The sequence below is a fragment of the Brachyhypopomus gauderio genome, chromosome 3 (assembly GCF_052324685.1).
Source record: "Brachyhypopomus gauderio isolate BG-103 chromosome 3, BGAUD_0.2, whole genome shotgun sequence".
In the NCBI taxonomy this organism is placed as follows: Eukaryota; Metazoa; Chordata; class Actinopteri; order Gymnotiformes; family Hypopomidae; genus Brachyhypopomus; species Brachyhypopomus gauderio.
This window is the reverse complement of record NC_135213.1, coordinates 6,143,797-6,287,059: the sequence shown is the minus strand read 5'-3', so window position 1 is coordinate 6,287,059 and position 143,263 is coordinate 6,143,797. Positions and strand designations below refer to the sequence as shown.

Genomic DNA, 143,263 nt, shown 5'->3' with positions numbered 1-143,263 from the left:
CATCACATCATGGAAGATCATCTTTATTTATTAATTCCCCAACATTAGACTGAATTTGTTTCATCTGAAGGGCAATTTAATGGTGACGGAAAGTTCATGCCCTTTGACCTCTGTGACCATTGCCATACCCTTGGGTCTATTGTGTGTGTGGAGAACTAATGGCATACCCAGTGAAGAGGTAAATTAGCAGGGGGCTAATCTGCTGCCTCAGGGTGGGTGGTGGTAGTGGTGGGGGGGGGGGGGGTGTTGCCATGGATGCTGTGATTCACTGCAATGTTATTGGCTGAAATGCACATGGCTGAATCACCATGGATCTCTGCATTACTAAACATCTAACAAGGTGCAGTTCACTCCCTCACACAGCCATCTAAGTCTTCTAGAGAGGAAAGATGGGTGGATGGATGGATGGTTGGATGGATGGATGGATGGATGGATGGTTGGATGGATGGATGGATGGATAGATGGATGGATGGATAGATGGATGGATGGATTGGGCATTATGACTCCATGGCCCTTTTAGGGTGTGGAAGTTTCAGAATGACTACAACCAGGGGTAATATCCCAATTTGGAGGTATTAGAATGACAACAGAGATTTTGTGTTTTTGTGTGTGTGTCATCAGCCTTCGATGTCGCTGTTCTGGAAACGGGTCAACCGGTCCACCGGGACTTAGCTGCAGTCCAAGTTCCTTCACACACGTATTTTGCACATTTGTTGTTTTAGCCATTCACAGCCTGTAATGTGTTTCGTGACGTGACTTGCAGCCATAATGCTCAAGTAGGTCTTGGTGTAAGCCACACACTCTTAGAAGAGAAGTCTTAGAAGATAATCTTAGAAGACAGAAGATAGATAGTCTTAGAAGATAGAGTGTGGGAGGATATTCCAGCTAAATGACACCCAGGACATAACATGCAAAGACTCACACACTGAGGTTTTCCCACCAACTTATAACTCCTGAGGCCTAATACTGTTGGCACTTATGTGATGGTTGTTATTATCATCTGCTCCTAGTTTATCATTCAGTGGTAACAGCAGTAACTGTTATTATTTATTAATATTTAATATAAAATGGTAGAATTCTCCAAAAAGTCTTTCAGATGTTCATTGAGTCTGCTCAAAATATACACTGCTAAAAACAGATTTCACCCAATGAAACTACAGCAGTGTGTGGCTGAACACTGACGAACAGGGTCAAAATCTCACCTGCACGCTTTAGAAATGTGCCTGAACATATTTTAGTCTAATAACCTATTTATGAATGGGTAAAACACATTTTTATAACATCTCATTTTTCCATAACATAAAAGCCATGCATGATTCTAAAACCAGATTCAAACTGAGTGTATCATGTACAATAAAGTTAAAATTGAAAGTTATTGCCTGCTTTGGATGTGTAGTACATGTGCTGAAGGGTGCGAGGGCTGGAGGGCCAAGCCTGCACACGCCGTGGCAGGAACGTGGTGGATCTCCAGCAGCAGATGAAACATACAAAAGAACTTTAAGGTCTTGTAGCTTTGGGAGTGTCTTTTAACGGCAGAGCAGGAGGCGCTTGGGAGGTGAAACGTGCGCTGACGCGACACCAACCCAAAGATTCACTGAGAAGAAAATGATTATTGGGAGACGCGTCCCGTGTAACGCCAATACCCACAAACACCTGGGGTGTGTGCAAGTCTTGGAGTGCACATGAACACTAGTCTCAGGTCCACTTCTGTGCCTGCGTCTCCCTTTCAAATCGGTTCAGATGTGTTGAAATTCAATTCCTGGTTAAAGTCCGCAGGCGCGTTCTTAAGCAGACTTGTTAACTAGGTTCATTGAATTCAGCCGGTGAATTGAGTTTACATTCCTATCAGTTAAAAGCACTGCAGTGGGTGCAGGTCTGGAGCTCGGGTGTACTCCCGTAAGGAGCTGTCGGATCTGCGTTCAGCCGGTAGGTTGGTGGGAGGTTGGGGGAGGCGTGCACGCTGCTGTGTGATTGGAGTGGACAGGCAGCAATGCCACTGGGGTGTGCTGGAGGGGTTCCTGCTTCATGGAAGTGCTCCAAGCCCCAAGGGGGCTGGAGACTGCTGGGTGGAGGTTCTGGAGGGTCCACACCACGTGACCGGGTCAGGCCCTGCACCTTCCAGCCCACTGTATGGTCCACGGGTGAGAAGAATGAGAATCCTTCAAAGAAGCCACTGCCGACCTGCCATGTGGGCAAATGCATCAGACTGCTTGAATGAACAAGAGCCAGGCTGCCAAGGGGTTTACGCAGCATGTCGAACCCGTCAAGAGGAAACAGCCCATCTTCCTCCAATAACAAACTGATATATAGGACAAGACAGTTGGGCAGGACGACGCTTGGGCCTCAGCCTCACAGCTTTATGACGGCTGAAGTTTTTAAAGCTTTAAAACCCAAGAACGCAGTGCGGACAGCCATCTTCATACATGTTAGATTTGTTTTTTTCTAGTTAAATTCATTCAAATTTATTCGAATTAAATCACAATTGTCCCTGAGCCTTATGATAATTAACCAAATAATAATAATAATAATAATCCTGCAGTTTAAGATGTTGACGTTTAAAAGCATTTAAATTGAAAAGCATAAAAATAGATTTTAGATCACAGCAGCAATAATGTACATAATCCGTATTTATTTTTTTGAGCAACTTCAAACAAAATGTCTGGCCAAGCCACAGAGGAGTTTGCAAATCTATCTTAGAAATAAATCACCCACTAAAAGCAGGAATAGTGACCCAAACTTAACACTTTTTTTTGCCTGTCGAACAACTTGCCTCGCGACCCTTGTGGACCCCGTGCAGGGAAATGCTGGTTCCTGCAAACCAAGCCCACTGGCTGGAATGTGAGTGATAGCATCTAGCGTTCCCCCAGCACTAGAGCCAGACACTTAACCCTGCCGTGGCCCGGGGAGACCGCCCTGCCTGCAGCCGATGTCCACGTTGTCTCAGGGCAGAGAGTCCAGCGGCATAATCTGAACGGCGTCGGCAAAGATACAGTCGCAGAACGGGCAGACCATGACGACACGCTTCCCGCGCGGACGGCTCCAGCTCCCTTATTGCAAATCCATACGCGGGCAGGGGCGGGGCTACATCCTGTGGGCCTGTAACCTCATTTGCTGCACTCTGGAGCCGTGGACCCAGGCGATCGCTGCAGTCTCCGTGTCCACTTAGGATTTCTTCGGCCCGCCCGTGCTGAAAGCGGCCAATTGGATTTTGGACCTGTTTTTATTAAGTTTGGCTAATGAGGCCAGTTAGGGTGCGCGGCGTCTGTTCTCGGCTGCGGTGAACACTGCTGTGAAGGGCCCTTGAAGGCAGAGGTAGTGGTTGAGAGGTTTCTCAAAGGATGATCTTGGAGAAGGTGATGCTTGTGTCTTTGTGATTAGAACAACTCTGAAGCTGATTCTGCTACATAGACTTTAATGAAAATATTCCCAAAAGCATGTTCACACCCACATACATACATTTACGTGAGTCTGTGTGCAAATGTGTAATATATGTATGTGTATATGTAGGCTTACGACATACACACACACACACACACACACACACACACACACACACACACACACACAAACAAATACACACACACACACACAAACAAATACAAATATTCTAAACTGACAAAATTACATCAAATGATCACTCATAGCTATACGTTTTTATAATAAGATTCAGAATTCAGCACCTTTTTGAATGTTTAAATAATATTAGAAGAAAATTGAATAAACAATACTTCTCTTCACCCAAATAATTTAATCCGAACTTGAAAAGGTCCATTAGCGCGTGCTAGAGGGGCTCGAGATGTCAGAGATGAGCAATGGTATCACTGGCGCTCGCGCACATCTCCTGCATCTAATTTCATTCTGTTGTTGCTCGCGCACTCAGGTGGGGGTCTGTTAGCTAATCCTGAGGGTTTCACCTCACCTCGCGCAATACCAAACCGCAGCATGTGGTCCTCATTCCGTCTCTTTGACCACAAGTCCAACATAGTCCATAGCCTTTAATTTTTTTTACTTTCAAAGCGAAACCCTCACTTTTTACTTTACTTTATATTCAGTGGACAGAGAGATTCATTTTCCGACAATGCCCCATCAAGAGCAGGTGGTTGTCCACGCGAACCTGTGCGCGCCAGGTCCTCAGAACAGCGCCGCGTACAACACCAACCCGGTACCGGTGATCATCCAGACCGAGTCCCGCGACAAATGGAGTAAAAAGATCGATTTTCTGTTGTCGGTAATTGGCTTCGCTGTTGACCTCGGAAATGTTTGGAGGTTTCCTTATATCTGTTATCAGAACGGTGGAGGTAAGATTACTTTATCACTTATACATTTGTTTAGGTTGTTAGGTGTAATATCTTAACTTTATAACGTGCTGGGGGATTTTAAAAAAGAGACACAATGACAGCACAAACCTCAAAGTTTTTGCGCCTGTCTCGCGAGGGAGCTGTCCGTGGTGCTGGTTTGGTGCACGAAACTGATCAGTTTAAAGATCTCGAATTTAATCTGAAATATGCAAGGTGCAACAATATTAATGAATCATAAATATTGCTTTGTAGTTATAATATATATTTGCTATATTTTTTTGTTAAATATGGTAAATTTTTTATAAATTTATCTACACAAAAATAGACCACCGTACAGTTAAAACGTAGAAGTGTAAAAAATGTTAGAAGTGCAAAACATGTTTTGATCAATCGAGTAAAAATTCAAGTAACCCTAAAGGTTAATACCATACTATATAGATGTTTAATTTTGCAGAGCGATTTTTGCTGTTTTTATGTGATGCTGCGATATTACGAAAAGCGTAAGTAGTTCATTTTTTAGGGAAAACATCTTTATTAATGGTTTCTTTATTAATTAACTATTACATTTACAACTAATTACATACAATTAACTGCATGAAATATGGAGATTGTCTAACAATATGTCATATAACATTTAATCATATAACATTGAAACACATTAATAAATATTTCATCAGAGAATTTGCTTTATATGTCACTTTGTGCTGATCAGCAAGTATAAATTTTTCATATCAAACTTTACGTTATTGAGTTTTATTCAATACACAACACAGCTGGATTATTTGTAGATGGATTATTGAAAAGAACAATTTTCACACAATGTCATTCTACATCTAACGAGCGCTGAGTTGAGCAGGTCCAGGCAGTCGCGCTCAGAAATGCGTGCAAAGACTTGGCGGTTTAGATTCGGAAAGAAAATTTAAAAGGTTGACCAATGTCTATGTATCTCGTGTTTCTAATTAGTATATATAGTATCCAGTGGATTTTGTCAACATGTTAGCAATACTAGCCTATGATAAAATTGTAGTAATGATCAAATCTAAACTATATGCTATTAACGACTTTTTTCGTCTTTTTGTTTTTGATATCAACGTCACACGGCAGAAAAAAACGAGCAAAAACAACAGCATGCCCAGGTGTTTCTGAATTAGCGCAGTACCTGACGCCAGCTACCGTTGTGTCACACTAAACCTTTCGATGTGTTTGTGTAGGCGCGTTCCTCATCCCCTACGCTCTCATGACCATATTTGGAGGGGTCCCGCTTTTCTACATGGAGCTCGCGCTCGGCCAATATCACAGAACTGGCGCCATCTCTATATGGAAACATATCTGCCCCATATTCAAAGGTAACCGCCGCACGTTATTCTTCTTTAGTGCCCTGGCAAGCGGGGTCGCTTCTAGGGTTCACAGTGGTGGTCAAAGTTCATAGTTTAGCCAAATTACAGTTTTTGACGACTGCTAACGGGCGTTTGTTCAATCTGTAGTCACATTTTCAAAACTCTAAACACATTGAACACAACATCAGTCTTTAGTGGCTATACTATTAGTTCAATTCATGTTGTTATGGCACAAAATCCTTGCCACTGTCGCCCTTGGCTTGCTCACTGGGGGCTAGGACTCGGCACTTGTAAAGCTGCTTTGTGACAACAACTGTTGTAAAAAGCGCTATATAAATAAAATTTGATTGATTGATTGTGATTGAAAATGCAGTAATTTTACATGTTTTTATAATGTTAAAATTTTCTATACACACAAGGTTATCCAATAACAAAATTCTGGATCATTTTTTGCCTTATTTACAATTGCTTGCACACAGCATGTCAAAAATGATAACCTAAGGTTCAAAACCTTAAATACTGTATAAAATGCAAAGTTCTGCAAAAACAAAGGCAGCTGAAAAGCTATTACTGTAAAACATATTTTTTGCACATCTAGATCAATGAAATAAAATTAAGTACAGTAATGTACCGGGTCAGAGAGGAGCAAATATAACAATTTGTCCTGCAATCTCAAGTGCTGGTTTGGTCCTTCACAAAAGCCAGATGGGTCCCTATATCAGAGACCTCCTTCTTTCGTTTTTGAATGAACTCTACCAACAACTGGTTCCAGAAGCAGAAATGGAACAGGTGGGAGGAAACACAAGGACATTTGTAATGGGAAAATGTAGAATTTTGTCATTCTAATGTCATCACAAACTGGGGTGAGTTTCCCAAAACGTTCTTAGCTGTCACGTAGGGCAACGCCCCCTCTCGTAGCTGTCACTCTGGGTTCCCTCATGTCCGTGCTCCCTGCCTGTTTGTCCCGCCCTGCTCGTTTGTCTTTGTGTTTCCTTGTTTGTTCCCACGCCCCAGTGTCATTGCCATCACCTGTCCCTAGTTAGTTTCTATGTATAAAGTCCCAGTATTTCCCCAGTCCAGTATCCGTGATTTTGTCTACTCTGTCGGTTTGCTTTGTTCATGCTGTTTGGTCGTCTACTCTGTGCCTTGTCGGTTCGTACGTCGTTTTGTCTGCCTGTTTGATCCCTAGTTCGTGAGTCCTCCTGGTTTCTGTTGTCATGCCTGTTTTTCGTTCCTGTTCGGATTGCTTGCCCGTGATGACCCCTGCCTGTATATACGACTCTGCTTTTGGTATTCCCCGTATTAAATCTCGCTCCTCTCAGCGATTGTGTCCGTCTCCTCGCTCCGTGGCGCGAGCCACGTTACATAATCACGGATCTAACGAGGACACAGCGAGAGAGCGAGACTCCGGTGAGTTTAGTCGCTGTAACGAGTTGTTGGCTGCTTCCGTGCAGTTTAACTCTCATGTGTTACAGCGCGAACGAGCCGGAGACAGGAATACCCCTGGCGCTGTGGGAACAAGGAAGTCTCGTCGCAGACCGAAGAAAGCGCAGTCTCTTATGGCTGGCTTTCGCGACGAGACTCCTATTGAGCGCTGGGAGTCTGCCCCGCTTGGCGAACACCACAGGGGTGAGCAACCTGTGGTACAAGCAGCGGGCAGACGGAGGGAATGCACAGACGAGCTTTGGCTTAACCCTCGGTTGGCTCTCAATGGCTGCTGCGAGCTCCCGACGCCTCAGAGGAGGCGGAGCCATCGCAGAGAGAGCCACCGAGGGGCGTGTGTGTCTGTGTGTTCTTCCAGGCTCAACCCGGACACTGAGGAGGAGGACCTAACACCGCTGATCCCGCCGGCTACTCCACAGGACACCCCCATGTATTTTTTGGGGGGGAGTACAAGCCACGTCGGCTTGGCGGACACGCCCCCCGATGACGTCAGTATAGTGGCTCCGCCCCCCGAGGACGTCGGCTTGGCGGACACGCCCCCCGATGACGTCAGTATGGTGGCTCCGCCCCCCGAGGACGTCGGCTTGGCGGACACGCCCCCCGATGACGTCAGTATAGTGGCTCCGCCCCCCGAGGACGTCGGCTTGGCGGTTCCGCCCCCCGAGGACGTCGGCTTGGCGGTTCCGCCCCCCGAGGACGTCGGCTTGGCGGTTCCGCCCCCCGAGAACGTCGGCTTGGTGGCTCCGCCCCCCGAGTGCATCTCCTCACCTCGGATTCCTGTCCCCGCTGCCCGTAGGCAGTTCATACCTGTTCCTGTCCCCGCTGCCCGTAGGCAGTTCATACCTGTTCCTGTCCCCGCTGCCCGTAGGCAGTTCATACCTGTGCCTGTCCCCGCTACCCGTCGGCAGTTCGTGCCTGTTCCTGTCCCCGCGACCCTGGAGGGGTCGTCCACGCCGGTTCCTGTCCCCGCGACCCTGGAGAGGTCGTCCACGCCGGTTCCTGTCCCCGCGACCCTGGAGAGGTCGTCCACGCCGGCTCCTGTTCCCGCTGCCCGCCAGCGGACCCTGCCTGTTCCCGCTGCCCGCCAGCGGACCCTGCCTGTTCCCGCTGCCCGCCAGCGGACCCTGCCTGTTCCCGCTGCCCGCCAGCGGACCCTGCCTGTTCCCGCTGCACGCCAGCGGACCCTGCCTGTTCCCGCTGCACGCCAGCGGACCCTGCCTGTTCCCGCTGCCTGTCTGCCGGCTCCTGTTCCCGCTGCCTGCCGCCCGGCCGCACCTGTCGCCCCAGAGACTGTGCTGCCCACGTGTGGGCTTGGACTCAGTGTGTTGTCTGCTCCGCCCCGTGTTCCTGCCTCTATGCCTGTGTCCCCCTTGCTCCCGTGTTCCATCCCTGGTTTTGTTTTGGTCCCTGTCCCCGTGGTTATGTCTGTCAAGGTCTGTGTTCCTGTTCCCGTGTCTGTTTCCTGTGGTGTCGTCTCTGTCCCCGTCCCCATGTCTGTTCCCCAAGTCGTCACCCACCTTGTGCCTGTGCCCGTCTCTGTTGTTCATGCTGTCTTTGCCTCCGTGTTCTCCTCTGCCCTGTCCCCTGGCCCAACTCCCGTGTCTGTCCCCAGTCCTGTCCTGACCAGTCCTCCTCCCGTGCCTCGCCCGGTCCCTGCCTGTGTGGCCGTGCCCCGGCCCGGCTCCTGGCCCATCTCTGGTCCCCCTGTCCCTGCTGTGCCCCGGTCTCCATGCCCTGCTTTCCCCCTGTCTGTTCCTCCGGTCTGTCCTGTGTCCGCTGTCCCTGTCCTGTCTGCCCTTGCGTGCCCCGGAGTGGCACGCTTTGAGGGGGGGTTCTGTCACGTAGGGCAACGCCCCCTCTCGTAGCTGTCACTCTGGGTTCCCTCATGTCCGTGCTCCCTGCCTGTTTGTCCCGCCCTGCTCGTTTGTCTTTGTGTTTCCTTGTTTGTTCCCACGCCCCAGTGTCATTGCCATCACCTGTCCCTAGTTAGTTTCTATGTATAAAGTCCCAGTATTTCCCCAGTCCAGTATCCGTGATTTTGTCTACTCTGTCGGTTTGCTTTGTTCATGCTGTTTGGTCGTCTACTCTGTGCCTTGTCGGTTCGTACGTCGTTTTGTCTGCCTGTTTGATCCCTAGTTCGTGAGTCCTCCTGGTTTCTGTTGTCATGCCTGTTTTTCGTTCCTGTTCGGATTGCTTGCCCGTGATGACCCCTGCCTGTATATACGACTCTGCTTTTGGTATTCCCCGTATTAAATCTCGCTCCTCTCAGCGATTGTGTCCGTCTCCTCGCTCCGTGGCGCGAGCCACGTTACATTAGCACTAAGTACTTCGTAACCTCGTTCTTACGTACGAGGTTAAGAAGTACTTAGCGCTAAGAACGTTTTGGGAAACTCACCCCTGGTTTATAGACCATCCAAGAGTGATGTCCCTTTTCCTCCCGCCCATCTTGCCTTTCCTCAACACCACTAAGGAACTTTTTTCAGTCTGGAGGTTGAAGGTGTATGGTCATCGGCCCCATGACCAAATGTCCCTGCTGCATGCAATGGATCCCGGCTGCAGAGACCGGGATCCAGCTGAAGACTGCCAGGGGTGAATAAGGCATACCAAGCTTTTCTATCTCAGGTGCATGGCAAGGGCCAACATCAGATGTAATGAAGATGAAAATATGTAGCCAACTGCTGAAGACCACTTACATTACACATAACAAGACTGTTCAGTTTTGTATTGTGTTTTTTCCCCCTTGTGTGGCTGTTTTTGTATATGTGTATTTTTACACATATGGGACCATGGCTAATTATGTTTACAATTATGGTAATTATTTTCTGGGTTAGGTCACAATTTACAGTAATGTCCCTAATACAGTAAAATATAATTTTACTGCAAAACTGTTACTGACTCCTTTTTTGTCTAATCTACATTCCATATAGTACCTAACAGTAAATATAACTCATTGTGTAGACAGTATGTTGCCAAAAATGCACACATTCGAAAAAAAAATCTGGTCAACCTTCTCTTCAGCAGATCAACATTGTGTTTTATGTTTATAAGCAATATTAAATATTAATAATAATAAGCATTGCAAAGCATGTGTCATTAATACAATGTAATTCAGTGAGAATGAAATCAACACTAATGTGTTTTAAAGATAGAGCAGCATGTTACCACTTTTGACACACTATATATATAATATGAAAGCAACAGGTGTAGAAAAGGGCGGGGACAGAAAGGGACGGGGTAGAAAACAGTCCAATCAGCGAGGCAGCCCCAGTCCAGCACCCAGTCATGTGACGTGCCCTGTCCAGTCTGCGTACCCCTTGAAGATCTCCCCCTCCGTGTTCCCCCTCGGTTCTCGTAGGGATCGGCTTTGCCATCTGCATCATCGCGCTGTACGTGTCCTTCTACTACAACACCATCATCGCCTGGGCGCTCTTCTACCTCTACTCCTCCTTCAGCAGCACGCTGCCCTGGACCAGCTGCGACAACACCTGGAACACCGACAACTGCACCAACTACTTCGGCAAGGACAACGTCACGTGGACCAACTACTCGCGCTCGCCCGCCGAGGAGTTTTACACGTAAGTGCATGTAAGTGGGGGGGCGGGACTTACACAGAGGGGGAGGAGCCAAACAGGGTGTGGGGACGACTCTGGTGACTCTGGTCTACTGTCCGCAGGAGGAACGTCCTGGAGCTGCACGAGTCGTCGGGTCTGGAGGACGTGGGCGTGGTCCGCTGGCAGCTGATGCTCTGCCTCTTCCTCATCTTCACCATCGTTTACTTCAGCCTGTGGAAGGGCGTCAAGACGTCGGGGAAGGCACGTGTGATGCTCACGTGAGACGCAGTCCACAGAGCAGGGCCACGCACAGGGCGTTAATCTCAGGACCTTCTTTACCCATGCGCAGACCAAGAGTCTTAATGCCTGACCACGCAGAGGGCAGTATCAAAACTAAAGCCTTGGGTAGAACATTACTCTCAGAAACCCACATGCTCATACTCTCATGTACATTCTTCCCAGACACAAATATGGGCTGCTAAACAGACATCAAGGTACATGCAGAAACCTGGTTAAGACTATGATAGAGTCCTGAAGTGAGCATTTTATTAGAAGGCTTAACAGTCTTAAGATAGTCAGATAAGAAATACACACAATAAACAAAAGGATGTAGGATTTGTTTCTGTTCTGTGCTGTCCTCTCTCTCTCTCTCTCTCTCTCTCTCTCTCATGTTCTCTCTCTATTTTCTGTTCTCTCTCACTCTCTCTTTTGTGCTCTCTCTGCCTCTCTTGTGTTCTCTCTCTCTTTCTCTATCTCTCTCTGTATTGTGTTCTCCCTCTCCCCCACCCCCCTCTCTCTCTTGTGTTCTCCCTGTCTTTCTCTATCTCTCTCTTTTGTGTCCCCCCCCCTCACCCCCTCTCTCTCTCTCTCTCAGGTGGTGTGGGTGACAGCCACTCTGCCCTACGTGGTGTTGCTGATTCTGTTGGTTCGTGGGGCGACGTTGCCAGGCGCCTGGAGGGGTGTGGTCTTCTACCTGCAGCCCAAATGGGAGAAACTGCAGGAGACGAGTGTGAGCCTCCCTGTCCCCAACTCTCATACACACACAACACACTCACTCAGTGAACATTCATATCAATGTATAAATGAGACACAAGGAGAGAGAGAGAGATAGAGAGAGAGAGAGAGAGAGAGAGAGAGGGAGAGCAATATTATACCAAAATAGAAAGAAAAAGAAAAATCATTCAGAAAATCAATGGAGATTTGTAAATGTCAATGGAGATATATTGGATTATTTTTCATTGATGTGTAATAATCTGCTCTTAATCTTTCCTTTTCCCCTTTTGTACTCATTATACTTACCTGTTGAAAGTTGAAAACCATTTATTCTGATGAGTTTTCTCAGAATTTTACTATGCATTGCCTTGTGTTCTGTGTTGTGCTCTATGTGCTGTGTATTGTGGGCTTGTGTGTTGCCTGCTGTGTTTTGTGTGTTTCTGTGCAGTATTCTGTGTTGTGTGTACAATATACTCTGTTGCTCTGTGTTCTGTGTGCTGTCTTGCTGTGTGTGCTGTGGTCTTTGTGTTGTGTGTTCTGTGTGCTGTGCTTTCTGTGTTGTGTGTGCTGTATTCTGTTTTCTTTGTTCTGTGTGTTGTGTGTGCTGTGTTCTGTATGCTCTGTGTTGTGTGTGCTGTATTCTGTTTTCTTTGTTCTGTGTGTTGTGTGTGCTGTTTTCTTTGCATTCTGTGTTCTGTGTGCTGTGTTCCATGTGTGATGTTTCTGTGTGTTCTGTGTGCTGTGTTCAGTGTGCTGTGTTCTGTGTGCTGTGTTCTGTGTGTTTTGTGTACTGTGTTCCATGTGTGATGTGCGCTGTTCTGTGTGTTCTGTGTTCTACATGTGGTGTTCCATGTGTGCTGTGTGCTGTGTGTTCTGTGTTCTGCGTGCTGTGTTCCATGTGTGCTGTGTACTGTGTGCTGTTCCATGTGTTCTGTGTTCTATGTGCAGTGTTTCATGTGTTCTGTGTTCTATGTGCAGTGTTTCATGTGTTCTGTGTTCCGTGTGTGCTGTGTTCTGTGTTCCATGTGTTCTTTGTGTGCTATGTTCGGTGTGCTGTTCTGTGTGTTGGGTTCAGCGTGTTCTGTGTTCCATGTGTGCTGTTTTCCGTGCGTTCTGTGTTCCGTGTGTGCTGTATTCTGTGTTCCGTGTGTTCTGTGTGTTCTGTGTGCTCCATGCTGGCTGGCGAGGCTGGTATTTTCTGTCCAGCTGCTACAGCTCAGATGAGGTGCATAAATAAAGGCTGCTCAGGCTAATCAGATGCTTAATTGGTTTTTAAGCTTGTTTTCCATTATGAAAGGCCCTCTTTCTTGCTCTCACACTGATGCAACACACACACACACACACACACACACACACACACACACACACACACACGTGCACGGGACGTCCATCCAGCTATGCAGGTCTTCAGATCTAACACCGCCCTGTCTCTCCCAATGCAAGGCTATGAAATCATCACCTACAAGGTGGTATCATCCCCCAAAGTCTACCACCTCCTCAAACTCTCATTTATTCAACGATATAAAGACCTCCAAACATTAGAGCACCATCACAAACCCCGGCCTGTTCACACTGACCTGGTCTGTTCACACTGACCTGGTCTGTTCACACTAACCTGGCCTGTTCACACTGCCGATGGCTGATGGCCGCATGTCTTTTATTCGTTTCTCGGTTCTTGTTTGTTGTCCTTACCGTGTGTTTGGTCGGGCAGGTGTGGGTGGACGCCGCCGCTCAGATCTTCTTCTCGCTGGGGCCGGGATTCGGGGTGCTGCTGGCCCTGTCCAGCTACAACCCCTTCACCAACAACTGCTACAGGTGCGTGCAGAGAGCTCCGCCCACCAACCATCACGCCCGCCGCAGTTCCAGGCTTCGCCACTGGGGGGAGTTCTGGTCAGGAGTTCAGCTCAAAAAGTGCTCCAGGTTTCTTGCTGCTCTCGCTCCTGGGGAGTTGACGTGGTTTTGTCATTACGAGACCCAGACGCAACTGAAGCTGAAATGGCATGAACCTTTTTCAATAGTATTGTGTTTTTCTAGTCCCACAGAGCTGACACAGTGTTGCTACTGCAAGGCCCTGCAGAACTGGATTATTGATACCACTAGCATACAGACACCTTTAGACAAATAGAGGAATGAGGTATCCTGCTAGTTAATGAATTTACACAGTGACTTTTCTACAGGGCTTTGCAGCATATTTCTGTCAACCATTATCACGATGCTGGCCTTTTCTATATGGTTACTGCCAATACGTGCCATCACCAAGTTTTAAAAAAGCCTAGTTTTGGTGATCCAGAATGATAAACACTTGAGTCAGGGCTTTCACATGGTCTAACTGTGCATATTTATGTTGTACCAGCATCATGTAGCCCTGTGCTTAACGACATCAAGCATTTTCTGTATGACAGGAATGTTTTACTTTTTTTTATTATTGTGCATACTTTCCAGTTCCAAACTCATGTTAAGGTGGATATCTCTCTCTCTATCTCCCACTCTCTCTGTCTCTCTCTCTCCCTCTCTCTCTTCCTTCCTCTCTCTGCCTCTCTCTCTCTCTTCCTCTCTCTGCCTCTATTACTCTCTCTCTCTCTCTCTCTGCCTCTCTCTATATCTTCCTCTCTCTCTGCCTCTCTCTCTCTCTATCTCCCTCTCTCACTTCTCTCTCTCTTCCTCTCTCTCTGCCTCTCTCTCTCTCTCTCTCTCTCTATCTCTCTCTCTATCTCCCTCTCTCTCTCTTCTCTCAGAGATGCCATCGTGACCAGCCTGGTGAACTGTCTCACCAGCTTCATGTCAGGGTTCGTTATCTTCACCGTGCTGGGCTACATGGCTGAGCAGAGACATGTCAGTGTGGAGGACGTGGCCAAAAACAAAGGCAAGTACACGCATGCACACGCAAACACACATACACACACTCATTGGCTCACGCAAACACACATACACACACTCATTGGCTCACGCATGCACACGCAAACACACATACACACACTCATTGGCTCACGCATGCACACGCAAACACACATACACACACTCATTGGCTCACGCATGCACACGCAAACACACATACACACACTCATTGGCTCACGCATGCACACGCAAACACACATACACACACTCATTGGCTCACGCATGCACACACAAACACACATACACACACTCATTGGCTCACGCATGCACACGCAAACACACATACACACACTCATTGGCTCACGCATGCACACGCAAACACACATACACACACTCATTGGCTCACGCATGCACACGCAAACACACATACACACACTCATTGGCTCACGCATGCACACGCAAACACACATACACACACTCACTGGCTCACGCATGCAAACGCAAACACACATACACACACTCACTGGCTCACGCATGCAAACGCAAACACACATACACACACTCATTTTCTCATGCATGCAAACACACATACACACACTCATTTTCTCATGCATGCAAACACAAACACACACGCATTCACACAACTAAACAAGCTTTCCCTTTGTGTAGGGCTAGGGGAGCCGTGAGCTATTGGTTAGAGAACATGATGAGCCCCAAAGGGCAAAGTGCTGATATGGGCCCTAAAGGCAGCACTACCTGTCATGCCAAAGGGCAGAGTGCTGCTATGGGCCCTAAAGGCAGCACTGCAATTTTTTAGCCTCTTCTGGCAACAGGTCTCCTATGGCAACAGCCTGGCTCTGCTCAGACATTCTGCAACATAAATGACAAAAAAACTATCTGCATTACAGGGCCGAGCCTTCTGTTCATCACCTACCCAGAAGCCATTGCAAACATGATGGGTTCCACATTCTTTGCCATCATCTTCTTTGTGATGATGATTACGTTGGGATTGGACAGCACGGTGGGCTCATGAATTCACACGCGCACGCACACACATACACATTATACCTGTCAAGTGTCCCGTTTTGGCCGGGAAAGTCCCGTATTTTACCGCTCTGTCACGGCGTCATCCCGTATTTTTTTTTCCCGTATTTTTCCCGTATTTTCAGTTTTCAATTTTTATTTTTTTTAAAGCATTCATGTGCCGCTCCAAACAGAATTCTGTCACTAGCCTCGCGAGAACTGCTACCCACCCAGACTACTGCAGGTGGAACTGCCACCCAGACTACTGCAGGTGGAACTGCCACCCAGACTACTGCAGGTGGAACTGCCACCCAGACTACTGCAGGTGGAACTGCCACCCAGACTACTGCAGGTGGAACTGTCACCCAGACTACTGCAGGTGGAACTGCCACCCAGACTACTGCAGGTGGAACTGCCACCCAGACTACTGCAGGTGGCACTGCCACTCAGACTACTGCAGGTGGAACTGCCACTCAGACTACTGCAGGTGGAACTGCCACCCAGACTACTGCAGGTGGCACTGCCACCCAGACTACTGCAGGTGGAACTGCCACTCAGACTACTGCAGGTGGAACTGCCACCCAGACTACTGCAGGTGGAACTGCCACTCAGACTACTGCAGGTGGAACTGCCACTCAGACTACTGCAGGTGGAACTGCCACCCAGACTACTGCAGGTGGAACTGCCACCCAGACTACTGCAGGTGGAACTGCCACCCAGACTACTGCAGGTGGAACTGCCACTCAGACTACTGCAGGTGGCAGTTCTCGCGAGGCTAGTGACAGAATTCTTTTTGGCGCGGCACATGAATGCTTTAAAAAAAAATAACAATTGAAAACTTGCGGGTTTAGTCACATTTGTAGTTCAAAACATATTTGGGGTGTTTTTTCTTCACTTTTTGCCACTCCAATGTTTTCGTCTCTCCTACAGCCTCGATTGCAGCTATATGCAAATAACAGATTATGCAAATTAGGTGATGATGTCATACGGGAAATGTCTCGTATTTTAAAATACAAAACTTGACAGGTATGACACACACACACACACTGTATTTAATATAACAGCATGAAAAGTTGGTAACATATGGCAACCCTCTGCGTTCAGCATGTATAGTGAACATCTCTGGTGATGCTCCATGTCATGTATGTGGTGCCAGTTTGGGGGCCTGGAGGCTATAATCACCGCAGTGATGGACGAGTACCCGGATTTCCTGTCTCACAGAAGGGAAGTGTTCGTTCTGGGATTGGTGGTCGTGTGCTTTTTGGGCTCTCTCAGCACCCTTACTAAAGTGAGTTCCTTTGTCACCCATTGCCAGGTATCTGGTCTCATTAATGGAAACGATGCTTTGATATCTCAGATTTCAGAATGGCACTTCCACATGAAGCATCTCAACAGCACAGGTTAGATGTTCACAGGTCAGATGTTCACAAGTCAGATGTTCACAGGTCAGATGTTCACTGGTCAGTTGTTCACAGTTTAGATGTTCACATTTTAGATGTACACAGGTCAGATGTTCACAGGTCAGTTGTTCACAGGTTAGATGTTCACAGCTCAGATGTTCACAGGTTAGTTGTTCACAGTTTAGATGTTCACAGATGCATTTTCTCTGGAGTCTGGACACTCAAACAAGTCTGAACACTCAAACAAGCACAGGTCTGGTATTATATTTTGTGAGACATGGGTGCATGAGTGTGTTTGTGGTTACAGGGTGGGGCGTATGTGGTGAAGCTGCTGGAGGAATTTGGAGTTGGGTCCTCCATAATCGCGGTGGTCTTTCTGGAAGCCACTGCTGTCTCCTGGTTCTATGGTAAGACCAGAAGCCCTGAATTGTGCAGGGAGAAGTCAACTGGCTGAAGTCAACTTATTGTGCAGACTTTTATTGTGCATGTTTTTATTGTGTATGTTTTTATTGTTCAGGCTTTTATTGTGCATGATTAGTGAGACAGTGACAACCCATAAGTGACCAGCATCAGTTTCCTGTGATTCAGATTTGAGCGTCAAGGTGACTAACCAGTTCAACGGTATTCGGCACCTTGCAGGTATCAACAGATTCAGCAGTGACATCAAGGCCATGCTGGGCTACACCCCCGGACTGTTCTGGAAGGTTTGCTGGGTGGCCATCAGCCCGGCCTTCCTCGCCGTGAGTGAAACCGCAGATATCTACTCATGTTTCACGTTATCAGAATGGGTCTGCATTTTTTAAAGCCTTGCTAATATAGAGTAATCTAGAGTTTTCCATCAGTGGGAGTCACTTCTAAATGTTATTTTTATTCCACTGACATTTAGATGTTATTGTATACTGAGATTTCCAAGCAGCAAGATGTTTGAAGGCTTAGAAGTTTCGAGGGTGTGAGGAAGATAAATTAGACTGTAACTCATCTCTCATTCAGAAATGCAGGTGTCCACAATTTCCTCTGCTCTCCCGCCCACCCACCGCAGTTTAATCACATTCTTAAGCCCAGTCTGTCTTTGAAAAGGCTGCACCACAAATGTCAAATCCATTCACCTCGCTAACGTAATATTCAGCTCCCGCCCCACACGATTGAGCAGCTAATCTCAGCAGGACCACCCTGGACCAGTGAGAGCTGACATTTCCCCACTGCTGCCTCTTCATGCTCTTCCTCCTGGAGTTCTTCTTGATGAATGAGCACCTCTCCCATTATCCCTGCCGCTGGGAGAAGATTTGAAACGTTGGCGAGCTAACGGCATTCGTCACTGTTCTGCCACTCTGGTCATTTGGAGTGACCATGGATAATCATACAGTTTACAGCATAGAAATATGAAGATTTTACAGTACTGAGTAGTCCATCTCTACAGACTCTGTAGTACTGAGTAGTCCACATCTACAGATTCCATAGTACGGAGTAGTTCATATTTACAGTTGACGATCACGATCTAAAACCTCCATTGCTTCACTTTAAGAGCTAAATCCCTCTTTTGACAAGTTCACTCAAGCCTATATATTCTAGCTTTTGTTGACAATATTTAGACAATATTTCCTGACATTCCTGAAAATTCAAAACTTGTTTGCTGCATGAGAGCTCACTGTAAATGGGCCTCATCCGTCTCACTTTTGTCTCACACTGGGTCTCCTGTTGTCATGTGCAGTATATCATCATTAGTTCCCTGCTGAATCCAGCACCCCTGACGCTCTTCGACTACAAGTTCCCCCACTGGAGCCTGACGGTGGGCTACATTGTCGGTGCCTCCTCGTTCATGTGGATCCCGGTGTACGTGGTGTACAAGCTGGTGTGGACACCTGGCTCCCTCAAACAGGTGAGGACCACCGCCTTAGAGATTACATCACACCGCAGGTCTAGAGTCAACGGGGTAGGATAGAAGAACACACACCGCAGGTCTGGGGTCAGTGGGGTAGGAACTAAAACACATAGCAGGTCTGGGGTCAGTGGGGTAGGATGGAAAACACAGCACAGGTCTGGGGTCAGTGGGGTAGGATGGAAAACATACAGCAGGTTTGGGGTCAGGCATGTTTCCACTTGTCCATTCTCCCCAATGGTTAGTTGAAACTTTTTTCATGAATAAATTAATAAATAATTTGACGAGACTGATCTCATTCCTGGTTGTCAGCTTTTTGGGATGGACTAAATGTTATAGCTGAAATAACCATTTTTGGTCCTGGAAGCCAATGACATACATTTATGAATCCTGATCAATATGCGTGTAAAAGCCATTTAACAGTAATAATGGACACTCAGCTTTGTGAGACACTACATTATTGTAATGTGCTGTCTTTGATTTCAGCGCCTGGCCGTTTGTCTGCGGCCTGAGAGGACCCTACCAGACATTCACACCGAGTCACTGGGTTTGACGCCTGTACCTTAGGTTGACCTGGTTGGACCAAACCAAGTTGACACGTGAGAGGGGACATACAGACCCCACAGATTAAAGAGGCAATAAGTAGCAGATTTTGATTTACTTACCAGTTGCAATACTTGTCATGTTTCTGTGGACAGGTGTAGCTGGTACTGATGTGAGATCAGCCTAAGTTACCCTACATTACATTATTAGTAAGCATATTTGCTTACATCAAACAACATACAACTGCACACAAGAAGATACAACAATCTTCCAAACACACCGAGAGTTCACACACATTCCGTGTGACCTTCTTCACTCTGTGATTACTGTCCATTCATTTTTCATTGTGTAAAGGTGAATGCTGCTTATTGCTCTTTTAATTTAAGTATCACTTGATTTGGAAAGACAAATCAGTTATCTGGCAGTGATTGTTTTCACTAAATCAGTGCTAATACTAATATTTTCACTCTTATGCAGTATGTGGAATAATAAACTAGTGAAGTAGTTGAAGATTATCATATAAAATATAATCCGTAACATTTGACCATCAATCAGTGGGACTGATATTCTTTGTTTGATATTTTTTCTCCAATTGGATTAAGCAAATTGGATTCTCCGTTTTTTCTCCAATTGGATTAAGCAAATGTTCAAAGTGACATTAAGAACGGACACTTGGTGAGAGTCATACAAATGAGAATACCTCATGGTGAGAAACTCACACTGACCACGCACTTTCTCAATCGCTTTTTAAAAACGCTAGTTATTGAAAAGTTCCGGTGTGTTCTGCCTTACCTCTGTGTACCATAGCCACCTGTGTCAAAACACTGATAGCTGTATTAGTAGTATGCCTGTTGAATAACTAACATTTCACGAAGACTGTTTTTCAGTTCCCTGACAATACTTGAGCCTGAATTCTACAGTGTCTCGAAGTTAGGTCTTCAGAAAAGGGGGTTAAGGTGTAAATAAACATGAATATGTCTATGAAACTTATATTCTGATGGTCTCTGATGAAATACGTTCTGCGTAAAACGGTACGGTCTTGTATTGGTGAATCTTGCTTGTATTCCAAATGTCTTAAGTAATAATAAAGATCAATAATAATTATGTATGCATCATATAAACATGGCATTAAATGTTTTAGATGGCGATAAAATAAGCAAACAGACTTTTAGTCCGTAGTGCGCAACGCTCCTTTTCTGCTATGTCCTTTAATTACCATGCGCATTTGCATTGCGTGATCAGAGAGCGGCATTGTGTCCAGGGTTTAAATGAGATGTTTTATTAAAGACTGCACCCATCGAATCAAGAAGGGACCAGCCTCAGGTATGGGGGTCACAGAATATGAAAGGGACGGTTGTTGTTCCACATTCAGCCACTTCTGTACGAGCACAACACATCAAAGGCTTGGGTGGGGGCGTGGGGGGGTTGGTGCCGGTGGTGTGTCTCAGATCCAGAGAGGAAGGGACACAAAAGAGATGCAAGCCCAGTCTGTTCATTAGCACGGCGAATAGGATTTAGTCGGGTCTGTTAACATCAGAAATAATTTTTAAAAATCAAGAAAGATAGAAACGACAACTCTGACAACCTCGGCATCTAGAGTGCTCTCACGTGCATAAATGTGGGGACCACATGGAGCAAAGAAAATTATGGTAATCACAGGAAACAGAACTTCACAATATCCAGCAGCCTATTAAGCACCATGGTTTAGACATCAGGCGATTATCCTGTACATTCTCAAATTCAGTGCCTGAAGTGTTATTTGTTATATTAATAATGATATACCGAGAGATAACTGAACAACTTGTTTATTACTGACATCAATGCGGACTGATACAGACATACCGCAGCCACCGTGCTGCTCAACCAGTGCACATCAATCCGCCTAGGCTGATAATCTAGTTCCAAATAGTATATTACAGCATCCCCCTGTTTAGCTTAGACCACAACAGATCATAAGGAAACAACTTTTTTTTCTGTGTCTTTACAATACAAGAATAACTAAAATTCTATAATTTTTTTTAGGAGGTTAAACAACGTATTTTGTTTGTATATGCAAATTTGTATACAAAATGAATAAGAAAACTATCAGAGTAAAATATGTTCTTATTAAACGTAGTCTCTGTAGTGTACAGGTTTGGTCACAACCCTTCCAACTCGTGTACGGACTGGTTGTGGACTTTCGGGTTTGATTTCTTTGGTTCGGGTCCACAGGACTGTGTATTCTGTGTTTGTTCATTAGGATCCTCTTTGCATTGTTATTTTGTTATGGGTTCTGCAAAGCGAATTCTTTTCACAGTCTGTTGTATCTGTGTGTTGTACGGTCCACGCAGGTGACTTCTTTTGCGTCTAATCACATTGCCATTTGGTGTTTCTACTAGATAGCTACTTGGCTCACTGCACTTTTGCCTGACAACTGCTGGGTACCATGCCCTTTTCTCTCTGTTCCATGTGGTCACATACTGTCCAGATTGAAGCAGAGGGAGTTATTTGCGGCAGTTGCGGTCGTGGTGTTCTTTCATTGCAGCTGCTCTGTTGGCCAAGTGCCTGGCTCTGCTCGGCATAGGTAGTAAGGTGGTGATGGGTCTACCAAAGAGCAGTTCGGCTGGTGAAGGTAAACTACTGTCTATAGGTGTCACTCTTACTTGTAGTAAAACTATGTGGAGGTCACCTTTGTTTTGTTGTGTTTTCTTAACAATGGCTTTGATGTGTCTGACATGTCTTTCAATGAATCCATTGCTTTTGGGATAGTGGGGTGAACTAGTGATGTGACTGATTCCCCATTCATTCATCAATCTCTTGAAAGCTTGTCCCGTATACTGTGGTCTATTATCAGTCAGGATTTCATCTGGTCGTCCGAGTAAGGACATGTATCCTTGTATCTTTTGCATGACTGCATGGCTTGATACGGGGGTAGGCATTTCGTCCAGGAGAGGGTATTTTGAGTACCTGTCTACAGTCAACATGTAGTGGCGCCCATTGACTTCGAAAAGGTCGGATGCTATTGATTGCCATGGTTTGGATGGTGTTACATGTGGTTTGAGGGGTTGTTTTGGGTTTGCATCTTGGTGTTCAGCACATACGCTGCACGATCTACAGATTCTTTCGATGTCATCATTCATTTTTATCCAATATACACTTTCCCTTGCCAGTCAACGCGTTTTCTCTATGACTTGGTGCCCTACGTGCAGTTGTGTGAGAATGTCATTCGTCATGGATTCTGGTATGAGGACCTGCCTGCCTTTGAAGATGACTCCTGTCTCCATAGCAAGTTCATCTCTGAAAGACCAGTATGGACGTAGGTCTTTGTGTATGTCCTTTATGCTTTCGGGCCATCCATGATGAATGAGTTCTTTCAGCATACTGAGCCTTGGATCGCCATCCGTTTGGCTGCGTAGAGCAACTTGTTTTTCTGGGGAGAAGTTTATTATGGAGATGGTAACTAGTGGTTTGTGATCTGTTATCACAGTGAAGGATTTCCCGTACAGGTAGGTATGGTATCGCTGCATTCCATAAACTATTGCAAGCATTTCACGTTCTATATTGCTGTATCTTGATTGACAGTCTGTTAGTGTCTTTGATCCAAATGCAATAGGTCTGTTATTCTGCACTAATGCTACACCCAAGCCTTTCTGTGATGCATCAACCTCGAGTGTTACAGGTATGCTGGCGTCATAGTATTTCAGACATGCATCCTCAGTTATGGCTGCTTTAAGGTCTTCAAAGCATTTCTCATGGTCTGCTTCCCATATCCATAATGCATCATTCTTAAGCAGTCCTCTCAGGGTGTGTGCTTTGTCTGCAAATCTTGGTATGAACATTGCGAGGTACGTCAACATTCCCATGAATCTGTGCAGTTCATCCTTATTTTGTGGGGTTGGCATTTTCTGTATGTCTCTGATTTTCTCAGGATCTGGTTTTATGCCACTGTCTGTGTACAGGTTCCCGAAGAATGAGACACTATTATGCTTTATCATACATTTGTCGCTGTTAAACACCATTCCTGCTTCTGCAGCTCGTTCCATTAGCTTGATCAGGTTTCTGTCATGTTCTTCTTCGTTTCTTCCACATATGACTATGTCATCAGCTATACTGACCACACCATCAAGCCCCTCTAGGATCTGGTCCATCTTGGCCTGAAAAAGATCTTGAGATACGCTCAGTCCAAATGGCAGACGTTTCCAGCAGTACCTACCAAATGGAGTGCGAAATGTTGTTAGTATTTGTGATTCTTCGTCAAGATGTATAGACCAGTATCCTGCCTTTGCATCGAGTTTGCTGAAAATCGTTGCGTTTGCAAATTTGGCGTTCAGTTCCTCAACTGTAGGTATCTTGTGGCTGGCATTCAATTTTTGTGGATCTAGATATATCCGTAAGGATCCATCCTTCTTTGTACTATATGCCAGGCTGGAGCACCAATCAGTATGGTATTCTACTTTCCTCAGAACATCTTGCTCCACAAGTTTGTTGAGTTCATCTTTGAGCTTGTCTTTTATGTGAATGCTACATTTCCGTGGTGGGTCTATGAATGTTTCAGCGTCAGCCTTCAGGAATAGTTTTGCAGTTCCCTCGAAGTTGCCTATATTGTCAAACTGATTTGGATACGCTCTTTTGAGATTGTTGCATGTTATTATTATCAGTTGTTGTGCTTGTTTGTTTTCCTTACTGTCATTCAGTTTTCCTTTAACTGTGTCCACATGCACTGTCATAAGATTTAGTAGTTCACTTGTGGGTAGTCCAACCACAGCTGGTCCTGGTACATCCACAACATAGAACTTGACACGTGTCCATTTGGACTCCTTATACTGGCACGGAATGCTGATGGTTCCAAAGCATGGAATCTCATGACCACTGTACGCAGATAATTTGGAGTTGCTTTTCTTTAGTCTTTTGTGTGCACTTGTATCACTTCCATGCATCTGTCTGAATGTGCGCAGGGGAAGTGTATTTCCGGATGCTCCTGTGTCAATTTTTAGAAGAAGTGTGTGTCCATGGCCTGGTACATCAGGTGGTCTTACATTTAGTGTTGTGTAAGCCTCTTCTCTAGGTGGTTTTCTGCTGACGCTGTACATGCACTTGTCACTGATTGTGATAGAATGAAACTGTTGCTGGTATACTTCCTCTAACTCTTGATTGTCAACCACATCCATCCTGTGTTCGTGCTTTGACCTTGGCTCTTTTATTTGTCTGTTGTTTGTAATGTTTATTTTGTGTTGGACGAGATTTACTTCTTTTCCATGGTTTTTGGTCTTGCTTTAGCTGTCTGTTTTTCCTGCAGCACCTTGCCCAGTGTCCTTTCTTACCACACACAGAGCACTCGTCATTGTATGATGGGCATTGTCGTGGCTCATGACTTGTGTTACATCTCTGGCATGCCCGTCCTCTGTGTATTGCATGAACTTTTTCTGAACTGAATAGCCCAAGCTGATTTAGCTGTTCATTACCTGCCGATAAAGCTTCATATTTCGTCCCTTCTGCTAACACCTCAGTTAAGGAGTAGCCTTGAGGTTTGCTATACAAGTCATTTCTCAACGCATCATGTGGTGTACTAGCAATGATGAGCTCTATCAGACGTTCATTCAGTTCTCCATCACTGAATTGTCACTTCAGTGCTAAGGTTCTAGCTCTGGTCACAAAATCATCAATACTTTCTTCGTGTTTCTGTCTGAGTTGCATGAGGTGGAGTCTGTGTATCCTGAAGTTCACATTCAGCTTTAACTGCGGACTGATAAAGACATACCGCAGCCACTGTGCTGTCAACCAGTGCACATCAATCCGCCTAGGTTGATAACCTAGTTCCAAATAGTATATTACAACAGTGCCCTCTGTTCTCCCAAAACCACGCATGTGCGAAGTCATCACGCATTAGTCTGCTGCTGGGTTTTTGCCTTTACTCGATGTATACACGTTATAGTTGGGGTTTGGTTTTGTTTCTCTTGCTAAATTTAACTTTGCGTGCTTGTGACTAACTGTGAAGTGTTTTCCATCCACCGAGTTTTTGCGCATTTTGAAAATGCGCATGAAAAAAACTGGATGGAAAAAGACCAAAATTCGAAAAAAGCCCCAAATATCGCAAAAAGATTTTTACGCTAGGAGGAGGTGGAAAAGTTAGACTATCGCATCGCCAAAATTCGGAAAAACTGGATGGAAAAGGGTTTTTCGCATAAACGATGACGTATCATGCCTCAAGTCATGTGGTTCTGTACATGATCGCGATGTAAAGATGGCAAATGCATACAAAAACTGTTCTGGAGAGAGCAAAAATTGAATTTAACATCTCCATGTATAGAAAAGAAAAAGAAAAAAATGTTTCAAAACGTGCAAAAATGCGTAACTGCCAGATGGACGTAAAACCACTATTGTTTGGCGTCCTCTCACGTGATCTAAAGTTTATTCGCATAACTGTAATGAATGGAAACAAGGCTTAATTCGCATTTTTTTCTGCCGAAACTTGGAAATTGCGCATTATTTTTTTGAAAGGTTTGGATGGAAACCCGGCTTGTGCTGTAAAGCTCAGGTGTTTTAGCAGAGAATTAAATGTACAAAAATTATTTAAATCACTTGAGCAGGTGGTATTTTTTATTTCACAGAGCAAGTTTCATCCAATGCATAGTGCTTTTACACTAAGAACACAGGGGGAACAAATTTAACCAAAGCCCTGTGAAAAATGGTTCCACCCTTGTAAATGACAGAAAGTGTATAATGTAAGGCACAAAAATTAAGGTGGGGTTGTCTTTGACTATTATCCTTGTAAATAACAAATTTTATCCAATGCACAGTGCTTTTGCACTAAGAACACAGGGGGAACAGATTTAACCAGAGCCATTAGAAAAATGGTTCCCTCTTGAGTACTGCCGTTTAGGAATATTTAAACTACTACAGTGTCTGTAATGCAAACGCTCAAGTTGAGGCTACGTGAAGAATTATACTACAGGCTCTTCATCCAAGAGAAGACGCATTCTCTTTTTTACTCAATTTATTTGCCCCATTTCCAGGATTTCGTGTTAATTTTATATTAATATATTTTTGCCTATAGCGCACGTATAATATAAACCGAGTGTCTTGCTAGCTTTTAACACAGAATTGCATAATGTAGCCTACAGTTGATGCTATTATATATTTGACAGAATGGACCCAACACAGTACAATATTTTATTAAATTACAAAACTTGTGGAAAGTATCCAGACAACATAACATAAGTGAGAAAAGTACATCATTCGACATGGGCTAACATATATTTTGACAAATTTTGTTTTATGTAAGATGTATATTATCGCTATTTAACTGTCAAAACTAAATCATGATGGGGCAAAATGTCAACCTTCATCAATGCTAACATTAGGGAGTTACCTCGTAACCATATCCATTTGTTATTTACAAGGATAAGAGTCCAAGAAACCCCCACCTTAATTTTTGTGCCTTACGCAGCCCCGTCGACAGGCGGGGGACAACCGGGTCTGTTGTCCCGGGCCCCAGGGCGCGGGGGGGGGGGGGGGGTTCATTTCTTGTCCCGGGCCCCAGCAAGACTGTCAATGGGCCTGGCCCTACGTATACATTTTCTGTCATTTACAAGGGGGAAACCATTTTTCACAGGGCTCTGGTTAAATCTGTTCACCCTGTGTTCTCAGTGTAAAAGCACTGTGCATTGGATGAAACTTGCTCTGTGAAAAAAAAATACCACCCGCTCAAGTGATTTAAATATTGCGTGAAGCCAAATGGGATAATATTTGTCGTGTAATACATTTTATTTGTGTCTTTAACAAAAGTCCTTTTAGGCTGTAGAACATCCAGGATACAGCAAACAACCAATAAGTCTGTTAAAAAAATACAATACAAACAATACACGTCTCTTTAAGTTTCAATACATAATTTAAAGGCAACTTAATAATAGTTAATAAAATAATGTCTCGCAGTGTGTCTGTCATCACTGTCTGTGATACTATAAATGGAATATACAGTGAAACAAATAAAAATGATCAAGTTCACAGGACATGTACTGCTATATGTATGCACACAAAGACAGGACTGAAATGAGTCTTGATCACATGGGTGGACAAGTTAAGCCACATCTTCTGGAAATGTGAAATATAGGAAATCTGCGCTATAATGTGTTTTCACAAATGTGAGAAATGTTTCACAAGTCCAGATGCACATGAAATGCATTGCTCATTTTATGTCTTGATATCTTTGTAGGTTCACATGTTCAGTTCCACAAGTTTAAAAGTTGTACCCTATGACTTTTATGTTGAAAAGACGTCTTGGCACTGAAGCTCTTACCGACTAGCATGAACTCGTAAATTCATAGACGTGATCTTTTCAACGAGGCTAAAGTTGGTTACTTATTCGCAGTTTGAGATTCGTTTGGTTACTTTCGCAGCTCCGTATTCGGTGGCTGAAGTTGGTTCCTTATTCAAAAAGGGTGTGTTCACGATGCGTGTTTGCTGCGCACTTTGTTTAAAAGCGATAGATTAAACGTTACATTAACCCAATCAAACTTGTGGGAGCGGCTTCTGGAAGCATGGGGTGAAATTTCTCCAGATTACCTCAGCAAATTAACAGCTAGAATGCCAAAGGTCTGCAAAGTTTTAAAAAGTTGTACCCCATGACTTTTATGTTGAAAAGACGTCTTGGCTCTGAAGCTCTTACCGACTAGCATGAACTCGTTAATTCATAGACGTGATCTTTTCACATCTTCTAATCTAAATCTATCTTTACTGAAGGAAATCTGAGCTATAGGAAATCTGTGCTATAATGTGTTTACACAAATGTGAGAAATGTTTCACAAGTCCAGATGCATATGAAATGCATTGCTCCTTGTATGTACTTGATACATTTGTGTTTATAGGTTCACGTGTTCAGTTGCACATGTTTAAAAGTGTTACTAACCCGTGACTTTTATTTTGAAAAGACGTCTTAGCACTGAAGCTCTTACCGACTAGCTTGAACTCGTGGTTAATTCATACATGTGATCTTTTCACATCTTCTAAATCTATCTTTATTGAAAGCCATTGTGTGGGGATAAATTCACAGTGTGTGGGAATTGCATAATAGGTATTTATAGCATGCACTAAGTGATTTTTTTTAAAATAACACATCCATTCTTTGGTGAATGTCTGGACAATAGAGCGTTGAGTCCACGTTAGCGCGGTCGTAATCGGTAAGTGTCCGTTCTCCGTCCCGGACGATGCGATGCACCTCAAGGAGCGAACCTGATCCGTAGTCATGTGTGGACACACCGTTTATTCTCTAGGTTGCTTCATTGCCATCTGGGCGTTTGGTGAGGCACAAGCAGAAGAAGGCAAAGCCAACGAAAGACCATATGAGGTGCTGCAAAATCAACATTTAGGTAAGACATGAAACACCGTGAGACTGTAGGCCCAGCAGTGGCGTTAATGACATGGCTGTTTGGCTTTGTGCTGAACATTAAACACATCTGCGAGTTTTGTTTAAATAAACGAATGAAACTCTGTTGTTTATGTGGGCTGTTTTGATTTGGCACACAATGTGATTCACGGCAGGCAAAAACATCGTTTTATGCACTGGTCAGTTTTGAGGTTTAGGCTATTCTGATTTCGTAACATGTCTTCATTCAAACTGTTGGAAAGAAAATGTCCAAAATAAACATTTAGGTGTTTATTTATCTACACTTGATTATGAACCACCGCTCCCGTTATCTGTGCCCTGTCATCATGGGTATTGTTGTAAATCTCTCTCTCTCTCTCTCTCTCTCTCGCACACGAGTATATCTGACCCAAATATGGTCATATTTGTCAGACAGTGCGCTAACACGGTAACGTATGTAACGGGGCAGAGTGTGGTCACACAAACATAAGTCTTGCGAAGACTAGACTGTTTAATTTAACAGACATGAGATGCAGCCTACCCGGCCTTCGAAGTGTGTGGCCACCGTGGGCTGCGGTCTACGTAGGCTGCAGCCCCTGAATTGAGATGCAGATATTGTTTGTTCGAAATAGCCTACTACATAGGCTACTGCATACGGCACTCAGTATATACTGCATACTGGTCCTCGTAGTAGTATGCAGTACAGTTTCCAGTATGCGACAAATCAAAACATACTACGGGGTCACGTGAACGTGTAACCACCAGCGATTAGTGCTTTCTTTGAAGTCTCAAAATGTCAGACTATTTATCATTTTTTAGAAGATGAGAGAAGGCAGAGAAGATTTTAAGAACAACTACTGTTATAACTTTAATTTAGGAGGAGTTTAACATTTAACTCAGGCAACTAAGAACCACACAATTATCACTACAAGTATCCATAGAGCTAAATACCAGTAGCCTACAGTATTTTGCTATCAACTTGTTCTTGTCCAATACTGAAATTAAACATTACTGCAATTTGCTACACATACTGTATGTGAATCTACTAACCTTTTAAAACGTATGAAGAAAATAAATCTCGGGGTAATATTGAATCTTGGATTTTTGTTGATTTTGCAAAAAAAACAAAACCCACCCCACACACATGAATTGTAACATTTCATATGAATAATATGTTGCATATATTTTTTATGTTTGCAAAAATAATGATGAATAATAATGAAGACAATTATTTCAAACACTAATTTATTGAAGATAATCTTGAATTATTGAAGATATCTTACCCGGGTCCGAAAGTGGAGCTCAGTCTGTGTGTAGCAGCTCTACCCACCACAAGGCTGGAGCATCACTGGAGATGGAGGTTATTCCTGTCTGGCTTCACCCATCTGCCTAATGACTCCATTTAGAGAACCAGACCAGAATGCAGTGCAGACCAGGTACAACAGACACCTGTGCAAGGCCAGGTCTGTGGTGGAGAGGACATTTGGAATGATGAAGACCTGATGGCGATCAATCATTTTAAAGGCTGTTGAGGTGAAAGAGGGGTTATAAAAGGTCCTTTACAGTAAATCATAATTTAAGCACTAAAGTTTAGAAAATATTGTCTGTCAGTAATGTAATATAAAATCATACTTTGTAATTAATCACAAGATTTTCTATTATTAGTCTTGCCTTAAGGCGCCACAATGTGATTCACGGCAGGCAAAAACATCGTTTTATGCACTGGTCAATTTTGAGGTTTTAGGCTATTTTGATTCTGTAACATGTATTCTTTCAAACTGTTGGAAAGAAAATGTCCAAATTAAACATTTAGGTGTTTATTTATCTACACTTTGTCTGGATGCGCCTGTAGATTTTTCCTAAATTCACAAAAAGTTAGCATTCTTACGGAGCATGAAACGCCGCTACTGTTATCAGTACCCTGTCATCATGGGTATCGTTGTAAAGGTCTCTTTTCTCCTGCACAATCCAAATATGGTAATTTCCTTTCTATCAGCAACCAATCGTGAAAGAAAAGAGGGTGATTTAAATGCAAGCTTGACATCTCATTGGCTGGTGTCGATTTCTGAGAACGTGATTCGTTCAGATGCGTCACGTGGTCACATGCGCTTACACTTCCTGGTTTAGCTTCTCAGTATCTTTATAATATAAAAATGCCGAAACAGCATCTCAGAAAAGACAACAACTGTCATTTGCGAGAAGATGCAAGGTAAAACTTGCTAAATCAATTAGATAATGAAATGCTTTCGCGCAGTGCATCGATGCATAAGCTGTCCTTCAGAAATAATACAGGTATGGGACAGGGTTGAGATGGAGACGAGAAGCTGATCCACAGACTAATAAAGTGCCCTGTCTTTCAATAATGTGTTATTTGTTGTCAGTTTTACTTTTACCCTACAAATTTTTTTCTTTAGTGGCAGAATGGACAAAGCTTTAAGTTTAATACAAATTATGAATAAAAGTGAATGAATACAATATTTTGTGAATAAACGTCTTAAACACATACCTATTTTATGTAAAAGTAAAAAAATAAGTACACCAATTAAACCTGAAATGAACAGGTTAGGGTTATCTGCTATGATGACTGATATGGAGAGGTTGTGGCTGCATAACACAGTCTTACTGTCAATGTAATGAACCTGATATGATCAGAGTGTCAAAAGCAGAGGTTGTCGCATCTGACACTTCTGCCAGAGTGAAACATAAGTGCAAACCTGAGCACAGCTAAAAAGCTGAAAAGACATCATGAGGAAATGTGTGAGGGACCTACATATGGAGCGGGCACGGATGACTAGGTTGTAAACAGGACTGGGTAACTATTGTGCAGGACAGACATACACCAATCTAGGGTAACAGTTCTACAGGTTGCAGTGTGTGTGCTGTGTTTCCATTTTATTGAAGTTAAAATTAGTCATTACATTGTTTTGTTTTGCTGTTGTTTGTCCTTTTATCATTGGGGTGGCTCTATATCACTGCTGCTAATGATATGATTAGATTTTGAGTAAGTAAACAGTGGTTTCCAATACAAATGCATGAAATTTCAAATTGTATATCTTTCAAAGCCGTTTTCTCAAAATTATTGTTTTCTTATACTCTGAGCCAGAAATCTCCAGTTCACTTACATATATGAAACTTTCACATTCAGAAGGTTTTTACAAAGGAAATTCTTCATATATCAATTATAGCCTGAATTATCTAACAATGTATGCCTAAAAACATGGCAATTATTATTTTTTAACTTATAACAGTATTTTCTGGTTTATAAAGTAATAAAAAGAGATATTCTTTATTCAATCTGTAAAAAAACATTGATTGTAATATGTAGGGGTGTATTCAACTAAGGATTTTCATAGTCGAATCTGATTCGTCAGCTTTTCCCTTTAGTCGACTAATAGTCGTATCGGGTTTATTTTTATTTTTTTTATTTAGAGCACCTTAAACGGGATCCCGTTCTCATTCAGGGCTTTTTTCCTCTTCAAAGTAAAGACCTAAAACACTCATATAAATGAATAAATACGGTAGGTTGGCTTTATTCAGCTTTTATTTATTTACTTATTTTTTTATGAAACGTTAGAGAACATTAACCGTCAGTGCGCATTGCGTATATCGAACTCTGACAGGCACTGTGCATAATGTCAAAAATATTTAATAAAAATATGCCTGCCTGAAAATATAAAAAAATTGCCACACAACAGCAAAAAAATATAAGGAAAGGTTCAAGAAACGGGGTTTAAAAGCACGACACGACCGAAACGACAAACGGCTGAACTGTTTTTTTTTTTTCGCCTTACGCGTTTTAAATGGTATGCTATGTTGTTTGTTGTCGTGCGAAATGAAAGACGTTGATGACATAACTTGCACTTTACTTTGTTTGATTCATCTTTATGTTTTTCAAAATACTTTTGACGTTTTTTAGTAGCCATTATAATCTCGGCAGATGCTTCGCGTATTCTGTAGCGTGTTCAGCTCTGCTCGTTTGGATTGTGCAACTGCAGGGTGTGATTTATTAATGTGTAGTAAGGAAGATGCCTATTGTTAATGTGTAAACATCATTTAAAAATATTTATTAACAGAAATTAGGATGATTTTATTTGACAAAAAGCTATATATAACGAAAACAAAGACATTTCATGTAACAACTAATGGTTAGCAGTATCCTTGGGCACCCCCATGCAGTTAGAATGGTACATTCGACTATGACGTTCATAGTCGACTAGGGGGTATAGTCGAATCAGCGACTATTGCAGGTCACCCCTAGTAATATGTTAACAAAATGAAACAAGAATTTTGAACCTGACTTTATGCATTGTTCAGATTTCTGTTCTTGAAATATATGCAAATTAGCACATATTTAATCAGATAATGCATAATTTGCATATTTAAACATAACATTTCAGAAAACGTAAATTGCCTTAAGACTGATGCCCTTGACAGCCAAGGCAGGTACGTTAATGTTTCTCTTTTTTGTCCCTCTCCACGACAGTGCTGTTCATCAGCGTCCTGTCCGTTCTCCTGCTCACGATACTAATCGTAGCAGTGTGCGTCTACAAGCCCGTGCGGCGACGGTGACGGGGATCGTTAAACCGAAAGAGAGAGAACGGATACCTGACAAGTACGGTGTGGAGCAGGAGACAGCACCACCTGGACCTCCTCACAAACTATCCTCCTACAACCTTTTCCCCCACACTTTGGAGGGTGTGGTATTCCCACAAGGACATTGGTAGTTAATGCTACATCAGGGAGGAGCAAATATAAAAGCTTGCATCTCAGTCCTCTATCCAAATCATTCATCATTGTGCTCTGAGTATACTGCAGTCTGCACGCTCTCTCTTTGAAAATGTCTTCTGGGGAAAGGTCTCCTGTCAAAGATGTTTTGGAACAGCTGTTGGACGGGGAACGTGACTTAGAGGAGATTGTCTCTGAGACAGAAGACTGTGTTCAGGAGGACACTGATATTGAGGAATTCTCATCTGATGAGAAAGAGAGTGTTGATCCTCCTGTTGTCCCTCAACCACCTGCAGACATGATCTTTTCCAAAAATGGAAAGATACTATGGTCCCTTTTTCAACTGAAACGGCTGGGTAGATGTAGCATTAATAATATTATCAGAATGGTTCCAGGACCCACCAAATATGCAGTCGGCCATGTTGATGACATCAAGTCATCATTCGAGCTCTTCATAACGCCATCGATAAAAAATATTGTGCTTGGGATGACAAATTTAGAGGGGAAGCGTGTATATGGGGACAGTTGGAAAGACTTTGATGTAGTTGACTTGGAAGCCTACATTGGCTTGCTAATTTTGGAAGGAGTTTACAAGTCAAAAGGTGAAAAAACAGCAAGCCTTTGGAATGCTGAGACTGGAAGAGCAATATTTCCAGCCACCATGTCTCTGAAGTCATTCAGTCATTGGTCTTGTTTCATACGCTTTGATGACAAACAAACGAGGCAGGGCCGACGAGAACGTGACAAACTTGCGCCAATAAGGGATGTGTGGGACAAGTGGGTGCAGCGTTTACCGCTGCTTTATAATCCAGGTCATGACGTGACTGTCGATAAGTACTTCGTTGCATTTAGCGGGCGCTGTCCATTCAGACAGAGTATCTCTAATAAATCTTTCAACTATGGCATCAAAATATGGGCAGCATGTGATGCCCAGTCCAGCTTTGCCCGGAATATGCAGATTTGCACAGGCAAATCTCCTGGCGAAGCACCAGAAGCAAATCAGAGCACAAGGGTTGTGCTCGATTTGGCTGAAGGACTGCAAGGACATACCATTATATGTGATGATTATTTCACGTCTTACTCCCTGGGTGAGGAACTTCTCAAAAAGAAACTTTCAATGTTGGGGATGGTGAGAAAGAATAAACCAGAGCTTCCCCCTGAGCTTCTTGCTGTCAAGAACAGGAAGGTAACATCTTCTGTGTTTGCCTTCACCGATAAAGCAACTCTGGTCTCATATTGCCACAAGAAAGGGGAAAATGTCCTGCTGCTCAGCACCATGCACAAAGATGCTGCGCTGAGCAGGAGAGAACACAAAACACCACAAATGTTGCTGGAGTACAATGAGGCAAAGGGAGGGGTGGACAATCTGGACAAGGTCACAGCCACGTACAGCTGTCAGCGCAAGACTGCTCGTTGGCCCCTTGCTCTCTTCTTCCACATCATTGATGTGAGTGCATACAATGCCTTTGTGATATGGTGTGAGATAAACAAGGACTGGACCAGAGGAAACCTGGGCTGTAGGAGGCTTTTCCTGGAGCAGCTTGGTAATCAACTGGTGAAGCCTCAGATTGAGAGAAGAGAGCTCCTTCCACAAGCATCTGCAGTAGCTGTGGCCATCGTGATGGGCATGAAGACACCAGAGAAAATGCCGCCCCCCCTAAATCCCACAACTCCTCCAATGACACAATCTGCAAGCAAGAAACGTCGCAGGTGTGAGGTCTGTCCGACCCGAAACGATCGTAAGACTAGATTGACCTGTTCAAAATGCAACAAATATGTCTGCAGGGAACATGCACATATACTCTGCTCATTCTGTGTAAAGTAGAGCAGACTTTACTGTGGGCATAAAGAACTGTTTCATGTTTTGACTACTATGATATGTATGGGATTGTATGGGTGTCTGTGTTTTCCCTTTTCTTGTCTGTGCCCATTCCAGGTTCACCCCTGGTTCTACCCCAGGTTCTACCCCTGGCCCTCCTACTCCTCCGATCCATTCCATGCCGGGATCAACATAAAAAGGAAGAGGAGGAGAGCACAGGGGAGAAGGGGGCTTTGTTTGGTTGTGTTACATCTGTAATTTCATTACATTTCTGCTAGACCCTCTTATGTGACTTTGGTTTTCCTCATGGTTTATAATGAGTGATTTCCCCTTTCAATTATGGTCTCTTGTAATGCATATAGTGGTGGTGTTACTTTTTGGTAGTAGGGAGTGGCTGCCAGTTTGTTTGGGTGTGGGTTTACCCGTTTTGTGAGTATCGTTATAGTTATATTGTCTGTTTCCTTTGTTAGTGTAGGTGTTAACTTTTGTTTCATTTCACAAATTTTGTTTGTTACCAAAATTGATTGCACCAATTTTGTTCTGTTTTGTATTTGGGACACCTAACCTTCTATCAGTAAACCAGTGATATATTAGTAAGTATTTTTTTTTATCTGGTCTTTCCATTCCATTCTTCATAACATACCTGTTCATATTCCAGTACAGTGGTACGGCCTCCTAGCCTAGACCAGGTGGTAACAACCATCATGTTCACACTTTCGCAAATGGGTGGATTTTCATGTTGTTTTCTTGTTGTTTGTCTCTAAAGACTAAAAGTTTACTGTGGGTATAAAAACCTATATCTCATTATCCATTTTCTGTCTCACAAATGGTTCCCCCCTAAAAACACACACACAAAAACCTATAACTCTGCCACTGCTGGTCCCAAGCCTGGATGACAAAAGAGGAGAGGTGAGAGAGATCTTAAACTAACTAACCACAAATATATTTAAAAATATATGTAAATAAAAAAATAAGTAAATATGTTTGAGAGGAAAGGGTGATCATAAACATTAATCAACATGGTAATTCTGTGAGTCTAATGGTGGTGCTACAGTAAAGGTCCTATCCATCACCAAAACAAGACTTGTCATAAATGTTGAGAAGTAAATTTGAGAAGATTTGTATGAAAAATTAAAGATTAATTCATTCAAATGAAAGATTTGGCCTGGTAGTAGTGTTAGAGGACAAGTCAACTCACTGATTTTCAAGAGGTTATTTATATATTCAACAAATAAAGTGCCTGTCACAAAAATGTGGTCAACAATATTCTGTAAATCATTTTCTGAAGGTAAATATCCCTGGGGTGAAGGACCAAATTTGTTATATTTGAGGACGATTGGAGTGTTAACCTTCGCACCGGACCCTGGGAGGTAAAGTCGTTTGACTGCTATAGTCGCCACCGGGATGCTCGTGCCTGCGGTACAATTTGTACACCGAGACATTAGAATCATCCAAGTTTTGGTGTCCTTGGTGTCCTAGTTTAAAACGTCACCAACATACTGCATTGATTAATCAGAAACTTTGTTTGCTTTTACAGCTTTAGACTAAACTAGTTTACATGTCTGAAGATCTAGCAGGGAAAACCATACAGAATACTGTATATATGCACAGAAAACAGTAAATAAAGACAGCATTCTGACATATGACATTTTCATTCTTGATATTTGAGTTGCGTCCAAACAAGGAAACCTCACCGTTATGTTCCTTGAACCAGTCCATGACCATATAACCCTTGTGTCATGGTGCCTTGTCCTGCTAAAGGTGGTGTTCTGCTGTAAGATATACAGATATATAAACAGATATATTCATATTCCAGAATATATCCAATATATACACTACCGTTCAAAAGTTTGGGGTCAACTAGACAATTTTGTGTTTTCCCTGAAATCTCATACTTTTATTTATCAAATGAGTTGCAAAATAAATAGAAATATAGTCCAGACATTGACAAGGTAGAAATAATGTTTTTTTTTTTTATTTGAAATAATTTTCTACTTTAAACTTTGCTTTCGTCAAAGAATGCTCCCTTAGCAGCAATTACAGCATTGCAGACCTTTGGCATTCTAGCTGTTAATTTGCTGAAGTAATCTGGAGAAATGTCACCCCATGCTTCCAGAAGCCGCTCCCACAAGTTTGATTGGGTTAATGTAACGTTAATCGCTTTTAAACAAAGTGCACAGCAAACGCATCGTGAACACACCCTTTTTGAATAAGGAACCAACTTCAGCCGCCGAATACGGAGCTGCGAATAAGTAACCAAACGAATCTCAAACTGCGAATAAGTAACCAACTTCAGCCTCATTGAAAAGATCACGTCTATGAATTTACGAGTTCATGCTAGTCGGTAAAAGCTTCAGTGCCAAGACGTCTTTTCAACATAAAAGTCATGGGATACAACTTTTAAACTTGTGGAACTGAACATGTGAACCTACAAAGATATCAAGACATAAAATGAGCAATGCATTTCATGTGCATCTGGACTTGTGAAACATTTCTCACATTTGTGAAAACACATTATAGCGCAGATTTCCTATATTTCACATTTCCAGAAGATGTGGCTTAACTTGTCCACCCATGTGATCAAGACTCATTTCAGTCCTGTCTTTGTGTGCATACATATATCAGTACATGTCATGTGAACTTGAACATTGTTATTTGTTTCACTGTATATTCCATTTACAGTATCACAGACAGTGATGACAGACAGACAGACAGATTTATACAATTTTGGTCTGCCATATTTATTCACACGCAGTGCAGTGTGGACAGTGCCATTCATGTCCAATCTGAGCAAATGTCTCCCATTCTTCATGTGTCACTGTGAGACATTTCTTTTTTTTTTCTTGACATTTCTTGTCACTGCGAGACATATTTTTTACCTATTATTAAGTTGCCTTTAGATTATTTATTGAAACATAAAGAGACGTGTATTGTTCACACTTTAAAGGTTGTTTTTTAACAGACTTATTTGTTGTTTGCTGTATCCTGGATGATCTACAGCCTAAAAGGACTTTTGTTAAAGACACAAATAACATTTATTACATGACAAATGTTATCCCATTTGGCTTCACGCAATATATATTGCCAGTGTATAGCCCCATTGCAGTGTGTGTGTGTGCGCGCGTGCTTGTGAGGAGCTCTCGTGCACTGAGTGTATGATGAGCTATCATGGACTGTGTGTGAGAGCCAGTGTGTGACAGGCTATCGCTGTGTGTGTGTGTGTGTGAGGGTGTGTGTGTGGTATTCCCTCTACTCCAACTGACCGGACACACTGCACGATGCTCATTTCATAACATAATTTTTAAATTTTGTCTGAAATCACAACAATTCACAATACTATACATTACAACATGGCTGTGATTACAGGCTGTGAAGGTACTCCTTTCTGCAGGACCTTTGTCTTGGTTTATGTTTTCTTGAGTTTCTCTGTATAACTTTTAAGAAACTAATTGCCAAACTACATATTGAGCTTTACCATATCAGGGTTAATAATGGCTGATTTTAAGATAACTGTCTTATTTAAACTGGGTATGTAGTGAAAATGTGCATTGAAATCCAGAAGGGGTTTGTAAACTGACGTCTGTGGGGGAGACAAAAAATGTTTTCACTTCAATAAAAGCACTTTATACGACTTTATTAATAGCTGTGACTTCTGAATGAGGAACAGGAACAGCCAGGGAAGCAGCACGAGGGCTTTCGTGAAACCGCCAATCATGACGTCCGTGACTGGAGGCTTCCTCCACGGTTTTATTTCATTTTATTTATTTATTTATTTTTATTGAAGAATAACAAGTAAATACACGCCGCTTGTAGAGGTAGGAAAAAAATACAGAAACATCAAGAATAAAAAAAGTAAGATATGGGACCTAGAAAAAAAAACCAACAAGAAAAAGAGCAGATACCTAAAACAAAAGAAGAGCTACTTTTTTGCACACTCAGATCTTACACATTTTAATGAGGAGAAGTATCGCTTAAAATAAACTAGGAAGCCGGCAAAGTATGGGACTGAGCGTCTCCATTTACAGCAGTGTATGTGGTATTTAGCAAGCAAGAAAACAACATTCACCAAATCAGATATTTTGTGATCAAGATCGTTGAAAAAGTACAACACATGGTTAAGATTAAAGTCTGGAAGGTTCTCAAGTTTTAATGACATCCAATTCTTCATGTCACTCCAAAAATATTTAGCGATGGGGCAAGTGAAGAACAGATGTTCTAAGGATTCACCTGGACCATCAAAAAAGGAACTATCTTCCACTTCGAATTTAACCCGTCTTTGTAGAAAATCATCCGCAACTGGATAAAAATTATAACAAATTTTAAAATGAGTTTCTTTCACTTAGGTCAGACAGGATATCTCAAACATTTAGAGTTGGACTTTAATACTGTAGCTGACTCTGCCAGGGCTAATGTCCTTCTGTTATAATCATAAAACAATTTAGATTTAAAGGCAGACGTAAGAACAGCATTATTACCCTTTTTGACCAAATTAAGGAAGGGTTGAAGAGACTTTAGAATACAGAAGGGTGTTTTGTATGAGACAGATTAGTGCAGTGGTTCCCAAACTTTAGGTTTCCCCCTTTAGTAGATGAGAATATTTTTGCGCCCCCCCCTACACCCCCCCCCCCCCCCCCCCATATTGACTAGGGATGCACCGATTCACGTTTTTCACTTCCGATACCGATTCAGAAATCTGAGGCTTAGTATCCGCCGATACAGATCTGATACCGATCTGATAGAGTAAAACAGTGCTGAATCGACTTTAAACATTTTTTTTCAACACAGACATACTGAATTACAAGTTTATTAAAAACTCTGCACCAGTATAGCACACTTAAACACATATAAATATGTAAAAACAACACAACTGGCATTTGTTCAGTCAGTGCAATTATGAATATAACATTGAATGTAAAATATATAATACCAAAGAACCTGAAACTTACAAAAACAATAGGTTCACAACTTTGGTCAAACATGAAAAAAAATAAACTGTAAGAAACCTTTGAAATTGTAAAAAAATTCTAAATATAATTTAAAATAAATGAGATGAAATAAGAGAAACAGCAATACATATGCGGCTAGTTTGTTAGCGCAGATGTAACCCTGTAAACAAAATGGTATTTTGTTTTCTTATATCAATATTGTTACGGAACAGCTCCGGACCCTTCCCTGTGGGCGTGTCATGATGTCGTCTGCGTTCAGTTATGTCCATGTTGGTACTTCCGTGGGTGTGGGTTGTTTGTGAGCGTGTTCGTTTGTTACACCTGTGCCTTGTTTCGAGGTCACGTGGGTCTGTGTAATTCACCTATTTAATGTGCGTTCGCGCAGTGTCGTGTGCTCGTCTTTGTCTAAAGCTACGTGTCTGTATGAGTGTGTGTGCGCTACTCTGACTACGCACGGAGCTTACACTGGTCGTTACCAATAAAGTTATATGTTTCACCGTAATCGTCTTGGTGCCTGCCTCCTACACCCGGACGTTACAGAAAGACGAGCCTAATAAAAGAAGGTATGCCTGGATATGCCACCAGGGCGCCTAAAGGTAGGAGAAAGAGCCGACGTCACCACGGCTCTTCTCCAGTCCGACGTCCCGAAGCCCCCGTCTCCGAGCAGGAGATGATGCAGAGCCCCATCTGCGCTTACATACTCTGCGCCGGTCGGAGTGCGGAAGACGCGGAGATGGCCGAACACCTCCGTCAGTCCGCGGTGCGTATATGGGAGGACCAACACCCCACCGCGTCCCTAGAGCCGCCACCCAGGGCTGTGGGCGGGTGTGTTTCGGAGGTGGAGAGAACCATGCCCCGGCGCGCGTCCTCTCCCGAGCGAGTTCCTGAGAGCGCCGAGGAGAGGAGAAAGGAGGTGTTTTTCCAGGCGGCGTGGAGAGAGGGACTCCGCGCGATGACGCGTGAGACCAACCCCCTGGCCGAAACCAGAGAGGGCACGGAGTACCCGCTGGTCGTCTACGCGGGGATGGTACGTGCCAATCCTCCCGAGGACGAGTCCGAGGAGGACGGCTCGGAGGAGGAGGAGTATCCCCCCTCAGTTTGCTCAAGGAGCACTGTGTATTACGGGGGGAAGGGGGGCAGTCTCCCACCGTCTGAAGGCGGGGCGGAGGGGACGGACTACGAGGAGGAGGAGTATTCCCCGTCAGTGTGCTCAAAGAGCACGGTCTACTACGGGGATGAAAACTTCAGTCCCCCTTCGTCGCTGCACCCAGCCCCGTCGGGAACCGACGAGCAGAGCGAGGGGGAGAGTCTTCGGTCGGTGAGTTCCCTCTCGACCGTATGCAAAGGGGGTGGGAGCGGACCGGACAGTCCGCCCACGTTGGAGAGTGGGGATTCCTGTGGGGAGGAGCCCATGGAGCACTCCCGATGTGAGACCCCCGCACAGTCCATGGACTGGAGCGTGGCCGAGGAGGAGATGCCGGCGATGGACACCACCCCCGATACCGGTTCCAGAGGAGGCTGGTCTGGCACCAGAGGGGCCTCCTACGGGGGCTTCCCAGAGAGGGGGAAGGGGCGCCGGCAGGCTTATGGGGCGGCAAGCCCCTACGGCAATCCCGGAGGAGGGAGCCGCGGACCTGGGAGGAAGGTTGCCGCGAGACCCGCCAGTCGTGCTGCCTCCAAGCGGGATACAGGTCGAGCTGCACCTCGCGCGTCCACCAATAGTGCTGCCACCAAGCGGGCAACCAGTCGCGCTGCACCTCGCGCGTCCACCAGAAGTGCGTCCCCCAAGCGGTCGGCCAGTCGCGCTACACCCAGCGCATCCGCTAGCCGTGCGGCACCTGGCGGTGAACGGGCGGAACAGGCGGGAGGTGTACCGCCTTCTGCAGCGTCTCCAGCCCCCGGAGCTTTTGCGCCGCTACAGGCGTTGCCTCAGGCGGGAAGCCTGGCTCCGGTTATGAATGTCTGTGTACCCGTGTTTGTGTCAGTCCCAATGTGTCTCCCGAACCCACTGTTCCCGTTTGTGCCTTGTGTGTTCAGCGTCCCGGTGTGCATGTTTGTGCTTGTGCCTTTGTTTAATGTTTTCTCCCCTGTCTTCCCAGGGAAGGTGTGCTAGAGCTGTTGGCGGCAGTTCCCGCCGTCATGGGGTGAGGGCTCTCGGAGGCTCGTGATCCCGGCGGTTCCGGACCTGCCCGTCGGGGTTGGTTCGGGGCTTTCCAGCTGCGCGGGATGCTCCGGGAGTAGCGAGCCCCTGGTGGGGGGGTTCTGTTACGGAACAGCTCCGGACCCTTCCCTGTGGGCGTGTCATGATGTCGTCTGCGTTCAGTTATGTCCATGTTGGTACTTCCGTGGGTGTGGGTTTTTTGTGAGCGTGTTCGTTTGTTACACCAGTGCCTTGTCTCGAGGTCACGTGGGTCTGTGTAATTCACCTATTTAATGTGCGTTCGCGCAGTGTCGTGTGCTCGTCTTTGTCTAAAGCTACGTGTCTGTATGAGTGTGTGTGCGCTACTCTGACTATGCACGGAGCTTACACTGGTCGTTACCAATAAAGTTATATGTTTCACCGTAATCGTCTTGGTGCCTGCCTCCTACACCCGGACGTTACAAATATATATACACTTATATATATATATATATATATATATATATATATATATATATATATATATATATATATATATATATATATATACACTTGTGCGCTTTTAATTTGAAAAACTTTTTGAAATGTGATACTTTTTTTTCTTCTGTTATTTTAACTTAATTTCTGCTCTCGATATATGCGACATTTTGAGATAACAGTGGCAGGCGGTAGAGGTGCTGTGCTGAACCATATTGATTATCTTGGTGAGTTATAATGCAGAAAAGTATTCTAACCACGTAAATATCCTTCCAGAAGTTAATTAGTAATATATGTTATGTTGATGGAGCACGAGCTAGAAATATAGTCTGGCTGTCTTTTGTCGTATCCATATTGATACCTCATTTGGGGTAGTCATGGCCTGGTGGTTAGGGAACTGGTCTTGTGATCCGAGGGTCGTGGGTTCGATTCCCAGACCTGAGGCCATGACTGAGGTGCCCCTGAGCAAGGCCCTTAACCCTCAATTGCTCACTTGTATAAAAAATGAGATAAAGTGTATGTCGCTTTGGATAAGGGCGTCTGCCAAATGCCATAAATGTAAATGTAAATTTGAGTCAAGGCCATGTGCTTGCTAAAAAAAAGCATGCTAGCGTCATTTTAAAATTTGCATTGTGCGAGCGCTAAATCGCGGGTGAATTTATTTCTTTTTAAAAGATATGGAAACGTTATTTCTGTTTAATTGAATTTTTTGAGACAAGGTGTTACTAAGATTTTTAAAATATAGTTTTACTAAGTGTGGTTTAAGTTTATAATACTACAAGAAAGCACTAAGGTTCCTTTATTTTATTGCTCTAGTTTCCTTAGTGGATGACTACAGGAGAATATTGGAGCTAGGGAGATTACATGATAATTGTGATAATTTGTATTTTATGTACTGATTTTCAAGGTTTAAAAATAATTTAAGAATCAATTATTTAATTGGTTAAAAAGGATGGTTAGAAAAGAATTTCATTTGTTTTATGTGGTTGGAAAATAACTAACTACAAAGGATATTTTGAGGAAAAAAAAACATGCATGTCAAATGTTACATTTATGTTAATGTTACATTACATTGAGAAATGAAGATTAAAACTAAGCTATAGCTGTAGGAATAGATAGGAATTTGGGTTGTCTTAGCTGTATGCAATAATAGAATTATTGTGCATAAGCTAGGTTTGTTTGCTGATTTAAAAGCTGGAACAGGATTGCTGGATTGCATCCTTGGATTCTCTCCCGACGGAGATGGCGAGCCAATACCCAGAGCAGCCCTGAACATCCATTGAGGAGCATCATTTTTCTCATCTGCATGAACATCGCGTGGTAACACAAGACACTGAAAGAAAAAGAACTGAACTTGAAAGACGAACCAATATTTTGACTTGACTAACGACAGACACTGAAACATTGAGCTCAATAGGACTGGGGTTTGATTTTTATATGCCGGCTTATTCATTGTTCTTGTTAAGCTGTCTTTCCTTATATTTTGATTGTCTTCAAAATAATAACTGTCTTTTGATCAGTGCCTCCAGCCAATTCATTCCGCACTCACTTTGGTTCCAATTGTACTCCTGCCGAGCCTAGCAACTGGTCTGAAACATTAAGTTACTTTGCACTAATTATCAAGTCAGGGGTTACACAGACATCACGCAGAGCACAAAGCATGTAACGGCCAGAAATATGTGTACTGTCTCTTTAAGGGAGCGAGTTGAGTGCGCGGATGGAATATTGTTGTTTTTTTAGCCTTCTGCCCAGGGGCGATTTTAGGATCTGGTCTTTAGGGGTGCCCAGCCACCAGTGCTCACAGAGGCACATTTTTTCTCACCAATTGAGGCGAACTAGTACATTTATAAATTTTGGAGCCATATTAGTTTTGCTTTGAGTTGTGTTTTCCCCCACAACATTCAATCTTGACTTCATTTCAAAAGACTGTGGCTTCACAGGGATAACAGAGAGCCTGAGACAAATATTGAAGATAACTCAACATTTATTTTGGGAGTAAAGAAAAACAAATGCTAGAAAAAAATAATAAAATGGTCACTAAAATAATGCATCCTTGAGCAAAAAACAACAACAACAAAAAAACCCACACTTTGTAATCACCCAAGGCTAATAATATCAATAATGCCTTAATAAATAAATAAATAAATAAAACACACAAATAAATAAAAAAAATAAATATGGTCTCTTCCTGTGTGGATTAGGAAGGGCCCTAAACAGAACAAGGACAGGGGGGTCTCTAGTGGTCAGAAGGACAAACTGAAGATTTTAACACCTAATGGGGGAATAAAGATCCATCCACTTACATCCCATTCACTTCACACAAAAACAAAAAAGGTAACAACTACTAATTAAGCAACTTATTTTGGAAGAACTAAGCGGTGTCGCCTCACTTTAAGGTTGGCAAATCTGTCAATAACAATGTCAGGACTTATGCTGTCAAGAAGTTCTTTTTCAATTGACATCACAGCCAAATGATGGAGTCTATTTTGCCCTGACAGGAGAGGCACAGACAAGAACTGCTCAGATTTTGGAGAGCATGCCTGAATCCCACAGAGAAGCTCCTCACTTACATCAGAAAACCTCTTTTCCAGTTCTGCTAGCATTCTGTCTAAACAAGGAAACAGTAGCCTCTGTTTGAGGTCATCTGCATTGAAAGAACTAGTTGCCTCACTGCCTGCCCCAGCCCCACAAGTAGACTCCACCACATAGTCCTCCATTCTCTTAGTTTTACGTCTCTGCTTAGACGATTCATCAGAGATGACCAGTTTGTTAGCATCACAAATTGCCAATGCTCTGGCATGCAGCTCACCAGCAGTGGAGTCACTGCGCTTCTCCTTAAGGGAGTGGGTGACTGCGTTTTTGTACTCCATGCCTCTGGCAAGGTCGATGTTCTCCTTCTGCAGATACAAGTGCAAACCTGCACATAATGACAGGAGAGTGTGCAACATGACAAGCAAGTACACAGAGGAGAATTTGTAGAGTTTCACTCTCAGTCCCACAGCCAAAGGTGTATTAATACCAAGGAGGCATTCAATGATGGCAGGGAAGTTGTCAAGAACACAATTTACTGAACGGAGTTGGCATGCCCAACGTGTGCTTGACAACTGGACAAGTTCAGTTTGCTGTAACCCTAGTCTTGTTTGTGTCTCTACAAACTTGTGGTGGTTCACCAGTGATGAACTGAAAAACGAGTAGACACTTTCCAATATTTCAAAAAACTCTCTGGCCTCAGAAATTGCCCTGCATGTGTGACATAAAACAAGGTTCAATTCGTGGGTATAACAATGTACATACACTGCTTCGGGGTGTTTCTTTCTGAAATGGGCCTGGACACCGCCCACAGCCCCACTCATCACTGCTGCACCATCGTACGTTTGAGCCACACATTTGAGATCTCCAATGCAATTTAGAGCTAACTGTTGCTCAATGGTGTTGGCAATTGACTCAGCATCAAAGCCCATCAACTCTGTTAGGGCTAGAAATCTTTCTTTACTCATTCCGCCTGTGACATACCTCACACAGAGTGATAGCTGTGACATACCTCACACAGAGTGATAGCTGTGACGTACCTCACACAGAGTGATAGCTGTGACATACCTCACACAGTGATAGCTGTGACATACCTCACACAGAGTGATAGCTGTGACGTACCTCACACAGAGTGACAGCTGTGACATACCTCACACAGAGTGATAGCTGTGACATACCTCACACAGAGTGATAGCTGTGACATACCTCACACAGAGTGATAGCTGTGACATACCTCACACAGAGTGATAGCTGTGACGTACCTCACACAGAGTGATAGCTGTGACATACCTCACACAGAGTGATAGCTGTGACGTACCTCACACAGAGTGATAGCTGTGACGTACCTCACACAGAGTGATAGCTGTGACGTACCTCACACAGAGTGATAGCTGTGACGTACCTCACACAGAGTGATAGCTGTGACGTACCTCACACAGAGTGATAGCTGTGACATACCTCACACAGAGTGATAGCTGTGACGTACCTCACACAGAGTGATAGCTGTGACGTACCTCACACAGAGTGATAGCTGTGACGTACCTCACACAGAGTGATAGCTGTTCCCTTTTTCCATCCCTGGCTTCATCAGCCATAATGGCAAACATCTGCGCTTCCCTCTTCTCCTTCACAATAGTTGCAGTGACCTCCTCTGCACAACACTGTACCATTTCATTCTGACTGCAACTTGAAAGATATGTGGTGTTCAGTGGAGGAGTGTAACTTTTGAGAAATGGGTCAAATTTCTGCACCAGTTTGACGCATTCTGCAAACATTCCTTTATGGTGGCTTTCACAAGACTCGTCGTGACCCCTGAATGGAATTCCCTGTTTCCCCAACAGGGAGGTTACTGCTACAATGCGTTTTAAGTACTCCCTTCTCTCTTGCACTTCAGTGGACGTAGCACTCTCAATTTGTTGTATGACACTACCCTTCAAAAGACTTGCTTTGTAGCTCTGCCAACGAATTACACTATCTTTATGGGACTGTGAGGATTCATGCTTGTGGTAGAAGCTGAGTGCCTTCCTCCAATTTTTCACACCACCACTAACAAATACGTCCTGTTTTAAATTTCGCCCCAAACACCCTGCATGCATAGCAGAATGCAGCATCCCTTTTACAGGAGTATTCAAGCCAATTAAAGCTTTGAAACCAGTTGAACTGGAAGGCCCTTTTTTGTGTGCCAAACACACTTTGTGGGTATTGGGCTAGCTTTACTTGTTTAGGACCTGTGTTATATAACCCTATAATTGATGAGAGAAGCTATTTCAAATAAGCCACTACCATTCCTTACCAGGTCTCTCTGCTCATCTTTTTCTCCATTAAATTCCATCTTAAAATTCAATGAAAGAGGATAGCTACTGCAAGCCACATTAAGGGACTATTCTATTGACTGTTATAAACTGACAAAACTATTTCAGTCCTTTTTCTCTCTCACCTGAAGTTGAGTGTTCACCTTTGTTCTTAAAAAAAGAACGTATGTCCATCTATGGAAAGACAGACAATCGGTCAGATTTTCCCAATGTTCCATTAACTAAATGCAACTGACTTGGCCAACTACAGCTCTCCAAATGCACGGTCTAACGTTGGGGAAGTTCACTCGGCTGCACTCTTTACCCATATTTGATTCACAAGGTTTCAAAGTAGGCTAAATGCCCTCCAGCATTAGCCAGCTAACTTTAACTAAGCTACGAAAAGCTGCTGCATCAAGGCATTGCCACACACACATTCGCTTATAACCGGACCAATCTAGGATTGAATTATCAGTGAACCACAACGCCATGATGTATTATAATCAGTCGACACACGTCTACTGAACACTGCAAAAAATCCATTGGCAAAAAAATAGACAAAATATATGTAAATTAAGACGTAAATGTTTATATTAAGCAAACTAATCTGCCAATGGGGTAAGATTTTTTTTCTTATTAAGATTTCTTAAAATAAGCAATCACAAAGTCCCAAAATGAGTGAAGTGAATGTTAAATCAAGTACAAATCATTGTGTTTTTAGCATGTAAACTGAAAAATTTAATTAACTTGAATGGTTAGTTTTTTTGTGCTTGTTTTGAGTTCAAATGACTTAAAATAGGGTAAAAATTCTAAGTAAGACTGATTAAGTTCATTATACTTAAAATAAGCAAGATAATCCTAAAACTTGCAATGCCTAGTAAGTCAAAAATTCTTATCAGAGAAAAAAATAGTGATGTTACCCTTGAACCTGAAGCTTCGAAGCTTGTGTCACAAAAGCGATACCCACTGTCAGTGCTGTGCAAAACCAGTACACTGTTTGAAAAAGTTAAACCATATTATGTTGGTGGGTATGCACATATTAAGCCAAAATTTCCTGGATGTCTTATATAATTGGACTATGCATATGTAACAACAACTTTTTTGTTCCAGGACCCAGACAACAAATGATTGACAAGGCTTTAGTGAATATGATTGTTAAAGATTCACAGCCTTTCACAATTGTAGATGATGCTGGATTTAGGGAGTTTGTAGGTATTTTAGATCCTACTTACATCCTCCCATCTCGAAAAGCATTGAAAGGTATGGTGGAATCTTCTGAAGAGGCAAAAGAAAAGGCCAAAGATGAGGTGCACAAAGCAGAAGCTGTGAGCCTTACTGCTGATATGTGGACATCTATACACATGGATGCATACTTAGCCATCACTGGTCACTTTATTAATGAGAAGGAAGAGCTGTCAACTGTTCTGTTGGGAGTGAGAAAATTCCCAAAGGCTCATTCTGCTGAGAACTTGGCTGAAGCGAAGACAGCTTTGATGGCAGAGTGGGGCGTTCAGAAGAAGGTGAGATGTCTTGTGACGGATGCTGCACCTAACATGGTGGCATGTGCAGGTATATTAAAAATGTGGCACACAGTCTGCATTGCTCATGCCTTAAATTTGGTTGTAAAAAAAGCCATTGATCAAACACCTGGTTTTGAAGACATCAGATCAAAGGCCAGAAAGATAGCTGGATACTTCAGGTCCAGCACTACAGCCAAAGAGAGACTATTTCAAGTCCAAGAGCAGATGGGTAGGCCTACGCTTAAACTCATTCAAGAAGTGGAGACCCGCTGGAACAGTACTTTTGCCATGCTGTAGAGATTATATCAAGAAAGGGAGCCAGTAGGTGCTGCTTTAGTCACTTTGAAGACAGATCTGACACCTTTAACCTCTGAGGAATACCACACCATAAACGAGTGTCTGGGAGTGCTATCTACTTTCCATGAGGCAACAACCGAATTATCAGAGGAAAGGAGAGTATCTGGATCAAAAGTTATTCCCCTCGTTCGTATGCTGAGACATGCCATTAACATAAAGCAGTCACAAATGCACCATGAAAAGGCTTTGCAATTGTGCAGCAACCTTTTAAGACTGTTAACTGAAAGGCTGTCTTCATATGAGACAATGAGCATCATGACACTGGCCACACGTTTAGATCCACGATATAAAACCGTGGGTTTCTGTAGCCAGACAAATGTACAAACTGCTGTAAAACGTCTCACAGCAGAATGTTCAATACCAATCAAGATTAAAGAAGCACAAATCACCCCTTCAACATCAACTGCTATGAATCAGCCACAGTCAGAAGCAGCAGGAACCTCATCCCATACTGCATCTTCCTCAGGTACAAATTTTTATGTGACTTTTGTTTCCATTGACAACTTAACTTTGATGTGGAAAGGGATATATAAATAGCAAATTGCTGTAATCTGTTATTTGACCATTATGTCTGTTAATTCTTTCTGTTGAAGGTCTGTGGGATTTATTGGACAGCCATATGGTAGAAACCAGGAGAGTAAGAAATGCCACAGCAGATGCCACTTTCGAGGTTCAGAGGTACCTTGCTGACCCAATAATCCCACGGTCTGAGGATCCGTTGAAATTCTGGTCTTCACAGAAGACTGTTTATCCCCACCTTTGCCAGCTTGCCCTTGAGTTTTTATGCACTCCAACCTCCTCAGTCCCATGTGAGCGGGTATTTTCAAAGGCTGGAGAAATTGTTAATAAAAAAAGAAACCAACTTAGCCCCAGCACAGTAGAAAAACTTTTGTTCCTGAATAAAAACTGAGTTATGCACAATCATTACCCATGTTCACAATCATGACCACCCACCATAAAATAAAATGTTCAATGCCCCACTGAAAAAGCACTGACTACTTCCACATCCATCATAAAATTGTTAATTACCTCATATAGCAAACCCACATGAGCCTTGCCTATGGAAATAGGCAATGTTGTGATAAATATAAAGTTATCAAAAGACCTGCTCAAATGTTTTTCTAAGATTTTTTGAAGTTTACAGTGATACATTGTGATGGAATGCATTTTATTATTCAGCCATCACTCCTTTTTCTCAGCATTCTGCTCAACCCAGCAGTTAGATTTGGAAAACATGCACAACAAACAATGTAGTTTTATCAGTTGCCTTTATTGAAACAAATCTAAAAAATTTAATGCATTTAAACAGTTTATGCTGTAAAAAAAAAACAGTTCCCTTGTCTTCAAACCACACTTCATGGTTTTGGCCACCAGATGGCGGTACTGTACACTGTGTCATGAAGCTTCGAGTAATGAACCTTTTTTCAACTCATTTCGGAGGAAAGCTTCAGTGCTTCACAAAGCTTCGGTTTGCCATCACTAGAAAAAAATATTTATTGCCTTAAAATGACTTAATTTTACTTGTTAAGATTTTTTTTTTTTGCAGTGAAGAAACATACCTTCTCACCCCAGCTCAGGTGCTGGCTGCCTCGCAGATCCAGAAATGTAGAATGTGAACAGCTAGCTTACGACCAGAACAAAATGCCAAGCTGTAGACAATTCTAGCAGCAAGCAGTCGCGTGAATGTGCCAACCAATCAGAAGAGATATAGTTGATAAGTGGACTGGTCACAAGCCTCGTTTTGAAGCAGGGTTGCCAGATTGGCCAGTCGAACCAAAGTATTGCGCAGGTGCAGAGCAAGTTTTTTGCATAATATAATTTTTAAAATGTGTTGAGCCAGGGGGTGCTGAGCAACCTCACGGTGGTGCTCTAGCACCACTAAAAATACCCTAGCCTCGCCCCTGGTTTAATCTATCGCTTTTATGAGCGATAGCTTTTATAATCTACACCCTTTTTGAATAAGTAATCAACTTCAACCGCCGAATACGGAGCTGCGAATAAGTAACCAAACGAATCTCAAACTGCGGATAAGTAATCAACTTCAGCCTCGTATCTTTTCACATCTTCTAAATCTATCTTTACTGAAGGAAATCTGTGCTATAGGAAATCTGCGCTATAATGTATTTACACAAATGTGAGAAATGTCCAGATGCACATGAAATGCATTGATCCTTGTATGTACTTGATATCTTTGTGTTTATAGGTTCACATGTTCAGGTGCACATGTTTAAGTGTTACTAACCCGTGACTTTTATTTTGAAAATACGTCTTACCACTGAAACTCTTACCGACTAGTTTGAGCTCGTGGTTAATTCATACATGTGATCTTTTCACATCTTCTAAATCTATCTTTATTGAAAGCCATTGTGTGGGGATAAATTCACAGTGTGTGGGAATTGCATAATAGGTATTTATAGCATGCACTAAGTGATTTTTTTTTAAATAACACATCCATTCTTTGGTGAATGTCTGGACAATAGAGCGTTGAGTCCACGTTAGCGCGGTCGTAATCGGTAAGTGTCCGTTCTCCGTCCCGGACGATGCGATGCACCTCACGGAGCGAACCTGGTCCGTAGTCATGTGTGGACACACCGTTTATTCTCTAGGTTGCTTCATTGCCATCTGGGCGTTTGGTGAGGCACAAGCAGAAGAAGGCAAAGCCAACGAAAGACCATATGAGGTGCTGCAAAATCAACATTTAGGTAAGACATGAAACACCGTGAGACTGTAGGCCCAGCAGTGGCGTTAATGACATGGCTGTTTGGCTTTGTGCTGAACATTAAACACATCTGCGAGTTTTGTTTAAATAAATGAATGAAACTCTGTTGTTTATGTGGGCTGTTTTGATTTGGCACACAATGTGATTCACGGCAGGCAAAAACATCGTTTTATGCACTGGTCAATTTTGAGGTTTTAGGCTATTTTGATTTCGTAACATGTCTTCATTCAAACCGTTGGAAAGAAAATGTAAACATTTAGGTGTTTATTTATTTACTCTCTCGCACACGAGTATATATCCAAATATGGTCATTTCCTTTCCATCAGCAAAACAATCGTGGAAGAAAAAATGGTGATTTAAAAGCAAGCTTGACATCTCATTGGCTGGTGTCGACTTCTGAGAACGTGATTCGTTCAGATGTGTCACGTGGTCACGTGCTTACGCTTCATTGTTTGTTCGAAATAGCCTACTACATACTACATACGGCACTCGGTATATACTGCATACTGGTCCTCGTAGTAGTATGCAGTACAGTTTCCAGTATGCGACAAAATCAAAACATACTACGGGGTCACGTGAACGTGTAACCACCAGCGATTAGTGCTTTCTTTGAAGTCTCAAAATGTCAGACCATTTATCATTTTTAGAAGATGAGAGAAGGCAGAGAAGATTTTAAGAACAACTACTGTTATAACTTTAATTTTGGAGGAGTTTAACATTTAACTCAGGCAACTAAGAACCACATAATTATCACCACAAGTATCCATAGAGCTAAATACCAGTAGCCTACAGTATTTTGCTATCAACTTGTTCTTGTCCAATACTGAAATTAAACATTACTGCAATTTGCTACACATACTGTATGTGAATCTACTAACCTTTTAAAACGTATGAAGAAAATAAAGCTTGGGGTAATATTGTATCTTGGATTTTAGTTGATTTTATTGATTTTGCAAAAAAACAAACAAAACCCACCCCTCCAAAAATACATACATGAAATATAAAATTTGATATGAATAATATGCTGCATATATTTTTTTATTTTTGTAAAAATAATGATGAATAATAATGAAGACAATTATTTCAAACACTAATTTATTGAAGATATATCTTACCCTGGTCCAAAAGTGGAGTTCAGTCTGTGTGTAGCAGCTCTACCCACCACAAGGCTGGAGCATCACTGGAGATGGAGGTTATTCCTGACTGGCTTCACCCATCTGCCTAATGACTCCATTTAGAGAACCAGAACAGAATGCAGTTCAGGCCAGGTACAACAGACACCTGTGCAAGCCCAGGTCTGTGGTGGAGAGGACATTTGGAATGATGAAGACCTGATGACGATCAATCTTTTTAAAGGCTGTTGAGGTGAAAGAGGGGTTATAAAAGGTCCTTTACAGTAAATCATAATTTAATCACTAAAAATTACAAAATATTGTCTGTCAGTAATGTAATTATAAAACAATACCTTGTAATGAATTACAAGGTATGATTATTAATCTATTAATAATAATAATCTATTATTATTCTTATCTTAATCTTCATAAGTTAGTGTGAAATTTGAGCACTATTATTACTATTTTGTAAGTATTTACATTAATCCAAAATGAACACACATCCGTATGTGGTGCTAACACCATGTTCAGCGGAAAATGCATTTCTAAAACACACTAACATACTGAAAGTAATCTTACCTTGTATTTTTGCTTTAGATTTTCTCGTTTTCTTTTAACTTTAATGGCATCCGTTTTGCAGTGTAGTCCAGGAATCTTTACAATTCTGGGGAAAAAATAATGAAACTAAACACATTGCTTATGTAGTGCATGTAGTTTGTTTCAGTATTCAAAAAATACAGATTAGATGGCCTGAATTTGCGATTGATTCAGAAGCTGGATCTAAAGTGGAAAAGCTCAAATGCTTTTTGGGCAGTTTTGCGTCTCCCGGTAAACAAGACGCTCATGAGAGTCTCACCAGGCTACAAGGGCTTCAGTGTCATGGTCTGTCCTTACCAACACGCAAGAGCCGATAATGTAATTTACTGCAGTAATACACAATTAATATGTTTACATTGTAAAATAACATTGAAATTTTATACAGATTATTTTTTTACAATAGTGTCTGATAGGGAATTTATTCAACAGATTTTAAAGCAATAGTTAGATGCTGCTAAAATAACACTAACTAGCTAGCTAGCTACTGGTATATTTTGTGGAAGTAGTATATCATCCGGGGATGTTTCGCGTACTGGAAAAAGTCTTTTTATTCGCATTCTGCATACTGGATACTGATTTGGGGCCCAAGCAGTACGCCAGTAGTATGTAGTAGGCTATTTCGAACACGTAGTAGTTTTAACAGCTTATCAGAAAAGACGACAATTGTCACTTGCGAGAAGATGCAAGGGAAAACTTGCAAAAATCAATTAGATAATGAAATGCTTACACACAGCGCATCGATGCGTAAGCTGTCCTTCAGAAATAAGTAGACTTTAGATACGGACCAATGCGCCGTACAGCAAAGCGCATAATTAGTGGATTAATTTGTCCTAATTGTGTAGGTACAGGGCTTAAATATCAAACAATGGGTTTTGCAGCAGTTTGATTTTAGAGTGCAGTCTGTGTGAAAGAGATATGTACCGCAAAACTGTATATACATATACGCGTCTTCAAGGTGTAACTAGGGAAGATGTTGCAATTGAAGTGAACATGTGAAAGGTGCTCTTAGCACACGAGTTAGTGTAGGGCCATGCAGGTGTACAAAAAGAATACAGGTATGGGACAGGGTTGAGATAGAGACAAGAAGCTAATCCACAGACTAATAAAGTGCCCTGTCTTTCAATAATGCGTTGTTTGTTGTCAGTTTTACTTTTACCCTACAGATTTTTTCTTTAGTGGCAGAATGGACAAAGCTTTAAGTTTAATACAAATTATGAATAAAATTGAATTAATACAATATTTTATGAATAAAAGTTTTAAACACATACCTATTTTATGTAAAAGTAAAAAAATAAATACACCAATTAAACCTGAAATGAACAGGTTAGGGTTAGGGTTATCTGCTATGATGACTGATATGGAGAGGTTATGGCTGCAGAACACAGTCTTACTGTCAATGTAATGAAGCTGATATGATCAGAGTATCAAAAGCAGAGGTTGTCACATCTGACACTTCTGCCAGAGTGAAACATAAGTGCAAACCTGAGCACAGCTAAAAAGCTGAAAAGACATCATGAGGAAATGTGTGGGGGACCTACATATGGAGCAGGGATGGATGACTAGGTTGTAAACAGGACTGATTAACTATTGTGCAGGACAGACAGACAGACATCTAGAGTAAAAGTTCTACAGGTTGCAGTGTGCGCGCTGTGTTTAACTTTACACTTTTATTCATTCAGAAGGTTTTCACAAAGGGAATTCTTCATATATCAATTATAGCCTCAATTATCTAACAATTTATGCCTAAAAACATGTCAAATTTTGGTTTATTTTTTTTAACTTATAACAGTATTTTCTGGTTTATAAAGTAATAAAAAGATATTCATTATTCCTTCTGTAAAAACCTTTTGATTTTAATATGTTAACAAAATGAAACAAGAATTTTGAACCTGACTTTATGCATTGTTCAGATTTCTATTCTTGAAATATATACAAATTAACACATATTTAATTAGATAATACCTAATTTGCATATTTAAACATAACATTTCAGAAAACTTGTAGTGTCTTGCCTTAAGACTGATGCCCTTGACAGCCGAGGCAGGTTCGTTAATGTTTCTCTTTTTTGTCCCTCTCCACGACAGTGCTGTTCATCAGCGTCCTGTCCGTTCTCCTGCTCACGATACTAATCGTAGCAGTGTGCGTCTACAAGCCCGTGCGGCGACGGTGACGGGGATCGTTAAACCGAGAGAGAGAGAGAACGGATACACGAAAAAAGTACGGTGTGGAGCAGGAGACAGCACCACCTGGACCTCCTCACAAACTATCCTCCTACAACCTTTTTCCCCACACTTTGGAGGGTGTGGTATTCCCGCAAGGACATTGGTAGTTCATGCTACATCAGGGAGGAGCAAATATAAAAGCTTGCATCTCAGTCCTCTATCCAAATCATTCATCATTGTGCTTTGGGTATACTGCAGTCTGCACGCTCTCTCTTTGAAAATGTCTTCTGGGGAAAGGTCTCCTGTCAAAGATGTTTTGGAACAGCTGTTGGACGAGGAACGTGACTTAGAGGAGATTGTCTCTGAGACAGAGGATTGTGTTCAGGAGGACACTGATATTGAGGAATTCTCATCTGATGAGAATGAGAGTGTTGATCCTCCTGTTGTCCCTCAACCACCTGCAGACATGATCTCTTCCAAAAATGGAAAGATACTATGGTCCCTTTCTCCACTGGAACAGCTGGGTAGATGTAGCGTTAGTAATATTATCAGAATGGTTCCAGGACCCACCAAATATGCAGTCGGCCATGTTGATGACATCAAGTCATCATTTGAGCTCTTCATAACGCCATCGATAAAAAATATTGTGCTTGGGATGACAAATTTAGAGGGGAAACGTGTATATGGGGACAGTTGGAAAGACTTTGATGTAGTTGACTTGGAAGCCTACATTGGCTTGCTAATTTTGGAAGGAGTTTACAAGTCAAAAGGTGAAAAAACAGCAAGCCTTTGGAATGCTGAGACTGGAAGAGCAATATTTCCAGCCACCATGTCTCTGAAGTCATTCAGTCATTGGTCTTGTTTCATACGCTTTGATGACAAACAAACAAGGCAGGGCCGACGAGAACGTGACAAACTTGCGCCAATAAGGGATGTGTGGGACAAGTGGGTGCAGCGTTTACCGCTGCTTTATAATCCAGGTCATGACGTGACTGTCGATAAGTACTTAGTTGCATTTAGGGGGCGCTGTCCATTCAGACAGAGTATCTCTAACAAATCTTCCAGATATGGCATCAAAATATGGGCAGCATGTGATGCCCAGTCCAGCTTTGCCTGGAATATGCAGGTTTGCACAGGCAAATCTGGCAAAGCACCAGAAACAAATCAGAACACAAGGGTTGTGCTTGATATGGCTGAAGGACTGCAAGGACATACCATTATATGTGGTGATTATTTCACGTCTTACTCCCTGGGTGAGGAACTTCTCAAAAGAAAGCTTTCAATGTTGGGGACAGTAAGAAAGAATAAATCAGAGCTTCCCCCTGAGCTTCTTGCTGTCAAGAACAGGAAGGTAACATCTTCTGTGTTTGCCTTCACCAATAAAGCAACTCTGGTCTCATATTGCCCCAAGGAAGGGAAAAATGTCCTGCTGCTCAGCACCATGCACAAAGATGCTGCCCTGAGCAGGAGAGAAGATAAAATACCACAATTGTTGCTGGAGTACAATGAGGCAAAGGGAGGGGTGGACAATCTGGACAAGGTCACAGCCACGTACAGCTGTCAGCGCAAGACTGCTCGTTGGCCCCTTGCTCTCTTCTTCCACATCATTGATGTGAGTGCATACAATGCCTTTGTGATCTGGTGTGAGATAAACAAGAACTGGACCAGGGGAAACCTGGGCTGTAGGAGGCTTTTCCTGGAGCAGCTTGGTAATCAACTGGTGAAGCCTCAGATTGAGAGAAGAGAGCACCTTCCACAAGCATCTGCAGTTGCTGCGGCCATCGTGATGGGCATGAAGACACCAAAGAAAATGCCGCCCCCCCTAAACCCCACAACTCCTCCAATGGCACAAACTGCAAGCAAGAAACGCAGGTGTGAGGTCTGTCCAACCCGAAACGATCGTAAGACCAGAATGACCTGTTCAAAATGCAACCAATTTGTCTGCAGGGAACATGCACATGCACTCTGCTCATCCTGTGTAGAGTAGAGCAGACTTTACTGTGGGCATAAAGAACTGTTTCATGTGATGTCAGTAACGCGTTACTTAGTACCCAGGGAGATTAAAGTTACTTATCCAAGTAACTGTGCATTACTATTTTTATTTTCCCTAGTAAAAATATATATTTTTGCTTTCTTCTTGGCTCAGTTCTACTTTTGCGTCTGACCGTAGCAATCGACTCCGCACGCTGCGCGCGACCCTGTGAGAGCGCGAGCGCGTTTTACACGTCATTTTTTGCAGCGTCCTCCCGTAACGATATGTGGTAGTGTAAAGAAACACACGGAGGAACATTTACCTGATGAATTTTAATGTTGCATTGTGTTTCAACGTGCTGGAATTTTGACTAACATAGCCTACTTTAAAATGCTTGAAATTGTAATGGTATTTAGTTTCACAACAAGTAGCTGTCTGGCTGAACAGTTCGCTTGTATTACATTTACAAATAGTACGGTGCAGCTACACAAACGTAATGTCAGGAGATACTGTAGCGACCACTACTCCTCACGGTGAATTCCCTAACGGACAGGCACTTGGCCACTCAAGGTGTCTTAGCCCTTTAAGTGACACTGGGGGGGGTCGGCGCCTGCGCGTGCCAGGGTTGCATTATCAATAAAGTTTCCCTCCTCGGGATTTTTGGATTAAGCAGTTTCTGCCTCGGTTACCGAACCTGCTTCAATACACTGTTACTGTTAAAATGCACTTCCAATAAAGTGAGTATTGGAAAAACTCATTTTGCTGCTGAATGTAACTACTAAAGTAACTTGTAATCTAACGTAGTTACTTTTAAAATCAAGTAATCAGTAACGTAACTAAGTTACTTTTAAAAGGAGTAATCAGTTATCAGTAATCAGATTACTTTTTCAAGGTAACTAAGCCATCACTGTTGACTACTATGATATGTATGGGATTGTATGGGTGTCTGTGTTTTCCCTTTCCTTGACTGTGCCCATTCCAGTTTCACTCCAAAGGAATGAATCAAAACTAGCTAGAGGTAGTACGCTAATGCTACCTAGCGTCTCCACAGCGGGCAGAAATTATCATACAGTTAAGCCCGCCCACTAATACAGAAGATATGATTGGCCAATTTTACTGTCATTTGAAACTGGTATTGCGCTGAATTATAACTGTCTGGCTCTCTGTAAACGAACAGCGGGACCACCAATCACCAACATTCTGCGGAGGCATCACAGTCCTGATAGAGGGAGAGACAGGCTTACAGGCTTCCACTTAACCCCTCACCTTCCAACACAGATTGAATAGACACTGTTGAATAATTTATTTGCTTATATTTTTGTAATTGTTTAGATGTCAATTGTCAAACTAAGTAGATAAAATAAAATTGGATAAATTATATTATATATATTTATGTTTTAACAATATTTTAGGCCCTCTGAGAGGGCGTAGAGGGCCCTGACGGTTCCCCACTGTGTGAGTCTAATGGTGGCACTACAGTAAAGGTCCTATCATCACCAAAACAAGACTTGTCATTAATGTTGATTAGTAAATTTGAGAAGATTTGTATGAAAAATTCTAGATAAATTCATTCAAATGAAAGATTTGGCCTGGTGGTAGTGTTAGAGGACAGGTCAACTCACTGATTTTCAATGGGTTATTTATATATTCAACAAGTGTGGTCAACAGGGCCGGCGCCAGAACATATAGAGTGAGGGGGCGTCAGAAAATTTCGGGGTGGCGAACGTAAGTTGTTGAGCGGGGGGGGTGGATACCTCTCCTGAGGGGGCAACGCCCCCATTCGCCCCCCCCGTGGCGCCGGCCCTGGTGGTCAACAATATTCTGTAAAAAAATTTCTGGAGGTAAATATCCCTGGGGTGAAGGACCAAATTTATTATATTTGAGGACGATTGGGGGGTTAACCTTTGCACCGGACCCTGGGAGGTAAAGTCGTTTGACTGCTATAGTCACCACTGGGATGCTCGTGCCTGCGGTACAATCTGTACACTAGGGTGATGACTTTTATACAACCTCGTTTCCCTGTATCATAATTTGATGAGCTTTCATTTAAGATTAAATAAAATATCAAATTCAAGGCAATTTGATAAAAAAAAACCTCACGCACAAAATGATTTGACTGTCCTGGCTGACGGCGCACAGCATTATACGATGTTCTGGAAAATTCTACATTTCTCTGCTACATAAATTATGGCACAAGTCGGTTTCATGACTTATGTTATATACAGTATATAATATATATAAATATAAATACAGGGGTGATAGTGGGAAAAATTCCTGAGCCTGAACTTTTTCTGAGCGGGGCGGGGGGGGGGGGGGGTGTGGAGTGTTAGTGTACCATATTTAGAATATTTAATAATTAATCTTTAAATTAATTAATAATAAATAAAAAAACAAATTTCTATTAATATTCTGAGAAAATGCTGTAACCTAAAGATTAACTGTGCGTTCACACCGAAAGCGATAAAATCGCTCTCCGTGACAGATATGCAAATCACGTTTTTAAAGCAAATCTATTGATTACAGGACACACGATTATAAATGAGTGCGTGTATAAAACATAGTGTGTGTATAAAACACATATAGTATATAAACCTAAAATGTTTATGTATTTTTTTTACTTTTTACCCCTGACCCGAAGATCAAACAGGAATTAAAAAAATCATAACCAATAATAGGGTATACGCTAATTTATTGCAGATGTTTTTTAACAAATGAACAGTATTCCCTCCAAAAATAAACATCGTAAAGTGCGGGACATCCAGAGACAGCCACTATTAATCTCTCCTCCATTTTGCAATCGGAACATAATCAGTAGGAACCAAAGTCAGAGGTGCGGTTTCGGAGGAGGGTGCAAACATACTTTCTGATTGGTAGTCGCCGCCGCGCGTCACTGCTCATTTGCATAAAGTTGAGCCAAGCTCAACTTGTTCGCGTCGCTCGAATCGCTCACTTCGCGCCGCGTCGCGTCGCTGGGTGTCGCTCACTCTCATTGAAAATGAATGACAACAGGTGTTCTGTCGATTTTTCCTACCCATCGAAAATTCATACCAAGGCTTACTTACAAGTCGCTTTTACGTCACTATTTTGGTGGCCGCCTACTACACCCATCGATTTTTCCTGCCTGCTAGCGAATTTCAACAGTGCAGTACTATTTAGTGCTTTCAATAGTGCAGTAAGTTAATTTCTTGTTTATAATTTCTTCTTTGTTTGCAATTGCAATGTTTTCAACTGTGCATTAAGTTAACTAGTTGATTAAAATGTTTTAAACAGCGCCGTTTTACTATCTGTTATTATTATTTGATTGAGCAAAATAAAACTTTTATTTTAAAAAAATATTTGTTTTGGTGCTACATTGCAACGTTTCCATAAGGTAAACAAACTACAGAGATACGTCTACAATACTACTTTTTAAACGCTGATTTGTGCTACATTACAACGTTTCCATAAGGTAAACAAACTACAGTTACGTCTACAATACTACTTTTTAAACGCTGATTTGCGCTACATTACGACGTTTGGAAAATTCGACAAGGTAGGAAAATTCGACAGACTAGTCTATAAATACTCGCTGCCAGCTGATACGGTAGGAAAATTCGACAAAGTAGAAAAATCCGACAGAACACCGGTCGCCGTGTCGCTCTCGTTGCTTTCGGTGTGAACGCACAGTTATATTAGACACAATATGTTAAAAACAGGCATGATTAATTATTTATTCATTACTGTTAGTAAATTATAGGATACCATACAACTCAAAGAAATTATGCAAATAAAGTTTAAAAGAATTACAAGTATTAGGATTATAGTTAGTTTATATATATAAAATTTAATAAATTTATATATATATATATTATATTTTGTGTTGGTTTATTAGGACATACATTTTGTGCTTTTGTTCATATTACACCTTACGCCGTAAGGCGGCCAGGATGAACCAGATCGTCTGACCACCTGTACCGGTGTTACACCGAATTCTGCGACCGTCGAATTTTGTGACCGCAGAGGGCGCTATTTCGCAGTTTCAGTTAGTTTCAGTTCACAGGCACGAGCGCTTTACGAATGCTGCGTAAGCTACGCCGACGCGCTTTCTTTTCTCGTTTTGCTGCTGTCCACGAGCCAAAATATGAGAGATGCGTGTATTTACATTTTATGTCGTCTGTTAACAAGAATGTTTCATTACAACATTTAAATATAGTCTACTAAAACGTTTTTGCTATCACTGTTTTCTGTTATTGTGGAGTCACAGTGGGTGATGTTTCCATGGTAGATGTGACAGATGTACCTTGGCATGGGGTCACCAGTTCTTAATATGTGACCCCACTGAATTTCCACCTATAATCATTTTGAAAACAGCCATGTCTTTTCTGGTGACCTACCATCCCGTCACCTTATTAGACAGAAAAAAAAATATGAATGGAATGGACAAGTGCACTTTGCAATAGGGGTCACCGATTCTGACGGCTGCTGTCTAAATATGTGACTGCTGTCCATCTCCATACAAACTAGTTAAAACCCAACCAAATATTTTCAGGTGACTTACCATCCCTACACCTGTTAGCCAAAGAAAAACATTCATGAATGGAGTGGAGAGACTGACCGTGGCATAGGGGTCACCCATTCTGACAGCTGCCAACTGGATCTGTGACTTTAATGTATCTTCAAAAAATATTAAAAGATCGTTTTAAAAACGTTTTAGTAGACTATATTTAAACATTTTATTCAGAAGTGTATAATTACCATTCGGAATGAGGTGCAAATGACAGCAGCTTACATAACTTACTTATGAAAAGTTTGCTATTGTCAGGCGTATGTATTGGCTGACTTTACTCCTGTCGTCACGTGTAAAAATGTTGTAATTAAACATTCTTGTTAACAGACGACATAAAATGTAAATACACGCATCTCATATTTTGGCTCGTGGACAGCAGCAAAACGAGAAAAGAAAGCGCGTCGGCGTAGCTTACGCAGCATTCGTAAAGCGCTCGTGCCTGTGAACTGAAACTAACTGAAACTGCGAAATAGCGCCCTCTGCGGTCACAAAATTCGACGGTCGCAGAATTCGGTGTAACACCGGCTCAAAAAAAAAACCACTCTTATATTTCTGATAAAAATTTAACTTAATCAGAATAAAGATAAAATACTGAATTTATCTTGTATCTACCTCTGAAGGTCTTCCGATGTCTGAAATACAGGCGGTCCCCGGGTTACGACGTTGATCCGTCGTAAATCGATTTTCGGTGTAAAATCGGAACATACGTACATACTGTACGTAAATAACATACTATACGCAGTTATCCTATCCTAAAGCTAGGCTTTTGACCAATAACTTTATCCATAACTGCGTTTAACTAATCCTGACGCCGCGCACACCAAACACCAAGTTCCGTTTACGACGCAGAACCACTTAGGTCCAAACGAGGCTTTATACAGTAAATGGGAGATGTGAACCATACTGCTTGCCAACCAATAGCAAAGCAATATAAACAGATATATTAATATTCCAAAATATATCCAATATATATTTGTTGTATTTTATGTAACTTGTAACCTTGTAAAAAAGTATTTTATGTAATAAACAGTCCTGTGTGCTTGTACGTGTCATACATGTGAGCTCTCACCAATAAAAATTCCTTGAATATGTAACATACTTGGCGAAATGAAGTGATTCTCATTCTGAATCCTGCTGAACGAGCTGTCTACCTGTTGGTCCACATAAGAACTGCAGACAGAAAAGGTTTCAGTCCAGCGGTCTACAAACCGTGGGGGGAAGACTCCAGTCACGGACGTCATGATTGGCGGTATCACGAAAGCCCTCGTGCTGCCTCCCTGGCTGTTCCTGTTCCTCATTCAGAAGTCACAGCTATTAATAAAGTCGTATAAAGTGCTTTTATTGAAGTGAAAACATTTTTTGTCTCCCCCACAGACATCACAGTTTACAAACACCTTCTGGATTTCAATGCACATTTTCACTACATACCCAGTTTAAATAAGAGTTATCTGAAAATCAGCCATTATTAACCCTGATATGGTAAAGCTCAATATGTAGTTTGGCAATTAGTTTCTTAAAAGTTATACAGAGAAACCCAAGAAAACAGAAACCAAGACAAAGGTCCTGCAGGAAGGAGTGCCTTCACCACCTGTAATCACAGCCATGTTGTAATGTATAGTATTATGAGTTGTTGTGATTTCAGACAAAATTTAAAAATTATGTTATAAAATGAGCATCGTGCAGTGTGTCCGGTCAGTTGAAGTAGAGGGAATACCACACACACACACACACACACACAGCAATAGCCTGTCACACACTGGCTCCCACGCACAGTGCTTGATAGCTCATCATACACTCACAGTGCACGAGAGCTCCTCACAAGCATGCACGCACACACACACACACACACACACACACACACACACACACACACAATGGGGCTCCTACAACTCCAACTAGAGTGGTAACAGTGAGATGTGGTCCTTGTTGGAGCCTCCTGATTATTAACGCACAGTGAGTTCTTACCACTACAAGCAGACTGCCGTTTTCAAAACCCACAACATTAACAAACCAAGAAAGAAGACCCAGTAATGGCAGATAATGGAAATCCTATGACTAAACGCTTCCTAAACGACATTCAGATTTGCATGAAACATTACAAAATAAAACATTGCATTGGCATTCATCATGTAGGAAGCTGCACCTCTTAAGCACTGCAGCGCCTTTTAACAGAGCCCCATTTCTCACAGGCGCCATGGAAGATGAGCCCCCACAGCAACCGCACAACTCTGGGACGGAAGCTCTTGCGGACGCCATTTTTCCCCGCTGCTCACCACAGCGAGGGGGGTGGGGCGCCGTGGGTGAAGGCGGAGTCTGAAGGCCCGAGGTGTGAGGCAGGAGGGGGGCAGAGCAGCAGCTACGCCCCGCTGTATGCTCGGCCGGTAGGCACGGTGGTCTCGATATTGCTCATGGAGTCAGGAGGAATCTCTCGCCCGAGGACGTCTGGCACCAGACATAGTTAAAGGTGCCAGAGCTCAATCGACCTGGTGGTTTAGCCTTCGATTCTGAGGCCTCTGGGATTTTACTCTCCATCCTGTCCCTGTGGTGCCTTTTAAGTAGGCCAGGGGGTTTGACCCTTGTGTTTGTACAGTAGGCTTGGACAGATCTTTGAGCTGTACTTGGTGCGATACACAGCTCAGACCTGCCGTGTTCTTCAATCACGTTCTCCTGATGTCTTTCACCACACCTGGGAGTGCAGCTTCATAACTCTTGCTCAAAGAGATCTCGAGATATCTGCTCCAGAACCCTGAAACCACCAGCTCAAACATCTAGATGCTCCTGAGAACCTGGGCTAGCCAAGTCAGGTGTGCAAGATGTAGAGATCTACTGCAAGAGATCTACTGGTAGATCTTCAGGATCTGGGTTATGGAACGGAGCTCTGCAGGCAGATCTCCAGGAGCAATTATGTGTCCAGACATTATTCTCCATACATGGTGGATCAAACCTCCACAGATGGTTGATCAACACTTCGTTGATCAGAACATTCCACCATCACTAAGCCTCATCTGCATTTAGAACACTTCTAAAGGAACCCTGAGATACTGCAACAACAGGAATTGAAGCCCATACCAACACACACACACACACACACACACACACACACACACAATAGGCCTTGTTCTTTATATCACAAACAGATGCATACACACTCGCACGCAGGTGCACACACTCCAACGTAGGGCCTGTCGGGAACGTTACGAACACGTGCTCAGTGAAGCAGCTCTGATATCCTCTCCTAAACGCAAACTGCAGCAGTGTGCAGCGCCGTCTCAGAGAGGGATGAAAAGAGACAGAACATTACACTAAATGTTTTAAAAATAAGCTCGCGTGGTCATCATATACGAGTGTGTTCTTAAACGTCAGGATGAGAAAGGCAGGTGGCTTTAGTAAATAAATCTATTCTTAAAGTAACTGATCTAATGGACGTACGCGTGTTTGTTCTAGCCAATAGGAGAGCAGAATCAGAGTGCAGGGGAACAGAGCTCAGATTATGGCAGCAAAAGGAAACAGTCTCTCCCTTTTTGTCCTTCCGTGTCTGCCCTCATTCACATCATTGCTCCTGGAGCGAGAGCTGCAGGATGCGCTCGAGCTCCGCCTCCTCCTCACGGCGCCTCCTCTCATCTTCCTCCTGTGCACGGTTGGACAGCTCTATAGCCAACCGGAGGTCGGAATCTGGGCTGGAGGCGGAGCCGGAGCTGGTGGGAGTGGCATCGCTGAAGTCCACGAGGATGCCTTCGGACATGGTGCTGTGGGGACAGACACGAGGTCAGAAACGATGAGTCCAGGTATGTGACGGGGAGAAGGGAGTAAGAGTGACGTGTGGGAGTAAGAGTGACGTGTGGGAGTGTTATGGACTACAGTCCTCACCCGTCACTAAAGCTGTGCTCCATGTCTCGGCCCAGAATCCCATTGGAATCCCCCCACGTGTCCTGAAAATCAAAGAAACGTGAAAATACTGGACACCCCAGACAAGCCCCTCCCACAGACACAGCCCAGGCGACGGACACGCCCCCCCCCACAGATGGACACGCCCTCCCCCATCAGCAGTACCTGGGAGTTGCAGCTGCTGGACTCCAGCAGGCTCTGGTGGATGGCGTACTGCAGCAGTTCCTCGTCATGGCTGCCCGCGTGTTGGCGGGACGCAGGGTGCCTGCTGGCCCCACGGAGGCGGTAGTGAGCGGGAATGGCAAACACGCTGGGGCACACACGGAACGTGGCGGGGCCTGCGCACACACACACACACACACACACACACACACACACACACACACACACTTCAGACCACTCCACCGAACACGCCCACCAAGCCAGCGAAATCATCGCTCCGATACATCGGGACATCCGTGATCTGGGCACCTGAAGCTTCGCGACCCTCGTCCGCGTCCTCCGTGGCGGGGGACGGCGTGGCACACGTGGACGGCGTGGAGGATTTGCTCCCGTCAGAAGGCTCATCCGTGCTGCACTGGTTCACGTTTCCGAACGTGATGCGGGCGTTGAGCACGTGGAAGAGCGGAATTTCTGATGAAATGACAACAAGGTGAACGTTGGAGGAGACACGGGTCATCCAGCAGGGGCAGGAGCAGGGAGACGGGGGCAGGAGCAGGGGGACGGGGGCAGGAGCAGAGCACCTACCAATCTTGACGGGGAATCCCGGGGGGAAGCGCAGGGTGATGAAGTCTCGGAGGCGGGCGAAGTGTGTACTGGTGCGGGCCATCAGGTCGATGATGGGGGTCACCTGCTCCACCAGAGACAGGGGGTGCTCCTCACTCATCCACAGGGTGCCCTTAAACCTGGCACACGCACGCACGCACGCACACACACACACACACACGCACGCACACACGCACGCACACACGCACGCACACACGCACGCACACACGCACGCACGCACACACACACACCAATCCAACATATCCAAAAATCAATCCAAAATAATAATAATCTTAAATACTGTTACTATCATTATAGCATTTAATCTTTTTCTCTCGTGTGTTCTTAGACAGCTCTTATGATGGAAGTTTTTGCTTTGTGACAGGAATGTAGACAGCAACAATCACCATAACCTACACACACTGATGAACTCGTGGCCTTAAAGGTCTTTACAACCAAATGAGTTTTGCTGTCAAGACTGAGCTAACTGAGCTAATGCTGCAGTTCAGAAACCCTGGAACTAAACCAACCTGCTAACTCTGAAAGGGTTGGGAACCACTGGTTTTTAACAATTTTACCAATCATAATAAAAAGGAACACTGTGATGTAAGGACTGTTATTATCTTATTAATGATAGTTGTTTACTTTCATATCCCTTCATTCACCTTTGGGTTCTGATGGTGAGCTCAAGGGGTCTTCCAATGTCTCGGTCTTGCAGGTCGAAGTCGGGGTTAAAGTATTCGTCTGGGGTGATGGCGGTGGGGTTCGTAGCTGTAGCATACTCCAGAGTCAAATCCTGCCCAAGGCGTTTAATACAAATCTTGTTCTTAATTTGATCCGTAATTAAGAGCATTTTGCTCGCTCTGGACTGATATCCACAACCATTTCCCAGACACCAAAAAGCAATTTATTTTTTTAATCCAAACCTATAAATCATTTTCTTACGCCCTGAGCACTGATCTGCTGCTCCACTGTTCCCAGAAAAGATTCCAGAACGTTCCTCTCACCTGAAACAGAGACGAAGTCTTAAAAGCAGAAAGTGACGGGGCGTAAAAAGGTGGACAGGGATTTTCTAAGACAGGGAAGGGAGGGGCAGGACAGGGCTATTCCAGGGTTAGAGCCAGGAACTACTGACTACTGAAAGCGCAAACAGCATCAGACATCGAGAGAAAGAGACGAAGCTCGATCAGACTTCATTTGTCATGGTGTAAACTTAGACTATAGTTGTTACGGTGTAGACGGTTTTACTTTTTATTCTGGCCTTCTCTTCGTCAGTGAGGTGTTCAGTCCGTGTGCGAATCACAACGTTCACGTTGTTGACAGAAAACACCTGCCAAAAAAATGCACTGTAGTCATCATCATCATCTTCCTACCGACAAAACATGAGCTCTATTCAGTGTTGCGAATAACGCCGTTAAAAATAACGGCGTTAGGTAACGGCGTCATTTTGTCAGTAACGGAATAATATAATTAATTACTTTTCCTGTCGTTACAACGCCATTGACGTTACTGGTCATTAAAAGCGGTGCGTTACTATATATCGATATACTAATGCGAGTGGACCGCTGCCCAGGCTAGTGAGGAGTAACAGATCCTGATAGGTCAGTTCTCCGTGTAACACCCGTTTAACTTAACAAGTCAGTAAGCGATTGGCTAAGGCAGCGTGATGATAGCCAATCAGAGCCAGTGTTTTTACACGCGCGCCGAAGCACGCGAGTGACGCGACACAAACGAAGAAGAGGCCGGAAGGGCGTCAGGTGCAAGCCGAAGAAAATTTAGCATTTTCAAGGCGATATAAACATTATTTAAGAAAATACTTGAAGTTCCTGAATGTCTACCAGACTGGGTATTTGATTTATTTAATTAAGAATATAGGTTTAATTGTTAAGTTTACTTCTGTTGTGAACAAACCAGTTGTCTCAGGTTGAGAGAATTTAATTTAATTTCATAGATGTAAATGCACTTTATATAGTGTAACTGTTTACTTTTGCTTTTTTTTTTTTTTTTACAAAGATTTGGGATTTTAAAGGATTTTATCCTGCACTGGTCTGTGGATGTGCAATAAATATCAAAAGTTAAACAACTTTCTGATCTACTCATTTCAACTGACTGTGAAATCTGCTTTAAAAAAACGTAATTAATTGGCATATAACCTTTTTTTAACTGTAACGCAAATAGTTACTTTCCCTGGTAACGAGTTACTTTTATTATAGAGTAATTCAGTTACTAACTCAGTTACTTTTTTGAACAAGTAATGAGTAACTATAACTAATTACTTTTTTAAAGTAACGTTCCCAACACTGGCTCTATTACACTACAAGATATTACAACACTCTCAGACATCTTCAGACGCCGCGCCCGTCTGAAACCGCGGAGACGCTCACCTTCGCCTCGTATCCGTTCACCACTTCGGTCCGGTCCGTCCTCCAACCCCAGATCCCCGATTTACATCTGGACACAGAACCGGCACCACAACGACGAGTCAGCGCCCGCGGGTCAGGGGAGTGCAGGGGCGGAGCCGATGGCGGCGAGGGCTCACCTCTCGAAGGAGATGTCTTTGGTGTCCAGGTAGGTGTTGACGATGGGCGTGGTCAGGCGCTTGGCCACCTCCTGCTCATTGGGCTGCATGGAGTCCAGCGTGACCTCCTCCATCTCACGGGAGATGTCCAAGCGCTCGGTGTCCACCACCTCCTCGTCGTGGTTAACCTCCATCAGCTCCGAGCAGCTGTCTGTTCACCCACACACACATCGTTATGGCAAGAGGCTACATTAGTCAAAGACTTGTTAAAACTCTTACATTAAGACGCCTGATTGAGCTGACAAAGAGCTGTGTGTGTGTGTGTGTGTGTGTGTGTGTGTGTGTGTGTGTGTACCGTCTCCTCTGAAGATGTAGCTGCGTCTGCCTCTGATCCAGGTCATGTTCTCAAAGCCCAGCAGTGTGGCATCAACACGCAGGCTCGCTCCACTCTTCCAGATACGGCACACGTCACTCGGACACACGCGGGACACCAGCGGGACTGTAGCCAGACAGGATCCCCCCACACACACACACACACACACACACACACACACACCCAACGCACATCCCCAACACACACACAGACACCAGCAACCCTGCTGTGTTAGCTTAGTCAAAACTGAGGGACTGTCAGTGTGCAGACAAAAAAAATAAAAAAATCACTCTTCTTATTTAGAATGCCCATAGATTAAAGACCATCAAACCACCAGACGGCCATCATTGTCTGATCATTTCCCCTTCCTGTCTGATAAGGACCAGACTTTAAAGGCAGCATGGCAAAAAAATTCAGAGCTCAACATGCCAGTTGGACCAGTTTGAAGACCAGGCCGCAGAATCCCAGACGGCCGTCTGTGGGCTGAAGGTGTGTGGGGAGTGAGAGCGGGCGGGGCAGCACTTACTCCAGCTGGTGAACTCCCACTTCATCTCCATGTAGAAGTCGGGGGACTGGGGGAGACGAGAAGACGCGCATTAACAAATCAGATCAGCCGGTTAAAATCGGACTGCAGCATTTACTGGAGCGTAACACACAGCAGAAGCACATTTACAAAACGCAAGTAATGGGGGATTTCGTTAAAGCGCTCAGTACGGAGGCGGCGTGATAACAGTGACAGAGATCCATCAGCCCCCTTTAATGTCCCAGAGCCATTGGATCAGCACTCTAAACCACTACAGTGCAACATCAACTGGGGGGGGGGGGGGGGGTGTTATGAACTTCATTCTGCGTGTAACGCGATCACAGGCTGTGACAATCGGGGAAGTGGGGGTTGGGGAATCATCCAGCAAAATTCAGAGAGGCATTGAAATATGGACAGAGAGGAAGAGGGAGTGAGGAGTAAGAGAGGGAGAGGTAGAGAGGAGGAGGAGGGAGTGAAGAGTAAGAGAGGGAGAGGTAGAGAGGAGGAGGAGGGAGTGAAGAGTAAGAGAGGGAGAGGTAGAGAGGAGGAGGAGGAGGAGGGAGTGAAGAGTCAGAGAGGGAGAGGTAGAGAGGAGGAGGAGGAGGGAGTGAAGAGTCAGAGAGGGAGAGGTAGAGAGGAGGAGGAGGGAGTGAGGAGTCAGAGAGGGAGAGGTAGAGAGGAGGAGGAGGGAGTGAGGAGTCAGAGAGGGAGAGGTAGAGAGGAGGAGGAGGGAGTGAGGAGTCAGAGAGGGAGAGGGAGAGGTAGAGAGGAGGCAGTGAGGAGTCAGAGAGGGAGAGGTAGAGAGGAGGAGGAGGGAGTGAAGAGTCAGAGAGGGAGAGGTAGAGAGGAGGAGGAGGGAGTGAAGAGTCAGAGAGGGAGAGGTAGAGAGGAGGAGGAGGGAATGAAGAGTCAGAGAGGGAGAGGTAGAGAGGAGGAGGAGGGAGTGAGGAGTCAGAGAGGGAGAGGTAGAGAGGAGGAGGAGGGAGTGAAGAGTAAGAGAGGGAGATGTAGAGAGGAGGAGGCAGTGAGGAGTCAGAGAGGGAGAGGTAGAGAGGAGGAGGAGGGAGTGAGGAGTCAGAGAGGGAGAGGTAGAGAGGAGGAGGAGGGAGTGAGGAGTCAGAGAGGGAGAGGTAGAGAGGAGGAGGAGGGAGTGAAGAGTAAGAGAGGGAGAGGTAGAGAGGAGGAGGCAGTGAGGAGTCAGAGAGGGAGAGGTAGAGAGGAGGAGGAGGGAGTGAGGAGTCAGAGAGGGAGAGGGAGAGGTAGAGAGGAGGCGCGGCGTTTGTGGCCCCCGTCACCCACCTCACGGATGCGGGCGAGCAGCTCCGGCACTCCACTCAGGGCTGTGGAGGCCTTGAGGTAATCTCGCCTCTGAAGAACCAGCTGCACCATCTCAGGGTCTCCGGTGCTCACCGCCTCCTGCAGCACTACACACACACACACACACACACACACACACACACACATTAGTGGGGCCTGGAGAGCCAGGGAGAAATTGTGCTTCTCATCACTGCAAGCAGCCATGCATTTATGCTTCAAAACTACATAAACACACACGCATGCACATGAATTTTCATAGAGTACATATTCAACCCTCAGTTCACCTTCAGAAGCCTCTGTGAGTAAACTCAGAACCATGTCATTTATTCATTCGTTACACCCATTGAACCGAGTAATGAAACTCTTTCACTTTTACCAACAGAGGCTGGCCAAGAATCCCAGCGTCAGAGACCGACGCACACCAACACCTCATACACACACAGCACACTCAGAATGTTCATACAACCAGGCGCGCGTCCTGGGACAGCCACACGCTTTTGTCCCGGCTCTAAACGGGTCCGACCGAGCTTCGGCTCCTGGAAGTCAGTAGCCCAGCACTGGAGTTCAACCACAGGGGATCCAGCATTGAAGGGCACAGCGCAAAAGGACCATCGTCTATTAAAAGCCCCCCCCATTTGCCTCTCATCACCGCTACGTGGACACAGAGCAGACGTGACACTCACCGGTCCAGTTCTTAGCGTTTTCTTTGGTAACCTGGGCGCCGTGTCGGAGCAGCACCCTCACGGACTCCAGGTGTCCCAGAGACACAGCCAGGTGCAGCGGGGTTCGTCCTCTTGGGTCCACCTCCTCAATGTCATTCTGCAGAACACACACACACACACACACACACACACACACACACACAACCGCCGGCGTTTAACTCACCACAAAGCATCTTAAATGAGGCATAAACAGCTGACAGGACAGTATATGGACACAAGGACCTAATACTAAATACTGATCTACGTGCACCTACACAAATAAGAGTGTTTATCTAAATGGAGCTAGATAACCAGTTCACTGATCCATGTAGGCATTGGTAAAGCTGGTTAAGGCTGACATGCATTGGTTGGACCACAAAATGATCCAGCTAGCTGTAATTTCACTCTAAAGCAAATATATACCTAATAAACTAGCTGATTATATATAATAAATAGCAGATATGATGAAGACCCAAACATGACTGAGGGATGTGTTGGTCAGCTCGCTCACACCCAGTCCAGGGGTGTGGTGTGTGCACACAGCGGAGCAGCCTGCTCCTGTTAGCGGTGTTACGGGCTCAGCTAGGCGGGCTAGCCGGGCTAGGTCGGCAGCCTCATGTTCTGGCCGTGAACGGCCCACCTACCGTGTGCAGCTCGCCGTCCAGCCGCCTGTAGTCGTTCCGCCACACCAGGCGGTGCAGGGGGAACTTCTCCCCGGTGCGCCCGGAGCCCCCGGCGGCGGGGAACATCCTCGCTGTCCGCGGTTAAAGACACCAGCAGGCCCGAGAGACCAACCCGTGAACACGACGAGCGAGAGTAACGTTCACATCCATTCGTTTAAGGGGAAAGGGAGCTTGGTTTCGGGGGGTTTTGTGGCGCCAGGTCCGGGGAGAGCAGCGCCAAGACGCGTTCAACTTTTCAAAATAAAACTTTTGAACAAACAAGGAAGTGGCGGGTCGAGACGACCACAATAGGGGGGAGAAAACACACCAGGAAATGACAGAGCGCTTATAGCCTTTGTGTTTTGCAACTAACCAAACAGGAATTTACAAATAAAAGTACTTTAATGTTTAATTAATTTATTAGAATAAATAATATCAGTAAAAAACAATAATAAGTAGCTAGGCAGCTATCAGGAAGAGTAGCTGTAATGGGAAGTCCCGCATTTGGGCCAGACCATTTCACTCTGAGGGGGGGAGTTCGCGACTGCTTCTTCACTTTACAAAACGACATCATTTTGCTGAAAGTGCATGTGGCGCTGACGGTCCTGCTTCGACCAAACGCACTTTTAAGATGTGAACGTCTCCTGGACTGTGTCGTCCAGTTGTGGCGATTTGGCGCAGTGCGCTCTGACACGCGCGGCGCGTTCACTGCGCCCGTCTGCGCGTTCACGCCCGTCTGGGCAGATGAGGCGGTCTCACAATAAACGCGATCAATCGTCACAGGATATAAATATCTTGACGTGTTGGCAGAGATTGAAAAATACTATAATAAATGAAGTCTCTCATACCCAAAATTAGCATTGCAACACGGAGTTGTAATAAAATAGGTGACGGAACATGATGGAAATGATGGAAAACGAGACTCAAAGGTTAAACGAGTGCACGTTGCACTTGCGCCCTTCTCGACTGTAGATAGCGCTGGATAGCTGCTACACCAACCACAGGGCTGAAGTTTGCTGTCGGAACCAAAGACACACGCTTGTGTGCTGAGAGTGCATCGGGTTTCCGCAGCTGTGCATCACGAAAGTGGCGCGTTTCACGCCAGAAACTGCACAAGTTACGCGCGTTTGCGCGAAGCTCGGAGGCACAACTTCTGCTTTTGCGGTCTCCGTTAATCAAGAACCGCAGCTAGACAACTTCATTTTAATAGAGGACCGAACAATAAGCGGCATGTCAGTTTCCTGGGTCACTCGGTTCGCTGTTAAACGGTAATTTTGGCGTTTGTGCGAGGATGTCCAAACGGATCCGAAACAGCGAGGTTTGCGCGGACTGCGGCGCTCCAGGTGAGACGCGCGTCCTCGCGTTAAAAGACTAACCACCGTCACGCTGGTTCAGGAAAAACTTTTGCATTTTTCTTGGTTTGCAGTAAAATACAAGTACAACGCGTGATATAACTCGTTTGTTATGGTGAATAACGCGTTTGACGACATCCAAGTCTGTGAGAACAGTGAAGTATTATTTGAAAACAGGTGTTTTGTGTGCTAAGCCCAAAACTAACGGTCACGTCAGTTGGTGGTGAATACGATAAGTTACGTTAGATGGCGGATGGTTAGATAGGTTCGGTTACGGCTAGCTGGGTTTTTCTAAAAAAACAAAACATCACTTGCTCGCAGTACTTTTCTGATGTTGGTCTTGATGCCATCATGGTATATTCTCGCTGGTGTGATCAACAGAATGGTCTTTCAGTGTGCAGAGAAGAGTTATCTAGCTTTAAATGTATCCCTCTAAATAAATAATGAAGAGCTTCTCTTTTACTGCCCTGCTGTTAATTAAACTGACATTGCTGTTTCTGCAAAGGAGGAAGAGGCAGTCAGTGGTGTTACTGTGGAGGAGAAAAGACGCCAGTCTAGGACAGTGCAGTGTAGGACAGGTCAATGTCTCCCTCATCTTCCTGGTGTCCTCAGCTGGTCATATCGGGCCCAGTTGTGTCCTGCAGGACGCAATCAGCTCCCGGTTGTTGGGGGCGGACATATTTTTAGTCGTTCTGGCCTACGTTTTATTTTAGCTGACGGTAAGGGAGGAGGTTGGGGGAAGCATTTGGAGAAGAGAGAAAGAGAGAGGGAGACAGAAAGAGAGACAGGGGAGGTGGAGACAGAGGGAGAGAGACGGGAGAGGGAAAGAGAAAGAGAAACAAAGAGTGAGCGAGGCAGGCAGAGAGAGAAAGGATGAGAGGGAGACAGGATAAGAGCTAGACAGAGAGGGAGACAGATTTAGTTAAAGGGAGACGAAGAGGTAGAGTTTCTGGTGTCAGGCGCCTGGCCTCTTCGCAGCTGCTGTTGGACACTTCCTGTGTCTTTGAGGAAGTGTCCGGACCTCTCAGCGGATCCATCAGTAACTCACTTGGGCCAACAGTTGTTCTTTCTGCCAGTCTGGCTGCCACACTGTCGTTTATCTCTGTGGGGTGCGGCCTCCACTAGAACAGGTGGCACTCCAGTCCAGTGAACCAACGGATCTTTTGTCCACATCAAATTGTCTAGTCAATATTATTTTCATTTAAAAACGACAGTTATTATAAGTGTATTCTGGTTTTCAAACGGTCAATATGTCTTATGTCGATATGTCAGTTGTCAATATCTCACAGGAGTAACTCCAAACAACTACAAGCCGATTAAATTAACCCTTTAACGGTGTCCGGGCACACTCAATTTTGCTGCCGTATTCCGGGCGAAGTTTGGACGCTATTTTCGGTGTTGCAGTGCAAAGCTGCGGGTGGGTTTCCCCGATCTCAAAGGAAGAGAAACTGTATTCCAAGCTCTTTCGCGCGTGCGCATGCGCGCGACTAAATGCGTATCAGACGGGGGTGGGAGCGCAGAGATTCTGACGGGCTGAATATGGCGCTGAATATGTGCTTAAAATAAAAACAGACAGAAGTTGTCTCGTTGCCGGCTGCTTAGACGCACACATCATCAGCCGTGGTACCGTCAGTCCTTGGGGCTGTCGCGTGCGCATCTGTGATTTATTTGCTTTTTTTGGGGGGGGGGGGGGGGGGGGGGTGGTCGTGAAACTAAGTAATGCTGAGAAGACGCATGGAGGCTTAAATAAAATCAAGTTACGACCAACCTAAGCTTAACCTAAGTTTAGCTTTACATGGATTTCACAGGAAAAGCGTCAGCCTCTAGAGGGTTCGGGTTTGTGGTTATACAGGTTTCGTGGAATCAGACCGGTACTTTCTGAAGTACTGAATTATGCTGCTGTACGCTATTATTACTATCGCTTTTCCTATTGGTGCGAACGTATAACGCTTCAGCTGCCGGGTTTGGTAGCTGCAGACTGAAAGTGTTACACTGCAAGATGTAGACCTCTGGTGTTTCCCTTTCGCCTGGCTCTATGTGTGTGTGTGTGTGAGTGTGTGTGTGTGTGTGTGTGTGTGTGTGTGTGTGTGTGTGTGTGTGTGTGTGTGAGTGTGTGTGAGTGTGTGTGAGTGTGTGTGAGTGTGTGTGTGTGTGTGTGTGTGTGTGTGTGTGTGTGTGTGTGTGTGTGTGTGTGTGTGTGTGAGATAGAGCATGCATGTTCCTGTATGTATAAACTAAGGTGTCTCACCTGCAGGAGAATGGAAGGCCCAACAGTGTGCGTGTGTACGTCTTTTGTGATGTGGTTAGATTTGTAGTCGGTTAAAGAGGAAGTTACACAGCTGTACGCATAAAGCCGTGTCTCTTGGCCCAGGCCATACTAGGAAGTGTTCAGGGCCACATCCTCTTATCACGCTACAGTAAAAGTAGCAAAGCTCTTGCTTCATTTAAGCCCGCATATGCAAATCTTCAGGACCGTCGTCATCAGAGTCGGTAGAATTCCCGAATGTGCTCACTTAACCTTGTTTTCAGGGTCGTGCGGATCATGACCGCACGAGCATCCTCGTCTTCTTTCGTTTTTATTTAAGGGGATTCAGACAGATCCTGCTATGTGATCTGCTGCCTGACATCATTCCTGTAGCCACAGTTTGAGAGGAGAATTGATCTCTCAGAAGTGCGTGGTTTACGTTGTGCAGTGCCAGGCTAGAGCCGTAATAACCCTAATGGACATTGACCACTGTGAGACGTGGCTCTGATTGGATTTGTTTGTCTGGGGCTGTTGGTTGTTTGTTTGTGACAGACCCTCACTGGGCGTCGGTGAACAGAGCGGTTCTGATATGTGATCAGTGTTGCAGTGTACATCGCAGTCTTGGACGTCATAGTTCACAAGTGCGCCATCTCACAAACACAGCCTGGCCCCCTACACAGCTACAGGTGAGATGCACACACACACCGCTCAGATCTGTTAGTACTCACACACTCAAACCGTATAAACTCACATACATTCTGGACTTTGATGTGGCTACTGGCAAGATACGAGTTCACAGGCACATACACACACGTGTGCTGTATAAACTCACATGCATTCTGGGCTTTGTTGTAGCTACTGGCTGTGTATGAGTCACACACACACACACACACACACACACACACACACACACACATAATGTTTGAGTTGTATTGGAGGCCTGAATGTACAATGCACACTCCAAACATGACATTCACAGTTTTGGCTGACCCCTCTGTAACACATTATATATCCACTCCTGTAAACAAACACACATGCAAACCCCCCTCCCCCACCTGTCTCTGTCTGCCCCATAATAACCCACGTTATCTCAGGTCTTTGTTAGATACAATAACAACCCTTTTTTGCAGGTCTGTTGTCAGGATCTTTGATCGCTGAGAATGTATTCAAAATAGTGGGTTGACATTTTAAAGATGCCATTTGAACAAAGTCTCTGCGTGTTTCAGCGTGGTACTGATCTCCTTAAGCTAAATTAGCTCCTCTTCACCGTGCACTTTAATGAAGCGAGTGGCTACTCTTTGATGCCCAGAACGATCTCCTCATTTCACATCGTCCCTCTGAACTTATAAATGAGCCATTTAATATTAACAGTAAAGGCATTTTGTTACTTTGGATGGCTTTCGCTTGGGGTCTGTCCACTAACAGAGACGTTTTTCCTGTGTCCTCAGATGGTCCAAACCTTGTATAATAATGGGGCAAACTCCATCTGGGAACATTCCCTGCTGGACCCTGCGTCTGGCGTGGGGAGCAGACGGAAGACCTTGACTCACGACAAACTCCAGTAAGCACCCGAGCCTCCAGCCAATAGAAATGAACTTCACCAGCCAATAGGAGTGAGCGCTGTCGGCATTGCTCCATACTCTCAGCCAATAAGAATTCCCTGCCCTCGTACAGAGCCCTCAAAATTGTTCCTTAGCCCTTTCCTTTTTCAGTTTTCATCTGTTTGCTGTTTTGTTTTGTGCAGAAAACCTATTTCAAGTTTCATGTAAAAGTAAAAGTTCTTCAGAAGCCGTGTTGTGTCCGTTTGGGTGACTGTGGTTTCTTTCATTGCCCAAATGTGGCAGTGTGCTCTCGTGGCGTTCGAGAGCCTTTGAAGTTGCGCCACTACTGCTTATTGTATTTTAAGCAGTAAAAAGTCACCAGATTGGGGAGATTGAAGTGTGTTCCCACCTGAGGTGTGAGATTAGCGCTGGGCCGCAGTGCGCGCAGAGCGCTCGATGGTGTGTAGGCCCATCAGCCCCTCTGTGCTCTCTCTCCTTCAGCCCAAACAAGGCCGAGTTCATAAAAGCCAAATATCAGATGCTGGCCTTCGTACATCGGATGCCGTGTCGTGACGAGGACAGCTGCACAGCGAGAGATCTGAGTAAAGTGAGAGAATACATTTTCACATATCTACTCAATGTGAAATATTATTCTTTTTGGATAGTTTCCCACTTGATATGTGAATGTCATATTTAATTTAAATGTATTTATTGCAGTATACTGGTAAGTTTATTATAAGCACTTGGTGTATATGAAAAGTGAGGTTTATCTTCCTAATGTTCATAGTTGTTCACTGTGTTTGAACCACCAGCAACTCCATTCCAGTGTGAGGAGCGGGAACCTGGAGACCAGTCTGAGACTGCTCTCTCTTGGAGCCCAGGCCAACTTCTTCCATCCGGTAACACCCTGGAAAACCTGCAGTGTGGCACGATCTATCTGTAGTGTGTGCCTAATGTGTGTGTGTGTGTGAACAGGAGAAGGGCACTACTCCCTTGCACGTGGCAGCCAAGGCAGGACAGGTGTGTCAGGCAGAGCTGCTAGCTGTGTATGGAGCTGACCCCGGAGCGCTGGACGCCCACGGCAACATGCCCATCGACTACGCCAGGTGATGGAGAATTTGCCTCCCAAAAAAAATACCTCCTGGTAGGGGCATTCCCAGTGCAGCATTACCACTGCCCATGACTGGTGGGGCATGTTTGAGGAGTAAAACCATAGACCATGGGGCAAAAACGGTGTGTGCAGGGTAAAATGGATGTGCGGGGGGTAAAATGGATGTGTGCAGGGTAAAACTGTGTGCTGTGTCCACAGAGAGGTGGGCAACGTGGACTTGGCAGACCGTCTGGTGGAGATACAGTACGAGCTCACGGACAGACTAGCCTTTTACCTGTGTGGCAGGAAACCAGGTGAGGTCCACCTGCAAACGCTCCTCTTCTGGCCAAACCCATCACAACATTTGAAGGTGTAAGAACCAGTCTGGATATTCTTTGCGACCGTTCGTTCACCTTTTGTAAAATGCTTTTAAATGGGTTCCTGATTGACACTACCCATGACTGTAAAAAAAAAAAACCCAGTAAAATATTATCCACACTTTTTAAATAGCTGCGTTAATAAACTACTCATATTGTAGTTTAAGTCTTAGTAATGTTATCCAACACTTCCTTTGGATATTCAGATCACAAGAATGGACAGCACTTCATCATACCACAGCTGGCTGACAGGTAATGATGTTAAGACTGCTTTCCCCATATGTGAGTCACTCTCCAGGAGATTCTGGTCATTTCTGTCACGTAGCGTCTTGTCTGACTCATTTCCTTCACCTTTATTGATTCTTTGATGTGAAAGAAACATGTAAGTGATTAATAAGTAAAAAAATCTTCTGTGTACACTGAAGTTAGCTCCGCTTGTCGCAGCTGTGGTGTTTCAGGATGGTTATCGTCTTAAAGTGTTTTAACTTTACTCATTAATTTCTCATTCCGGTAACAGTCAGGATTTGACAGAACTTGCCAAAGCTGCAAAAAGAAAACTGCAGTCGGTGAGTTTATAGTCCTAATACAGTTAAGGAGTGTTTGTCTTCCTATAACTGATGACTGTTTATCTACATTCATACAATTCCCGAGTGTTTATCTAGTGATCAAGTGACAAGTCTGTGTGTTACATGAAGTGAATTTGCAGTAGTCTGTATGTAGGATATCTGATGATGAATGCGTAATGTATAGTTAATCAGTACCACAGATATTTATTTGCTGTTTGTGTGTGTCACATGGGAGCAGCTCAGTAACCACCTGTTTGAGGAGCTGGCGATGGACGTGTATGATGAGGTGGACAGGAGAGAGACTGACGCCGGTGGGGCTCCACGTCTCCACCACACTGCTACACTTGTCCTACACCCGTCCCTCATGGGGACCCGCATGTGGCCCCGCACAACACATGCTCGCAGCATACAGAGTTCTGAGAGCAGTATCTTTACACAGCAGACACTAGCTTAGCAGACGTACGTAAATAAATACAGACGAGTAGCAAAAAGTAGACAAGTTGCAAAACGTTTTTACAAGTTCACTAAAGTAATTAAGTCCAGCCTTTCACACAGGAGTCCTTATGGCTGTCTGGTGTGTTTGAGGCACGTGTGAAAACCCTCGTGGGGAATCACTCTGGTGTTTTGTGGTCCTACAGTCTGGCACACCACACAGACGCACAGCGCGCTGGCCAACGCCGCTGCTTTTGTGCCTTTTCTTCCTGTGAACCCCGAATACTCGTCGACGCGCAACCAGGCAAGTGTGTGTGCGCTGTGTCTGCTTAGCGCCTCTGTTCTCATGTTCCTAAGTCTGTAGGGTGACAGCACACACCACCAGTGTGATGATTTTCTATTTTGATATATATATATGTCCTGTCTAGTAACTCTGTTTCATCTTTCTAAAAGAACTGATAAATATATTTTTAATTATATTACATAAAAAAAACTTTTAAAGGAGTTTGTAACTTTGTATTTCTTTTATTACACTTGCTTGGAAGTAAGTACACAGTGTGCAGTATGTTTTTTTTTTTTTTTTCCTTAAAGTCCAAATGTTGGTGTTGCTTCTCCAGGGAAGGCAGAAGCTCGCGAGGTTCAACGCTCACGAGTTTGCGACTCTCATCATTGACATATTAAGCGACGCGAGGCGTCGTCAGCTGGGGAACACGTGCGCCGTTCTTAAAGGTCTCGTCCATCCACGTGGCCTTCAAATCAGTATACTGGCCTAACACACCTTCCAGTGCTCACCAGTGCACTGCAGGCAGCACCGTTAACTTGCTGATATGGTTCACGAAGCCTGATTACGACAGGCAGATATCATCATTTGTTTTGCAGCAGACGATGTCTGACCACACCAGTGTTGTTCGACACACTGTTTCTTCTCTTTTTCCGCAGACGAGCCGATGGCAAAGCGTCTCAGCAGCCGTCACGGCAGTGAGAGCCAGGACACCGACCAGCCCGACTACGACAGCGTGGCATCGGACGAGGACACGGACGTGGACGTGCCCTGCGGGATGGCGAACAGGACCAAGGTGAGCCAATCACAAACACATGCTGTGGAGGCCAGGGAGCGCTGGTCCTGTCAGTCATTTATTTTACAAGCACTTTTGTCACATTTTAAAAATATTCTTTACGTCCAAATAACACATCAATAAATCAAATGTTTTGATAATAAAAATAAATAAGAATTTTATTGGTGGCAGCTGCAGGATGATAAAAACCCCCATGCAATCATTTTATTTGGACTTGACTGGCTGACTGCCTGTCTGCTTACATAGCCACCAACCAGCCCACGTGTGTGCACTCTACAGCCTGCACGTGCACGTGAGCAACGTCCTTCACGTGACTCCATGCACATATCAGTGAACGCTAGCAAGCTAGTTGCACAGGAATAGCAGAGAATGTTACGGCTGTACCTACAACAGCCGACACCACTTCAGTAATGGAAAGAAATACAGAAGTAGAACAAACCAAAAAAAGACTGAATGAAGCACAAGGTCAAAGCAGAGTGAATTTTGGTGTGAATAACTTTTTAGCTATACCTGATATCTAACGTAACCTCAGCTAACTGTTGTAAACTAGCCAGTAATAAGCTAATCCAACTTCATCTTTGATACAACTTCCCAGTGCTGACATACAAACTTGACCACTGTGAGTACTGATCTTCTCCCGAGTATTAAAATACTCGTTATTCATATTCATGCTCATTAGAATATTGGGACCACATCCAGACCATGCTCAGCTGGGAGAGATGAACCAGTTTGGGTGGTTATTAATTAGGAGGGGGGGGGGGGGGTAACACTACGCTTTAAAATTAATTCTCCCGTCTCTCCCGGATCCGGACCGTGGTCCGCCAGTTAAGTACGATGTGCCTGTAGAATTAATGGCCAGATGACATTTCCTCACTTAAAAAAAAAACCCGGGACGCCGGACGTGAAATACGGACATGTCCCGGGAAATACGGACGTTTGGTCATTCTATATTAATCAGTGTTTTATCATATTTCTGTTCTCTTTTTTGTTGTAAGTATTTAATTTAACACCAAAATTTAATTTAATTTAATACCACACAAACATTTTTTAAGACTTTAGAATGTGCCCCCTTACGTCTTTAAAGTAGACAAACCATGTGTCCAGGACAAGCACAAGAGGCTCTTTGGCACCACCTGCTGTGCAAAACTCACCTATTCACTCATTTCTTTTCATTTAATTTATTCTCTTTTCTGTTTGTACTGATTGGTTATTGGCTAATTGATGTGGTTGTCCCCAATGGTTTTTGTGCTATGAACCAGGAAGACAGTCTTCCCCTCTGCACACACACACTGTTTCCTTGCTCAGAGTATGGACTCCGATGTGTCCGATGGCCCGGTGAGCGCGCGGGAGTTTCAGGAGGTGAAGGGAGCACTGGCGGCCTCGGAGGCCAAGATCCAGCAGCTGATGAAGGCCAACACCACGCTGAGCGAGGAGCTGCGAGTCATGCAGGAGAAGGTACTGCACCTTCAGCAGTTTGAAGTTCAAGAGAAGGTACTGGACCTTCAGCAGTTTGAAGTTTAGGAAAAGGTTCTAGAGCTTCAGCAGTTTCAGAGTTTCAGGAGAAGGTACAGGAATTTCAGTAGTTTGAGTTTAAGGAAAAAGCTATAACTACGCTATAGCGACCACGGTCATGTCCTTAACCCCGAATAGCTCCAGGGCGACGGCCAAGGCAGCAGAACAAGGCGAACGGCTTCGGAGTAAATGCCTGGTGCACCTGGTGGTGCTCTGAGGTTGACTGTCCCTGTCTCTCCTCCCAGGACAGGAACCTCACCTAGGGTTTACCAGAAGGCCAGCCTCCCCCAACACACCCCTCATCTCCCGGGCCTTCTCCGCATGCTTCACATCCGCATGCTTCATCCTGCATGCCTCCCACATCTTTAGATCCTGCAGGAGATGGCAGGAATAACCCAGCCCGGTTCCCTCTGGCTCTGAACGCGGCTCGGAATAACCTGACGTAACTCTGGAATGACCTGATGTCACACTGGAATGTTAATCAAACCCTGTTGTGATTTTTTGCACGTCAGTAATTTTGGGCCTCATTTTATTTTGGAAGACCTTAATTTATTAAACAAGAAGTGCCATTAAAATGATATGCTAATAATTGTGGAAGCATGCATCATAACCTGCTGTTTGTTGCTGCATGCCTTTTTTGACTGGCTAAAGAACAATAAATATTACGGTACGATAATCCTTGTGTCCTCACTCACTTCACCGTTTTTGTGAATGCGTCTGCTTTCTTACATTCATCATATGACTGCATGGGCATTGACATGAATTGTCCCAGTGTTATTTTATTTTGGAAGGTCCACGTTACATGAGCTGCATCAGAACGAGCTTGTAGAGGTCCACACATCTGCTCGTCATAGATGCAGACGAAACGCTACGATTAAGTACAGATGATTTGGTGATCTCAAAGGACATTGACGTTTGTGTGAATGCGTCAAGGATCTGATGTGTGTTCTCTCCAAACTGGATCTCTGAGCTGGTTTGTGCCCTCTGACTCTGAGCGTGGCGGTGGTGTGAACACAGCTGGGCACCTCGTGTGTGTGTGCTTTGAAAATAGCGCCATCTGCCACCATTGATGAGCATGGAGACAAAATGAAGACTTTTAAGGACATGAAATTCCCAGAATTCCCACTCTCATCCCCAACCAGTCATAAAGGCTTCCAGCCAGGGTCCAGGCTTTTGTCCAGGGCTTTAGTTCAGGAGTTTAGGTTTCTTTGGGCAGAGACCCTTTCTTTCTGTGCGTGCCCCCTCCTGCACCACAGATTGGTCTGACGTTTGGTCTAACTGCACACTTGAAGATGTTGCTGTTGAGATCAACCACATGAAGGGTTGGACAGATTAGCGTGATAATTTCACTTCCTGGAGCTTTACCCAGCTAGCTGAGCTACCCTGGATTTTCTGCTGATGTCTTGCAGTCTATCTCAGTCTGAAAGCCCCACCTCCCCCCTCCTCTCTGTCTCTCTCTCTTCCTCTTTCTGTCTCTCCCTCTCTTTCTTCTCTTCCCCCCCAGTGTCAGTCTCTGCACACTGAGAACAGCTCACTCAGGCATCAGGTTTCCATCCATCCTCAGTATCAGGGCCCTGGGTGTCCCTCCGTCCCCAACTCCCCTGTCCCCCTGCCTCCTGTCCCGCTGCCCCCTGTCGTCCTGACGCGTCGCCCGTATGCCTGGCTGAGCCGCCCCGCGTCTATGTATGAGACGAGCGCGGGTCTCGCGCCCTTTCTCCCTGGGGGTGAGTCCCCGTGCTCGGAAGAGTTCCCCTCTCTGCAAGCCTGTCCTACCCATGTAAGTACAGCTGGTCTCTAACGCTCACTCCTCTCCTCCCTGTCCTACACCCCCCTTCACACTTAACCTGAAAAGACAAAGCAGCACATATCCAAGGACTGAAATATGTTGTGCGATACCAGTCGTTCTCACATTCTACACACACTATCAGTGAGTACATTCACATGATACTCGTTCACATATTTGCCATTGCGTAAATAAGTTAAGTACTTTAGTTACTGCACTACTGTATAAGTACTGAGTAGCCTACTGTTGTTACTACAATGTGATGCATTTAAATAAAGCAGCTATGCAATAAAGCATAAAGCTATTTTAATGACACTTATGTTGTTGGTTGTAGGAGGGGGGGACTTTGTTTTAATTTGTTTATTTAAACTGTGTAGGGGCCTATTCTCTACTGTCCTCCTCTAGGGGGTGCTGCAACACCCGTTCAATGTACTTCCCATGTACATGTTAAAAATGTTTGATACCATTATTGTGGTATCATTATCTTGTAATTACAAGGCTGTCTCACCAATGATCCTGGGAGTGATAGCAAATTTTCAGACAACGGGAAACGTTGATAAGCATGGCAGTCATCTTGGAACACGTGTTTGTGCTACCACACCAGCTTCAGCTCACAAAGTGCAGGAGCCCAGGGCAGGAGAGGTCTCCATCACCCCTTCTCCACCCTCTTCTGTCATTCGTGATTCGCTCACAGTCTGCCCCGCCCCCTTTTGTTTGTTGTAGCTCAGGTTGGGTGTGTTCGCTGGCCCCTCCTCTTCCCTCCTCCCCCTTTCCTCCTCACACTCCTCATCATGGGATGATGGCGCCCCCGGGTGGCGCTACACCCTCACCCGCTCTGGGCCCCGACACACCCGGCCAGAGAGGCTCCCTCCCCTCTCCGCCTCATCTCCTCCACCCGTGTTCCTCTGGTCCATCTCCTCCACCGACGTCAGCCCTCACTCCACCCGCTGGTGTCTACGCCCGTCTTTGGGGTGCTGCTGCCACCAGGGATGTACCTCCGCCTTCACCGTTAACATCACGGGCAGAGCCACCCTGCTGTGTGCGGCTGCGTGCCTGTGTTTAGCTTCGGTTGTGCTAAGACGTAGCTGTCCCCCTGCTACTGAGACTCCGCTAGTCTGCTACTGAGACTGCTAGTCTGCTACTGAGACTCTGCTAGTCCGCTACTGAGACTCTGCTAGTCCGCTACTGAGACTCTGCTAGTCCGCTACTGAGACTCTGCTAGTCTGCAACTGAGACTCTGCTAGTCTGCTACTGAGACTCTGCTAGTCTGCTACTGAGACTCTGCTAGTCTGCTACTGAGACTCTGCTAGTCTGCTACTGAGACTCTGCTAGTCTGCTACTGAGACTCTGCTAGCCTGCAAGACTCCGCTAGCCTGCAACTGAGACTCCGCTAGCCTGCAACTGAGACTCCGCTAGCCTGCAACTGAGACTCCGCTAGCCTGCAAGACTCCGCTAGCCTGCAACTGAGACTCCGCTAGCCTGCAACTGAGACTCCGCTAGCCTGCAACTGAGAATCCACTAGCCTGCTAGTGAGACTCCACTAGTCTGCAACTGAGACTCCCCTAGTCTGCAACTGAGACTCCCCTAGTCTGCAACTGAGACTCCACTAGACTGCAACTGAGACTCCACTAGACTGCAACTGAGACTCCACTAGACTGCAACTGAGACTCCACTAGACTGCAACTGAGACTCCACTAGCCTGCAACTGAGACTCCACTAGCCTGCAACTGAGACTCCACTAGCCTGCTAGTGAGACTCCACTAGCCTGCAACTGAGACTCCGCTAGCCTGCAACTGAGACTCCGCTAGCCTGCAACTGAGAATCCACTAGCCTGCTAGTGAGACTCCACTAGCCTGCTAGTGAGACTCCACTAGCCTGCTAGTGAGACTCCACTAGTCTGCAACTGAGACTCCACTAGTCTGCAACTGAGACTCCACTAGTCTGCAACTGAGACTCCGCTAGTCTGCTACGGAGCTAGGCTGCTACGGAGCTAGGCTGCTGCCACTCATATTGAACTACCTGGCTGATTTTTCAACTGCAAAATGACTGAAGGATTCGCAAGATGCCCATGAATGCAAATATCATCTTGATATTTGCTTAAAAAGCTAATTTCAACCACATTTGAATGTGTTGAAATGTAATCAGTTTTTTCTCATATGTAAAACATAATGATTCATCCTAACACCCTCTTAACCTTAAATCCACACTGATCTTCTTTATCACAGCACAGTCTTGCTTGTGTCTGCTTTGTCCTGGGTGGGTGGATTTGGGTCACTGGTCGCTTGTTTCTCTTTGCAGCTTTGTGTTTTAAAGCTTTGATTTCCTGGAAGAAATCTAGATTCATTTGGTACACTCACTGGTAGGAATCAGAAGTGTGTGGGATTTAGTGTGCTAAATTCCATTCTATTTTACATGGCAATCTGATGTGCGTTATATCACATGAATCTGTCATCACATCTTTTGCACAGTTCTTGGCAGTTTAACTGCAAGAGCATGATGTTAAACTATAAGGAGTGTAGCTTCTGAGAAATTAGATATCTATACACACCTGAAGTCTTTATGACTGGTTGATAGTCATTATGACTGGTACAGTATTAAGAATTGTACATATGATGAATGGAAACTATTTTATATTTGATACAGTTTTTTATGATTTCACCAGCCCTGTGGTGTTGTGACCTGCGTGTGTTCGTGTGTCTCATCAGTCCTGTGCCGTTCTGCAACCTGTGCTGTAGTGTTCTGTGACCTGTGTGTGTGTGTGTGTGTGTGTGTGTGTGTGTGTGTGTGTCACCAGTCCTGTAGTGTTCTGTGACCTGCGTGTGTGTGTCACCAGTCCTGTAGTGTTCTGTGACCTGCGTGTGTGTGTCACCAGTCCTGTAGTGTTCTGTGACCTGCGTGTGTGTGTGTGTGTGTCACCAGTCCTGTAGTGTTCTGTGACCTGTGCTGTGATCTGTGTGTGTCTCACCAGTCCTGTAGTGTTCTGTGACCTGTGTGTGTCACCAGTCCTGTAGTGTTCTGTGACCTGTGTGTGTGTGTGTGTGTGTGTGCGTGTGTGTGTCACCAGTCCGGTAGTGTGCTGTGACCTGTGTGTGTGTGTGTGTGTCACCAGTGCTGTAGTGTTCTGTGACCTGTGTGTGTGTGTGTGTATCACCAGTCCTGTAGTGTTCTGTGACCTGTGTGTGTGTGTGTGTGTGTGTGTGTGTGTGTGTGTGTGTGTGTGTGTGTGTGTATCACCAGTCCTGTAGTGTTCTGTGACCTGTGTGTGTATCGTGTCTTTAGATCTCCAAGGCTGACAAGAAGACCAGTGTGTCTGATGGTGACTATGACAACACAGTCAACGATTCTGAACTGGATCATTCTGGGTAGAGAGCTCATTTACTGATTACATCATCTCAGCTCACGGTCTCTGCACCAGATCCACACTGACTAATGCACACTGGGTTTAATTCACACTGGATTCAAGGCACACTAGCAAAGATCTTCTCAAACGATTGAATTAATTATCAATTACAAATTAAGACCTTAGAGATCTTGGTCTGCAATATGGCATCAAACTGCAAACTACTCAACCAACTTGTAGCCTTTCCAGTTTTCTGAAACTGTTCTTTCTTTTGCTTTGAGCTCTCTCTCTCTCTCTCTCTCTCTCTCTCTCTCCCCCTCTTTCTCTCTCAGGGGGGGTGGTAAGAGACTACAGTGCACTCGCTCAAGGGAGGAGGAGCTTCAAGGTCCAGAGGCGGAGCCTACGCCAGCACTGCCCACTACAGAGGAGGTGATCCACAAGACCGAGCAGATCACTAAGAACATCCAAGAGCTGCTTAGGGCAGCACAGGAGGACCAGCATGACAGGTGAGACACGCAGAGAGACACATCCAGCACTCTAGAGGAAAAACACTAACCAACAGCACTTCAGAGAGACTCAGCCTGTAGCTCTGAAGAGAGACACACACCTCTCAGGACTTCAGAGAGACTCAGCCTGTAGCTCTGAATAGAGACACACACCTCTCAGCACTTCAGAGAGACTCAGCCTGTAGCTCTGAAGAGACACACACACCTCTCAGTACTCCAGAGAGACTCAAACTTTAGCATTGGATAGAGAGACATGTCTCAGCATTTCAGAGAGACAGATTTACAGCACCACAGAGAGAGAAACACATCCCACAGTACTTTAGAGAGAGACTCATCCCACAGAACTGTAGAGAGACAAAAGTCCCCCAGTGCTGTAGAGGGAAACACACATCCCACAGCACTGTAGAGAGAGACACGCATTCCATAGTACTTTAGAGAAAGGGAGATATTCCAGGACACTGTAGAGAGAGACACCTGACACCCTCCAATTACACATGACTACAGCACAAATAGTACATACACAAATGCAAGTGCACTATCCTGAGAGAGACACACATATACATTCCATCACCATGACCGACACTTACGTGATGGTGCTAATCTAAGAGAGACACCCCCACATGATTGCAGAGCTCAAAGAGAGAGACATGCATGTCCCGCAGTGCTGCAGAGAGAGATACCATACGACTGAACCACACCTTCAGAAATCCTGGGCCCAAGGTCAAAAGGCATAGCGGGGTCTCCATTGCAAAGGTGTGCAGTTGTGTAACACTCCTTCGGTTCTTCCCTTAGCCAGCCTTCCTCGTCAGCGTTAGCGACACCTTCCTGCTAATACCCATCCTCTTCCTCTCATCCAGTTATTCTACCAGCCTCTCTAAAATGCTTCATATCTGCCCTCCTGCCCGTTCTTCTTTCATGCTCTGTATCTCTTCTCATCCCTCTGCTCTCCCTGCCCCTGGGCTGCCAATTATTCGGGGTGGGGAGGTGGTTGGGGGGTGTTACCTGCTCTTGGCCCCGCCCACCAACCCCACCCTCCAGCAGGCCTCCCGAGTCGAGGCAGAGCGTCCGCCGGCTGCGTCACAGCCTGGGCTGCTTCAGTACGCTGATGCCCTGGGCTGAGAAGCCCCCTTCCACCCTGCAGGCCCTCGGGGGGCGGAGCTCCGGGACCGCCAGCAACCCGATGGGCCCGGGCGACCCGGCCTCCTGGTACTCGGGCCTGTGCACCTGCCTCCCAGGCACGGTGTCTTCCTCTTCCTCTTCCTCTCCGGCCCACTAACCCCTCTACCCCACCTGTTGCTGCTGGCTGGCTTGGTGTCAGGCTGCTCGACCCATTCAGCTCCATTTGAGTGTTTCCCCTGCACTCGCTTCACCTGGCGGATTAAACCCTCATCAGGTCCGGCTGCATGTTCAAACAAGGGCAAGGTCTGCAAAAGTGGCCGAGTTGGTGTCTAACCACTGCTGAGATGAGAACTGACCTTCATGTTTGCCTTTACATTTTGTTTTTTAGATGTAAAGTACAAGGTATGTTCTGGAAATCTGGAGAAAAAAAATTAGCTTTGACCACCAGTCTGAACACATCATATGTGTCCAGTTCATTTCAAGATGTTGTGAGATGAAAAGTTTATTAAAGCAGATAATCCCAGACATTTCCAGTACGCACTATAGTTTTTATTAATACACAAATCTCTGAGGAGAACCTAGACTAACAATTATTATTATTTGTTTGTTTGTTCATATATTTTAACATTCACTAACTTTACTCCCACTAACATACGAAATCTGCATGGAAAAGTATTCTAATGGATCATGAATCACTGCCCACCAAAGGTGGCAGAGTTTAGTGGTTTTTTGGTCAGATTCCATTCCCAGGTGCTGGATTTCTGATCCTAACATGTCAGACATGAGCTGGCGGGGTAACGTCCTGGATTACGTTTGTGTACGTTTGTGACAGTGAAATGCAGACTGGTGTGGTCGTGGTTCTGGACCGCGACATATCTGCCTTTTAGTGCCTGCCCTTGTCTGACATTGAATGTGATTTACATTCCTGAGATCAGGGAAACCACTAAACACTGAAATGCCATGGCCATACAGGACCTGAGTGAGACCACCCCACCCCTCTAATCCTAATCTCCTAATCCTGCTAATGGACAGTTTTGCAGTGGGTCTGGCCTTGGTTCTCGCTCTTTTCAGATTGGCAGGTGCTGTCTCCCAGGGTCTAACATCTCCCTCTCTGTCCCCACAGCTTTATATCCTGTGCAGAAAGAATACACATGGCTGTGAGTGGAATGGTCGCACTGTTTCCTCAGGTAAGGGCAACACTGTTCCGCTACTTCACAGGATTACCCCTGGTAGAATTATGCCTGGTAGGATTACACCTGGTAGGATTACGCCTGGTAGGATTACGCCTGGTAGGATTACCCCTGGTAGAATTATGCCTGGTAGGATTACGCCTGGTAGGATTACGCCTGGTAGGATTACGCCTGGTAGGATTACTCCTGGTAGTATTACTCCTGGTAGGATTACACATGGTAGGATTACGACTGGTAGGATTGTGCCTGGTATTATTATGCCTGGTAGGATTAACCCTGGTAGGATTACACCTGGTAGTATTATGCCTGGTAGGATTACCCCTGGTAGGATTACACCTGGTAGGATTACACCTGGTAGTATTACGCCTGGTAGGATTACGCTTGTTAGGATTATGCCTGGTAGGATTATGCTTGGTAGTATTACACATGGTAGGATTACTCCTGGTAGGATTACTTCTGGTAGTATTACACATGGTAGGATTACTTCCGGGTAGTATTACACATGGTAGGATAATGCCTGGTAGGATTACACCTGGTATGATTACTCCTGGTAGTATTACTCCTGATAGGATTACTCCTGGTAGTATTACACATGGTAGTATTAAACCCGGTAGGATTACTCCTGGTAGGATTACACATGGTAGGATTACTCCTGGTAGTATTACACATTGTAGGATTACTCCTGGTAGTATTACACCTTGTAGGATTACTCCTGGTAGTATTACCCCTGGTAGGATTACTCCTGGTAGTATTACACCTTGTAGGATTACTCCTGGTAGTATTACACCTTGTAGGATTTCCCCTGATTATCGTTCTCTCTGAGGTACTTTGCTAAGCAGCATTTAATGTACACAATGACTTTTCCAGGAAAGATATGTCTTTAGTAAGGTAATAAGAATCCCTTATTGTTCATAGATATGTTGTAGGAAAGTGATACTTTAACTGGTCTATACTGATCTTTGCTCAGGCCCTTGTGTCCTTCTAGTGGTAGTTTCAGTTGAACGATAAGGGAATAAACTGATCCTGCATCAGCCACATCACGTCTTGTAAGTTTCCCATGTTCTCCTGTTCTTCCACAAGGAGCCGCGCTCGGCGTCGGCACGTGCGTCTTTGCGCTCGCTGGCGGGTGGGGCGCGTCGCCTGCAGGACGAGTGTCGGGGGGCGTGTCCACCCGACGGGGCTGTCCCGCCCACCGACCCACTGCTGCTAACGCAGCAGGTCATCCAGTGTGCCTATGACATCGCCAAGGCTGCCAAGCTGCTCGTTACCATAACCACCAAAGAGAATGCCTACTGACCCCGCCCCCTGGCGCGCGCCAGGAACATGAGCCCCGCCCATTCCTCTCCCTGTAGCCCTGATGTGTGTGTGTATTTTATACCACAATTATTTGCATGTTAATTGTTTTTTTTATTCAACACAATTGTGACAGAAATGAGTGATGTATGAAGTCTCCACTGGACCTTACAGCTAAGCGTCTGTATAAACGGCTGTAACTATGCTATAGTTTCTGAGGTGTTACTGAGGTGAAGAAGCCTCGGGTGAATAACCCTAACCAAGGGTTAAACATGGGCACTAAACCTGCCTATTCAGACCACATTACCCGATTACATAATCTCAATCTGATCGGATGGGAACTTCAATGTGTGTGAAAGCTGCACGTGTGGCACTTCACCAACTCCTGTTCACACCTGTGCACTCCAACAGTGCACTGGCTGGTCATTTTGTTCTAATGGCCACATAAGACGTGTGCAAGTGTTTTAATTAGTGCATCTAGTGCATGCTACTGGAGGACTTGTGTGCATATCTGCATCCCAGCCAATTAAGAACACCGCATCGTCCAATCACGTGAAAGATCGCTTGGTTCAGGCCCCTGAAAAAAGGCTTTAAAAATGTTTTGTTGGTATATGTGGTGTGGAAAAAAACAAATGGGCCCTTTATTTTACAAATAAAAGTCATTTTTGTTTGGAACTGTGTTATGTTTTTGAGATCCTTTTCTAGCCTTCGTCTCAAGGACTTTTATTCTGTTTGCCCTGCAACTGGTGAGATCATTGACAGGACGATGATGTAAGATTATGACAGGAAAGTCACATATTAGACTAATGGATTTTATTGTATTGTCAGAAACCTTAGACATGAACACAATTAGATTTATTTTTGCAACTACAGTCAAAATCATATAAATACAAACAAGTGATTGATACACTAGAAAATCTGCAGTGCTGAGGTGAAACTTTAAAATGTGCAACAGCAATGCCACTTTATATATAATATGTATATCTAGTTATAATAAATAAGGAAAGAGCTTGATCATCAGCTAAGGTAGCACTGTTTAAAAAAATTGATTATTAAAGAATATCTACAATCTCCCCTTCTCCAATTCATTTAGTTTAAAATTAGTTTGGTTCAGTTCCTTTAGCACATCTGTGGTGACCCCGAGACCTGCAACACACTGAGACCCTGTTCCCAAAACAGCACTACTGCTCTGTGAGCACTACTGCTCTGTGAGCACTACTGTGCTCTGTAAATCATGCAGTGCAGGGCCCCAGTAGCTCTGCAGGTGGAGGTCTCCGGCTCCAGGGCGGTGGGCTGAGAGTGGGGTTTATTCTGGTTTGACCTCATGTCCAAGCCGAACGTGGTCTGCTGCGTATCTGCAATGCAGAGAGGACGTGGGTCAGGAACGCCGAGTCATGCACAGTGATCTAGAACTGCTGTGGTTGTAGATGCACTCTAGTCAAAAACACTTCGGAGCTGCGCAATCAGCATCAGCTCAGTCAGCTGGCCAAGCAACACCAAGCACATTTGACCAATTACACCAAATGACTTTTGCCTCGGAGATGAACTTCATGACTCGAGTCACTGCTCACTCTGGAGCTCCAGTCTCACACCCCCATCGCATTAGGCCTTGGACCCACTGAATATCCACGGAGGTATGAAGCGTGTGGTTCTATCTAGCCTGCCGCCGGTTTCCTGTAAACTCTAATCAGTCAGCATGGAACTCCCGATGTCCTTTGATGTTTACGTGCTGTTGTGCCGAACAATTAACGTGTTTCGACTGTAGGGGATGGGCATTGGGAGATGTACTGAACTGGGTGAAGTATGATTTATTCCTCCAAAACAGACGACATATACGACGAACGTGGACTTTCTTTAGAAATAAGTTTTTGGACTCCATGTGAAGTTCTTGCTAGGATTACTAGAACGTTTTGCAGTAAAGAAACAGAACTAGATAAATTGCAGTTGTTGCCATGATTTTGAAATCTAGACTTGTTCTCTAAAGGTACCAGTGTATTATGGCGTGGAAGCTACTAAGACAAGTGGGAGTGTCTCTACAGGCGGACACTTTGCCAACTCACTAGTGGGCATGAAAAGCACCCTGGCAGTGCTAGCAGAATAGGTCAGTACAGTATGATGTCACAACGTCAGTGTCAGTTTAGCACGATGTCACAATCAGCATGACACAATGAGACAGTTCATTACCATGTCACATGTCACCATGTGACACACAGAATGTCATAGTTCAGCACGATGCCGAGCAAAAAGGAAAAAGAGGAAGTCAAAGGTCTTTCACTTTTACACTGGTCTCAAACGGGAACTCGCAGAACTGTATTATTGACATGATCAATGAATTCAAAAGCAATGGATTTTTAACTTTTATTTATTTTAAACAATGTCTCCTTTTTTGTTGACTGAACAACAAAGTTGTTGAATGAGTAGATGAATGAGGATCTTTAAGGTGCCAGTTCAAAGTTACAACAGAACTGTCCTCAAATGTAAACAGAGTGCACCAGCATTTTACAGCAACATAATGGTGCAAAACTTCCAGGAAGGTCTCAGCGCCCTCTTGTGGCCTAGTTTAAGACCTACATGTGATTTGGAGCCCAGAACATTGCTAGCTGCATTTTAGTATTTAGAAACCCTTTAACTCTGTGGTGGCCCGAAGCGGATTCTGTTCAGAACACCAGGGTGCGGATTAAAAGAAAACATTGTGATGTGAGCTCCGTGCATCACATGTCATTTCTCCTGAGATAACCAATCAGAAGATAAGAGATAATTGACTGTGTGTGAAATTTTCAATCAGGACAACAAAGCAAAACATGCGTGGAGAAAATCGTATTAGTGGCATGTGAGCAGCAAAGCTGTTAGAAGCCCCAGTTTCACTCTAGCACCATCAGAACTAACCAACCATCTCCCTTTCTGTACTTCACTGAAATATAGAAATATGATGCAGGTTGTTTGCTACTGTCATGAACTCAGAACAGATTCCCTGTTGCCAGAATGAAAATAGTAGTAAATAATGAATAAGAATAATTAATACATTAATTAGTAATAACCATCCATCAAATTAATTGCCATAAAAGGCTGTTGCACTCTGGTTCCGTGACTGCTGGAGTTGAGGGGCGCTGTTGAAGACTCACCCTCTCCTGGTAGCCCCGCCGAGTCATTCTCTCAGTCTCCAGACGTAGCTCCTCCTCCTGAAGTCTAAGCTCCTCCCTACGCACCGCCTCTTCCTGGTCTATCTTGCGTTGCTCCTCCCACTGCTCCCTGTGCTTCTGTTCTACCTAAGGGACATAGAGCAGACGTGGTTTTGTTAAATCACAAGAACACACACACACACACACACACACACACACACACACACACGTGTGCATACCTGTGCGTTGATGTCCTGCATGCGTGCAGTGCGGAGTTGCTCTGCCTCCTCCTCTTTCTGCTGTCTGTCCTGCTCCTCCCCCTCAAGCTCCTGCAGTAGCTCCTCCCTCCTGCGCTCTGACTCCTCCCACGCCTGCCGGGCCTCCAGTCTCCGCACCTCCAACTGCTGCTGCCGCACCGATAACACCTGCACAACACACACACACACACACACACACACACACACACACACACACACACACACACACACTGATGATATGTGCAGACATGCTTGAACCCACGGTGTGACGAAGGTGAAGATGATGGCGGTGTACCTCCTGCATGAGTCTCTCTCTGGCTCTCCTCTCCTTCTCCCACTGAGCCTCACGCTTGTCCCACACCTGCTGGGCCTCCTCTCTGAACACACACACACATACACACACACACACCGTTAATTACAGAATTTTCTGGCTCTGCCGTCATGAGATACATCATCTTACATGTACAAAGCTCTTCAGATTCCCCAAACCACATCCTTGCCAATGAAAACGAATCAGCAGCATCAGACAAACGTGGGCGTGTCCCAGCACCACTCCCTCCGCCTCCTCTCACCGGTACAGCAGGTCAAACTCCGCCTCCCTCTCCCTCTCCAGTTTCAGCTGCTCCTCCAGAACGTTCCTCATCCAGGCGGCGTCGGCCACGGCCCTCGCCCGCCGCTCGCCCTCCAGCCGCTCACCCTCGTCCTCGCCCTCCAGCAGGGCCGCCAGGATCCTGCGGTCTGCCTCCTGGTGGACGAGAGAGGCACTGCAGATGTTCAGGCCCTTTGCGAGATGGGACACTCTCCAATTCACCGAGGTGGATGTCTACAGCTGATAAAGCTCCAGGATGAGGTGATGGGTGCGCTCACCAGCTCCTCCTGAACCTGCTGGGCCCTCCTCTTGAGCTGGGCCCGGTACTGACGGCACAGGAACCGCCTGCAGAACAGACACCACAGAATCAGTCGGGTCAAGTGCACCGCGACCACAAACCGACCCGAGGAGGCCGCTCATAGTGACGTTTACCCGAACTCCGCCTTCTCACGCCTCTGTTCGGCTCTCCGCCTCTCCTCCTCCAACCGCTCCACCTCCCAGCGCTGAGACAGCAGAGCCTCCTCCTCCTGCTGCAGCCGCCGGCTCTACACACACACACACACACACACACACACACATTAAAGCTTGCACACTCCAGCCGTCCCAGACGGTCCTGTTCCCTGAATACTCACCTCCTCCTCCCGCAGACGGAGCTCCTCCATCTGTCTGCGCAGCTGCTCCGCCCTTTCCTGCTCCACGCCTCTCCTCCGCTGCTCCTCCTCCTCCATCCTGCGCAGCGCCTCCTGACGGCTCCTCTCGTACTCGCACTCGGAGCGCCGGCGCTCCTCGGCGGCCTGCGTCTCAGCCTGGGGGGGGGGGGGGGGAGGGGGAGTTAAGGGTCATGGATACTGACCAGCGACACTGACCCACCAGAAGTTTAAAGCTTCTTGAACGCTCCTACCTGCTCTTTCTGACGCTGCTGCACCTCCCACTGGGTCACCACATGCTCCTTGTGCAGCTCTGACTCCACCTGTGGGCGGAGCAGACAGAGGCCTGAGCCTCAGACAGCTTTCCAGGGTGGGGTAACTGACTGCACACCCCACGGTGTAGGGTCAGATTTACACAAAGTCCCAGGTCAAACTGCCTGAAGCGTAATAACCATAAAAGACACTTGATCCTAATGTGTCCAGATACGTGAAGGTGCCGTCATGCAGGAATAATGTGGTAATCTGACACCGAACAACGATTCAGCCCTTAAGATACGCAGACACTAAGGATGCCTGTCGGTCTTCTCACGGTCACATAGTGGGCGGGGCTTACTGCGATATCCAGCCCCGCCCCTTCCCGTCTCACCTGGCGCAGTTCCGGACTGTTCTTCTTCCAGTGCTCCTTCAGCAACTCCTGCGCGAGCTGTGTGTTGGACAAGCACACTCTTTAGGGAAAGCGCAGCGGACACAAACGTCCTCACACGTCTGGGAAACGTCCCAGACCGCCTGATCTGAGCGTCTCCCTCGGAGACACTGAGTACTGTGTGCTGAACGGCACCTTCTTCCTGCGCTCCTCCCTGGCCGAGCGCAGGTCCTCCGTCCTCTCCAGCTGCTGCCGGGACAGGGCCCTGCGGTCGGAGGCGGTGGCCCTGAGCTCGGCCTCCAGCTGGTCGCTCTCCTCCTGGATCATGTTCCTCAGACGCTCCCTGCGCGCCTCCAGGCTCCTGCGTTTCTCCTCCTCCAGCTGCGCGCGCTGGAACGCTGACATGCTGCGGGCGCGAGTAGGAGGAGGGGTGTGAGTCCGTGTTTGTTCATGAAGACGGGACTGTTTTTACTAATAAACTAATAAAGCTTTCAAAGTATTGTCAGAGAGAAGACGTTACCTCTGCCGGTACGACTCCCGGGAGCTCCAGTGCGCCTGCTTGCCGCTGCGCACGTTCTGCTCTTTGAAGTACCGCGCGTGCAGCTCCCACTGTTCCCGCCACCGGGCCTCGCGCTCCCGCTGACGCGCCATTTGGCGCTCGAGTGTCCGCGTGCGGCTCGGCCAGCCAGCGGAGAGTGTCGGCAACGCCATCGATCTACGGGACACCCGGGCCGGAAAACCCGACCAGTACGTTGAGCGCAGCGGTGAAAGTGGAGAGCGAGCTAACAAACACCCCGCCGACGCCCCACAGCTGTTTACAGCAGTTTAAACAGCACTGCCGTTAGTTACGTAAAGCGTCAGCTAGCTAGTTAGCTTAAAATGCTTCTTACCACGACGAAGACAGATCAGTTATACACGAGGCTTTCCTTACAAATATCTGGATAGTACTGGCAGATTAGTTTGGTTAAAAGCTGTTCATTCAAACCCGGAGACGCTGGCGAGCTACATTCAAGGAAAAAAAACAAAACAAAGCCGCCATTGACTTCCTGTTTCTCTTGGTTACCGTTGAAGCGTCTGGTTACACTACAGCGCGCTGTGAGGGTCAAACGCGGCAGGCGCGTGCTTGTCGTTTTCGTTGGACATAAGCAGGATGCCTGATTGATCAAAGTTGTCCACTTATTTTAACGGTGTCTTCACTATTACTATATATCCTCATTTAAAACACATATAAAATCATCCTAGACATAAGAATTTCTATAGAAGTATTCTTGGTTAGTGTTCAGTAGCCATTAAAACCATGCCCATAATCTGAAACGCCTTCTCAACACGTTTGTTGAGGTAATTTTGGAAGTTATTTGTGTCAATATCAGAGGTGTCAATTCCAGGTTCAGAAAGTAAAAGTCCTCACCAGGATTTTGCTCAAGCTTGCTAGATTTTCTAATTAGTTTAATCCAGGTGAAATTAGTGGAATCAACACAATCCATGAAGCCTGAGCAAAATTCTGGTGAGGACTTTTACTTTCTGAACCTGGAATTGACACCTGTGGTCAATATGACTCAGAGGTTCATGACTCATTCTTCTCAGCTTAGTTCAAACTTTGATCCGGCACTCAAGACATTCAGAGGACCTCTGTGTGCTGGAGGGCTATTTCTGAGTTTCTGTTTTTCAGGTCCCGTAGCTCAGCTAGCAGAGCTGGTATTGCAAGCTCTTAACTCAAACGTCATGGGCACCATCGTTCACACATATTTATAAACTGCTCTTCACAATGAATGCACTGCATAAAAAAACATCGCATATTGCAAAAGTCCAGCCAAGCTGATTCCACCTCCTTAATGTGATTGGTCGGTGCGTCCACCTGTTGGACACACGCTGGACGGTACCGGGGGTTGAACAGGCGGCTCCACTAACTCGCTACTGAGCTGTCAGACGTGCTCAGTGCTCCGACAGCCGCTGTAAAGTGGCATGAGTTCCGGGTCTTAGCGTCATTTCTGCTGTCGTAACTCGTTTTTTTCCGTCGTAGGGACCGCGACGCTTTCGATTTTATAACAGCAATAATGGCTCTGCTTATGGATCACCAGTTCAAGCAACTTCCAGCCGACAAACAAGTGGAAACGCGGTCGTTTCTTGAAGCAGTGTCGCACCTTCCGCCTTTCTTTGGTGAGTCTTGGTGTGGCCAAGTCTGTGATTTGTTCACGGTGAGCTCTGCGCGGTCACGACACGCAGAATCGGGCTGAATTTTGGAATAGAAATCGTCGATGTGTCAAGAGATAACACGCTTATGTCTAGGAATGATGGGACTCAGGGGCGATTTTAGGATCTGGTCTTTAGGGGTGCCCAGCCCCCAGTGCTCACAGAGGCACAATACCAAAGTATTGCGCAGGTGCAGAGCAAGGTTTTTGCATAATATAATATTTAAAAAATGTGTTGAGCCAGGGGGTGCTGAGCAACTTCACGGTGGTGCTCTAGCACCACTAAAAATACCCTAGCCTCGCCCCTGATGGGACTGTTTGATATCCAGGTCCCGCCATGACGACGACAATACAGTTATTCAGGGACTCAGGAAACTGTTTGTTTTCCTGAGTCCCTCGCCCTAAATTGTTATTATTATTGCAATAAATGTGTCATTGCAAAACAAACAAAAAAAAAAAAACCATGCAGAAATATGTATACAGAATGAAAGAGTTTTATTTGTATTTTTTAAATTATCTTGGCGTGATTGCATCCGATTTGGTCCTGTTTAAGGTTTAAGATTGAATTAAAGGAGCGCACATAAGGTTTTATAAAGTCTGAGTGTGGTAAGAGCGTGTATTCGTGTCTATATGTTGTTACACCCTCTACCTATCCTGGTCTCCTGCATATTGAATGGCCTTCTGTATGTTCTGTTCATCATAGAGCTCAGTGCTTTGGTACTTGTCTTCTGTTGGCTAACTCAACTTTAACAACTAAGCTGTCTCCTTTGTTCCCTTCATTAGCAATCCCCTCTGATCTGTGACCCTCTGCTCCCCATTAAATCTCAGAGTGGCCTTTCTGCCCTTTCACCTGTTTGATGTGAGTCCAGGACCAGAGGGTCAAGGGTCAGACTGTGCGCTGCAGAATGCTGTGGCTCCTCCGCGCTCAGGCATCCTGGGTCCTCAGATCATCTGGTTGATTGCCAGACCCGTGGGACTTTCCACTGACCATTACAATCCTGTCTGTGAAGTGCGTAGGCGATGGGATGTCTGTCAAAACTGAGCTGTCCTGCCTTTCTTCCCCACGAAGCGCGGGTGGGGGGGGGGGGGGGGGGGGGGTTTGATTGGATCAGATTTCTCTGCAGCCTGGGCGGTCAACCCTCCCCATCTCCCCATCACGCATGCATAATTTAAACCGACGCCCTTGATGTGAAGTTAAGAAAATTGATTGGGACGGTGTCGCGTGTCCCGGCCCATTCATGGCTGGGACGGGCTGTCCGGGCGACCTTTGTTGGGAGGCCGGTTCTTTTCATTAGTATGAAACGGGCAAAAGCAACCTGAACCAGCGCTGTCCCCCCCTGCCCTTAGCATACCAGTGTCACAGCCCAGACCAGACACCGGCGAACTCTGTCCCCCCCTACACTTACAATACCAGTGTCACAGCCCAGACCAGACACCAGTGAACTCTGTCCCCCCCTGCACTTACAATACCAGTGTCTCAGACCAGACACCAGTGAACTCTGTCCCCCTGCCTTTACCATGTCCGTGGAGCCAAATTAGCGAGGTCTCGCAGGCCTTATAGAACACTGAGCTGATCTTGTTCAGGTTGAATCGCCTACAGGGAAGACGAATGTCTGTGATACGTTCGTGGTCTTTGCCACTGGGATACAGCTCCTGTACACACACCTGGTCTAGCAGGGCCGCTGAGTCCCACCTCGGGCGTGCCAGAGTGGCACAGAGCACTTCACAATGGCAAGGCTTTCTCTGGGGGTTTTGGTTCCTGACGCTTCTGAACACTGAGTCACACACACACACACACACACAAAGACAGATGGGTTACTGTGTGTGTTTGCCACCACCAGTGCACTGTGAGGTGGAGGGAGGGATTGTTTGTTTGTTAACCAGCCCGTGACAACAAAGCACTGTTCTTATGGGGCAGCATCAAGGAAGAAAAGAACAGCTGCTTTGTGTGTGTGTTCAAGGGGCTCTATCCCCTCCTGTTAAGGCTGTGTTAATGAGAAAGAGTGCCTTTTATATCTAAGAAAGTGGTTTGGACACACACACGCGCACACGCACGCACGCACGCACACACACACACACACACACACACACACACACACACACACACACACCAGTCAGTCCACTGCTGCTTCTATTCCCCACTCCACCCCGAGTTGACATGACGACTCCTTCACGGATCGAGTTTCAGTAAACACTCCATAGGTGACACTTAAGACCTGTTAAATGGGGCCCAAATCAGACTCTTTCACATACTTACTATAGCATCTGTATATAGACAGTATCAAAGTAATGCAAATCAAAACAGTTGATTTAGACTGCACAAGTGCTCATCTAATACACCGAGGAACTGCAGTCAAGCGTTGCTACTTCGAGACCGCACTCGACTCAGCTCAGAAGTATTAAGAGGAATTAGCAGTTTGAGGGCGGACCAGTGATCACAGTTCTGGCTGAGTGTTACAACAAATCAGAATTGTTTTTAAGTAGCCTTACAAATGGTCCGTGTTTTCCAACGCATAAATTAAACAAAACTAATAACTATCCTCACAACATCGCCTAAAAATTGTCTTTGTTCTTAATTCATAATCATGAAGCCGTAATGGAAGTCAAGACAGCTCTTCGTTGTAATCTAGCTATAACAGCCCAGCGACGCACAGGCCCCGTTCCGTCACCGGGAGCGCGCGAGCCTGCGCGTGCGGTTAGCTCATTAACGTCAGGCGCGGGAAGCGCGAGGAGCGCCGCCAGATTTCCGCTATGATAAATTGGTCCGGTTGATAATCAGAGCAGGAGCGCGTGGTGCGCTGCGCGCGCCGGTGGGAGACGCTGAAAAATTAATGAGTCGCCCTCACGCATACGGAAATATGTCAGCCTCTCCAAACGCGGTTAATTATTCAGTCTCTCCCCTCTTCCGTCCTTTTGTGATGTGCTCAGTGTTGGAGTTCAGCCCGACTGTCTCGACAGTAAATCTCTCTTCCTGTATGAAGAATGAGTCTTGTAGCTACACCGCATCTAGAAGAGATTAAAATGCACGTGTGTACGTGTTTTTAAAGGCTTTAATGTGCGTGTTCACGCTGATTTCGTTTTCTCCCTTCAGATTGCCTTGGCTCCACGGTTTTCGCACCTATTAAATCCGACGTTGCAGGCAACATAACGGTAAGTGTGGCGTGAATGAACCTAATTACTGAATTAACATCATTTAAAACACCAATTTGACCACTTTTAAAGTGCAACTGACATACACTCCCCCAGACAGGGTGGAACGTCCATCCAACAAAGCTGTTCTGGAACTGGGGTCACTCCACCCCTCCAGTGTCCCAGCATGCAATGCCCGAGTAATTAAGGGCTGGCCATGTGGCTACAATCTGCTGGGAACTGGAATCTGCCTGTTAAGTCTTAACCCCGCCTCCACTGACTTGTACCCCGCCCACAGAAAATCAAGGCGGTGTACGACACCAACCCGGGCCGCTACAGGACGCTACAGCAGCTGCTGGAGGCGGAGAAGGAGCAGCACGGCACCGAGTGGCCACGCGTAGGAGCCACACTGGCCCTCATGTGGCTCAAGAGGTGAGGGGGTGGCTATGGGTAATTCGGAAAGTTCTGGAAAGTGGGAATATGTGTGTGTGTTGATTAGTAAAGTCATTCACCACCCGTTTATGTTCAGAGCTTTGGGCTCCTGTGCAGTTCTCTGTCCCACGAGTGCTTTCAGCCGGGATCTCACGCCGTTTGGTGCTCACCCCGCTGCGTGCACTCATCTGCTCTCTCCTGCCAGGGGTCTGCGCTTCATCCAGGTCCTCCTACAGAGTTTAGCTGACGGGGAGCGGGATGAGAATCACCCCAACCTCATCAGGGTCAACGTCACCAAGGCCTACGAGATCGCCCTCAAGAAGTACCACGGCTGGCTGGTGCAGAATCTCTTCAAAGTAAGAGCATGCTGGACTTTTAAATGAATTAATCCAAAGTGCTGAAGCCACTGATACACATATAAATTACTCATGCATACGACTACTGCTGTCATACACACAGTGCAATCCAAATGTGTTTCAGATTGTATGTATGTTTCAGATAAAAGCATGCTTTCTTCCAATGCTTTGCTGTCTTTCTTCCACTAGGCGGCACTGTACGCAGCTCCATACAAGTCAGACTTCCTAAAAGCTCTGTCCAAGGGGCGGGAGGTCAAAGAGGAGGAGTGCTTGGAGAAGGTGCGGCAGTTCCTGGTCAATTTCACAGCCACTATAGACGCCATCTACGAGATGTACACCAAGACGAATGCGGAGCTGGACTATAAGGCATGACCCCGCCTTCTCGCCCGCTCACTGGCTCGCCGACCCCTCCCACTGGACGAGAATGCACTCTTACTGGACCATTCTGGCTTCCGATTGGACCAAGCTGTCTCTCAACTGGACGAGCGTGCGCTCCCATTGGACCAATTAACGCCTGGGTTTTTGTTTGCTCTGTTCTCCTGTCATGGTTGACATGGGGATGGCAAGAGGCGGAGGACTCTGAGCTGATCCTGGGTCAGTCATGGGTGTAGGGTTGGGAGCATTTGGAGCGGTTTCCCCTGGGGTGTGTGAGAAGGTATGCCTCATACTGTCCTCAAACAAACAGCAGTAAATCAAATAGGAACACACATCACCAGTACTGGTCATCACCAAACTGTCATGAGTTACAAACGCCCCCCCCCCAATCTATGCAGTACATTTATTTATAAAATACTTGAATTTGTTTTTTACCCACAGTTTCTAGTCTGTGTAACCTGATTTGGTGGTCACATAAGCAAGAACTCAAGAACTGTAGTCCATGCTACCTGTAGCACTCTATTACTCTCTAGAATCATCCTGACAAATCTAGAAATGTGTTCAGACAACAACAAACAACAGTAAACAAATAAACACATATCTCTTTAAGGGCTATAGGTACCGAACCCAAAATGTTCAATGCTTCATATTTATCAGTGCGTCATTTGTTATCGCCTCTGGGATTTGTGAAATACTTCGGGATGGTGCTTGGCTTTACTGCCAGGCTCGCCCTGCTTCTTCTGTTTTGGTCATTTTCATTTTAGGGGTTTTACAATTGAGCTGAAAAAATAGCAAAAAGGTGAGTTGAGATAAATCTCAGTGACAATGTACAGGTAAGTCATGAGTCCAACTCATTCACCCCATGTGCGCGCACACACATATTTATCACCCCACTTTACTTCCTTGGCTTAGATCCACTCTTGGCCATATTTATTCTCCGCGTAGGATTTAACGTTTGTGGTGCCTTCTGAACCAAATTCTAAAGTCACTAACTGCTGTATTGTTGAATTGGTTTGATTTTCTTACACAGATACCATGGCACATCCTGTATTAAGGTTGCTTGTGTGTGGAATGTCCTCTATGTCTCTGAAATGGATTTGTTAACGGGACTAAACGTTGTAATATTTAAGTATGGTTTGTATATGTGCGTGTGAGCTAGAGACTGTTGTAATGAAGATACAGACAGTTTCTTTAATTGACATACATGTTATGACAATAAAGCTAGACTGATGTTTTTAACTTCCTCTGCGTCCCTATTGACTTTAATGTGTGTATATATTATAAAAATGATATTAAATGAAATAATAAAAAATAATAATGAAAAAAAAAAATACTCCCCCCCCCCCCCCCCCCACACACACACACACACACACAATACTGCAAATGATTTATGGTATGGAAACATGCTGCACTAAAAAAGTCCATATTTGAACTGTTCAAAGTTTATTTTTGACAATAAAAAAACTTTACATTTAAGCAATTAACAACAATTTGCACAGTACTATAAAGATATTTACAGTAAAGGCAACAGAAGGAAAATATGCAATGCAATATTTCAGCCCAACACACGAGTGCGCTGCTATCCACACACTTCATCAAAAGGTCATTGAAGTTCAAAAAGACTTTCACCTCTTATTTTGAGTATCTATTGAGAATATATCAAGCAGAATGACCGATTTTTAAAGTAAATATCGTATACTATAGTCTAGATCATTTAATTGTCTCGTGAGTTTAGACGACATGAATTTTCTTACATGCCTACCCCAGTAATCAAATAACTCACTTTATGTAACAGGGAAGGAATGATGCAAATAAATGATGCACTCTTGAATACAGGTAGAACAGCGACTCCCGCAGACGAGAGATCTTCTGTCAAACTTTACATCAATAAAATAACCCTCGTGATTTTTTGTGTGACGAAGTCAGTTATAAGACTGCACGCGTTAACCTGAAATCGTTTGCCCATTTACACCGGATCTAAATGGGAAGACTTTTCCAAGAGTCATTTGAATGTTTATGCGCTTTCATTTTAGGGGCGGCGAAAATCTCCACTGGAGAAGCGAAGTTCGGACACTTTTACAAACTTTTAGACCTGCTCTCGCTCAACATCTCTGAAGGGATTGTGGATAGTAGACTTCAATACAGAATACTAAGTAGGCTCCTGAATATTTTTTACATAATCTTAAAAGAATCGGATTTTAACGGATTAAAACCGAATTCGAATTTTCTGAGATTTATTTCTGGGGGAATCCGCGCCTATCAATTAATCGCTCGGTTCACAGGAGCAAATCAGTTTAGTTTTTTCTGGTAAGACAACCATCTTTTAGGTGCTTTTGATATGTCCAATGTCAAATTTAGCGTATAATTGAAAAAGGTTTAATAATTTGTTAACAGTTTTGTTTCACTGCAGCTTTCGCTTTGAATATGTTACGTCAAATTGCACTGTAGTTTGCTACACAAAATAGTGGGGTTTGTGTGTGTGTGTGTGTGTGTGTGTGTGTGTGTGTGTGTGCGTGCGTGCGTGCGTGTTTAATCCCGAAAGATAATTGTAAAACCAAATGGATCATGAAGACAGATGATCAAACTGTAGTTGATTTCTGTTATTTTTTGTCGTTGTGATTATGTAAAACGTTACAGAAACAGGCAGATTATCTAAATAATCACGTATGGATTATTTGTATAGCCTACTGTAATTAAGATTACCGTGGAGCGCAGCTTTCCTTCGGGTTGTTTAGTTAAGGTCTCTTTCCCAGTGTGCTGTCTCTAATCTCCTATTTACCATGTTATGAAAGGTTTAGATTAAAAATGCGTTAGAACGTGGGCAACTCAAAGATGTGTGTGCACAAGATCCTCAGAAACCATCTGATGATCTTCAGCATCCTCAGTGGGAGTGTGTATATAGTGTATGTATTGTATATAGTGTATATAGTGTATGTGGTATATATACTGTATATAGTGTATGTAGTGTATATAGTGTATGTAGTGTATGTGGTGTAAATAGTGTATATAGGGTTAGTATATATGTATATAGTGTGCATTGTGTGTTACATTTCATCATGTTTCTCACGGTAGTCATGGTCCTACCAGTGCTTTGTTCAACCATGCAGACGTTTCCCTGTGAGAAACATCTGTTCTTTCTCTCTTTCTATCAGTCCTGTAGGAAGAATAACATTTTCTGTAGGCTAATTGTTTCTGCCAGCTGTTTGTTTTCTTATTCTCGGTCTCCTTCCTCAACATAGCTAGCTCCTTTGGCTACTTCACGAAATCGTGACAGATGGGATCTCCGTCATGTGAACCTGCTCTTTGAGTTTTATGGTCGCCTTCACGCAACACTTTGGGGGAAACAGACACTCCTGCCTCCGCTTATCTGAGGAACGCTCCATGGCAGAGGGCAACGTGTCCCCTCTTGTCTCGACTAGCCTATCAGAGGTGGTCATCTCGGCCTGGTCTCTTGTCTGGGAGTGGAAGGAGACTGGCGATGCCTGGTATAGGGCAGAGGCGTAAAGGTACAGGCAGGTGTCAGGAAGCTGCCTCCCCCTGAGGAAATAAAGGGCTATTGGAATAATGACCCAGTGTTACTGCTCACTGACGTTTCAGGGAAAGCGATGTTCTGATTTGAAGAACATTTGGTGTTGTGGTAGTAAAACCTGGTCTGAGGGTGCAGTGATTCTTGAACTGAGGGTAGTACTGAGGTAATATCTGTAGGACTGAGGTAATATCGGTAGTACTGAGGTAATATTGGTAGTACTGAGGTAATATCGGTAGTACTGAGGTAATATTGGTAGCACTGGTTTCAAATCAAACCTGCGGTGACCCCCTCAGGCTGGTAGAGCCTTCAAATGCCTCTGCAGGTCTACCCAAATGTTGTTGTACATAAAAACCTCAGTATCCGCAGTCCCGGGACATGTCTGGTCAGGACCAGTCTTGTTTGAATGTGTGCGTGCGTGTGGGAGAAGAAGGCTGGGATTGAGAGATTCCTGAAAAGGGACAATGGTGACATCCGGAGACGATAACCTGCAGTGTATAAAAACAAGACCAGAGTTGGGAAACCCCAGCATACCAGTCAGCCCAGTGGCGTCCTGCTGCGTGAGAGTACTTGGATTACTGGGGAGTGGGCGGTGAGTCATGACTTGCCAGGTGAGATGGAATCAGTGCTGGGCGTTGGTAACTGGGGATTAAGATTTAGATTAAGATTCACTTTATTGTCCCACCTTGGAAGGAAATTGGCTTCCACAAGTACTGCATGAGAAAACCATTCTGCATTAATTATTTGAGAGTCAATCAACAACAACAACAATAATAATTAAAACAAGCAATCACAGCAAATATAAACAATCACATCAGTTCTTCATTTGGTAACAAATAAATCAGTGGGGGATTTTAGACGTGCTTGGGTGGCTGTGGTTCGTAGATCAGGTGCTGAACCCTCCTGCTCCAGAAAGGGTGGTGTAGGTGGGGCTGGCAATTAGGTTGAAGCACAACAGGACATCAGTGAAGTTTTGTGGCTCTTCTCTCTGCGGTCGAGGTGATTGCGTGACTGACCAGTTAAGCATTGAATGGATGCGTCTGTTTACAGTCTTGCTATCTGCTGTACATATTACTGTGGCCAATAGTGTGATCCACATATAACAGTGAGTTTTATATTTGCTCTGTGGTACAGATACAGTCTCAAGTCATCGGTTGTATATTCGAACCCAGTAAACGCAATTGTCTGTCCATGAAAGTCTTGACCGTCTGGTCAGTCTGGCACTTTGGAGACGATTCAGGGCCTGCAGTCGTAGCACCAAGATGGGAAACTATTAGAGTTTGTTTGAACATGTGTTTGCTGTTTCTTACAGGTTGGTTGAATGTATGAGTGAATAAACACCTCACTCCCCAAAAGCCCTGGACAGGAACTTCACACCACAGGACTGAAGAGATGAATGAGGTAAGGAGAAAGGAGGGTGTGTGTGAAGGGGAGGTGGACCTTTTCCACAAACAGAGGCAGCTTTTAAAACCTTCTCCTGGGTTACACCTAGAATGCTTTCCTCACTGTGAATCCCTTAACGTAATAGGTCTGTATTCACAGTTCTCATATAATCAAGGATCATAAAGTCTAAATTAATTAGGTTGTTTAAAGTGTGGATTGAAATGCTGGCTTAGTAAGATGGTTTTACATATCTTGATCAACATTTGTTGAAGATGAGGTCCAGTCCTGCAGAGTAGAACTTTCTATGAACAATTCAAAGTCTGTTTGAGAGGCTGTAATGAATACAAGCTGGTACATTTTAGGACTGAATTAGCATTTGTATTTAGAGGTCATATACACACTGCGATGTGGAGTGGGAACTGGTCTTAACCAATCCACTGCATCGACTTCAGAAGCTCACAGCCAGTATTGAAGCCTGCAGTGGAAACCTCTGTTTCCTTCCCAGAATCATGAAGTCATGAGTTAGATGGCAAAGTGCTCACACTCGGCCGGCGGCTAACAGACGGCTGACGGGCGAGTACGTTCTCGCATTTATTGGGTCGACCCATGCTGTCGCAGTCCTGGGCCTGAATGAAGAAAGAGAATCTTTTACACTGACCTGGGGTCAGTCGCTGTCCTGTCTGTGCACAGCACATAAAGGCGGGAGGTGTCTCTGCCTCGCGGCACCTACTGCATGCCAGGCGTGACTGAGTGTTCTGTGCACAAAACCTTGACCAACAAAGATGGCGATTCAGACATAATGAGATCTTAATGCTTATTTCAAATTACAATGGCCGGTACCGCTGTCATTCTATTATGAGCTGATAATTACATTTTTTTATGCACACTCAGTTATCCATATCATGAATATGACTCTAAGGTAAACTATTTATTTAGAATTTAGTTTCAACATTTTGCCAGCACCAGGAATGTTTGGGTGTGTGTGTGGGTGTGTTTATTTGTGTATCTTCATAGCTACATCTTGAGAGAAGAAATTCTGTAGTTTTTGTTTTTTCGTTCCTAGTGAAGAAAATTGTGGGATGGTTTTCTGTTGTGTGTTGTTTGCTGTGTTGACTTAAGACCACCCTTACATTGATTGACATTTTTATGTGATTATTTAGATTGCTTGTGTGCCTGATTTATGTGAAGATAATGTGGTTGAACCTGCTTGGGTTCATCTGTTTGTGTTTTGTTTCATGTTTTCTTTTCTTTTTTTGAGTCCAAGATTTCAGAGCTGGCAAATCATTGCAATAAGGTCATAACATAAATTGCAAAATTGAAGTCAGTAAATGGTTTCATGGATTTCTACACTTTTCATGGCTTCTGAATTTTTCTAAAGGTTAACTAGAATTAGAATTAGAAGGTTAACTAAAATTAGAATGTACCACATGAAAAAAAATACAGCAGAAGTATTCTATGACTTGAATGTTTGTGTTTAAAGTTTACTTTCCTTGACTCATTTATAGAAATCCTCAACGCTACGGCAGTATCGCTTGGCTGGGACAGTAATGAACCCGTTAGCCACGGCTAACTCTGCTGCCATGGCACCCTCCAATCAGGATGTGGCCAAGGACGGAGAGGGCCTGGTGAACATGGATGCCACCTTTCCTCTGTCCTCGTTGGCTGAACTGCTTGATGAAGTTGATGTTTCTGCCCCGAAGGATCCCGTCCCGGACCAGGTCCGGACAGGACAGCTGCCCAATGAAAGCAAGCAGAACCTCCGGAACAAGTTCCAAGGGGCCTTCAAGAAGGGCCTGTCAACCCAGACGGACCTGCGAGATATGTACGAGTCACCCGGTGTCCCTGGCTCCAAGAAGGCGCCGATGGACTCTCTCTTTCACTACGGGTCATTTCGGGAGACCAACAACCAGAAGAGACGCAAGAAGAAACTTCCTCGAGGGTGAGGAGACACCAAACCTGAATAGAATGGTCATTCATCTAAGGGGAAGGGGATGGTATCATGCAGGAAGTGAAATGTATTTAAATATATACACATGTAGGTAAAATCTTTGGGCTTGTGGGAACATTGAGGTGTGTTGTGTTTTCATCAGGGTCTCAGTATGTACACTGGGCACACAGTAACTGCATATTCATGGTGACACGTCATGTATGAAACATGTCATGTATGACACTGATTTCATATTAATGTCAGGAGCTGATCTAGGCTCTCTGATTTGAAGTTTCAATCTGAAATTTAGATGAGTCTGTTTTCTGGTAAAAAGCAAACCATACATGCTCATCATAATACAGTTTCCAAACATTTAGTTGCTGTATACAGTAGATAAGTAAATTCTGCAGGGAGGTGGATCTCTGGGAATGATGTTAGATCTAAACTCTACAGGGAGGTAGATCTCAGGGAGTGGGGTTGGAGCTAAATTCTACAGTGAGGTAGATCTCGGGGAGTGGGGTTGTAGCTAAACTCTACAGGGAGGTAGATCTCGGGGAGTGGGGTTGTAGCTAAACTTTACAGGGAGGTAGATCTCGGGGAGTGAGCTTGTAGCTAAACTCTACAGGGAGGTATAGATCTCGGGGAGTGAGCTTGTAGCTAAACTCTACAGGGAGGTATAGATCTCGGGGAGTGAGCTTGTAGCTAAACTCTACAGGGAGGTAGATCTCGGGGAGTGAGCTTATAGCTAAAGTCTACAGGGAGGTAGATCTCAGGGAGTGGGGTTGTAGCTAAACTCTACAGGGAGGTAGATATCGGGGAGTGAGCTTGTAGCTAAACTCTACAGGGTGGTAGATCTCGGGGAGTGGGCGTCCTGTTTGAACAGCAAGAAGAGAGTAAAATAGTGAATGCACAGGCCTGTTGTTGGTAACTAAGAGTACACTAATACACTCATGCTACAGGAGGGGCTCATACGCAGTTCCCCTCTAGCCATTGAGGTAATGTTTGTGCTGCTCCGTCAGGATGTGTGCGTGTTTTCTTTTACTCTCAGTGTACAGAGGTCTATTGATGGCTCCGATCTGCTCACAACTGCACAACTGCTGTGGTGGAAAACTGGCTTGCTGGTCACTTCAGCTGCTGTTCAAAACTGACAGCAACTACCTCAGAACTGGACCAGTCTGGGGTGGTACTGAGGACTGGCGTGGTACTGTTCCTCTGCTACTCCCTGATATCACCCCATATATATATATTACGTCAGTCCCGAGTTACGATGTTTCATGGTTACAACACATCTCCCATTTACTGTATAATGTATTTCAACTTGAATGGTTTTGCATTGTAAATGTCGTAAAGCAAACTTTTTATTAGTGTTTATTATTCCTGTTTCATTTCATTATTAAACGTATTTTATGCGTTTTTGTGATAATTACTGTGTTAGGATAGGTGCTAGGATAGGATAAGTGCTTACAGTATGTTATTTACATACATTATGTATGTTCAAATGCCAGGTTTTTGTGATTTACAAATATTTTTCCACCTTTAATGTGACCTATTACCTGTACAATTCAATTGAAAAACAAACAAACTTTTAAAGCAGAAAAATATAAAATAAAAAAACTGACAATAACCTGGTTGCATAAATATGGACACTTTTAAACTAATATTTTGTTGCAGCACCTTTGGCTTTTATTACAGCACTCAAAGTCTGTGTCCGTGGGCCTGCGCTTTTTGGGTAGGAGCCTATCAGCATGGCACATCTTGATGTGGCAATATATGCTTACTCTTCTTTGCAAAACCGCTCCAAATCTGATAGATTGCGAGGGCATCTCCTGTGCACAGCCCTCTTCAGATCACCCCACAGATGGGATTCAGGTCTGGACTCTGGCTGGGCCATTCCAAAACCTTAATCTTATTCCAGTGAAGCCATTCTTTTGTTGATTTAGATGTGTGCTTTGGGTCATTGTCGTGCTGAAAGATGAAGTTCCTCTTCATCTTCAACTTTCTAACAGAAGGCCGAAGGTTTTGGGACAACACTGACTGGAATTTGGAACTGTTCATAAATCCGTCCACCCTGACTAAGGCCGTAGGTCCAGCTGAAGCTAATCAGCCCCATAGCATGATGCTGCCACCACCATGCTTCACTGTAGGTATGGTGTTCTTTTGGTGATGAGCAGTGTTGTCTTAGCGCCAAATATACCTTTTGGAATTATGTCCAAAAAGTTCAACCTTGATTTCATCAGACCATGACACATTTTCCCACATGCTTTTGGGAGATTTCAGATGTCTTTTTGCAAAATTAAGCCGGGCTTGGATGTTTTTCTTTGTAAGATAAGGCTTCCGTCTTGCCACCCTACCCCATAGCCCAGATATATGAAGAAGACGGGAGATTGTTGTCACAAATACTGCACAGCCAGTACTTGTCAGATATTCTTGTAGCTCCTTCAGTGGCAGCCTCCCTGACCAGTTTTCTTCTTGTCTTATCATCAATTTTGGATGGACATCCTGTTCTTGGTAATGTCACTGTTGTGCCATGTTTTCTCCTCTTGATGATGACAGTATTCCATGGTTTATGTAATGAATTGGAAATTCTTTTGAAGCCTTTACCTGACTGATATCTTTGAATAATGAGATCCCTCTGATGCTGTGACTGCTCATTGCGGACCATGGCTTGTGCTGGATGATGTGGCTACAAAAATGTCAGGATAAACCTACTAGAAAAGCTGAAGTTTATCAGAGGCACTTTAATTTGTGACAGGTGTGTGCTGACTCCAAATTAACATGCGTGTAATGTTATTGGTTAAATCTGAACACAGCCACACCCCCAGTTCTAAAAGGGTGTGCACACTTATGCAACCACATTATCTCAGTTGTTTATTTTAACTTCACCTCCTTGAAAGATTTATATATTTTTTCAATTGCATTGTACAGGTTATGGGTGACATTAAAGGTGGAAAAAACTGTGAAGATATTTGTCTTGCTGTAATTTTTTTACATCACGAAAACCTGGCATTTGAACAAGGGTGTATAGACTTTTTATATCCATATTGTGATTTTCACACACTAGATGATTATTAGGGGGCCATGGTGCACATGTTCCCAGAGCAGTGGGCAGCCCAGCCCAGCACCCAGGGAGCAATTGGGGTTAGGTGCCTTCCTCAAGGGCTTGCTTGAGGGCTCTTCAGTCATGGCCTTAGGTCAGGGAACCGAATCCTCAACCCAGTAGTTACACACCACCACTTTTGAAATGACACATCACAAAAATAGTAATAGCAATATCATGGCATTATCATATTTTTTTGGATTCTGTAAACCTAACCCAGACTCAAAGATTCTCACATTTAACCCAATGGTTCTAAATTTCTGTGCAGCAACTCATTTGAATGGTTAGATTTCCTGGTCCATCTTCTCGTTTGTCTCCTGGTTCCTTCTCCTGGACTTTGCAGGGCACCGTCCTTATCTGTTCTAGAGCTTCTGAACTACAACTCCTCCCGAAGCTCCATGGTTCTTCCTCCACCCAGACCTCCATTTTCCAAAGGAGGTCCTGGTCCACCTACCGCCACTTTGGCCCTGAGCCCTAAAGCGGCTTCTCCCCTTTTTCAGGAAGACAGAGAATGAAATGTCATTAGACGAGGTCACCCTGGACTCTCCCAAGACTCTGAAGGTGTTCACCCGCACCATGCTGTTCGACGCTGTGGTGCAGGCTGACCCTCAGGCCCTCAGTGGCCTTCTGCAGTACCTGAAGGCCTACAACAAGAGACTGACGGACGAGGAGTTCCGAGGTGAGTTATGGGCACGTGCTGATTGTCCCATGAAGCATCAGATTTGGTAGGTGAAATTGTGAGATTTGGTGTGGTTGGAATGAACACAGAAAGGACTGTGGTCAGTGTAGGTTAATGTCCCTATGTAAACTCTGTAGATACCTCAGAGGGTATGTAGGGGCACAGAGAAGACAAAGTGATCACAAATGCAGTAAAACTCCTGCAGTAATATATGAGGATGAATGGGTGATGACAACTCTGAATGGTTAATCTTCCCACTCTTGATGAGCATGTCTTTAATGTTTTTGTCACATCTATAAGAGATTCGTGGAGGATCCTTAAAAATGGATGTGGACCTCCGAATGTTATCTCGGAGGATCCTGAAGTTTTGATGTCTATTAGCCACTGTTTTATTTGTCAGATCTTGTTGTCTTAACAACAGCTTGTTTATAGATTATTGAATCCAGTAAAACACAAGCAAATGCAACATCTATGACTTCCTCAGGAAAATCACAGTGTTATGTAATTTTATAAACAGTGAACCGGAATGCTTTCTCTCTGACGGTTTCATTATAGACAAAGAAGATAGCACATTTTTGCCATTACAGTGGTTTAACCCTCAAAGGCTTCCGGATACACATAGAACGTGGCAGTCAAAAATCACAGCAAACTGTCTCAGAGTGCAGTCTGGTGTGCTAGAGGAAACACACACACACACACACACACACACACACACACACACACACACACACACACACACACACACACACACACACACACACACAGGATTTAACTCACCATGCCAGTTATGCACCACAGGCCTGCTATGTTCTCTAGGACACAGGTGTGCCTGAAATAAACAAATACCTCTGAGCTCTGTCAGCACTCGGTCAGTTCAGGAGACAGGTCCTGTTCACCAGGACACCCGTGGATCATACCGAACGAGTGTTTGTCCTTCACTCCTCTTGTCCTCCTGTCTAGAGCCGTCCACTGGGAAGACATGTCTGTCCAAGGCCCTGCTGAATCTGCGCGGGGGTAAGAACGACACCATTCCCCGCCTGGTGGACGTTGCCGAACACACAAGCAACCTGCGCGAGTTCATCAACACCCCCTTCCGGGATTTCTACTACCGCGGTAAATGGCCACGCCCCCTACGCCACCCCCCCCCCCCCCACCCCCCCCAAATCTGCACACACCTCACTCGCTATCGGGTGAGAATTCTGAACATACTGTGACAGGTTTAATAGGTTCATGCTGTCATTTCTTACTTAAGTGTGTTTGTATACACACACACGCACACACACACACACACACACACACACACACACACACACACACACACACACACACACACACACTGGACCAGGGCATGGATACACACACACACACAAACACACACACACACACACACACACACACACACACACACACACACACACACACACACACACACACACACTGGGCCAGGGCATGGATACACACACACACACACACACACACACACACACACATACACACACACACTGGACCGGGGCATGGATACACACACACACACAAAAACACACACACACAGATGACCAGGGCACATACACACACACGCGGGGCAGGATGCGAGTAGGTCTGGCTCGGCCGACACACTCTGTTATTTTGGTACTTTGCTCTTTAGGTACTGCATACTAATTTAAGACTCTGGTTTCTGGGTCCTTTCACCTGATTTGCTTTGAATGTTAAACTTTTTTTTTGTAAAAGTTTTTATTCACTCAGTACACATCAGTTGTAAAGGCCATTCAGGGCGGCCCACAGAGAGTGTGAAGTACACTCACACTTTGTGAGGAGCTTTGCCCAAGCAGCCTGGATCTCTCCAGCTGTCCTCGTGGGGTCTGTCTGGTCTCTGAGCTGTCCGAGAACACCGTCCTGGACGCGTACTGTCTATTAGTCCCCACGTCCGCGAGCGGCGGGTGTCATAACGACAGCTGGATGTGGTGCATCCAAAAATAAAAAACAACAAACAAATAAATAACACTCCTACAACAGCCCAAAGGGCCTGTGTGTGGTAAGTCACCCTTGTTTGGTTTTTCATAGGTCATTACTGCCCGATTATTTTAATCCTTTCCAAATGGGTGGAGCTGTTTCTGTCACTCGTCATGTGCATCGTGCTAGGGTGGTTTGGTGGGGAGCGTCATGTTGAGGGAACTGTACCTTCCATCACATGGGTGATGTAGAACATGTTGTATGTGTGTGTGTGTGTGTGTGTGTGTGTGTGTCTGTGTGTGTGTGTGCGTGCGTGCGACTCCTCTGACATGGGAATGAAGGGATGAATTCATGTCACTCTCCACGCACACACACTCAACACACATTTGTTTGCTTAATCACATAAATAGCTTAGAGATGTGACAGTGAACATAATAGGAGAGTCTTACATGATGGGTCTGCACATGTTCAAATCGCTGTGTGTGCGTGTGTGTGTGTGTGTGCACGTGTGTGCGCATGTGTGCGTGTGTGTGTGCAGGTCAGACAGCGCTGCACATTGCCATCGAGAGACGCTGCAAACACTACGCGGAGCTGCTGGTGGAGAAGGGAGCTGACGTTCATGCTCAGGCCCGTGGACACTTCTTCCGCCCGCGGGTGGAGGGAGGCTACTTCTACTTCGGTCGGTCCCTCCGCCCACCTGCCCGCTTCTCCATGACGGAGTTCCCACAGTTCACAGCGTGTGAACGAGTTGATTTCAGTATCATTTAGTAGCATATGGAATGCAGGAACCGGTCCAACATCAGTAGGTCTACTCTTACTCCCAGAAGGTTCGGTACATATGAGTTTCCTAACAACAGTGAGATTGTTTAAGAATTTGGGGCAGGTTCTACCCATATGTCAGCTGTTGTCACACCATTGGTCATGGCCTGTAGTCACACCAAAGCTCACCTGCAGTGGCTCTTGAACTTGTTCCACTTTCATTTCTTCTTAATGATGATTTCAGCAATAAAACCGCCCCGCCGACTCACATGTGTGGAATGCCCATCTGTATCTGCATGTGTGTTTTGAGTGGGTTTAGCCACGCTAATGTGTGATAACAGGAAAAGGCAAACGCTTTGCTGGAAGTCCTGCATAAGCAGTTCACAACCAAGCAAAACCCAACAAACCAACTCCAATGAGTGGACAAATCTCTGTGAGCACATTTTTGAACAGAATAAAGGCTTGTTTGTCTTTCTAATTTTCTTAAGGGGAACTTGTGTTACCTGAACATGAAAAAAAAGTCTGTAGAATATAATATCATTTTATTTCTTTTGAGTTTGGAGATGACAATGTTTGCTTATTCGCAATAGCATGGATAATGTTATGTTATAAAATGTTGTGAAAGGTTATGAAAGGTGATCATTATCATCATCATCAAAGGGTTGATGAAGGACGATGGGCAGTGTTGTACGGTCAGGTGGTTTTGAGGCCCCGCCCTCACTGCGATTTATGGCATGAGCACAGTTAAACCATTCAGAGGCTGGCGGTGGGCAGGGGTGGTTTGTGGAACTGCGTGGAGGACCAGAGTGAGATCATAAACCAAACTGAGCATGACCAGGGAGAGAGAGAGGGGGGGAGAGAGAGAGAGAGAGGGAGAGAGAGAGAGAAAGAGAGAGAGAGAGGTGCGCCTGTGCTGTGTGTTAGAAGCATGGGCTTATTGAACATGAAGTAAAGAGGCAGCTGCTGTTGGGACATTAACCTCATCAAACCCTAATTGGGGTTTCCTGCCTGGTCTGCACTCACTCTTACTGCCCTCTGGTGGTGGCAGGGGGCTACTGCATCTTAGCCAGCCCCCCGAGTCTTGTTGGTGGTTCTTTTGTGAATTCTTTTGTGAATTTTGTCAATTTGTGAGGTGCGTTTTAGTTTAAGACTGCTGGACTAAAGGAAGAGCAAATAAGTGCTCTCTGCTCTTCCTTTAATCCAGCAGTCTTGAACTGAAACGCATCCTCCTCGCGTGAAATGAGCTTCTCTGATCTCTACAGTACTGTGACGTTCCAGAATCTACGTCTGTCCCCTTAGTGTTTGCTTATGTGATTAGTGTCTCTAATACAGCTCGTAAGAATATTGTTTTAAAGACCTTTACTAATTGAATCCCAGAGTGGTGTCACATCACGTTTCAAAGACACAACTAGTAGCAGGCCTCCGGGAATCAGATGCGCTGGAATCAGGCAGATTATAATACAAAGCATCGTTCCCATTTAAACTGTAGGCTTATAGGATCTCCTTTTCCTGCTTAACCAGCTTGGCGATGATCTGCTCCTGTTTCCCTTCCCAGCGAGAGCCTTTAGCTGTGAGATAATGAGAGAAGCTCAATCTCTTCCAAGGACGGGCAGAGAGCTGCAGGTTTTCTCCCGTAGTTTTCAGTGTGGAGTTCGTTCGCAATGGGTGGGTAGTGGTGGAGGTCAGGGGTGGGGGTGGGGTTGATTAGGGTGGGGTTGATTGAGGTGAGGTTGGTTAGGGGTGGGATTGGGGTTGAGGGTTGATTGGGGGGGTTGGTTAGGGGTAGTGTTTGTTGAGGGTGGGCTTGGGGGGGGGTTGGTTAGGGGTGGGGATGGGGGTGTTGTTGGTTCGGGGTGCTTGGGAGCTGCTTAATACCCTGAATATGATTTCCAGCTGCGCTGGGCACGGCTGTGGGTGGATAATCCTCCCCACCCCCTCCAGAACCCGGAGCGAGGGAGGTAATTTGCCACGGAGCTTCTTGGCGACGCGGCTCAGACCTTTGCGCGGGCGACGGGACTAATGTGATTTAGCGATTGCGCTAACCGCTCTCGGGGTGCGTGCGGAATCAATGAGGGATGCACAGCCAGGAGAAGTGACATGAAAGTAATCCATCACCCCGGCAACGGCTCATCTCTCCCTCCCGCGCTCTCTGTGTGCGTCTGGTCTGGTCGTTTTCGAAGGGGCCGATCATAGGAGGAGATTTAATTGTGTGCTTGATAATGTTGGCATTTGGATCAAAGCACGCGTCCCCCTGGAGTCCTTCCCTGATGTAGAGCGACTTTCTGACGGTTGGTTTTCAGTGGTTAACTGGCTTCGCTCTCCGCTGAGCAGGTCGGGCTGACCCGAGTGTCCAGATGTGGTTTTGGAACAGACGGAAGGTTTAATTTACCAGCTATTTCTGAACCTGCTATGAGGTTTCCATTTGTTACCCGTTCCATTCCACTACCAGTGGTGTTCAGGCCAGCTAACACATGTTCAGAAGCAACTATACGGGAGGAAGTATGGATCCAGCTCAGACTGCAGCCATTGACCCACTAACACAGAAGATACATCCACAAACCTAAATGTAAATGCTTCCTTAGTTAAGACACAAGCCATAAACTCTGAACTTTGAAAGATTACCCACTTGACAAGGCTCACCTTTTTTGCTATAGAAATACTCTGTTGCAATTAGAGTGTAGTATAACAACAGAACAAACTACCATTTTCTGGTATCCCCTAATTACAAAGTTCTGCTGCCGTTGTCTTGATTGGCCAGGGGAGCTGCCACTCTCGCTAGCAGCCTGCACCAACCAAGCGGACATGGTGCACTACCTGCTGGGGAACCCCCACAAGAAAGCGGATCTGCGGCGGCAGGACTCGCGGGGCAACACGGTGCTGCACGCGCTGGTGCAGGTGGCCGACGACACGCAGGACAACTCCTGCTTCCTCACCAAGATGTACGACATGCTCCTCATCAAGTGTGCCAAGCTTCACCCAGAGTGCAACCTGGAGCAAGTGCCCAACAACGAGGGCATGACCCCGCTCATGATGGCCGCCAAGCTGGGCAAGATCGGGGTGAGGTGTCCCTCATCGATAACACAGAAGCCCTGTACATGTCTGACATTTTTGTGCGTTGCATCGTGTCTTATGTCAGGGTCCAAACGGTTTTCTCACAGTTTCCCAATAAAGATCTCCCTGCTTTGTGGAAAAAACTCACTAAAAACTGATCTGGAGAAAACAAAGAATTATTGCATTAAATAAAATTGAAGCAGGGATTAAGACACAGGCTTGGGTTGTGCTGAGATGTTTTCATTACTCCTCCTCACAGTTGTTTCAGCACATAATCCAGAGAGAGATTAAGGACCATGCGACGCGCTACCTGTGCCGCAAGTTCAAGGACTGGGCGTATGGGCCGGTGTACTCCTCGCTGTATGACCTGTCGTCCTTGGACACCTGTGGAGATGACATCTCCGTGCTTGAGATCCTCGTCTACAACAGTGGGATAGAGGTATTCATCCGTCAGGAATAGAGGGGCAGATGTACAGAGAGGGGTCAGGGTTCAAGAAGCCTTTGGCACTGCGGGTCTCTAAAGTGCTCTGGGCGTCGTTTTTTTTGGTGTAGCATAAACTGATGGTTATGGGGACGTGTGCTGTTTCATTTGCACGATTTGACCCTCAGAACCATTATGACATGCTGGCCCGTTTTTTATTTGTTTGGTCTGAGCCTCAGAACTGTTATGAAATGCTGGTGTGATGATTTGGCTGAGCAGGTAGGACACAGATGCAGATTTTAGGAGTTTTAATAAAAGAACTAACACAAAAACAACGTACTCATACAAAGAACAGAGGTGACATGAACAGCTAACATGAAAAGAGACAAGGAGCATGAACTACATGAACAAAAATCAGAACTCACGACTTAGAACAAAGACCATACAACTTACAACTTACAATAACCCTAACTACAATAACCCTTAAATACTCTAACTAAACAAGGAACCCAACAAGACACACCTGAGGGGTGGAGAACAAGGCAGGGGTGTGAAAACAGAGACAACTAGGAATTTCAAAATAAAAGACACTCAAACACACAGAGAACAAAACAAAAGACATGACTGACAGGGGGGAGCTGGCTGGTGTTTGATTTGTTTTGTCTGACCCTCAGAACTGTTATGAGATGCTGGCTGGTGTTTGATTTGTTTTGTCTGACCCTCAGAACTGTTATGAGATGCTGGCTGGTGTTTGATTTGTTTTGTCTGACCCTCAGAACTGTTATGAGATGCTGGCTGGTGTTTGATTTGTTTTGTCTGACTCTCAGAACCATTATGAGATGCAGGCTGGTGTTTGATTTGTTTTGTCTGGCCCTCAGAACCATTATGAGATGCTGGCCGGTGTTTGATTTGTTTGGTCTGACCCTCAGAACCGTTATGAGATGCTGGCGGTGGAGCCCATTAATGAGCTGCTGAGGGCAAAGTGGAAAAAGTTTGCAGCGGCAACTTTCTACATCAGCGTCATCTCTTACCTCATCACCATGACGATCTTCACAGTCGTTGCTTACTATCAACCCTCTGACAGCAAGGTAATTACTTCAGGCAGGTGTGAAAATGTGTGTGTGTGTGTGTTTGTGTGTGTGTTTATCATGCACGTATGTGGGGGTATGTGTATGTGTTTGTGTAAGTCCCAAACTGTGTGTGAAAAATTGTGTTAATTTTTAGTGTCCCTCCTCAGCCTCCATATTCCTATGTAACCCCTGGAGACAAAGTGCGGTTGATGGGGGAAATTGTCACCGTCTCCTCCGGAATCTTCTTCTTCTTAACTAATGTGAGTCACGCACATTATTTACAGTTTACCTGTGTGAGATGCTGGTAAATCCACAGGTAAAGCATTCTTGTTTGTACTTCCTTTGCCATTATTAAATAATCTGAAATTAATAAGAAATCCTCTTATTAATTCTCTGACTACACCTTATAAACACTTGTGTGTGAGTCCTAAATATTATACCTCTGACACAATTAAATAATGTACCCTGATGTAATTTTTGACATCTCTCTCTGCCTTTTAGATTAAGGATTTCTTAGTGAAGAAAGGAGAGAAGTGGTTATTTGTTGAGGGCTCATTCAAACTCCTCTTGTAAGTCTCTCTCTCTCTCTCTCCCTCTCTCTCTCCACCTCTCCTTCCCTTACTTTGTTTTCCTGATGCAGAACCTTCTTTTTATAATTGAGCTGTCTAATTAATTCCACAGTCCCTGTTTTGGCAACACCATTCAAATGAAAAAAGTTCCCTGTCACGTTCTGTGTTCCATGTTCACAGCCATCTTCCATGTTCCGTGTTCACAGCTATGTTCTGTGTTCCACGTTCTATGTTCACAGTTATGTTCCGTCTTCACAGCTATGTTCTGTGTTCCACGTTCTATGTTCACAGTTATGTTCCGTGTTCACAGCTATGTTCTGTGTTCCACGTTATATGTTCACAGTTATGTTCCGTGTTCACAGCTATGTTCTGTGTTCCACGTTCTATATTCACAGTTATGTTCCGTGTTCACTGCTATGTTCTGTGTTCCACGTTCCAAGGAAAGAAGTGGTTAAGCAGTAGATGATTTTAGTAGACTCATTTACCTCTGGAATGCACTCTTTTCCTTGGTGATTCCTGCACTTAATGTCTTTGAAAACTAGTATGAACTCTATAGATAAAACCTAAACATCAAACCAGCTTTTGCCAGTGCAGGCTTGTCCACCATTATTTTGCTAATTTGCATCAGATCACAGCACCTTATGGTTGAGCCTTGCTTTTTACATCTACAGTTAATATTTTCCCTTCAAGGGCTCCCATGTTCACTAGATCTGATGGAGCAATTAAAACATCCCTTAAAAATGGTAGCTGGTGTTCCAGAGGGTCACAAAATGGGTGATGAGGGTTGGACCATCCTTGTACTGTATTCAGAAACCTGCCTGGACAGTTTTTGATGTGCGCCCTTAAAACCTGCCCCGAAACCAGTTGCACTCCTTGCATTTGGGACGGTCCATCCTAAAGGCCCAGGCTAGTTATAGACTCTGTTGTCAAGAACGAGCCAGTGTGGCACTTACCAAAACTCAGTAATGCTCAGGGAAATCCTTCCTGTGTTTGCCTTACCAGTCACCCTCCTGCTTCCTGCTGTTTTTTGTTGGTAGCTTCCTGTACTCAGTGTTGGTGCTAATAATGGCGGCACTGTACCTGTTGGGAATAAGTGCGTACTTGAGCGTGATGGTGTTTGCGTTGGTCCTGGGCTGGATGAATACACTCTACTTCACCAGAGGGTTCAAACTCACAGGAACCTACAGCATCATGATCCAGAAGGTACAATATTCAAGAACAATGCAATGATAAAGCGGTAACATGGCGTGCTGTACCATCAGTATGTTTTAAAGAGACTAAATGATTTACTTATCACTGTAGTCCTTGTCTTGTTTGAGATGACACTTCTAAAGTCCTACTTCTGTTGTCTGATTTGTCAAAATGCTATGAAGATAAACAGGCCTCATTGTTGTGATTACAATAGCACCAATTCACACGTGTTATAACATACGTTCGTCTGTGGAGAGCCATGCATGTCATGCAGTAACACGTTTCCTCATTCCTTAATGTGGATTCCTGGCATATGTTGCCATTTACGTGATTTATTGTGGTATGTTGACCTCATTTGCATTTGATGCTAACAATTCAAAATAGAACACTGCACAGCAAGCACCACCTGAACCTGTCTGACGATAATTCCCCCAGTACGAGGCACATGTGAACTTGCTGATCTTTTCACATGTGCAAGTCATGACAAAATTATGAATGTATAACCATGTCGCTAACTGACAAATGTACTTAAAAAAGCAGTTTTTATGCTTTGTTTGGAGTGAACTTGTTTGGAGTGAAATACAATGGCTGATTGAACCAGAGCTCAGTAAGATATGGCCTCATTTACATGTCAATGGTGGACTAATTACCCGCATGACATAATGAGGAGTTGAATGTCCTGTGGCACACTTGGTGTAACTGTGGGGTTTCTGGCTCAATGTGCATTTATTGTTTGTTTTAGATCCTCTTCAAGGAGCTGCTCCGCTTCCTCCTCGTCTACAGTCTCTTCATGGTCGGCTATGCCTCAGGTAACAACAAGAATACACGTTACTCATTCAAGCTCAGTAGAGTGTCTTGGAGTTCATCTGAAGTTTCGGAATCATCGCGCGCAGATGCATTCGTACTGCAAAATTGTAGGGTGGTGAGGAGTTACTGACCGACTGGGCCCCGAGCCTGTAAAGCTAGGAGGAAATTCAGAGAATTGTAGAGTAAACCGTGTGATGTTGACTCCCTGTGAACATTATTGGAGATGCTTCCCAGAACGAATGTGCTCAAGTGAGGTAATCCCGGAGTCTTCTTTCATTTTAGGGTCTAGCAAAAATGGGTTTAGACTGTTTACCTGTCATGTTTTGTTCTGTCCTCCCTCCCTTCTGGCTGTCCTCAGCCCTGGTGTCCCTGCTGCCTGTGTGTCCCACGAACAGCACACAATGCACGGGGTCCTGCTTGAATGATCCCCACTGCCGAGACACATTCAGCTTCAGCATCTACCTGGTGGATCTCTTCACGCTGACCGTGGGCATGGGCTCTGTGGATAACATGATCCGGGGTAGCCAGTATCCAGAGGTGTCCCTCATCCTCTCACTCACTTACATCATCTTCACCTTTGTGCTGCTGCTAAACATGCTGATCGCCCTCATGGGCCAGACCGTGAGCCTGGTCTCCAAGGAGAGCAAGAAGATCTGGAAGGTGCAGGTGAGCACGACATTACCCAGAGGACTGTGATGGTTAAAGGCTGCTTTAATTGAATTGGTCAAAGCCCTTAAGGTGGAATTAGAGAGCAGTAACATTTGGAACCTGCAGGTGGGTCACATGTCAGTGAGGCAGACGATCTTTCATTCGTATTTTTTTATTAGATAATCACTCTACTTTAGCATCACAGTCACACACTAAGTGATACAGGGGAGGTGAGTTCCAGCTCTCAGGTGGGTGTTCAGTTATTAGCCAGATGTCCTGTTGTTGTCAATTAGGTCAGTCTTTCTCTAAGTCAGGTTAATTATACCAAAACGGATCTAGGAACTGCTGGTAAATAGAGGGGGGAATAGGAGGGAGGGGAGAGCCCTTTCTAAAAGCAGAGCCCGTCTGGGTCCTCTGTCCCTCCCCCTGCAGTGGGCCACCACAGTCCTGGACATCGAGCGTTCCTTTCCCACGTGCCTGCGCAGGTCCTTCCGTATCGGCGAGTGGGTGACCGTGGGCAAGAACTGGGATGGCACGCCGGATAAACGCTGGTGCTTCAGGTGCCTCCCTTTCCTACGACATCTACATAAATATGAATATTCGCTGTTTTTTTAGAGGATGAGTTGCATGTGATCTGTTCATCCATTTAATCTTTTAATAATGCGGCTAATCCTAAATGAGTTGCACCAATAGCTGTTGCCATAATAAAGTGGTGTAGTAAACATAAATTCATTCTGATCAAAGATTTGATATGTAGATATGTAGATTCAATATGTAGATTTGATTTGTAGAGGCCATCATAGTAAATTTACTAACATTTCATAATATAACAAAATACATTTCATAATATAACAAAATACATTTGTTATAATACTGTCAGTACTAAACAATCAGTGCTAACTGATACATTTGGACTAATTGAAGTCTACTCAATACATGCATGATTAAAGGTTGATGGTGAAATATCAGCAAAACTTTTCATAATAATTTCTCCTTCTTTACTGGAACAGTATTACAAAACAAAAATGTTTTGGGAAGCTAGACTGTAATATGTACAAAGATTATGCAGCTTATGAAAAATGACTGAACATTTCATTTCACATCACTCGGTATATATACCATTTACTTCAACTAAACAGTGCAAAGAAACATTCAACAGCGAATGACCTGAAAGTTTTCTGGCAGGGTGGATGAAGTGAACTGGTCTCACTGGAACCAGAACCTGGCGATCATTAACGAGGACCCTGGACCCAAAGATCAGAATCTGTCTGATTTTAGACACAGTGTGAGAGGCCTTCGGAGAGGTGGGTCTCACGTGAATTCATCCCGCACACACAATCAGACTGAAGCTACTGAAGTATAGCTTCTGCCAGCATGACATTGCATGTGATTAACACCGCACCGCGTGCCTGACTGGGGTTAGCATGAACCCACCGGCACCATACTGGACTCTGATGTTGTTTGTCTGGGACGTCGTAGCAGACCGCTGGTCCTCGGTTATTCCCCGGGTGGTGGACCTGAACAAAAGATCCAGAGATCACATCGTGGAGATGGAATCCATGAATACCAGGACCCGGCGCCGCTCTGAGGTCTAGGGCCAGACATCTGTGGGGGCGGGGGGTAGCGGTGGGGGGTGGGACCATCCTGCCATCCTGCCCAAAAGAACCACAGTTGCTCCGGGGATGGGGGCGGAGTCATTAAGAGGATCTCATGGCTGCAACTCCAATCCTTCTGTGCCCACTCTGGACAAACGGGGACGGCTGGATCCCCATCGCTGGACCATTTGGACAGGAACGCAGGGACAGGATGATATTCATACCCCCTGCATTACTTGACAAACCCAAACCCAACTCACCCTTCTGCCCAAAGCACTCTTACCCAGTGAAAGATGCACAGCAACACACACACAGGACGCTGAGACATGTTTACTTGCATGCATGTTTTTGTAATGTTTTTGTTTGTGCCGTGCTTTGTGTGTACACTGTATAAACAAGTATTATTGAATATGAACATTTTCTACATTTTTTTTCTCTCAGGGACCTGTTATGTTTGGTTTAAATAGAGCATTTCTGGGAAAACCTCCACAACATGAATAAGCCAAAGACGTATAGATACTAACAAGTCCTGCTTTGGTATTTTTTATTATGTCATTATTGAACATGCTTTGTTTATTGCAGTGTTATGTCCATGTTGACACACAGTGGGATTTTTGTCACCTGACAGCAGGAAGCTGCTAAAGAGGGTCACGTGAGTCACGTGAGAAACCCTCCGGGGCATAGACATGTAGTGGTGGGAAGCTGCCAGTCATGTAAGCCAGATGTCTGCTCCCGATAGGTGGGCGGAGCTCTGCTGAATGGCACGTGAAAGTTGCGTAAGTCTACTGCGTCTGCATGTGTAGGGACACGCGGGTGGTGAATGCACGTGTTTGCATGTCAGCAAACACACTTGAATGGAAGGGGTCAGAAAAACAAATAGCAAAGAAGACAATCTTGCAACATTCAGTTTTTATACTTCAGACCACGCAGACCACTCTGATCCACTCCAGAATGCTTTTCTCCTGTTTTAAAATCCTGGCATGCACAGAGCGATCACTTGAGGTTTGTGTAATGCACCCATTTTGTCTAGGCCATTATCGTCCTGTGATTGGCTGATCCGATAATGTTCACCAGAGTATCTACTCACAGTCCGGCCAGCCAGATGCTTTGGTTTGGTTTTCTTACTTTTGAGTAATGTTTTTACCTCATAGTATGGTTACTATGGTTACAGCAGTGTCTGCAGTATCTACAGAGTGCACATATATTTGGTGCTAGACAAACTGTGTAACAGTAACACAACTGAAGACTCTTCTTGTTCTGGGTTTCTCTCATTCACTTTTTTCTGTATTACTTTTTTTTAATCCCATAAATTTTGGTCAGAATTTTTATTTTTTTTGCATTTCACTCAAGTTCAAGTGTTAGCATAATTGTTAGAAAAAGGCTTGTAGAAAAGGACTGTGCTTTTATTTTGTTCATTCTAAAATTTGACATTTTCTGTAGAGGCTTATGGTGTATAGAGCTTAATACATATATTCATAGAGTATAATATAGAAATAGAGGATAACTAATATATGACTACAGTCAATGGTAATGTGGCAAATCTGTGGTGGCACAATACAGATTGTTTACTGTCTAGAGACGCCAGTTTATTTCGTAAACACCAGTAAATGTTTTAATTGCTTATATATCACGTCTAGCCCCGCCCCCACCTGTCGAGTCTATTTTGTTTATGTAGCCATTTGGTTCTGTCAGTTGTAGTCCGTCCTTGAGGTTTGTAACCCGGCCCCTCGTTATTGTGTTCAGGTGTTCCTAGTTTAGTTCCTTGTTTATTAAACCCAGTGTTTCGTCCTCTTTGTTTAAATGTACAGCCTCGTGTGGTAGCGTGTTCTTTGTGATATTACGGTTTGTTCTTTATGTTCATTATGCCTTTGTGTGTTTGTTATGTTTCTATGTCGAACTCTCTCACGGACTTGACTCAAGCATGTCTCTACGACCTTGAGTTTGGTTTGCCCTTTAATAAATCTCGCTCTTCTCGGCGTTTTCGTCTACCTATCTTTCACTCCACGACGCCCTCGGTGTCGCAATGTTTTAAGTGCTTATATGTTTGTGGTTCTTTGTTCGTTCATTTGTTTGTTCACCTACTAGTGAGTCTTTAAGCTCAAAATGGGCATCACTGTATTTGACCATTTCTTATATCAACCAGCAGGGGTCAGTAGAGAGTTGCAATGTTTACTCATGTGCAAATTTGGAAATGATCAATTTTACTGTAAATTTCTGAACTTTTTGCAAGGAACAAATAAGTAAATAAACAAATATAACTAAAATAAGCAATCATTACCAGTATTCTATTAATGTGTGTGAATTAATAGAGAGTGCTTTCACATATGGAGTACAAGCCCAGAATGATGGTCTGACAGTCACATCGAGCCATTCTGGTTGCTGGGAGGATGGCATGGCCTCTTGTTAGAATATATGGTGCCATGACCAAGATATGACTTGTGATGGCCATGGTGGTCCTGCTGGAGGCTCGATCCATTCAAGCTTAGATGTTGGCGAATTGTTGGGCTGGCATGGCGGAGCCTGCCTGCCACCCGGTGTACACCTGATGGGAGGAGCCCAGGTAGGCGTGGGTAGTGCAGTGGCTTCAGGAGTGACTACCCTACCTGTGTGAGTCCGCCTTTCCCCCAGCAAACGGGCTGTGTGTAAGGGCAGGCTGGGAATCCATGTCCACCTCTGGAGGAGGCTAATCCTCCTTAGCGTCTGTGCTAACTAGGCCATTAATCCCACGGGAGTTTACCTAAGCACTCAGCACCTCACTGCTGATAAGCAGACTCTCCGTTAGCTAACACTGCTGACACCTCAGGCTGCTGCTTTCTGTCTTTCCCTCTCTCTCTGTCTGACATGGGTGTGTGTGTGTGTGTGTGTGTGTGTGTGTGTGTGTGTAAAAGTAGGGCAGACCGTGAGTGTTCACCGTCAGCATCTCGTAACCACACAAGTGCTACAGGAAAGCTGCTTCACCACACAAGCACACACACACACACACACACACACACACACACACACACACACACACACACACTTCAAAGTGGCAGACATGAATGTACACACCTCTCAACCAGATACACACACACACACACACACACACACACACATTCTCACAGATTCACACTTGCGCACACACACACACTGCTATGTACACTTGGTGTATGGTGGACATGCATACACACCACTAAGCCATACACACACACACACGCACACACACATACCCACCCTTAGATGCACTCATGCGCATACTTCACACACACACACACACACACACACACCTCTAGACTCATGACACATGCATGCACACACTCCTAAACCAGAGACATACACATGCATAGACTTACGCTACGTCTGCACACCAGCAAAGCCAGACACTGATACATGTATGCATACAGTAACTGGGTAAAGGTGCAGAGGTGCATGACTGCTGCGTATTACCAACGCCTTGAGCGGTGTGTGTGCTAGGCAGTTAGAGCCCACTGACTGTCTCGTACATGCTCCCAGACTGCAGACACATCCCCTCCCAGGATGTGTGTTTGGGTGTCATTTACATATGTGTTGGGTAGTAAGGCATCGTTAGTGAAGATGACAGTGCTTCCTTTCAAAAGAAGAAAGGCTAAGATGGTGACGGTAGTTGCCGATGACAACGCCGCTGTAGGTGTCTTCCCGGAGCCACCGAGCCTGCCACGGCGGAGTGTGTGAAGATCTGGCCAGGAGCCTGTGTTGCCGTGGTTGCAGCATGTTGCCGTGGTTGCAGCATGGTGTCGTCTCTTCTGGTGTCTCTGTAGTCTGCGCCAGGCCCATGCCAGACACTTATAAACAACCGCACAAGAGGCCGAGACCAGACATGCTGTTTTTCACAGGATGCCGTGACACCTTTCCACTTTTCTAAGATAATCCCACCGCCGTCTTTCCGGTATGGTAGTCTGGTCTCCGTTCGTCTTGTTAGGAGATGTCCTCCCAGTTTCAAAATGTCAGCAAGACCACCAGGACCAGGACAGTTGGTACCTTTGTCCATGTAATGGCTGTAAACGTTGAGGAACCACCGACCCTGATAACTGGGGGAAGTGTCCATGCTGGACGGCTTCACTCTTCAGCAGTACGTAGCCGTTGGCTGATCTGAGAGCAGTGGCCCTGAGACCTTACAGCAGGGTGAAAAGTCTGTGTGCTGTTAGAATCTGCGTACAACTGAATCTGATTAGCTGACACCGCCACTGACTCTCCAAAAGCCTGAGCTGTGCTTGAACTCTTGCTAAAAACTGATACCAGACCAGTCTTGATGAGCCTTTTGTGTGGAACGCTCCGAAGTGGCCACGTGAACAGCTGACTTCAGTTCGGTCAAATCAGCACTGATGTTGCTGGCACCATCACGAGAGTTCTTTTCCTCTAATTCTGCAAAGCCATCTGTCTGCTCCGAAAGTGCAGAAGGTGTGGAGGCTTTTCCAAGGACGCACAGTTCAAATGCTTCTTGGCTGCTGTTTCCTGAGTAGTGGACAAATCTTCGGCTTTAAACAGGCTGTAATTAGCGGCAGCTCCAGCCTCCGGCGCCACACTTAAGCTTGGGCTGCTGACGCACCGCTGAAATCGTGATGAATGCTAATGTTGTCCAGCAGGTGGCAGCGTATAGACTGGGGACGCATCCGCCGTCCTTTATGTGCGTTTACCATCTGGAAGCGCTTACGACCGGCCGATGATCGGAGCAGAGAACACACAGTCAGAGGCCATTCAGTTCACCGACACTGCATATCCCACATCCACTATCGCAAAGCTTCTCATCACTACCTGCTCTGGCACTGAAGTCTCCACCGAGAGCAAATCTGTCAGACGGAGGAGTCCTGGAGAGTGCGGCATGGAGGGGTTTCACAGAAGGCCTCTTTGATGTTCTCCTGGGCTTCAGGAGTGCAGTGACCTCGTGCCAGTGGTGAGAAGACTGTGATCGATGCCCAGTGGGATCTGAGGAAATACTCAGCAGCTTTACAGAGAAGCCAACATCGTGAAGTCAGCACAGCACAGAAGAATTTCTGTCCTGCGCCAACTCCCGTCAGTGACATATCAGCAGATAGCCACGTTTCACGGAGAGCTACGACATCAATATTGCATCCAGACTGGCTCGAGACTATGAAAAACTTGTGGCCTTCTTAAAATCAAGATTTTACATATGCAATATAAAAAACAATGGCATCATAATGAATAGGTCATTATGAAGCAATAAAGTAACATGCCTAAACTAATTCTGCATTAACAGGAAAACACAAAATCAAATAAACATAAACTGCACATAGTCAGAGCAGGATCACAGCCAAGCAAGTGAGTGGTAAAACTCACAGCTGCTTGAGCACTTCAGAAACACGTGGGACATGTTAGGTGATGAATCTGGTCTGCCATCATTTCACACATGGATACATGAAACTCTATTTCTATATTTTGTCAGCATTTTTTCTAAAGAATAAGGAACTTTTCTTCGAAAAAGGAACTCAATTCGTTTAATACTCTAACGTAAGATGGCAAAAACATGGATGAAGAAAAAGCCACACAAGTGAGCTCTCACAGTCTTAGTTAGTTATGACTAACTAACTACGGTTAACTAACTACGGTTAACTAACTACGGTTAGTACGACTGTATCTGCCTCGAGAGCTCATGTGCAGTAGGCATGGTGCCTTCACGGGGTTTGTGGGTGCAAATGTTATTATCTAGGAGGTGGTCAATTTCCAAGCTGGCAGCTTCGTAGTTGAAGCTGAACGGTTTGCAGGAGACGAGCTGCTCCGTCGTCCGGGGGCTGATGTCTTGGTATACGAGGGAGCAGGTGGTGTTTAGGCTGCCTGTCTTAGACCCTCCCCTGAAACCGGGGAAGTAGTCCGGACCCAAACCGGAACTGCTGTCACACACACAGCTGCAGGAAGTCGATGTAGGAAGACAACGTCTCAGTTGTTTATCGTCCAACGTCCATCCCCTGTCTGCCAAGCTGTGGACTCCCAGTCGTGTCCCAGACCTGTCCCCCTTACCCTCCCCTGTAGTTGTGCGCTCTCTCTCTCTCTTTCTTTGCATTTTGTGCGCGTTACCGTTTAATCCACCGCGTTTCTCACTGTTCATCCCACATACCAACATAGCAGTTTCAGACGGATTTTAATCCGCCCACCACGTCCTCAGCCAAGACTGGGTCATAGCAACACACACACACACATACGCACACCACTCACACACGCATGCCCACAGGGTCTCTGCTATTTTGGACCCGACTCTGAACCCCGTCACAGTGTTTGGACGGTTCTTCCTCTGGACCGCTGCCCTCTGCCTCAGCTCTGGGTGAAGTAGCCAGCAGCTGAAGACCCAGGTGGCACTGCTCTACGGTTCATTAGGACACGCAGGCCCTCCCACAGCTGCAAGGTGACGAACCCCAGCAGGGACACACACATGCACGTGCAAGTGTGCTCGCACACACACACACACACACACACACACACACACACACACTCGTCACACCTCCGTTCCATTTAAAAGAGGGTCTATCAATAGATGTTCTATTCTTGCTGCATTGGGTTAATTTGGAAACATCAGTGTGGCACTTCCTCCCACCGCCTCCCCCCAGCCACCCCTCCCCTGATACCCACCTGCGCCCACAGCCCTCCGTGTCGGCCCCATGTCCGAGCGAACGCTGATACTTCATTAGTTTAATATTAGAGCCATGACTCATACAGGAGAGGAGACCTGTGGCCCAGATTACATGAGCAGGTAGGAAGTACTGATCTGCACAAGGGGCCCAAGCACCTTGCACGGTTGCATCTGCTGGATTCAACGGCCACATCCTGGATACAACGCTCACATCTTTATCCCCCACGCAGTTCAATCATCGAGCTCCCAGAACTCTTGCAATCAATTGCCTGTGCCATATTCCCATAATCCCTCTCCATCCCTAACCCATCATCCATAGCAGAGAAAAACATCTACCATGTAGGTGGGGAAGTGGTGGTGCCAGGGCAGTCCGGGTCTGGGGTGCAGGCAGCATTGGCCCCGTAGACCTTGGACCTCTCTGGTGCTCGTTCTGCACTTACGCCCAGGGATGGTGCTCAATAGGAGGTTAAGACATTAAGACATTGAGGTCCTGTCCAAATCCCCATTGTATGCCACAGTAAGAGATGGTGATGAGCTGATCTCAGATCAGGGCGTGAGGACGAATTGTGGTTGTAGCCGCACTGCTGCTGCTGGCTGGGGCGTGGGGAGGGGCTCTCCACGGCTGGGACGGGCTGCTGTAGAAGAGAGCAGTGTGGTGTTCCAGGCTGGCTGCGAAACACGACCCCCCCCTGCGGGAAGCTTGTCAGGACATCCGCTCCACTGGTGAAGCCGTAGGGAGACGGGATTTTATGGACGTGGTCAGGTTTGGAAACGAGTCAGTGTTGGGCATTTGATGGATTCTGCCTGTTGTCAAGGTCGAAATAATACACCAAAGAAGAGGATCTCAGCTTGAGGCTTTAGTTTGGCTAGTAAAGGGTTTGGGGAGATTCTTTTCTCAGAACGTACCAGACCATATACAGGAAGTCAGCTTCTTTGCAACAGTCAGCTTTGCTGCCAATCAAAGCATTAAGCTGTCAGATAAATATTTTAGCCAATGTTTCAAACGATTCGTTCAGTGACCTGAAGTGACCCTGGCCTCGTCCTGGACCCCATTACAACACCTGGGAATTTCGGCTTCTTCTACTTCACTGTATGCTAATAATAATAAAAATTACCATGAAATTAACTGTAATTAGCATGAAAGAACACGTCAAGATGAGAAAAGGACAAGACAAGGCAAGGACGAGAGAAGAAAACAACAATAAGAATAAATGAATACAGAGAGTTTACAAACATAACAGTATGTGCATGTGAGTGGGTCGGGTGGAACCTTTACTGTCTCTCGTCTTAGTCAGGTAGAATTATATTCTCCAGCTAACGTGGTATTTTTTTCTCCTTTTATTATCAGTTTTGTCTGTTTTGTGCTGATATTCATGTGTTTGAGTGGGTGATGCAATTGTGAGTTTTGTCATCTGTGTTTGCCCGGCCTGCTGTCTCTGTCACTTTGCTGACTATGTGATTGACGTTTGAACTAATCTACAGTCTTATATAATTACAGATCTCTAACGCATGTGTCCCTAATGTGAAGTGTTTCCCTGAGATCTGGCTCTGTTTTGGAAAATGTTTGTCTGTTTCAGGTTCAGGTTCAGCAGGTCCAGGGCCCAGGTCCGGCAGTGTTTCTCCAGGAGGTCCAGGTTCTGTTGTAGCCCGTGTCCTGTGGGGGACGGCGGAACCAGGTCGTCCGTATACAGCAGAAAGTCCTGAGATGTGTTGAGTGAAACCAGGTGCTGCAGGGTTCTAAAATGGTGGCCGATTCGTTGATTAATTTGTTGTGTTTAAGCAGCAGCAGCCCTGTCTCACCTCACACCCCTAGACAAGAAAATGGCCACTTTGGTGCATGTCTTTATAGTTAATTCCTTGTTTATGTACATGGATTTAATAACGCCGAATTGTGACTCTGGGGAACGTGGAGAGATAGGATGCTGGCATGAGCCTGTTCACAGAACAACATCCGACAAGGCATAAACGAGAAACAAGGCGAGGAAGGAAGAGGTGGTGACAAGGGGGCGTGGCTACAAACAAGGGCATTAACAACACAAACAGGCGAAGTGCATCGTGACGTTTTACACCAATCCAATCCGCCTTGTGCTTCATAAGGACATCTGTAAGTCTCAAATACAGAATACTACAGAGCATCTCCACCAGATTACTGCTCACACGGGATTGCCTCAGTAGTTATTGGAGTCTAATTTATCCCCCCTTTAAAAAGATGGAGACCTTGTCTCCAAGCCATTGGCTGATGGGACTAACATCAGTGTCTGTCCATTGGCTGATGGGGCCATGGCGGCCTTCAGTGCACTGTGGTGCACTTTAGTGGCGCCTGTGATTAGAGGGCTGATCAGCGTCTCATGCAGCGTGGGAGTGTGTCCATGGGGGCTGTCTTGGCCCTGAGTCTACCAGTGGGGAGCAATGGGGGAGGAGGTGGAGCTGGAGGTGGAGGTATAGGTGGGGGAGGAGGTGGAGCTGGAGGTATAGGTGGGGGAGGAGGTGGAGGTATAGGTGGGGGAGGAGGTGGAGGTGGAGGTATAGGTGGGGGAGGAGGTGGAGGTCGAGGTATAGGTGGGGGAGGAGGTGGAGCTGGAGGTGGAGGTATAGGTGGGGGAGGAGGTGGAGGTATAGGTGGGGGAGGAGGTATAGGTGGGGGAGGAGGTGGAGGTATAGGTGGGGGAGGAGGTGGAGGTATAGGTGGGGGAGGAGGTGGAGGTGGAGGTATAGGTGGGGGAGGAGGTGGAGGTGGAGGTATAGGTGGGGGAGGAGGTGGAGGTATAGGTGGGGGAGGAGGTGGAGGTATAGGTGGGGGAGGAGGTGGAGCTGGAGGTGGAGGTATAGGTGGGGGAGGAGGTGGAGGTATAGGTGGGGGAGGAGGTGGAGGTATAGGTGGGGGAGGAGGTGGAGGTGGAGGTATAGGTGGGGGAGGAGGTGGAGCTGGAGGTGGAGGTATAGGTGGGGGAGGAGGTGGAGGTATAGGTGGGGGAGGAGGTGGAGGTATAGGTGGGGGAGGAGGTGGAGGTATAGGTGGGGGAGGAGGTGGAGCTGGAGGTGGAGGTATAGGTGGGGGAGGAGGTGGAGCTGGAGGTATAGGTGGGGGAGGAGGTGGAGGTATAGGTGGGGGAGGAGGTGGAGGTGGAGGTGGGGGAGGAGGTGGAGGTATAGGTGGGGGAGGAGGTGGAGGTGGGGGTGGGGGAGGAGGTGGAGGTATAGGTGGGGGAGGAGGTGGAGGTATAGGTGGGGGAGGAGGTGGAGGTATAGGTGGGGGAGGAGGTGGGGGTATAGGTGGGGGAGGAGGTGGGGGAGGAGGTGGAGGAACTCTGTGCAGCACCAGCCACCTCTGGCATCAGGACAAGTGTGTGATGTGCAGGAGAAGACCGAGAACTGAGAGAGAGACAGACAGGCCGAGAGAGAGAGAGAGAGAGAGAGAAAGAGAAAGAGAAAGAGAGAGGGAGGAGTGGGGATAGAGAGATAGGGAAGCCACTTTGTCTTGCTGAACTTGCTGTGCTGGGAAATTTGAAATTTCTGCTCATCCCGGCCTCTCTCTCTCTCTCTCTCTCTCTCTCTCTGGAGGATGTGGAGGGTCATTCTGTTACCCTCTGACTAATCAGGGCAAAGTAGGTCAGAACTGTTTCCCTCCACCTGCTCCCAGTGAGGGTGGGAGGGAGGAGGGCAGGGTAAATCCAAAGCTACATTTATCTCCTTCTCTTATCTCATTTCATCTTCAGATGTTCCCACAGCTGAGGAGCTGAGGTGTGCATTCTACTATCAGTCCTCCTTCTCTCTCTCTCTCTCTCTCTCTCTCTCCCTCACTCAGTTTAATTGGCTTTCATGCCATGATGTTTAAAAATAACTTGTCTCCGTGAGCTGATTTAAGGCCATTTACCCGATTAGTACTGAATTATCCTTGAAAGAACCTCAAGAGTCCAAACAAAATCCTCGTTGACATTTCATGCACTCAGTCCAATATCACTATGGCACTGATGATAACTGAACAAAATTAATGACACTGGAGATTTCAGAAGAAGACATCTGGCCTATAAAGGTGTGGCATAATCAACACAGACTAATGCACCAAATCCAGTATGCTGAAGCACGTAAAGGGCAGAAAAAATAACTGATGGCTGTTAATATGAGAAAGATTTTGATAGTATTAATTCACCATTAGGCCTACTGTGTTAGTTCCGTTTAGTCAGGCTCTTTAACTGAAGTATGGATGTTTTTTATATATATATAGGATCTGCCTGTGTTAAATATGTCAGAATAATTACACAGTAAAAGGTTTACATGATCAAACTATATTTTTATTGTCCTCTGGGCTCAAATTAGTTTCATAGCCATGAAAACTGGAACATCATTTGACCTCTTATTTATCTTACCTGTGTGTGTGTAGTGTGTGTGTGTGTGTGTGTGTGTGTGTGTGTAGTGTGTAAAATAAAGGTCATGGTTACATATTTCACTAAGGCCAGGGCTTTGCTCACTTAGCTGATCCTCTCTGTACTCATCCGGATGCAGCCAATGTGATTGTTACCGCAGTCTCTCTGGATACAGTCACACCAAGCTGTGGAGATGTTTCAGAGAACTGAAGGCTCTGGGGTTTGTGGCTGTAGTAGTTGGTTATTATGGTAACAACAGTAACTACGGTAATTGTGTGTGTGGTCATTCATGAGTTCAAGAGCAGCATTCAATCACTCAGTCTGCTCCTTTTTCATTCACGTTTGCTTGTCTTTGTTTGAGAGAAACAACAAACCGATTGTAAGCATGAACAGGCCTCTCTATTCCTTTGCTCCTGGAAAGTGCATCCTGTTACAGCAGTTGCAGTCCCCTCGTAGGAAAACAGTAATCAAAACAAAGTGGAAAGATTCTGTTGGAGGAGGGAGAATTAAAGACACCAACTAAAGTAAACAATGGATAAAAATAACGTAAACTGGAAGAGTTCCAGAGTTTGATAGTAAGAAAAGATTTTGATGCATATTTGATAATTTGAAAGCTGTCTGACAGCAAATTACATTGATACAGAGAAGAAAGCAGATGTATTCCTGAGTCCAACAGATTGTGGATTTTTGACAAATTTAGTGGCACCACAGAAAGTTGGTATGGTATAGCTTTTATTGCCTTTACACATTGCACAAGTACAAGGTAACGAAATTCCGTAAGTTGTGGATGTGACTTGTGTAAATATCGCTGTCACTGCATTTCAAGCCCAAGCGATTTTAATCTCAGAATGGTGCAGGTTCTACAAAAGACAGCAGGAGTATGATGAAACAGTCCCTGAATATATTCTGGCATTAAAGAAATCAGCGAGTACTTGTGACTTTTCAAAACGACGTACAGAGAGTTCAGTTTGTCTGTGGCCTCTCAGGGGAAAGATATCACAAGTGACTATTATCTGAAATAGACTTTCAAAAAGGCCCGTGACATTGTACTTGAGTTAGCCTAAAGGACATGAAAGAATGGAAAGAACATACTGAGAAACCAAAAGAAGCAGTGAATAAAGTCTACAGTACTTCAAGGAACAGACGACAATGCAAGAAAGGTCAAAGTTCATGGCAGAGCCAGGATGATTCAAGTGGAAAGCAAAATACTGTGAATAAACAAAACTCATCGGTGTGGCAAAATGAAATAATCAGCAAAGAGACTGTTACCATCAGTCTGTTACGTTAAGACTGTTACAATTATACAATTAGTTACTATCACTCTGTATATATATATCATGAATGTGTAAAAACAAAAATAAAAGTGACAAAACTCATATGGTCACAGCAACCAGAGAAATAGATGACTCAGGGGATTATGAAGATGAAGAACGGAACCTCATTTTTGTAAAGATGGATTCGTCTGGATAACCAGTGAAAATGCAACTGGATACAGGTGCTTCCATGTCACTGACTCCAGAGTTACCCTACCAGGAGCAACTGAAGAATTGCCCTTTGAAACCTACCGCAATTCATCTGTCTTTGAAGACAGGAGAGACCATACCTATGCTTGGTAGGATTGAGGTTCCTGTGACATATGAGAGAAAGGAGTGGACATTACTCCCTCTTGTGCTGCTCAAAGGCAGCAAACCACTATTGCTGGGAAGGCTGCAAAAAAAAAAAAAAGCAAAACTGGGGAGAGATTTTCACTCTGCAGAACAAAATGAGCCACTCACAGTGAAAGACATGCTCGAAAAGCGCAAATATTTGTTCAAGGACGGCGATGGATAGATGAAAGACTTCAAAGCAAAGATCAGAGTGCAGAATGATGCCAAAGCCATCTTTCACAGCGCACGCCCGGTGCCTTATGCATTGAAGGAAGCAGTGAAAAAAGAACTTGAGCGTATACAGGAAAATGCATTTACAGGAACATGGAATTATATCACAAGTAATATAGAGTGAATGGGCAGAGCCTCTTGTTGTCGTATCCAAAAGAGACACAACAGTGAGATTGTGTGGTGATTACAAAGAAGTAGTGAATCGGCATATAGTCCCAGAGGAATATCCTCTTCCAACCCAGAAGACTTATTCACTACTTTGGCCGTTGGGACAATTTTCAGTAAACTTGACTTGATCTTTGCCTACCGACAGTTACAACTTGACCCAGAGTCAGAGCAGTAACTGACAATAAACACCTTAAATACTGTACCCCCAACTGGCGTATGGTGTTTCCACGGCTCCAGCAGTGCACTCAAAGGACCAAATATTGCATAAAAATACTACTTGAATATTCTAATCTCAGGACCTACAAAAGAGAAACATCTTGCAATATTAGATGAAGTAATGCAAAACTGGAAAAGCATGGAATAAGAATCAAGCAATCTAAATGCACATTCCTGCAAGACTCCGTGCAGTACCTAAGACACAGAATCGACACACAGGGACTTCACCCAACTAGCAAGGTGGAAGCCGAAGTAAACACACTGACTCCTCAGAACGTTACAGAGGTAGGTGCATTCCTAAGACTGCTTAACTACTATGGGACATTTGTGGCAAACCTGTCTACACTATTGCACCCACTGCACCAGCTGCTGCAAGCTCACACACCTTTGAAGTGGTCCCAAAGGTGTAAAGATGCTTACGTGGCCTGCAAACAGCATCTTCTCAACAGTAAGTGTCTTACACGTTATGATCCAGAGGAGCCTCTCAGGCTCACATGTGATGCCAGTCCATATGGTGTCGGAGCAAGAACTTCACACGTGCTACCCTGTGGAGAAGAACAACTTATTACATTCGCATCAAGGATTCTCTCAAGAGAGCGAAATTATGCTCAAATTGAAAAAGAAGCATTGGGTATAATTTTCACTGTCAAGAAATTCCATAAATTCCATAAATACCTGTAACCATAAGAAATGTGTGCTTCTGACCAATCACAAGCCTCTTTTGGCCATACTAGGCCCCAGATCTGACCAATCACAAGCCTCTTTTGTCCATACTAGGCCCCAGATCTGACCAATCACAAGCCTCTTTTGTCCCAGATCTGCGGTTCCAACTCTTGCTGCTCTCCTCCAAATGCCACATTGGGCTTTAATCCTATTGTCATTTTACTTTGACATGCAGTACAGACATTCCAGTGATCATGCCAACGCGAACGCATCGTCACGCCTCCCACATCAACATCAAGGTCAGAACTGAGGAAGAGGAAGTGTTCTGTGTTCTCTTGTTGATGGGTTGCCTGTCTCAGCCATAGACGTAGCAGAAGAGACTACACGTGACAAGAGACTACACGTGAGAAGAGACTACACGTGACAAGAGACTACACGTGACAAGAGACTACACGTGACAAGAGACTACACGTGACCCAATCCTCTCCAAGGTCCTTGACCTAACATTGTCAGAATGGCTAAAGTTTGTGCCGAATCAAGATTTGAAACCATTCTACACCAGAAAGGACCAATTATCTACGGACAATTGTATGCATTGTATGTATTCTCTGGTGGCCAAGGGACATCGTACCACCAAAGTTCAGGCAACAGCTTCTGTCAAATGTCCATGAAGGACATCCTGGAATAACATGGATGAAAGCATTAGACTAAAGCATCCCGCGGTGGCTTGGATTACATCAGGGGATTGAGAAGCACGTTGCTCGGTGCAAAGTGTGCGAGGCCACACTAAACAGATCTGATTCAGCACCTCTGCATACAAGGCCATGAGCTACAACACCGTGGGAAAGGATACACATCGAGTTTGCAAGCTGCACTACTTGGTGGTAGTAGATGTCTATTCAAAATGGCTGGAAGTTCTCCCACACAGCTGGCAACAGCGGAAATGACAGCGAACCTGCGTAGAAACCTCTTTGCAGCCAATAGCTTGCCCAATGTGCTGATGTCAGCCAATGGCCCCCCTTTTACGACCAAGTTTGAGCAGTTTCTCAGGAATAATAGAGCCCACCCCCTTACCATCCTGTGTCCGACGGGGCTGCAGAGTGAGCTCTCGTTCAGAGGGTGTTGGTGAGTGAGTTCAGTGAGAGGGTGTTGGTTCGAGACTTCAGACATCCAAAGCAACTGTGAATTCCAAGGACAGTGATTCCAAGGACATGATGCTCATGTAGGTCATCGCCAAGTCAGAGTGCACGTTGATGACCTGCAGTCCTCTAAAACCACAATCTGTCCAAGCAGAGTGGGTGATGGTGAGTTCCTGGAACACTCAAATACATTTGAGGACCAAGGAGAGAGTACAGGACACGGAGATGCTACAGTGATCATAGGTTATACGTCAGTAACTATTTAGACTGCTTACTGTCATGTTAATGAAATTCATGTACATTAATATAGTTTAAAACCTACTTATAGTAGAGTTAGAAGGAATGTTCACTAGGATCTAGCATGTAGTCTGAATATCTGAGTTATTGTCTAGGAGGGAGGAGTGTAGTAGTGGAGAGTATTACAGAGTGTAGTAGTGGAGACTACTATACTGCAACTACATTAATCGTATGTGTGTTTATTCGTCAGTTCTCAAAGTAAAGAGCAACACTGATTCTCTATTTCTGCACCTCTTTCATTCAAGCGCAACAGTGGTTGCTCTGTCACAAACTGTTTTGGTGAAATGGAGGTGTGTTGTGTCTGATCACTGGTTCAGATCTGCCCATGTGAGTTCTGAGGGTGGGATTTGAGCAGGGGATGGAGGTGGGAGGGGCAACAGAGGGGGTGGAGACAGCACTTGTGTCAAACTGAGATCCTCCCCTATTTTGGAGGCGTGACCCTGAGGCACAGGAGTGTCCAGCAGAAACACTGTGTAAATTATCTCTAATTTCCTTCAAAGACTGAACAATTAGACACTGAATTGTCAGTTGTAAGCAGCCATTGCAGATGGGTCACATGACCCTGATACAGGACAGGAAGTCCTAATGACACAATGGCATTGTGCATCTATATTGTTTAGACCACATTTGTTGTTGTTTTTCTTCATATCCAACTCTGCCTGAAAGACCTTGAAACAAGAGAAGAACCTTCACTGAAGGAACAAGCCAGGTGCCACCAAATCTAAAACTCCGACCTGCTTGGTTAAAAACCAGAGGCTGAGTTGCCAATACTGCAATCAGAAACTCTGAGATATAAGGTACCTGAACTCCAGCATGTG

The 143,263-nt window shown here is 45.1% G+C and overlaps 6 protein-coding genes and 1 long non-coding RNA gene across 18 annotated transcripts; 5 read left to right on the top strand and 2 right to left on the bottom strand.

Moving 5' to 3' along the window:
- Window positions 1-3,959: 3,959 nt before the first annotated feature.
- On the top strand, window positions 3,960-20,343 carry slc6a4b (solute carrier family 6 member 4b). The gene is made up of 13 exons (XM_076999119.1): window positions 3,960-4,298; window positions 5,510-5,644; window positions 10,434-10,653; window positions 10,752-10,890; window positions 11,504-11,638; window positions 13,334-13,437; window positions 14,358-14,485; window positions 15,366-15,478; window positions 16,637-16,768; window positions 17,188-17,287; window positions 17,520-17,620; window positions 18,589-18,756; window positions 19,243-20,343. The coding sequence occupies exons 1-13, from the start codon at window positions 4,079-4,081 to the stop codon at window positions 19,321-19,323; spliced, it is 1,776 nt and encodes a 591-aa protein (XP_076855234.1). The 5' UTR covers window positions 3,960-4,078; the 3' UTR covers window positions 19,324-20,343.
- A 30,954-nt stretch (window positions 20,344-51,297) lies between these two features.
- Window positions 51,298-56,093, top strand: LOC143510100 (uncharacterized). Its single transcript, XR_013129900.1, has 2 exons — window positions 51,298-52,145; window positions 55,956-56,093. It is a non-coding gene; the product is annotated as an uncharacterized LOC143510100 (long non-coding RNA).
- Window positions 56,094-63,869: 7,776 nt separating this feature from the next.
- Window positions 63,870-73,709, bottom strand: ankrd13a (ankyrin repeat domain 13A). The gene is made up of 15 exons (XM_076999118.1): window positions 73,278-73,709; window positions 72,616-72,751; window positions 71,915-72,039; window positions 70,619-70,664; window positions 70,075-70,218; window positions 69,741-69,930; window positions 69,586-69,652; window positions 68,450-68,531; window positions 68,147-68,208; window positions 67,867-67,997; window positions 67,184-67,341; window positions 66,908-67,069; window positions 66,602-66,774; window positions 66,419-66,480; window positions 63,870-66,297 (listed from the first exon to the last, which is right to left on the bottom strand). The coding sequence occupies exons 1-15, from the start codon at window positions 73,380-73,382 to the stop codon at window positions 66,102-66,104; spliced, it is 1,839 nt and encodes a 612-aa protein (XP_076855233.1). The 5' UTR covers window positions 73,383-73,709; the 3' UTR covers window positions 63,870-66,101.
- Window positions 73,710-74,020: 311 nt separating this feature from the next.
- Window positions 74,021-93,392, top strand: git2a (G protein-coupled receptor kinase interacting ArfGAP 2a). Of its 9 annotated transcripts, none has more exons than XM_076999108.1 (21): window positions 74,021-74,638; window positions 77,445-77,578; window positions 78,341-78,453; window positions 78,935-79,040; window positions 79,246-79,332; window positions 79,409-79,539; window positions 79,743-79,837; window positions 80,107-80,152; window positions 80,418-80,466; window positions 80,705-80,777; window positions 81,105-81,202; window positions 81,516-81,627; window positions 81,838-81,974; window positions 83,280-83,429; window positions 84,991-85,263; window positions 85,993-86,256; window positions 88,549-88,631; window positions 88,942-89,115; window positions 90,100-90,321; window positions 91,358-91,421; window positions 92,505-93,392. In XM_076999108.1, the coding sequence occupies exons 1-21, from the start codon at window positions 74,587-74,589 to the stop codon at window positions 92,718-92,720; spliced, it is 2,679 nt and encodes an 892-aa protein (XP_076855223.1). In that variant the 5' UTR covers window positions 74,021-74,586; the 3' UTR covers window positions 92,721-93,392. The 9 variants fall into 9 exon arrangements, with proteins under 9 accessions (XP_076855223.1, XP_076855224.1, XP_076855226.1 ...); XM_076999109.1 differs by having other exon boundaries at window positions 74,022-74,638; window positions 90,154-90,321; XM_076999111.1 differs by having other exon boundaries at window positions 74,023-74,638; window positions 90,100-90,350; window positions 92,505-92,640.
- Window positions 93,393-93,519: 127 nt separating this feature from the next.
- Window positions 93,520-99,067, bottom strand: tchp (trichoplein, keratin filament binding). Its single transcript, XM_076999106.1, has 13 exons — window positions 98,863-99,067; window positions 98,493-98,687; window positions 98,168-98,378; window positions 97,976-98,032; window positions 97,584-97,652; window positions 97,315-97,488; window positions 97,115-97,227; window positions 96,961-97,027; window positions 96,666-96,838; window positions 96,389-96,470; window positions 96,076-96,261; window positions 95,840-95,983; window positions 93,520-94,072 (listed from the first exon to the last, which is right to left on the bottom strand). Exons 2-13 carry the CDS (start codon window positions 98,681-98,683, stop codon window positions 94,040-94,042), a joined length of 1,500 nt encoding a protein of 499 aa, XP_076855221.1. The 5' UTR covers window positions 98,684-98,687; window positions 98,863-99,067; the 3' UTR covers window positions 93,520-94,039.
- Window positions 98,584-105,696, top strand: gltpa (glycolipid transfer protein a). Its single transcript, XM_076999107.1, has 6 exons — window positions 98,584-98,719; window positions 99,993-100,129; window positions 103,253-103,311; window positions 103,589-103,722; window positions 103,928-104,078; window positions 104,268-105,696. The coding sequence occupies exons 2-6, from the start codon at window positions 100,027-100,029 to the stop codon at window positions 104,448-104,450; spliced, it is 630 nt and encodes a 209-aa protein (XP_076855222.1). The 5' UTR covers window positions 98,584-98,719; window positions 99,993-100,026; the 3' UTR covers window positions 104,451-105,696.
- Window positions 105,697-106,315: 619 nt separating this feature from the next.
- trpv4 (transient receptor potential cation channel, subfamily V, member 4) lies at window positions 106,316-127,150 on the top strand. 4 transcript variants are annotated; one of them, XM_076999105.1, is made up of 17 exons: window positions 106,316-106,760; window positions 109,292-109,380; window positions 110,868-111,301; window positions 114,887-115,065; window positions 116,026-116,178; window positions 117,554-117,694; window positions 120,533-120,831; window positions 121,085-121,264; window positions 122,176-122,334; window positions 122,484-122,576; window positions 122,818-122,885; window positions 123,923-124,088; window positions 124,819-124,885; window positions 125,242-125,549; window positions 125,964-126,091; window positions 126,717-126,835; window positions 127,014-127,135. In XM_076999105.1, the coding sequence occupies exons 2-17, from the start codon at window positions 109,372-109,374 to the stop codon at window positions 127,124-127,126; spliced, it is 2,616 nt and encodes an 871-aa protein (XP_076855220.1). In that variant the 5' UTR covers window positions 106,316-106,760; window positions 109,292-109,371; the 3' UTR covers window positions 127,127-127,135. The 4 variants fall into 4 exon arrangements, with proteins under 4 accessions (XP_076855220.1, XP_076855218.1, XP_076855217.1 ...); XM_076999103.1 differs by having other exon boundaries at window positions 106,317-106,606; window positions 127,011-127,150; XM_076999102.1 differs by having other exon boundaries at window positions 106,317-106,760; window positions 127,011-127,150.
- The last annotated feature ends 16,113 nt before the right edge of the window (window positions 127,151-143,263 follow it).

Coding starts and splice junctions, on each gene's coding strand:
- slc6a4b (XM_076999119.1), top strand. CDS start 4,079: ATGCCCCATCAAGAGCAGGTGGTTGTCCACGCGAACCTGTGCGCGCCA. Junction 5,645..10,433: donor TATCTGCCCCATATTCAAAG/GTAACCGCCGCA, acceptor CGGTTCTCGTAG/GGATCGGCTTTGCCATCTGC. Junction 17,621..18,588: donor TCAGCCCGGCCTTCCTCGCC/GTGAGTGAAACC, acceptor TGTCATGTGCAG/TATATCATCATTAGTTCCCT.
- ankrd13a (XM_076999118.1), bottom strand. CDS start 73,382: ATGTTCCCCGCCGCCGGGGGCTCCGGGCGCACCGGGGAGAAGTTCCCC. Junction 70,219..70,618: donor GTGGGAGTTCACCAGCTGGA/GTAAGTGCTGCC, acceptor GTCTGGCTACAG/TCCCGCTGGTGTCCCGCGTG. Junction 69,653..69,740: donor AAAGACATCTCCTTCGAGAG/GTGAGCCCTCGC, acceptor TTCTGTGTCCAG/ATGTAAATCGGGGATCTGGG.
- git2a (XM_076999108.1), top strand. CDS start 74,587: ATGTCCAAACGGATCCGAAACAGCGAGGTTTGCGCGGACTGCGGCGCT. Junction 79,041..79,245: donor CAGCGAGAGATCTGAGTAAA/GTGAGAGAATAC, acceptor TTGAACCACCAG/CAACTCCATTCCAGTGTGAG. Junction 79,540..79,742: donor ATGCCCATCGACTACGCCAG/GTGATGGAGAAT, acceptor CTGTGTCCACAG/AGAGGTGGGCAACGTGGACT.
- tchp (XM_076999106.1), bottom strand. CDS start 98,683: ATGGCGTTGCCGACACTCTCCGCTGGCTGGCCGAGCCGCACGCGGACA. Junction 98,379..98,492: donor CGGGAGTCGTACCGGCAGAG/GTAACGTCTTCT, acceptor TCGCGCCCGCAG/CATGTCAGCGTTCCAGCGCG. Junction 94,073..95,839: donor GGCGGGGCTACCAGGAGAGG/GTGAGTCTTCAA, acceptor TCTGCATTGCAG/ATACGCAGCAGACCACGTTC.
- gltpa (XM_076999107.1), top strand. CDS start 100,027: ATGGCTCTGCTTATGGATCACCAGTTCAAGCAACTTCCAGCCGACAAA. Junction 100,130..103,252: donor GCACCTTCCGCCTTTCTTTG/GTGAGTCTTGGT, acceptor TTCTCCCTTCAG/ATTGCCTTGGCTCCACGGTT. Junction 104,079..104,267: donor TGGTGCAGAATCTCTTCAAA/GTAAGAGCATGC, acceptor TTCTTCCACTAG/GCGGCACTGTACGCAGCTCC.
- trpv4 (XM_076999103.1), top strand. Junction 121,265..122,175: donor TCTACAACAGTGGGATAGAG/GTATTCATCCGT, acceptor TCTGACCCTCAG/AACCGTTATGAGATGCTGGC. Junction 126,836..127,010: donor TGTGAGAGGCCTTCGGAGAG/GTGGGTCTCACG, acceptor GGGACGTCGTAG/CAGACCGCTGGTCCTCGGTT.